At 34.1% G+C, this 121,896-nt stretch overlaps 2 protein-coding genes across 2 annotated transcripts in view; both read left to right on the top strand.

Annotated features, from left to right (window-relative positions):
* The window catches only part of CARD6 (caspase recruitment domain family member 6), an 11,974-nt gene extending 9,289 nt beyond the window's left edge, over positions 1-2,685 (top strand). Inside the window, 1 exon segment of the mRNA XM_051990265.1 lies at positions 1-2,685. This exon segment is cut by the window's left edge and continues 2,395 nt beyond it. The gene's annotated coding sequence lies outside the window, so the exon portion shown is untranslated.
* Positions 2,686-55,793: 53,108 nt separating this feature from the next.
* C7 (complement C7) lies at positions 55,794-117,356 on the top strand. Its single transcript, XM_051990331.1, has 18 exons — positions 55,794-55,968; positions 58,010-58,062; positions 58,244-58,319; positions 63,659-63,800; positions 64,228-64,372; positions 65,555-65,693; positions 71,023-71,157; positions 72,571-72,814; positions 82,430-82,543; positions 85,115-85,281; positions 89,126-89,354; positions 90,540-90,711; positions 94,287-94,374; positions 96,183-96,315; positions 98,195-98,383; positions 105,850-105,946; positions 115,148-115,332; positions 116,999-117,356. The coding sequence occupies exons 1-18, from the start codon at positions 55,963-55,965 to the stop codon at positions 117,181-117,183; spliced, it is 2,499 nt and encodes an 832-aa protein (XP_051846291.1). The 5' UTR covers positions 55,794-55,962; the 3' UTR covers positions 117,184-117,356.
* The last annotated feature ends 4,540 nt before the right edge of the window (positions 117,357-121,896 follow it).

Consider the following 121,896-nt stretch of genomic DNA (forward strand, 5'->3'; position numbering starts at 1 on the left):
CTAGAAGTTACATTCCAGGATTATTTTGGGAGTATAAATTGTGATACTATTTGTAAAGGTCTTTATAAACCTTAAAATACCATATGAATGCTAGATATTGTTATTGTTGATTATAAACTAAGTCTCCTTAATTCTTACTCTGTATCTCATATAACCATTCACTTGCCAGATTGATGTGCCACTTGATCTTTTTGATTATTTCTCCATTGCTAGAGATCCTTAAATAGCTAACTCTTGCCCAAGGAATAAATTAAAATTCCCAAGACTCTCTATAATTTGGCTCTAATTTATTTTTTGGACTATGAGGATAAGGGGCTTGGATTTAAGGAGCCCATTTTTTTTATTTTCTCCAGGATAAAGGCAGTCCTGGCATTAGGGTACTTGCAACCTTATAGTATCAGGATAGAGTAGATTTTTAGGCTCAGATTATTAATAGGAAAGATCCCACAGGGTATGGAAACAAAGGCATTTTTCTAATATTCCAGGATTCTTTTCCATTCCATAAATATTTCTTAAATGACTGCTATCTTTATATTCCTGTGTTAGGAATTAGGGACATTAGTTCTATATATTAGTACAGTACCTGATATGTTAATAAATACTTATTGTTTTTTTTAAATATGAAATATACATATATATTTGTAATAAGTTTATTTTTAATACACATTGCTTTATGAATCATGTTGGGTGGGTAAAATCAGAATGAAAGGGAAAAACCAAAGGAGGGATTTAAAAAAAACTTTAGAAAAAAGAAGTGAATATAGCATGAGTTGATTTACATTCAGTCTCCTTAGTCTTTTTCTGGATGCAGATGGCATTTTCTGTCTAAGATTGATGGATTTTTAATCTAATTGATTGTGAAAGGAAGGAAAAATATATGATAATAGCTTGAAGGAATGTTTGAGTTAAAAGAAGGTCTTTTAAGGTTGAAAGAGATCTAAGGTATGTTTACTGCTAGTGTAGAAGAAACCAGAAGATAAAAGATTGATGATTAAAGAGAACAGGGATGAGATTATGAGCCTAAGTAGAAGGGTTATCTAGGTAAGAAGGGCTATTTCATCTCCAGAGAACGGGGAAAAGGATGAAAGAATAAGAAACAATGGGGGTGTGATAGGGTATAGAAAAAGTTCACGTTAAATAAACTTAATTTTCTCAGTGAAATAGGAGATGAGGTCCTTTGCTGAGAATGCAGTGGTAGAATAAGAGAATATTATTTTAGGTCATCATACTTGATAGAAAGTCAGTGAGGAGGAATGTGACATGTTGGTGAAGTGTGGGGAAAAAGCAGGACTGGGAAAACAACATCTCCAATGATTATAATACTAAATGGAAACACAGTAGAAAAACTGAAACCAAGTACTGTGTAATTACAATAAGCAAACTTTACCTGGAAGAAAAGATGAAAAAAAAATGTACTTGCCCTTTCTTTGCTGAAGTGGGGGCACTATGGGAAAATGGGGGAATGGAAACATGAAACATAAAACATGAAAAAATATAGTTAGGAGGAATGAAGATAAAAATTTTTTAAATTTAATATTTTAATATTGGGTAAATTATATCAATAATCAATGTTTGCATATAAATTCCCATCTCTATATCATTAGAGGACAAGATATAATCAATGCATAACTGGAAAAACTTAAGGAAATAAATATATCTTGTACCCAAAATTTCATCAGTGTGGTATTGCCTAAATCAAATTGTTTTCAGTTTTCTAATTCTTTATGATTTTTCATGGCATTTAATATTTCTGTTAAAGACTTTCCTTTAATTGTTTTATATTTCTAGGGGTTAACAATATACTACTTAATGTATAATTGTTCATCAGTTATTTCATTATGACTATATGATTAACTTTACTAATTTTCTACTTTTTTTTCCATGTAATTTCTTAACTGTCTATTTTTTCATAAGCAGTTCTACTTGGTTTTGATTCCATGGAGTATCATACTCCCCATACAGGGTACCCTCTGATAGTTCCCTTATCTCTCGTCAGCTTTCTTTTGTGTGTTATCTTCTCTCGTGAGATTTCAAACTCTGAAAGGCAGGGATTGTCTTTTTTTCCTTTTTTCTATATCCAGTTCTTAGTATTATATCTGGCACATAGTAGGTGCTTAGTATATATTATTGAATTGAATCCTTGGTAAGTTCTTGCAGTCTACCTTTACCCACTGGTGTTATTCCACAGTCTCTTCTATTTGTAATTTAAAAGATTGTTTTAATTTTGTGTTTGTAATTTTAAAAGGTTGTTTCATCTAAATTTTGGGTAGGATTATCTGGAGCTATAATTCCATTTCTATGACTTTCTCTGTTTCTGCTCAGGGAGGTTAAGTATTTAAATTGTCTAGATCCATCTGATCAGTCATACTATCGATATAAATGATGATGGATATGGCTTTGGGGAAATTTGGGAAAACTTGTATGAACTGATACAGAATGGAGTTAAAAAACAACTGGGCGATCAATTTATATAATGAAAACAATATTATAAAATTAAACAGCTTTGAAAGCCCTCTCTTCAAGGTATTCTTTAAAGCCCTATTAGAAGTCTTTTTATATTGCCATTTCTACCTGTTTAACTCTGCGTCTACTCAATAAGTTACTGTTTTCTACTATCCAACCATTTTTGGATTAGTCTGTATTTACACTAGGAAGAATAAAGAATAAAATAACCTTTGAAGCCAATATCCATTCTATTATTATGTAAACACAACAAAAGACTAAATTTTGACTTAAATTCTTTTTATAGCTGAAAAGACTATAATCTATTTTTGTAGCTACTTGGCTGGGGGGGGGAGAAGATAATTCTTAGTAGAGTAAGTGACAATTTTTGAATTCAGAATGTAACATCTCTTCGTCATTGTCACCTATTTAACTTTCTCATCTTCTGTTAAGGAAATGAGAATAAAAAACTAATTTAACAAGGTGATACTGAGGAAAGAATTTACTAGCTAACCAGAATCAAATATCCTCTGTAGATTATTCAATCAACATTACTGTTAATCCTCTTTTAGCTTTTTAAATTAAATTAAATCAAGCAGCCCCCTTTTCATTCTTTATGCATTTACCATTTCATTCTTTTTTATCCAATTTCTTTTTCTTTTTTAATTTAGGTGAAACATTTTTTTTTTCAGTCAATAAAAGTTTTTCTTTTCTCCTCATGCCTCTATTGATAATGAAGGAAAAACAAAACCTGTTACTAACATATAGTCAGGATCCCCATGCCAAGACTATCCCCTTCTCTTTTTACTCTTGTGTGAGTCAGGTGGAAGGCATCCTTTCCCAAATTAACTAATCTGAGACATGCTCATGTACAAAGAGAAAGCACTAATATGAGAAAGTACATGGGAGAGGGAGAAGAAAAAAAGGGGATAGAGAAATGTATATGTGTACCTGATTAAATAGCAAAAGACCCAAGCCTTTTCATTGGATAGACTAAAATGAAATAACCATCATTGACCAATGGTCATCAATGTTGTCTGTTTCTGTGGGTCCTGTAACATCCTGTCACTGATTTAGGATCTGACCTTTAGAGACCTCTAGGCCTTGATATCATGTAACTTCCTGCAATCTGGGGCTCAAGGCTTGATCTTCTGCCTCTAGAGACTCAGGGAATAGGGTTCATATGACTTAAGCCTAATCTCATAGATTTCTTGAGAAAGCTTTATCTGTCTTATCTCAATCAGTCCCATTCACTCCTTTCTTTTTACTATTAGGAGACAACCTGCTTTCTAAGGCCCAGAAAGCAAGGTGTATCCTGAGCTTGGTATATCAACGATCCTTTGCATTCACTCTCTGGATGAACTGAGCCATAGCAAGGTCCCAGAATTGTTTCACACCAGCACCAGATGTTCTCTGGCTTACATAAGCAACTGCAGTACCCATTTTGTGGTCATGAAGTCCTGTCTATGAATCAAACGTCTCATTGTTAGAGACTGTGTACAGCTGACTGTGTAGCCAGTAATATAGAGAGATTTAAGTCAAATGGCTGAAAATGTATTAATTATGAGAATTTTGGAGCTGAGAGAGCCTCTTATTTACTTTGAAAAATAAAAAGTGCCTTAGGCAGATAATTCTATTATATGGCTGAGGCAACTCTGCAGAGAAGCAGGTAATGACAACTTCTGAGATCAAGAGGAACATGTCTAGGAACAACATATAAGGGGTGGATGAGGAAGACTAAACTGGAAGAGCTCTGATCAATCAAAACTGAAGGGAGGAATAGGATTAACCTTCAAATATAAAAGCTTGTTCTCTTTTCTGTATCTGTGTATAAACTCATATGGAGTTTCTTTTAATAGCTTTTTATTGAGAAAACATATGCATGGATAATTTTTCAACATTGACCCTTGCAAACACTTCTGTTCTAACTTTTCCCCTCCTTCCCTCCGCCCCCTCCCCTAGATGGCAGGCAGTCCCATACATGTTAAATATGGCAAAGTATCTTAAGGAGTTTTTAAACCCATTTCTGCAGAAGCATATTAAAAATATAAACTTTTTTTATTCATCCTAAGGTTGTTCATTTATAGCACCCTTCTGGGAGTTCAGAATTTTATAACTGTAACATTCACCAGTGGAAGGGGTTCTTTCCTCTAAAATATGGTCTCCTTTTCTCCTCCTTTTAAAATATTCTCTCCTCCTCCTCACCTATTCTCCTGTAGATTCTTCTGTTTCTGAGACCACAGTAATCACCCTCCCCTTGTTACTAGCCATTCATTTTACCCTAGCACATCATACACATTTCTCTATCCTCCTTTTTTCTTCTCCCTCTCCCATGTATTTTCTCATAACGTAGTCCTGATATTGTATAAGTGGTACTGGGGTCCCCTGACCTTGGGAGGCTTCTGTTCTAACAATAAATCAGTAGTCCTAAATCTTCTGGCTTTGGAAACTCCCATGCCCAATCTGCCTGATTCTGGAGACCACTCCTCAATTCGTTGCTGACTGGTAATCTTGTCAGTAATAATCTTGTCATCTGAGAACTACTCCTTCTGGAGGCCACTCCTTCTTACTTATGAGCCATAGAATTAGCATATCTATGATTAAAAGCTGTATAAATGTATCTTCTTGCTTCTGTTTCTCTACTGAATTCCCTTAGAATTCAAGCCTGCTTTGTAACGGAATTACTTACAATAAAGCTTTTCCTCTTGGCTAAAAAGATGGATTCAAGTCTGCAAATTCTTTTGAGACACTTTGTGATACTTCCCAATCTTAACAATCCCACAAAAAAAAGGAAAAGCATTGATTAATCTGTAGGTGAGGTGTGGTTAGGTTCTGTTCATAATGCTCCCTATCTTCCATATCACTATTGATCAGAGAAATGCAAATTAAGACAGCTCTGAGATACCACTATACACCTATCAGATTGGCTGAATGTTGGAGGGGATGTGGGAAAACTGGGACAGTGATGCATTGTTGGTGGAGTTGTGAAAGAATCCAACCATTCTGGAGAGCAATCTTGGAATTATACCCAAAAAGTTATCAAACTGTGCCTACCCTTTGATCCTTCAGTGCTACTACTGGGCTTATACCCCAAAGAGATACTAAAGAAAGGAAAGGGACCTGTATGTGCCAAAATGTTTGTGGCAGCCCTGTTTGTAGTGGCTAGAAACTGGAAATTGAATGGATGCCCATCAATTGGAGAATAGCTGAGTAAATTGTGGTATATGAACGTTATGGAATATTATTGTTCTGTAAGAAATGGATGAATACAGAGAGGACTGGCGAGACTTACATGAACTGATGCTAAGTGAAATGAGCAGAACCAGGAGATCATTATACACTTCGACAACGATATTGTATGAGGATGTATTCTGATGGAGGTGGATTTCTTTGACAAAGAGAAGATCTAACCCAGTTCCAATTGATCAAAGATGGACAGAAGCAGCTATACTCAAAGAAAGAACACTGGGAAATGAATGTAAACTATTTGCATTTTTGTTTTTCTTTCTGGGTTATTTTTACCTTCTGAATCCAACTCTTCTTGTGCAACAAGAGAACTGTTCAGTTCTGCGCACATATATTGTATCTAGGATATACTGTAATATATTTAGCATGTAAAAGACTGCCTGCCATCTAGGGGAGGGGGTGGAGGGAGGGAAGGGAAAAGTCGGAACAGAAATGAGTGTAATATTTTTTTTAAATAATTTTTTATTGATAGAACCCATGCCACGGTAATTTTTTACAGCATTATCCATTGCATTCACTTCCGTTCCGATTTTTCCCCTCCCTCCGTCCACCCCTTCCCCCAGATGGCAAGCAGTCCTTTACATGTTGAATGGGTTGCAGTATATCCTAGATGTAACATATGTGTGCCGAACCAAACAGTTTTCTTGTTGCACAGGGAGAATTGAATTCAGAAGGTATAAATAACCCGGGAAGAAAAACAAAAATGCAAGCAGTTTATATTCATTTCCCAGTGTTCTTTCTCTGGGTGTAGCTGCTTCTGTCCATCTTTGATCAATTAAAGCTCTCTTTATCAAAGAGATCCACTTCCATCAGAATACATCCTCAAACAGTATTGTTGTTGAGGTATATAATGATCTCCTGGTTCTGCTCATTTCACTTAGCATCAGTCCATGTAGGTCTCTCCAAGCCTCTCTGTATTCATCCTGCTGGTCATTCCTTACAGAACAATAATATTCCATAACATTCATATGCCACAATTTATTCAGCCATTCCCCAATTCATGGGCATCCACACAGTTTCCAATTTCTGGCCACTACAAAGAGACCTGCCACAAACATTCTTGCACATACAGGACCCTTTCCCTTTTTTAGTATCTCTTTGGGATATAAGCCCAGTAGTAACATTGCTGAATTAAAGGGTATGAACAGTTTGATAACTTTTTGAACATAATTCCAGATTGCTCTCCAGAATGGCTGGATGTGTTCATAATTCCACAAATGATGTATCAGTGTCCCAGTTTTCCCATATCCCCTCCAACATTCAACATTATTTTTCCCTATCATTCTAGCCAATCTGACAAGTGTGTAGTGGTATCTCAGAGTTGTCTTCATTTGCATTTCTCTGATTAGTAATGACATCTTTTCATATGGCTAGAAATAGTTTCAATTTCATCATCTGAAAATTGTCTGTTCATATCCTTTGACTATTTATCATTTGGAGAATGACTTGATTTCTTATAAATTAGAGTCAATTCTCTATATATTTTGGAAATGAGACCTTTATCAGAACCTTTGACTGTAAAAATGTTTTCCCAGTTTATTGCTTCCCTTCTAATCTTGTCTGTATTAGTTTTGTTCATACAAAAACTTTTCAATTTGATATAACTAAAATTTCTATTTTGTGATCAATAATGATAGGTAGTTCTTTGGTCATAAATTCCTTCCTCCTCCACAGATCTGAGAGGTAAACTATCCTATTTCTTCTAATTTATTTATAATCTCATTCTTTATGCCTAGGTCATAAATCCATTTTGACCTTATCTTGGTGTACAGTGTTAAGTGTGGGTCAATGCCTAGTTTCTGCCATACTAATTTCCAATTTTCCCAGCAGTTTTTGTCAAACAGTGAGTTCTTATCCCAAAAGCTGGGGTCTTTGGGACTGTCAAACATTAGAGTAATAAAGTTATTGACTGTTTTGTCCTTTGAACCTAACCTATTCCACTGATCAACTAATCTATTTCTTAGCCAATACCAAATGGTTTTGGTAACCTCTGCTTTATAATATAATTTTAGATCTGGTACAGCTAGGCCACCTTCATTTGAATGCCATTTTCTTAGAGACAGATGAACTATCCTACTGGTACACTGTGAAGTCCTTTTTTTTGCTTAGCAGCTTCTGAATTTCCCCATTGTTTTCATCAAACCAATCTTGATATTTGTGAGTATTTTGGCCCAAATAAGTAAATGAAATGTTGCATGCCAAATCTCTGAAAACTCTTTACTATTTTGTGTTGCCAATTATATATTGGCTCAGTTTTCCCTTCAAATTAGCAACAAACTATTCCCACCTGGATAAGTACTTATAATTCTTCTGTAGTCATTTTGCCTTGGGATCACTGCTTTTGTTTGTAATGTCTGGGCCAGCTCTCTGAAAGATCTCGGGACCAGCCCTGGTCTTAGTGGAGGAATGAAAGAGGCAGGAGAGCCACCAGGATGGTCGAGGATAGAATGTCTCATTTCCAGTCCCTCAGCCCTTAAATACCTCAGTATGATTATATCATTATAGCACATTAAGTGTATGTGAACTAGAGAACCATCATCTCATTAATCACACTGAGTTAACACCCTGCTGTAAGTACCTTTGCTTCAAGTATACTTTTCTTAAGAGTTCCCCGATATCTGTGGTCCTCTACATTTGTTGAATATGAATGTTTAGCTTGGAAAGTATACCACTATGATTGCTTTAGTAATCTGTGGTCCTCATCACCTTTGTCATTCTCACTTCTACAATGGCATAGTCTATTAAATGCCAATGTTTGCTGCAAGGGTAGATCCACAAAATTTTCCTGCATTTAAATGAAGGGAAGACATTGGAATGGAATACAGTGGAAATAGGTGATGAGAAAGTCATAAGATACACATATTTTTAGTAATAAGTAGCCATTATTATTGCTGTTTTTGACTCCATTCCTTCCAAGGAATCCCTGCCTTGTTTGATAGTTATGCCCATTTTGGCATTAAAATCAGGTGAATTATAAGCTTATCCTCTTTTTTTTTTTTTTTTTTTTTGAAATAAAAGCCAACTTTCATTTCTTTCCACAGGGGAAAAAAATATAAACCGCATAAAGAGGTCAAGGAGTCAGGAGAAGTGAATTCCTAATTGTCAGTATTATATAAAAGTCACTTAAATAAAATTGTGGTGTCTTGACTTCTTGCCTTCTTTTTATTATTATTATCATAGCTTTTTCAACACTGACCCTTTCAAGCTTTTCTGTTCCAACTTTTCCCTTCCTTCCCCTTATCCCCTCCCCTAGATGGCAGGCAGTCCCATACATGTTAAACATGTTAAAGTATATGTTAAATACAATACATGTATACATATTTATACAGTTATCTTGTTGCACAAGAAAAACTGGATTTAGAAAGAAGGTAAAAATAACCTGGGAAGAAAAACAAAAATGCAAGTAAGCAATAACTAAAAGAGTGCAAATGCTATGTTGTGGTCCACACTCCTTTCTCCATGTTCTTAACGCTGGATGTAGCTGGCTCTGTTTATCACTGATCAGTTGGAACTGATTTGGATCCTCTCATCGCCAAAGATAGCCACTTCCATCAGAATATATCCTCATACAGTATTGTTGTTGAGGTATATAATGATCTCTTGGTCCTGCTCATTTCACTTAGCATCAGTTCATGTAAGTCTCGCCAGTCCTCTCTATATTCATCTTGCTGGTCATCTCTTACAGAACAATAATATTCCATTACATTCATATAACACAATTTACTCAACCATTCTCCAATTGATGGGTATCCATTCAATTTCCAGTTTCTAGCCACTACAGACAGGGCTGCCACAAACATTTTTTGCACATACAGGTCCCTTTCCCTTCTTTAGTATCTCTTTGGGATATAAGCCCAGTAGAAACACTGCTGGATCAAAGGATATGCACAGTTTGATAGCCCTGTGGGCATAGTTCCAAATTGCTCTCCAGAATGGTTGGATCAGTTCACAACTCCATGAACCATATATTAGTGTCCCAGTTTTCCCACATTCCCTCCAACATTGGTCATTACCATTTCCTATCATCTTAGTCAATCTGACAGTTGTATAGTGGTATCTCAAAGTTGTCTTAATTTGCATTTCTCTGACCAATAATGATTTGGAGCATCTTTTCATATGAGTAAAAATAATTTCAATTGCATCATCTGAAAATTGTTCATATCCTTTGACCATTTATCAATTGGAAAATGACTTGATTTCTTATAGAGTCAATTCTCTATATATTCTGGAAATGAGGTTTTTATCAGAACCTTTAACTGTAAAAATGTTTTCCCAGTTTATTGCTTCCCTTCTATAAGCTTATCTCCTTTTGGCACATTGATGATGAGGGTCTCATAAAATTTTTCTTTGACTTCATCAGTTTGTCATGGGGGAAACTTATGCACTGATGATGGTGCCATGATGCTTTCCTGCAAAGAGCAATTGCTTTGTCTTAAGTCTGTTTACTTCTTACATGGCATACAAGTTAGACTAGACTAGTATGATTTCAAAACATATGGTAGTTTCATAACACTTCCCATCATTGTGGCCACTCCCAAAAACCTTAGCTAGCCTTCATTTGCCAGCCTTGTTTAACTCAGTGCTGCTAATTAAATACAATATCTGATGAGATAAAGGAGAGGTCTTCATCTTTCAGGTCTACTGGATTTTGTGTTGTCCATAAGCATACATACATTCCATGTACTGATGGTGAGTGGAATCATCTTTATTTAAGTTTTTGTATCTTTTTTGTATGTTTTGAACACAGAGTAGAAAGATACGTTAGGTTTGGGTAAAATAGACAATTTTTAGGGCACCTTTTCTGATCCCTTTCTTACACTAGGAGGTGAATATTGCAGTTTTTAAAAGGCTGCTTAGACACCCCAGAGGGCTACTGAATCCCATGCTGCTTCTGTCCAGTAAGAACACGACATCATGACCTGAGCCACTTGTGTGCAGGGTTATAAGAACAGCTCCTGGTGTATCTATATCTGCTGCTTCATCACTTGTCTGTCACCATAGGACTTTGAGGTAGGTAAAAATGTTAAAATGGCATGGAAGATGTCTTTTGACTCACATAAATTGAGTTTAAGTAAGAGTTGCATGAAATTGTTGGCTTCACTCTCTTCCAAGAGTCTGATTGACAGGTTTGAGACCCCTCAGTTACTCTCGACCTGATTTAGTCCGTTTATTGAAATGATTTATCAGGGTATGAGCCCTGTGTGTGCTGCACCTTCTTGGAGCCACAAGTGTTTGGGTGAACAGCAAAGGTGAAAAGCAGCTCTGATGCAGCTGACAGAAAGCAGCTCAAAAGACACAAATTATCTTTTGATGAATTTTTCTCCTTTATGGCAAAAGGCATTCATATAAAAGAATGGGAAAAACTTTGTTCTAGAAAGTTGAGCATTCATATCTATTTGTATCTTGCCCATCTTAGTAAAATAGAAAGGTCATTGAGTCAAAGTGGGTTCAAATCCCCCTTCTCTGGTTTATTAAAATTGGGCAAGCCACTTAAACTTGTTGGACCTTAGTTTTTTAATTAGTAAGAAGGCCATAGATGGCTTTTAAGGGTCTTTCTAACTCTAGATTCATGATAACAGGTATTCTGGCCCCTATTTAGGAGAAACAGATTTTATTATAATAAATACACAAATAACAGAGAAATCTATTCACTGTGAGTTTCAGATAGAGAGGATCATCATACGGGTGTCTTCAAAAGCTAAAATATTAGGGCAGACTTCTGTCAGACTCCAGCATGTTGCATATTCTTTTTTGCCATCAAAGACTTTATTCAGTCATTGATTCTCTCTGACTACTGTTCTCTTCCTCTGATCACATTTTCCTAAATGATGTTATCTTCCCTTTTTTTCTTATGCATTTCCTACTTTCTTTTTTCCCCTTTCCCTTTGTGTACCCTATTTATTGCTTTATCTACTAGTTGATGCTTTTTTGTGATTTTCCTTATTTTAACTAGCTAGTGGAATCTACAAATTTATACTCTGTGAAGCTTACTTATTTGAGCATGTTTTATCCCTCCAACTAACTTGGGTTAGATATTTTGTTCTTTTAGAAGTGTCATATTTTGCATTTAGTAGATACTAAATAAACATTAATTAATCCAGTCAACCTTTGAGTAGCAAGTTTATGACTAATTTATTCATCCTTTCTCATATTTTAGGAAAATTGGGAGAAAAAGAAAGAAAAAGCAAATTAAGGACATTTTAAACTATTTAAAATTGTCAATTTAAGGAAATTTAATTTTTCCCTTCAAGAAAAGTGCCACTCTACTGCCACCTTCTGGAAAATTTAAATAATTACACACCAATGAACAATATGACATTATTTAGGAAAATTTGTTATTTATAACCAATTTATATACCTTCTTGATGTAGCACTTTGATATTGTTAAAGAATCTTGATTTCTTAGGTAGTTCTATTACCAGTGAAGGTTGTAACTCTTTTAGAAAGATAGATAAAGCATTTATTAAGTCCTTAGGCACTGTGTTAAGCTTTAGATAATACAAACAATGGCAAGCAAGACTATTCCTGTCCTCCAGGAGCTTACATTCTACTTGGATAAATTATCATAATAAAGTTGCTGAACAATATGTGGTATATGGTGTGGAGATGTCTTAGAAGTATCTAGAGATCTAATTCAGGGCAATATAAGGTCAGATTGGATTTGTATGTTTCTTATTCATGTCTTTCTATAATTGTTCCAGGAAGATTAAATCAACAGGCTTTAGCTAATTTTAACAGTTACTGATCAATATATGCTTGAGCTGTAAGTTCTTCACTTTTCCCCATGCAATTTCTACCACGAATTTTTCCATTGTTCTTCAGTTTATTTATTTTGTTTCTTTCAAGATTCAATTCCAATAGACTAGTGATGGAGAGAGCCATCTGCATCCAGAAGGGGTTTTGTCGGGTCTGAATGTGGATCACAGTATAGTATTTTCACTTTTTTTTGGTTGTTGTTGTTGTTTGCTTGCTTTTTGTTTTCTTTCTCATTTTGTCGTTTTTTTAATCTGATTTTTCTTGTGCAGCATGATAAACATGGAAATATATATAAAAGGATTGTTAGGATTGCTTGCTGTCTAGGGGAGGGATAGGAAGAAGGGAGGGAGAAAAATTTGGAACACAAGGTTTTGCAAGAGTGAACATTGAAAACTGTCTTTGCATATATTTTGATAATAAAAGATGTTATTTAAAAAAAGAATATGTGGTTCTAGCTACAGATTAAAAAGACAGTATTAGAACAGGTTTTCTTAACATGGAGTGCTTGGGGAGATCTATATATCTGGATGGAAAAAATTTTTTTGTATCTTTGTTTTCATTGGCCTTTAACTGAAATTTAGCATTTCCTTCAATTATGAATTTAAAAAAAAATCTTGAAAAGAGGTACAAAGACTTCTCCATATTTTCAGAGGAGTCCATAATATACATAATAAAGATTAGAAGCTTCTGTTTTAGAGAGATGGACTTTGGCCACAGTGAATAATTTGGATCAATGAAAACATGATAGAATTTATTAAATAGGATATGTCTTCTTACTCAATCATGAGTCTAGTTCAGCACTCATTTTTTAATGACAATCCTATATATATATATGTATGTTGATGTTGGGAAAGGGGACCCCAAAAATTCGGGGTCACAGACCAGTATTGCAAGGTATCTCAAAAGAATTCACAGGCTCGAACACATCTCCTTAACTAAGGGACACAATTTTATTGCAATTGTGACATTACAAGCGGACTGAATTGTAAGGGAATTTAGAGGAAAAACAGAAGCAAGGAGACAGGTTTATCCAGCTTTTATCATTGATATGCTAATTCTATGGCTTACAGGTAGGAAGAAATTTGATTCTTATGGACCAGATTATTACTGATCAGATTATAAATCAGCAATCAGTTGCATAACCAAGACCCTAGTGCCACAAAAGCCTACTCCCTTTGGAACTCCAGTAAGGGGATTGTCTGATTCTTGCAAGATCTTAAAGTTTCTGTTCTTCACTTTGAGATATCTCTGAATATTTTTGAATTGGGGTTTGCCATCCCACACAAAAGGAGTGCTAAGAAATCAACAAGAAGTAAATAATAGAAGTAAAACTTCTCAGAATTACAGGGTTAAAAGGCATTTCAGATGCTCTAGTCCAACCCTTAATCTTATTAGGAATTTCCTCTCTAAAATTCTGATTAAGTGGTCAAACCTTTTGGAAACCTTCAATGAGGGGTGTCTACTCCTTCTCAAAGCTACTTAAATGTAGCTTAGATTAATAGGTTGTTTTTCCTTACAAGAAGAATCTTTCCTTTTCTGCAACTTCTAATTCATTACTTCTTGTTTATAAGATTATAACCTAAGAAGGCACCTAGGAGGTCATCTCATCTACTGCCCCCAGCCCCAAGAAAAATATAGTAAAATATTCAGATAGTTCTATGGAGGTAGCTAACATTTTTCCTCATATGTCCTTTGAAATTGTCTTTAATCATTGAATTGCTATGAATGAGTCACTCACAAGCGATGACTGTACTATATTATTATTATTATGTGCAATGTTCTCCTGATTCTGTCCACTTCACTTGCATTCATTCATATAAGTCTTTCCAGGTTTTTTTGAAATTATCCTACTGCTCATCATTTCTTATAGTACAATTTTTTAAACATTTTTTAGAAAAATTTTAAATTTTTCTTAATTTTAAAAGACCATATAAGAACTGCATGGTTCTTAATGCCTTCTACTCCCTTTTCTGACATTTTGCAAATTTTATAAATGGTGGAGGACAATACAAGATGGAGAGTATTTTTGTTTCTTCGATGACTTGACATGCCAAAAAAAAAAAAAAAAAGGAAAAAGAAGTTTTCAATCTAGTGTCTAACCTTTTGGTGATCATATTCTAGACTAGAACTATAGTGGCCCTCAGACTGTAAACACATAGTTTATTGCTGGGTCATATATTTCAAGAGATGAAGTAATCAATCATGACCTAGATTATGGGGACATGAGTAACTTATAGATAATTTTAAATTATTTTAACGATTAATGACAATTTTTAACCTTAATTTTATACTATATATTTAAATATATCTCTATTGATCTTAGAATGGGAGGAAGAACTCTTTCAGGTTTTTTGGATCAGTCAAAATTATCACTGTTATTTTTTAAAAGCACTTACAGATAGACTTGAAGGATTTCTTTAGGGATAAAGTAAGAATTAACAAAACAAAACCTGGCAGAAGGAAATCATTAAGAAGGAAAGAAGGAACTGATAAAAGAGCAAGGTTTAGTATTCTGTAGTATACAAGACTGGGATTAAATTTCAAGAATTTTTGTAAATCATATATTTATTCTAACTCTTATTGCCTCTTATTAAAAGTAGCTTAGAGGAGCAATGGATAGGGCACTGGACCTAAAGTCAGGAAAACCTGAATTCAAATCTAGTCTTGATTACTTACTATTTATAAGTTACTGGGCAAGTCACTTAATTTCTGTCTTCCTTGGTTTCCTCAAGAGTTACACACGGATAAGACTAGAATTTATCTCACAGGATTGTTGTGAGGATTAAACAGAAAATTAAACATATCTGGCAATCCCTTCTTTTCTTTCCTGTACTTTTCTACTGTCAAGATTTCTGTAACAAATCTCTTAAAAACACTAGAGGGCAGTTGGGTACAACTTTTGGGGAGCAGCTGCAGGAAGTTGGAGGGGAATGTCCCTAAAAGAGATAGGAAGTAGTGGCAGTAAAATTGTATCAGGTTAAAACCAGAAGATGCCAGGAAACAGGTCCTGGGGTTACCACAATACCACAATAGCACAATGGTTCCACAATATCCGTACAGCAATGAGTTCCTCTTCTTAATACAAGTTTAAAAAGTAATAATAAGACTAACTCCTATGTTTGTAGCATTTTAACAGTGTTAGGGAATCCTCTCTACCAATTCATTTATGATTTAGCTGAGACGTTTTAGATAATTGTTTAATGCATACAGCACATCTAGAGATTAAGACTAGGCTAATAATAATATTTATAGAACACTTTAAGGTTTGCAATATATTCTTTCATTTATTAATCTGCTCAGGATCACTTGCCTATGAAGTCAAAAGGTAGAATGTTCCCTTAGTTCTTGCTTTATATGCTTTTATTAATTGTATTTATTTCCCTAAATTACTCTGAATTCCTTGTATCTATTGTTTTGTACAGGACTATAATATTTCATTACATTCATATATACTACTTTTTATTATAGCTATTCCCTAATTTATGGGTACCCACTTTATTTCCATTTTTTTGGTACCACAAAAATATTATTATGAATATTTTAGTACACATGAGGTCTTTGTCCGGTTCTTTTGGGGGCTATATATCTTTAGTTTGTTCCCCTCTAAAGATTTCCTTTTCTTTTGCTTACAATTTAATTCAATTTAACAAACATTTATTTAGCTTTCTGACTTAAAATAGCTTATGTTTTAATTGGGAGTTACAACAAGAGCATAAATAAGTAAATGTAATATAGTTTGAAGACAGAGAGGTCACTAAAATTGAGAGAGATCAGGGAAGACTTAGGGGGGAGGGAAAGTAGCACTTTAACTAAGTCTTAAAGAAAAATAATGACTTTGAGGGGCAGCTAGATGGCACAGTGGATAAAGTACCAGCCCTAAAGTCAGGAAAACCTGAGTTCAAATTTGATCTCAGACACATTATACTTCCTGGCTGTGTGACCCTGGGCAAGTCACTTAACCCCAATTGCCTCAGCAAAAAAAAAAAAAAAAAGACTTTGAGAGACAAAATTGAGAAACTCATGATCTCTCTCTTTCCTGTTTCCCTTAACCCCCCGCCCCCAATAACCTACCCCTCTCCCAAACTTCTTGATTTCTGTTGAGGATACCATCCTTCTCCTAGTCACTCAGAATTATAGTCTTGGAATCATCCTTGAACCTTTACTTACCATCAAGTCCAATCTGTTTCTTAGTCTTATGTTACACTCCCTGCAACATGACTTTCTGTCCCTACCACACTATTGGAGGGAGGTAGCACTACTCAGAGATTATTCATGACTTCCTTACTCTCAAATCCAATGATTTCCCCTTGAATTCTCTGCAGTGTTTGATCCTGGAAATCACCTGATTTTTGTGCCTCCTTTGACTTCATTAATACTTTCACTTATTTAAATTACTATTTATTATGGCATCTTGCTCCTTCAATGTAATGTTTCTCAGCTATTTAAAAAAATAGTGACATATAAAATTTTTATATAATGCTGGAGGTGAGAATTGGGAGGGAGAAACTGGGGAAAATGGAGAGTCCCCATTTGAACAGGGACAACCTTCTGTAGTGTAATTAACAACAACAATAATGATAGTATTCATATATAGTACTTTGAGATTTTCAAAACACTTTACAAATATTATCTAATTTTATTCTCACAATTGACCCTGGAAAGGTCATTATCCCTATTTTACAGATCAGTACAATGAGATGCAACAACAACAACAAAGCCATGAAGTACATAGAGGTAATGTGTTTTTCATAGAATCACATAGCTAGTAGATATCTGAGATAGCATTTGAATTCAAATCTTCCTGACTTTAATCCAGCACTCTATCCCCACTGAATCATTTCACTGTCCTTTGTAATATGAAAGAAACTTTTTTGTCCCCTATTGCCCTTTTCTGAGCTCTTTGCTTATTTTCTAGTTTCTTCCTTTACTCCTCTCAGCACTTACACCCAAATAAGCATAAGTTCATTTTGCTTTAGAGAAGTTATTTAGCCACAAAAAGTACATGGCTACTAAGAATAGAATGCTAAGTATTAATAAGTTGGGGGTGGGCTTAGATATAGAGGAAATTGATCAATCAACAAAAATTTATTAAGCGCTATTATCAAATAAGGGCCTAGATTTGAATTGTGGGAGAACTGCAATATGATACCCCAAACCTTAAAAACAAAACAAAACAAATGATATAATACATGGGTCAAAGGCTTTTTGCATAAGATTCTTATTATTGGTAGAAATTGGTTACTCAATGCATTATGCCTGCCAGTAGATTAGATCTGGGAACAAATTAAGAAAGTAGAGATCCTGGTCTTCTGGAATCTAGCTTTGAAAAAGAAGACACCTCGTTTCAGACTCTCTTTAGATCCCTGAAGGGAAAAAAAGACTGTGGGAATAAGCCAATGGCTAGAGAAGCCAGCACTTTGATCATGTCCTAATTCCCAGCTTAATCCATGACGGACTTGGGAAATTTCCACTTGGGTAAGATTTGAGACTTTATTGGTTGATCTGAGTTATCTCACTCCGAGTGGGAGACTTCATTTATTCTGTGCATTGTCTGAACTAGCTCTTTTATGAATACTTTACTTTTTTGGCTATTGATTTGGATATTCTTTATAAAACTGGCATTTTGTGGGAAGGGAATTAAGTTTTGGATTTATGGCTTGGGACAGCCCCATTAAGGGACAGTGAACAGGGGCACAACTTGAAATTAAACATTTTTCTCTTAAATGAACAATATTTAAAGCAGAAAATAGATGTAATTCTAGTCCAGTATCCTCTCTGTTGGAGGAAAGGAGAATAGCCAACTTCTTGCTCCAACCTCCTTCTTCCTTTTCTAGTAGCAATCAAATTTATATTGAGAAGGATGGGGGAGGAGACTCTAGGGACAACTATTTTTGCCTTCCTTTGAGCCACATCTAATTAGACCATATGGACACACATTATTTGCATAAATGAAAATAAAGTAACAGCACTTACCTATTTAAATGAAAGATATTGGAGAATGATTAAATGAGGGAGTTCAAATGCCTAGAGCATGAAGGAGACCTGGAAAAGACTCTTCCAAATGGTCACTTATATGGGAAACTTCTAGCATTATTGGCTCAGTCTGAATGGAGGCATTCATGAGTTATTTAGGGCTTTGTCTTTTATTTATATTGCTCATTGGTATGTAAGCTAGAGAGTCACATAAATCAGGTAAGTTGTTTTTTTTTTTTTTTTTTTAAACAAAGGCATTCTGCTGGTCATTTTCTGGCTAAGCAAGTGTTACATATAATTCTGATAATCAGGTTCATACAGTGGTAACTATCATAACTGAAACTGAGAAACTCTTTGTTAACTATTTCTTTTCACATAAACTTTTTGGGCAAGTTTCCTGTCTCCTAAAAATGCCTGCTGTGTGCTAGGGATAAAATATAAAAGTGAAACAGTTCCTGTCCTCAAGGAGTTTACATTCTGCTAGAATGAGATTCCTTAAATTCTTTAAAATCCTGCCTACCTTAATTGTTCTTTAGTAGGTGGATCATATTCAGGCTCACGAAGTCTCCCACCCTTAGAGAGAGATAGGAAGCAATACTGAGCAAGTTGAACAACTACTTGACAGTTCTCTCCTCTCAGAGCTGATGAACAAAACTCCAAATCCTAAATCCAAGAACCTTGGGAATAATGCTGTCCTCCAAGCCATTAGATTTGTATCCTGCTCAACTCATGAAGCAATCACTGAGGGTGCGAGATCACTATTATAGAGAGGGGATTTACCTTCCTCATCACTACCAGCAACACTTACCTTAGCTTGACAGATTACAAGAGTCCTGGGAGTGGTTCCAATCCTTAGTCCATTTGTCCTGCTTCCTGTCCAGCCCTCATTTGGGGAAACAAATTCTGTGGAACAGGGTCCCCACCAATTACCAACAAATTGTCATTCAAATGGCAGGGGGACCAGCTTGGCTGAAGTAAGAGAATGAGACAGGAATAAGAAACCTCAGGCAAATAAAACCACAATTGTCATCATTTTAATTAGCTTCTCCCCATAGATACCAATGGACACATCCCAGGACCTTGAATCAAAAGCGTTTGGAAAAGTAATACTTCAATTCCAGCACTTACAGCCATTATCCTGGGATGTAATTCTTGGAAATATAGTCTGGCAACTGCATCTATTAAAAATAGAAAAGTGGATTTTTTCCACTCCTTCAAAGTCTTTGACATTGTCAGAAATTGATATGATTTTCTCAACAGAAATGTCAAGCTTTGCTGCTGCACCCTAAAGATCATGAAGTTTTTCTGTCTGATTTGCAGCTGAAGTCTTCTAGGTATATTCTCTTCTTCATTAGAAAATGAGCTCCAGGAGAGCTCTGTTTGTCCTTCTAGTATCTAACATGGTGCTTTGGACGTAGTAATCACTTAAATACTTTATTCATTCTTTCATTTATGAAAATTGGTGAAGTGCATTGAACATCGAAGAAAAGAAGAGACAGAGGATCAAAGAGACAGTAAAGAGAATATAGGAGACACTCATAGAAATGTTCCAGTGAACTCATTTGTAATCTGCATCTGGCTCATTGGAAAGCCCTGTTTCCTTACAATCCTAAATTGAAAAAATCAGGCTCCCATCTCTTTTCATTACTGGTAGCACAAGCTGCATTTTCTGCCTTTTTTTTTTTTCTATTTCAAAGGCTATTTGCAACAGGACATTTTGGTCTCAATGAGGTTTATTCAGGCCAATATAAGGAATGTAAACCATGTTTAAGAAACTCAATTCTATTTTGGTCCACAGCTACATTTCTATTGAACGGAGTGAATGGATGGTGATTTTAGCTTTTTATACCAAAAGTTCACACAGACAATCACTTGGCAGAATACCTACTACTTATGTGAGTAGTAGTAGTAATAATAATAATAATAATAATAATAATAATAATAATAAAAGACATCTTCCTCAGCTGTGTAGAAATTACTGGTTTAAGAAATTGTAATGTACTTTCTTCCCCGGGAACAACCCCAATCAATATTATTATTATAGTTCTTTACTGGCAGCATTCATTAATTATAGATCAAACACTTGGGAAAAATTGTTGTGATATTTTTTTTTTTCCAGATGTAGCACTGTGACCTTGTGCTATATCTGATAATGCCTCAAATCCTGGGCAATATTAGGTTCTCTTGATATAGTATAAAGATGGTAACTCACTGGTTGTATAGTGGCTCAGCTGGATACTTTATTGCAAAGGGATCAAGGGGAAGGTAGAATAGAGAGCAAAACTATTTTTGTGCTAGCATTTTTATTTCTAAACATATATTTAAAAATTATCATTAAAATTTTAAATTAAAAATAAATTAAAATATTTTTATTTCCCAAATTTTCCATCATCATTATTATTCCCAGTATACTTCTCTCTCTCTCCCAGAGAATTAGCTCATGTAGCAAATTGCATTTTTTAAAAGAAGAAAAAAAAAGCAGAACTGATTGATCATTGAAAAAGTCCCAAAACATATGCAGTGTGTGATATCTGTGAACCTTTCACTTACATGAAGGAGAGGATTGGGAATGATTTCCTATATTCTTTCATTCAGTTTGTAGTTGATTTGTTTACTTTTTTTTTTTTAACAGCTTTTTTCAATGTTTTGCAACCTTATGATATCATTGGAATAATGCTGAAGGAGAGAGAAGAGGGAAAAAAAAAACATCTATTAAGAACTTATTATTTGCCAGTATCTAGCATATGTGATAGTTGACATATTAGGTGTTTAATAAGTAGTTACTGAATTGTTATTCTCCACATAAAAACCGAAATTTTACAAATCCATACACATATCTAGGAATGCCTTACTTCATTTTTAAAGTTTAATAGCTTAAAATTCTACTAGGACCTTTAAAAAAACTCTGCATATCAGATAGTATAATATAGTGCAAAGCACATTTTATTTGGATTCAGATAACTCAACTTTTAATACCACTCTACTGTTTCCTATCGGCTTGACAAGCAAAAATAACTTGATCACTTTGGGTTTTAATTTTAAAAAATCTTTAAAACTAATGCACTTGGATCTCTATAAAATTTTGCAAGTCTCAAATCTGTGATTTTGTGATTCTACAAGCTTACTTTGATGAGACCAGATACAAAATTAAATTATATTTTTCTCTAAATCCTGTGATTAAAGGAAAGTTAGTACAACCATGATAACAAAAATTGCACCTAGCAAATTAAAGCCAGAAGTGGATTAGGCTGTGCTTAAAATGAAGTTATAGAAGAATTTAAACATTCTGCAAATATTATCTCTAGTATACTTCTTTTTTTTTTTTGTTTTGAAGTTTCTTTATTACTATATTGTTGTCTCAGTTAATATACGTGTTGCCCATGGAGAATCTTTTTTTTATTATAGATTTTTATTTATAAGATATATGCATGGGTAATTTTTTCAGCATTGACTCTTACAAAACCTTCTGTTCCAACTTTTCTCCTCCTTCCCCCAACCTCCTCCACTAGATGGCAGATAGACCAATACATGTTGAATATGTTAAAGTATATGTTAAATACAATATATGTATACATGTCCATACAGTTATTTTCCTGCACAAGAAAAATTAGAGTTAGAAATAAGGTAAAAATAACCTGAGAAGGAAATCAAAAATGCAAGCAGACAAAAACAGAAGGAGTGGAAATGCTATGTTGTGGTTCACACTCATTTCCCAGTGTTCTTTCACTGGGTGTAGCTATTCTATTCATTACTGCTCTATTGGAACTGATTTGGTTCATCTCATTGTGGAAGAGGGCCATGTCCATCAGAATTGATCATCATATAGTATCGTTGTTGAAGTGTATAATGATGTCCTGGCTCTGCTCATTTTGCTCAGTATCAGTTCATGTAAGTCTCTCCAAGTCTTTTTGAAATCACCTTGCTGGTCATTTCTTACAGAACAATAATATTCCATAACATTCATATACCACAATTTATTCAGCCATTCTCCAATTGATGGACATCCACTTAGTTTCCAGTTTTGAGCCACTACAAACAGGGCTGCCACAAACATTTTGGTACATACAGGTCCGTTTCCCTTCTTTAGTATCTCTTTGGGGTGTAAGCCCAGTAGAAACACTGCTGGATCAAAGGGTATACACAGTTTGATAACTTTTTGAGCATAGTTCCAAATCGCTCTCCAGAATGGTTGGATGTGTTCACAATTCCACCAACAATGTATCAGTGTCCCAGTTTTCCCATATCCCCTCCAACATTCCGCATTATCATTCCCTGTCATTCTAGGCAATCTGACAGGTGTGTAGTGGTATCTCAGAGTTGTCTTCATTTGCATTTCTCTGATTAATAATGACTTGGATCATCTTTTCATATGGCTATAAACAATTTCAATTTCATCATCTGAAAATTGTCTGTTCATATCCTTTGTTTGTTCATATCATTTATCAATCGGAAAATGGCTTGATTTCTTATAAATTAGAGTCAATTCTCTATATATTTTGGATATGAGACCTTTATCAGAACCTTTGACTGCAAAAATGTTTTCCCAGTTTATTGCTTCCCTTCTAATCTTGTCTGCATTAGTTTTGTTTGTAAAAAAAAAACCTTTCAATTTGATATAATCAAAAATTTCCATTTTGTGATCAATAATGATCTGTAGTTTTTCTTTGGTCATAAATTCCTTCCTCCTCCACAGGTCTGAGAGGTAAACTATCCTATATTCTTCTAATTTATTTATAATCTCATTCTTTATGCCTAGGTCATGAATCCATTTTGATCTTATCTTGGTGTATGGTGTTAAGTGTGGGTCAATGCCTAGTTTCTGCCATACTAATTTCCAATTTTCCCAGCGTTTTTGTCAAACAGTGAATTCCTATCCCCAAAGCTGGGGTTTTTGGATTTGCCAAACACTAGATTATTATAGTTATTGACGATTTTGTCCTTTGAACTTAAACTATTCCACTGATCAACTAGTTTATTTCTTAGCCAATATCAAATGGTTTTGGTGACCACTGCTTTATAATATGATTTTAGATCTGGTACAGCTAGACCACCTTCATTTGATTTTTTTTTTTCATTAGTTCCCTTGAAAGTCTTGACTTTTTGTTCTTCCAGATGAGTTTTGTTGTTATTTTTTCTAGGTCATTAAAATAGTTTCTTGGGAGTCTGATTGGTATAATACTAAGTAAATAGATTAGTTTAGGTAGTAGTTAAGGTAGTATTGTCATTTGTTCGACCTATCCAAGAGCACTTAATATTTTTCCAATTGGTTAGATCTGACTTTATTTGTGTGGAAAGTGTTTTATAGTTTTGCTCATATATTTCTGACTTTCCCTTGGCAGATAGATTCCCAAATATTTTATAGTATCTGCAGTTACTTTAAGTGGAATTTCACTTTGTATCTCTAGCTGTTGGATTTAGTAATGTAGAAGAATGCTAATGATTTATTTGGGTTTATTTTGTATCCTGCAACTTTGCTAAAGTTGTGGATTATTTCTAATAGCTTTTTAGTAGAATCTCTGGCGTTCTCTAAGTATACCATCATATCATCTACAAAGAGTGATAATTTGGTTTCCTCATTACCTACTGTAATTCCTTTTCTCTCTATTCCTACTCTACTCTATCTACTCTAATTTCTAATCTCTTTTTCAACTCTTATTACCAAAGCTAGCATTTCTAATACAATATTGAATAGTAATGGTGTTAGTGGACAACTTTGTTTCACTCCTGATCTTATTGAGAATGGTTTCAGTTTATACCTCATTACGTATGAAGCTTACTGACGGTTTTAAATAGATGCTATTGACTATTTTAAGGAAAACTCCATTTATTTCTATCTTCTCAAGTGTTTTATGAATGTTGGATTTTGTCAAGTGCTTTTTCTGCATCTATTGAGATGATCATATGGTTTTTGTTAATTTGGCTATTGATACAGTCAATTATGCTAGTAGTTTTCCTAATATTTAACTAGTCCTGCATTCCTGGTATAAATCTTACTTGGTCATGCTGTATTATCCTGGGGATGATTTTCTGTAATCTTTTTGCTAATATTTCATTTAAGATTTTAGCATCAATCTTCATTAGGGAGATTGGTCTATAATTTTCTTTCTCTGTTTTCAACCTACCTGATTTAGGTATCAGTACCATGTCTGTGTTGTAAAAGGAATTTGGTAGGACTTCTTCAAACCCTATTTTTTCAAATAGTTTATATAGCATTGGAATTAATTGTTTTTTAAATGTTTGGTAGACTTCACATGCAAATCCATCTGGTCCTGGGGATTTTTTCTTAGGGAGTTGATTAATAGCTTGTTCTATATCTTTTTCTAAAATGGGACTATTTAAGCAATTTACTTCCTCTTCTGTTAATCTGGGTAGCCTATATTTTTGAAGATAGTCATCCATTTCATTTAGGTTATCAAATTTATTGGCATAAAATTGGGCAAAGTAACTCCTAATAATTGCTCTAATTTCCTCTTCATTGGTGGAAAGTTCTCCCTTTTTATTTTTAAGACTACCACTTGGTGCATATATGTTAAATATATATTTTTTAATTGCATTTGTGTTCTTAATGAATGCTTTATTTTTTTTTAATTTTTATTTAATAATGATTTTATATTGACACTCGTTTCTGTTCCGATTTTTTTTCCCTCCCTCCCTCCACCCCCTCCCCTAAATGGCAAGCAGTCCTTTATATGTTGGATATGTTGCAGTATATCCTAGATACAATATATGTTTGCAGAACCGAACAGTTCTCTTGTTGCATAGGGAGAATTAGATTCAGAAGGTATAAATAACCCGGGAAGAAAAACAAAAATGCAGATAGTTCACATTCGTTTCCCAGTGTTCTTTCTTTGGGTGTAGGTGCTTTTGTCCGTCATTTATCAATTGAAACTCAGTTAGGTCTCTTTGTCAAAGAAATCCACTTCCATCAAAATATGTCCTCATACAATATCGTTGTTGAAGTGTATAATGATCTCCTGGTTCTGCTCATTTCACTTAGCATCAGTTCATGTAAGTATGTCAAGTATTTTTAATGGGTGGTGACCGTGTTTAGCACCCAGAGTATATTAGAATCAGCTGGAGTCAGAATAAGGGAGAATGCTTGATCTTTATTCTTTGCAGAGGTGAAGGGGGAATGGCAATATGAAGGGAGAGCAATTGTGACACGAATCTGGCCAGCAGTGCCTCTGCTTCTCTCACTCTAGCCACCAAATCATCTCTATGTCATTTCCTATACAACATATCAAAACTTGCACAGCAGTGGGCGGGGCCATTCTTTCTCCAAGCATATATTAATAGAGTATTGTCCAATTGCTATTTAGCCTCACGTGCTTGGGACCTTAGTCCAACAACTCAAGAGCTTCAGCCCATTACAAATTTTACCTATTATATATTAATATATGTTATATATTATATTATAATTAATATGCCTATCATTCTGAAACTTCTTTAACACTGAGTATTGCTTTTTGGGGGGTCATTTTAGCCACTTTTTAAGATGTGAAGTAAGACCTCATAGTTGTTTTATTGTGTATTTCTCCTATTATTAGTGATTTGGAGCATTCTTCTAAGTAACTGTGAATACTTTGCAATTTTTCTTTTGAGAATCATTTGTTCACATTCCCTGATTACTTACATATTTGAAAATGGCTGTTAGTCTCATTAATATTGATTGATTATTTATCTTAGATCCAAAATCCTTATCAGAGAAATTTGATACAATTAACCCTCAACTTTTAGAGGGTTAACGTGTCTAGAAAACAGCCAGAAAATTAAAAAATGGGTCTTTGATATATTGAACCTATAGGAAGTAGGGGGGCCCATCCAAAATTAATCTTTCATGAGATTGCTGAAAATATGCTTTTCTGCACACAATTCTTTATAATGAAATATTAATTCTGATAATATGTACTTCTTTTTAATATCGTATCCATAAAATAACCTACAAAGGGAAGAGGAGAGGCAAAATTGATGGAAAGGGCAAAAGCAGAGCCAATGATGTCAAAAGGATCCTATGGTAAAAAAAGAAATCTTTTATTTCTAATCTCTCATTTCTCTTTTGGCTCTGAGGTTGAACTGTTACCAGATGAAAAGGCCATAACTTGTACATGATCTCTTTTCCTAGGTTGGACCTCCTATCTGCACTAACCTGGGCTGTCTGCCATACCAGTGCACTTGAAACTTCAGCACTTTCTGGAGCAGATTCATGAATACTTTTTAAAAATACTCTCTTTTTTTGAGTGTATAAACCTGTGCATTGTGCCTCTCATTTTTGTCCCTAATGGGTGTGGTTGCTAGCAGGAAAATAGAAATAAAATTACTAATTAAATCACCTAAATGGTAGCATTTAGGGTTAGCTAGAAGACACAGTGGGTAGAATACCAATTCTGAAGTCAAGAGGATTTGAATTCAAATCTGCCCTCAGACACTTAGTATTTACTACTGTGTGACCCTGGACAAGTCACTTAATCCCAATATCCTCACCAAAAAAAATAATCTGAGTACTTAAATGTACAAAAGTTAAGAAGACAATTGTTGAGAATTGATTGAAGAAAATTATTTGTTCTCCCCTTCTAAAACTTCCCTTCTTCTCCCAAGTTTATTAATGTTAATTGTGCAGAAGATTTCAGTTTTTTTGTAAACTAAATTAGCCACTTTATCTTTTGTAATTGCTTTTGCCTCTCATTTGTTTAAACTTCTATTCATAGCTGTGAGAAGTATATGATTTAATTCTCCTATAATTTTTAATATTATAATCTTTATACTTAGGGTCTCATAGTTATTTATAATGGATTGTGGAATATGGTGTAAAGTGATGTTCTAAATACCAGACTGCTTTTTAATTTTCCCAACAATTTTGATTAAATAAGGAGATTTTTCCTAGATAATTTGTGTTTTTATATATCAAATGCAGGTTTTGAATTCTAATTTTTTTCTAATTCTCTCTTGTCTAGACCGATTGGCCTATCTCTATTTTTTAGCCAGAACTAGGTATTTTTAATGATAAATGCTTTATAATATAGTTTCAAGTCTGGAAGTATTATTCTCTATTCATCCTTATTTCTTTTTTATTCTCCTCTTGATATGCTAGATCTTTTGTTTTTCCTAATGAATTTTGTTACTATTTTATTAAATTATATAAAGTATTCTCTTGGTAATTTGATTGGCATATCATCAAAAATGAAAATTAGTTTTAGAAGCATTGTCATTTTTATTAGATTGGCACAGGCTAGTCATGAGTATTGCATATTCCTCCAATTATTTGAGTTTTTTTTTATTCTTTAAGGAGAACTTTGTAATTGAATCTATATAAATCTTTTGTATTGTTAGTAGGTTGATCCCCTGCTATTTTATGCATTTTAAAAAGCAAATTATCTCTTCAGATCTGGTTTTGTTATAAAAATGTTTCAAATGCTTCCGTTATTGAGCATCCATATTTTTTCATTTGATTCAGCTCAGATTTGCAAAGTAAGTGATCCTGGGCTGTTTCCTGAGCTCCCTTGCTGTTCTGAACACACTGTTTCATTCCCTCCTGCATCTTCTTGTGGGTGTAGGATAGTCTCATGTTATTCAAATTTCCTTTCAATTTTAATTCCTGATGGTTTGCAGAACTCATTTCTGAATTGAATTACTGAATTTGACCATATTTTGGTGTTTGAAACTTTTTTTGGTAGATGATCTATGAATTCTTTCAATTGGTAGTTCATTTTCTTTATTCAGAAGTTCTGGACAATTCTTTTATAATTATTTTTTACATTGTGGTGTTAAGACTATTTGTCCTGAAGTCTTTTGTAAGACCTTTATGTTATCTCTTTGCATTCTGTCTTTGACATCATTATGCTTTGCTTGAATAGTAAGTGTATTTTCCTTTAAATGTTATTATTTTTTGCTTCTCTTCTTCTATAGTGGCCTTCATTTCTATGATTTGCATAAGCAATCTATTTTTCTCTTTTTAATATTTTTGGTAAGGTTTGCCATTTTCTATGTTGCCCATTATTTTTGCCATGTAGGCCATCTGCTTTCATAATTATTATTTCTTTTTTCAACCTCTCAAAACATCATGCTGTGGTTCCATATTCTTCTCACATTCCATATAAGGCTGTATCTCATCAAGCTTTAGAATATTTTCTTTTTCCTAGATTTGGAAACCATATTTGTTTTTGTTGTTATCATTATCTCCATAGGTTTATCTGCTAATATTCAAGGTCTTTGAGTTTTCTCTACCCTTAAATCCTTGGTAATTTCAATCTTTGCTCCTCTTATTTTTCCTTATTGTTTCCCTTATTGACTGAAATTACTTTTTGACTTCTTCCCCTCTGATAGTGGCTTTTCAAGGAGATGAATCTCAAAGCATCTCAATCTTCTCCCATACTGGAAATGATTTACTATCCTAGATTTTTGCCCTAAATAACTTTTGAATGGATAAAACTGGCTCCAGCTGGATGCTGAGATCTTTCCCTCAGACTTAGTGGAATGCCACATTGTTGTTGTTCAGTGATTCAATTGTATCTGACTCTTCATGGCCCAGTATGGGATTTTCTTGGCAAAGATACTGGAATGGTATGGAATTTACTTCTCCAGCAGATTAAGGCAAAGGGTTACATAGTTAGTGAGTGTCTAAGGCCAAATTTGACCTTAGGTTTTTCTGATTCAGTCTGGCTCTCTATTTAGAACTAGCTACCTCTAGGAATGGCACATGGCTCTCCAATATATGGAAATCTTTTTTAGTATCTTGTTCCACTCGCTACAGTCAGCACTGGCAGTTCAGAGCATCTTGATGCTTTCTGATTTTTGTAGTTCGAATCTCCATGGCTTTAGGGGGAGATGTATGTGAGATTTGTTGTTGAGCTTTATTTCAAGACCAGATGCATATCCTGATCTATTCCTTCTATTTTTGGTTTTCCTGGAAAGATCTTTTGTGCAGAAACTGCTGTCCACCATGATTCTGGCTGTGGAGCTCCAGAACCTGCCGGAGTACTGGCAGTGACTATCAGTCACCGTCTGGACAGCAAACCTCTGCATCATGGAGCTACAATCTTTATGGCACTAGAAAGAGGGAGGAAGAATTGGGGTATGGCGTTCCATTTTATTGTGAGCAAGTGCAGCTGCTGGTGTAGGAGGTGGGAGATAGACAAGGGGTGCTGAATGAGCTCAGTGCAAGAAATCAGTTTATTTTTTTTTAAACCTTCTTTTACATTCTAAGTGTTTTAAATCATGGAGGCAGCTGACGCTGTTTTATCTTTGGCAGATAATTTCTGTCTTGGTGGAAATCTGAGAGGCAAGGGAATCAGAGAAAATATCTAGTTCTTTATTTTGCTGATCACATGGCCTGTGTGCCACCATGTTTTAACAAGTTAAATCTGGTCCTAAAAAACCCATGGAAAGGGAGGTAGGGGAAAATGAATAGGAGACAAATAAAGGCAGTAAATGTAATATAAGTTAAAAGGAAATACAGAATAGAAAATTTTCATGGAGGAGAGTTGAAAATGCTTTTCCTCCTCAATTCCATTTCTTAACACCTCCAGCTATTTTCAAAGATTAGTTAAGTGCTACTTCTTTAATGAGGCCTTTTCTGATTCCTGAAAATAGTTTTTGTCTTTGTATTCCCAGTACTTTGCACAACATTAGGCTTGTGGTAGAGGCTTAATAAATGTTTGCTGCGGAAAATGAATAAGTGAATACTTAAGGTCTTAGGCTATTCTGACTACTCAGAAGTCCTATAAATACCTCTGTTTTAAACTTCTGCTTTTTAAGAACTTTCTTGTCCCACTGCCATAAATCTACAATCCCCTTTTCCTATTCCCTCTCCCTATTTCTTTATAGATTTTGGATAATTGGTTTTCTTTAAAAAATAAACTATTCTTATCCTGTGATAATTTATAAATAGGGAAATCATTTTTGTAAATTTGACTTAGTTCCCTATATATCTTAGAAATGATCAGAGTAACATGCTGCAAAGATTTTCCTCACTAAGTTATTTCTCTTATAATTTTAAATGCATTAACTTTTTTTCTACAAAAATTCTTATAATAAAGAAATTGTAATAAAAATCTTCCACATTGCTTCCTATGAACCCTTATATACATAAATTTGATGGATAATTTCTTGCATAATACATTAATTTGTTTATGATATTGAAGGGGGAGGGAAACGGTTCCCTTTACTGAGGCTGTGTTCCTTTAAGATAATCACTCTGAAACTGTATTTCCTTTTGATTTGTGATCCCTTTTGGAGTTTCAGCCCTTCCTGGAGAAGGCATATCCCCCAGATAAGTTATCTTTTGGGGATGCCAGAGCCTTTGATTCAATTAGAAATCCTGGTCAAAAAGCACTCCTTTTAACTGTTGTTAATTCCAAAAGGTAGATCTGGGCTGGAAACTGATAAGCATTTAAGCCTGGGAACCTTGGCTTCCTGAAGCCTTAAGACTTCTGAAAAAGGCAGTATCTGAACTCACTTTATGCAAAGATCCAAGCAATTTGCTAGGACTCTCTGCCTGCTGATAAGGCATTCTCAGCACCAGATTCTATTTCCCCAATAGGTCTTTGCCACTGTAGAAGCCAGTCTCTTAGCAAACTGGTTTCTATCCAACAATAAACTTTGATTTTGCAATTAATAGTTTGGGATAAGTGAATTCTTTCACTTTAAACCTTTGGCCCACTGAAGGAGATTTTAACAACTCTCTTATTGTCACTAACCTCATCACCACCAGGAATTGAGGGGCTACAAACCTCATCAATATCACTCTTTATATTTAAATCATCTACCTTTTGAAACTTATGTTGCTATATGGTTTGAACTGATGGCCTATACCTAGTTTTTACCAGATTCTTTCCCAGTTTTTTCTTTTCCTCTCTTTCTCTCTCTCTTTTTCTCTCTCTCTCTCTTTCTTTCTTTTTTCCCTGAGGCATTTGGGGTTAAGTGACTTGCCTAGGGTCACATAGCTAGGAAGTGTTAAGTGTCTGAGACCAGAGGTTCTGAGAACTGGGGTTCTCCTGACTTCAGGGTTGGTGCTGTATCCACTGCGCCATCTAGCTGGCCCCCCTTTCCAGTTTTCTTAATAGTTTTTGCTAAATAGTGAATTCTTACAGTAATATTAAGGAATTTTAGGTTTATTGAACACAAGTTTACTGTGCTCATTTGTTTCAGTTTTCCACTGATCAACCTTTCTGTTTCATATTTAATACTTACATTTTTTTTTTTGGACAATTGTGGATTTTTATTGTAGGAGAGATCTCATACTGCTAGGTGCCTTTTGTCCTCTTTTCTCTGATTTCCTTGGTATTTTAAACTCTTTGATGTTCCAGATGAGTTTTGTTATTTTTATAGTTCAGAAATGTAGTCCAGTAGTTTGAATGGTATGGCAGTGAATGAGGAATTAATTTAGGTAATATTGTTAATTTTATTATATTGGTCTACCCCTGAGAAATTAATCTTTCCAATTACTTAGATGTGCCCTTATTTGTATAAAATGTTTTGTAATCATGTTCATGTAGTTCTTGTATATGTCTTGATAGGTAGACTCCTAAGTATTTTATACCATCCATACTTATTTTAAATGAAATTTTTCTTTCTGTTTCTTCCTGCTGAGTTTTACTGGTAACATATAGAAGTACAGATGATTTGTATAGGGCTATTTTATATCCTACAACTTGTTTTTAAAGTTGATTTTTCAAGGATTCTCTGGGAAGTCATATCATCAGCAAAAAGTGATCCTTTTGTTTTCTCTTTATTATGTATTCCTTTAACTTTCATATTCTTTATTATTATTCCTTTAACTCTTATTCCTTTATTCCTTTAACTCATTTTTCTTGACTTATTGCTATAGCTAGCATTTCTAGTACAATATTGAATGGTGATGGTTATAATAAACGTTCTTCCTTCACTCTTCATCTTATTGAAAGGGCTTCTAATTTGCCTCTACTACAGATAATACTGGCTCTTGGTTTTAGATAAATACTATTTATCATTTTAAGGAAAACTTCATTTATTCTTATGTTTCTATATATATAAATACACACACACAGCTTTTGATAAAATACGACACTCATTCCTGCTTTAAAAATATATTTAGTTGAATGCAAACTGTTTGCATTTTTGTTTTTCTTCCTGGGTTATTTTTACCTTCTGAATCCAATTCTTTCTGTGCAATAAGAGAACTGTTCAGTTATGCACACATATATTATATCGAGTATACACTGTGACATATTTAACATGTATAGGACTGCTTGCTATCTGGGGGAGGGGGTGAAGGGAGGGAGGGGAAAAGTGGGAATAGAAGTGAGTGCAAGGGATTACTCAGGCATGGGTTCTGTCAATAAAAAGTTATAATTATGTATATATATTTAGTGTTGTATTTTTATCAGTTTTCTTTTTTTTAGTTTGACTCTTGCTGGTTTAGGTAGTGAGACCATATTTGTGCCATAGAAGGACTTTGGAGTAAGTAATTTATTTTCTAATTAATTTTTTACATTTTCTTCAAAAGGTTTTTTGTTGAATGTTGTTTTTGTTACATTATAATAAAGAGCCATTTAATATTTCTGCTTTTCTGCATTTGTATATTTTATGTCCTAATATAATCATTTTTGGGGGGTTTAATTGTCATGTAGAGCTGAAAGATAGTTATACTTCTCTGTATTCATATTTAGTATTCTCCAGATGCCTATCATAGGTAACTTTTCTGAAATTTTCTTCATCTCTTTTTTTAACCTTTTTTTAAAATTAAAAAATAAAGAAAAAAGAAACTGCTGGCAAGTCCTGTACAATTCTAGTTATAACTCCAGTATATTTGAATTGGTGTTTTTTTTTCTTGTTTCTTCCAAAATTTTCTCTTTGATCTGGATATTCCAAAATTTGGCAATAATATTCCTGTGGTTTTTCAAAATAATCTCTTTGAGGTGGTGATTGGTGAATTTTTTCCTATTTCTACTTTTCCCTCATGTTTGATCACTACAGGACAATTTTTTTTGGATTATTTCTTGAATTGTTGTGTCAAGGTTCTTTTATTTTTTGAACTCACAGCTTTCAGGTAGTCTAATTATTCTTATATTTTCTCTTCTTGATCTATTCTCCAGATCTGTTGTTTTTCTTATAAGTTGTTTCACATTCTGTTTTATTTTTTAATTCTATACATTCTGCTTTGTAATTTCTTGGTCTCTTATAGCTTCACTGGTTTCCCTTTGCCTAATTCTAATTTTCAAAAAGTTAATTTTGTCCTTAAGACTCTGATCATCATTGTGGGGGAGGGGGATGGTGCCTCCAGATTCACTTTACTTCTATTCTTTGATATGGAACCTTAAACCAAAAGCTCCACTGGCCTGTAAATGCCCATAGTCAGCAGCATCTCTGCCCCACTGCTTCTGCACTCATTGTATATGCTGGTCCTTTTTCACCCAGGAGTGCATCTCTGCAGCACAGCTGGATTTGGTGTTCCTAATTCATTCTTCCTGGACTCAGATCCCTGATTCCACATGCAGCCTGGGAGGTGAAAGTTTCTATGGTTCCTGCAAAACCTAGATACCCTCAGGATTCCTCACTTGGTATTTCTGCCAATCTAGCCTGGAGGTGTTTGCACTTCACAATGGTTAATCCCCAACCTGGGATCTTTTTTTTTTGGGGGGGGATCTTTTCCAGATCTTCTTGGGTTATACCCTAAGTCTTCTTGATTTTTCAGTGGTTTATGTTTGCCACGAGGCACAGTTTTTTTAATTGAAGCTTTTTATTTTCAAAACATATGCAAGGATAATTTTTCACCATTGACCTTTGCAAAACCTTGTTCCAATTTCCCACCTCTTCTCCCTACCCCCCTCTCCTAGATGGCAACTAATCCAATATATGTTGAATGGTAAGAATATATATATATATATATATATATAAATTGAATATAGGTATACATATTTATACAATTATTTTGCTGCACAAGAAAAATCAGATCAATAAGGGGAAAAAAATGAGAAAATAAAATTTAAGCAAACAACAACAAAAAAAGTGAAAATGTTATGTTGATCTACACCCAGTTCCTACAAACTTCTCTTTGGGTATAGATGGCTCTCATCATTGCAAGATCATTGGAACTGACCTGGATTATCTCACTGTTGAAAAGAACCACATCCATCGGAATTGATCTGCGTATATTCTTGCTTTTGCCATGTCCAATGATCTCCTTGTTCTGTTCATTTCACTTAACATTAGTTCCAGGCCTCTCTGAAATCATCCTGCTGGTCGTTTCTTATGGAACAATAATATTCCATAACATTTATATAGCATAACTTATTCAGTCATTCTCCAACTGATGGGCATCCACTCAGTTTCCAGTTTGTAGCCACTACAAACAGGGCTGCCACAAACATTTTTGCACATACAGGTCCCTTTCCCTTCTTCAATATCTCTTTAGGATACAAGCCCAGTAGAAACACTGCTGAATCAAAGGGTATGCTCAGTTTGATAACTTTTTGAGCATAGTTCCAAATTGATCTCCAGAATAGTTGGATCAGTTCACGATTCCACCAATAATGTATTAGTGTCCCAGTTTCCCTACATCCCCTCCAACATTTGTCATTTCTTTTCCTGTCATCTTAGCCAATCTGAGAGGTGTGTAGTAGTACCTCAAAATTGTCTTAATTTGCATTTCTCTGATCATATTTTCATATGACTAGAAATGGTTTCAATTTCTTTATCTGAAAATTATCTCTTCATATCATTTGACCATTTATGAATTGGAAAATAGCTTGAATTCTTATAAATTTGAGTCAATTATCTATATATTTTATAAATGAGGCCTTTATCAGAACCCTTCAATATAAAAATGTTTTCCAATTTGTTGCTTCCCTTCTAATCTTGTCTGCATTAATTTTGTTTGTACAAAACTTTTTTAACTTCATATAATAGAAAATTATCTATTTGGTGTTCAATAATGAGCTCCGTTCTTCTCTGGTCACAAATTCCTTCCTTCTTTATGGCACAAATTTTCTGTTTGTTGGACAAATCTGGAGAGCTTGAAATTTACTGACCTACTCCTCCATTTTCCCAGAATCCTCCTCCTCTCTTTACCGCTTTAACTTTTTCTTGTTTAATTTGTGGTTAAATTTATCTAGTTTAGAAAGGAATAAATTGGGACCTACCACTTTTATAGTTTTAATTCCTATTTTCTCCTTTAGTTCATCCAACATTCCATTCAAGAATTTAGATATTATATCACTTGATTCATATATATATATTCAAAATTTATTTAAATTCATTGTTTATGATATCTTTTAGCAAAATTATATTTTCCTGCTTTTTTCTTTTAATTAGATCAATTTTTCCTTTTACTTTCTCTAAGGTCATGACTATTACATTTGAATTTTTATTTTATCTGGAGCTTCTTTATAGGTTTATTCCAGTCTCTTATTTTACCTCTGTGTGTATCTTCTGTTTAAAATATATATTTTTTGGTAAATAACAAATAGTTGAACTTGTTTCTAATCCACATTGCTATCTTTTTTCATTTTTAAAAAGATGTGTTCATTCCATTCCCATTCACAGTTAGGATTGCTAATTGTATTTCTTTCCATACTATTCTTTTATATCTATTTCCCTCCTTTTTTATCATGTTCTTTGTCAAAAATTTGTTTTACCTCTGAATACCACTGTTCCTAATCTATTCTCTCTTTTATTCCCCCTCTTCCTTAGCCTACCCTTCTTTTATTTCCCTGTTACATAAGAATACATACAGTTGTGTGTATTTGTCTTCTTTTCTTCTTTAACCAGTTCAGATAAGAATAAGGTTCAAGTGTTAATTACGCTCCTCCAATGTCTCTTCCTTTGTAGAAAATCCCCATTTTTTGGGTGCCCCATTTATGTGAGATACTTCTTTCTTTCTTTAACTTTCCCCATTTTTCAGTGCATTTTTCTTCCATACCCTTCCATTATTCTTTTCAGAAAAGTCAAACATACTGAAACCACATCAAAGTCCTCTAATTAGACCTCTGCTGATGCTAACCTTCTGAAAGAGTTTTTTATATAGCTCTGCTGTATAAATGTGGTGTTCTTTTTCTTTATAATAATAATGGTTCTCTCTGGGAGCAGGTTTCTTGGGGAGGTTTTCTGGAGGCAGCCTTAGTTTCAGTTAAAAGTAATAATCACCCAAATGCAGCCAGGTGCTAAAAGTTCAGATCTTTTATTGTGTCCTTCAATATAGCCTGGTTAGCTTTCTTAGAGGCCTCTCTCTCTCTCCTTGGTTCTAAGAGCTCTTGCAGTTGTCCTTTGCCTCTGCTTTCTTCAACCTCCAGCCAGCACAAAGATGGAAGCTGAAATGAATCTCTCTTGCCTCTGAGAGAGGGCTTGTGGGCTTCCTCCTAGAGTGCTCCTCTCTGACCCCTGGAGAAATTTTTTATACAGCTCTGCTCTTTTCTTCAGAAATGCTTGGAAGTTCTCTGTTTCATTAAAGATTCATTTCTTCTCCTGTAGGATTATACTAAGTTTTGCTGAATAGGTTATCATTAGTTGAAAACTTAGATTCTTTGCCTTATGGAATATAATATCCCAATGTCTCTGCTGCTTTATAATTGAGGCTGTTAAATTTTGTGTGAGCCTGACTGTAGCTTTTCAATACTTGAATTCTTTCTTTCTGGCTTCTTTCAATGATTTTCTCTTCTTGACCTGGTAACTCTGGATTTTGATCACAATGATTCAAGAAATTTTCACCTAGGGGTTACTTTCAGGTGATAACTAGTGAATTTTTTCAATTTCTACTTTGTTTTCTAGTTCTGAGAGATCTGGACAGTTTTCTTTTGTGCTTTCTTGAAATATTATATTTAGGATTTTTTCATAACTTTCAAGTAGTTCAGTAATTCTTAAACTATCTCTCCTCAATCAATTTTACATATATTTTCTTTTTAAAATTTATTTTAAACTTAAATACAAAAGAAGAAAAGAAAAATTATCATGTACACAGAGAACATTAGAGAGGATTCAATATAAAGCCACAAATTTCTAAAAAACCTATATTATAAATTTTATATGTTGTTTTCATAGCTTGTCCACCTTTCATTTTACATATTTTTAAATTTTTTCCTGTGAGATATTTCACATTTCATCCTTTCCTTCTCTGCCTCCTGTTAGACTTTTGATTTAATTTTATTCTTTCTTCATTTCTCATGGTGTCATTATCTCCCCTTTGGCTTAGGAGTCATCTTTTCAATAACATTTTGTACCTTTTCCTCCAAATCGTTAATTTTCTTTTTTATGTCTTTTATAATTTCCCTGTGATTTTATTGTTTTTATTTTAATCAGTACACTGATAGGTCCCATACTTTTAACCACTCCTTTCCATTCTGAATCTGTGACCCAGAACTGAGTGAGAGGTTACAGAATTTCCAAGTGGCACTCATTCCTTCATCCATTCATTCCTGAGATCTTTTTCATCCCTGTAATTTTGTGCTTTATATCTTTTCTTATCTCTCTTTTAATCTCTATGCAATAGAATACTCTTCACCAACTATACTTTTGTCCAGACCCTGTTCATGTCTCCATGGTCTGCAGACTACTCTGTATATGCTGGCCTAGGTGAGACAGTTAACTCGTGACTTTTTCTTGATTTTTTCTGATCAGAATTCAGACTGATGTGATTTTTAGATCGTGGTGGAGAAAGGGTAATACTGAGCTACATTCAATTTTTCTTCTTACTCCTTCCTCTGGCATCTTGACTCCCTCTTACACCAGGAAAGTCTTTTTGAAGGTATAGTTAAGGCCTTAATCATGTTAGGAATTAACAAGTATTATTCTGTTAAAATATGCATTGACTGTAGTTATAAGTCCCAGGTCTGGCCTCTATATTCACTATGTGCCGGGTACTGTGCTGGTTGTTAGGGATATAAAAGTAAAACAGTCCTTGTTCTCCAGAGGTTTAGATTCTACTAGATTCTGAAGCTATATCATTGTCTACTTCTATCTGAACTTTTCCAGAATGGCACCCTTCTTTTAATCTTTGGGTTACTGTCTTGGTTTTCTTCTTAAATTTTTAATCCCAGAGGGGAAAGTGATGAGGTCTAACACCCTGCAGTATTCCTAGGCATCTTTTGATTGGCTAAGTTTTTGGCTAGTTTATCAATTAAATCAGGTTAATCAGTTTACCAATTAAAACCAGTTTTGGCTGGACTATTGCTCACTGGTAAATTAAATCATGTACTTGTATTTTAAGATACCCCCAAACTGGTTTCATATTGATGATAACTTCCCACATTGAGTCCTGATAGCAGTGTATAGATAACGTCAGCATCTTTTCTAGTTCTGGTTCTCATCTCAGTGGAATAAAAACTGACTTTTACTAATGGTTAAACATTAGGAAATACAAGGGTGCAACTTGGTTAAAAAAAAAAAGAACTGTTTTATCTGTGAAGAAATAAAATGACTTTTATCCTGTTCATTTTTAGTAAGATTTAGTAAAACTTAATTGATGATTAAATCACCAATCCTTATAAAACTTAAGACAAAATCTGAATTTCTCAATCCACATCTATCTAAAAATTGATGAGATTATTATTTGGAAAAGATTGTTTCTTTTTAAAAAAATGTTTAACAATAACATTTTCTTCATGAAATTTTCCTCTCACAGAGGTTATATAAATTAGTGCATGTATAAAGTTCCTCAAAGATTAGAAGACTACATTTTAATGTGAAACACAGTAATTTATAACCAGAATTGGAGATAGAAGGTGATAACTTTCAAAGGCAACTTAGCCTTTTTGGTTTTTCTCTTTTCCTCTCTCTTTACTTGGAAATATGAAAAAGAATCAGAGGTATATCAAGTGTCAGAAAATCAAAGAATCTCAGATCCACACAACCATGTTAAAAAGCAGCTTTTGAAATTGTTTGGAATTGAGGGATATAGGATCACTATTTAGAATTAATTTGAGTTAAAGAATATTTTTCTAACCCCAAGTAAAAGTTTGAGACAATAAAGTGGCTCTTATTTGGAGGAAGAAGTGAATTTTTTTTAAAATTTAATTTTATTTAATAATAACTTTGTATTGACAGAATCCATGCCAGGATAATTTTTACACAGCATTATCCCTTACAATCACTTATGTTTCGTTTTTTCCCCTCCCTCCCTCCCTCCCCCCCCAAGATGGCAAGCAGTCCTATATGTGTTAAATATGTTGCAGTATATCCTAGATACAATACACATTTGCAGAACCGAACAGTTCTCCCGCTGCACAGGGAGAATTGGATTTAGAAGGTAAAAATAACTCAGGAAGAAAATCAAAAATCAAATAGTTCACATTCATTTCCCAGTATTCCTTCTTTGGGTGTAGCTGTTTCTGTTCATCATTTATCCATTGAAACTCAGTTAGGTCTCTTTGTCATAGAAATCAACTTCCATCAGAATACATCCTCATACAGTATCGTTGTCGAAGTGTATAATGATCTCCTGGTTCTGCTCATCTCACTTAGCATCAGTCCATGTAGATCTCTCCAAGCCTCTCTGTATTCATCCTGCTGGTCATTTCTTACAGAACAATAATATTCCATAACATTCATATACCACAATTTACCCAGCCATTCTCCAATTGATGGGCATCCATTCATTTTCCAGTTTCTAGCCACTACAAACAGGGCTGCTACAAACATTTTGGCACATACAGGTCCCTTTCCCTTCTTTAGTATTTCTTTGGGATATAAGCCCAATAGAAACACTGCTGGATCAAAGGGTATGCACAGTTTGATAACTTTTTGGGCATAATTCCAGATTGCTCTCCAGAATGGCTGGATTCGTTCACAATTCCACCAACAATGCATCAGTATTCCCGTTTTCCCACATCCCCTTCAACATTCATCATTATTTTTTCCTGTCATCTTAGCCAATCTTATAGGTGTGTAGTGATATCTCAGAGTTGTCTTAATTTGCATTTCTCTGATCAATAGTGATTTGGAACACTCTTTCATGTGAGTGGTAATAGTTTCAATTTCTTCATCTGAAAATTGTCTGTTCATATCCTTTGACCATTTATCAATTGGAGAATGGCTTGATTTTTTATAAATTTGAGTCAGTTCTCTATATATTTTGGAAATGAGGCCTTTATCAGAAGCTTTAATTGTAAAGATGTTTTCCCAGTTTGTTGCTTCCCTACTAATCTTGTTTGCATTCGTTCTGTTTGTATAAAGGCTTTTTAATTTGATATAATCAAAATTTTCTATTTTGTGATCGGTAATGGTCTCTAGTTCATCTTTGGTCACAAATTTCTTTCTCCTCCACAAGTCTGAGAGATAAACTATCCTATGTTCCTCTAATTTATTTATAATCTCGTTAGAAGAAGTGAATTTAAAGAAAAGACTAGATCTTGTAGTCATTTTTTGTTTTGCTTGGCTGAATGTAATGGATAATAACCAAGAAGCTATACTTCAAAGGTTTTCTAGTTACCACGGGAACTGAGATGGAAATCTTACGCATTGCCATTGTGCTCTAAATTAATAGGATAGTAGAATCTACTCCAAGAAAAATCAAGAAGTTGCTAGCCAAGAGATGTGGAGAGTAGCAGATATGTTACTTATTACCATCCACTGAATAAGCGAATTAATGTTCTTATCTTAGGAATACAGGATCACTGATTTAGGCATGGAAGGGACGTCAAAGGCCATCTGGTTGAATTTCTTTTATGGATGAAGTGACAGAAACAGGGAAATCCTTGTTTTCTAATCGGTGATGTAATGTTGTATAACCATAACAAAAGTCCACCAATTTTACCTTTCTTTATCACTTATTCCTTAGCAAAGAATTTTGGCAAAGGCCAACTTGATTAAAACCTTTTAGTTCTTAAAAGATCAATATAAAATAAGACATTTTTATGAAAGTTTCCTTGGAAATGTACCTGATTTAAAACAAAACACCCGACTGAAAACCGGATCTTTGTCTATGATACAGTCTTACCTTGATTCTAGTCATCAGCTTGGCAAGACTGCATTTACATGTATATACACACATGTATGTGTATATGTAAGAATATGTATCTATATATACATACATTTAATATAAATCCTCTCTATATATGTATATGTGTGTATGTGATTAGTGAACTTTACTGCAGGGTGATAACTACATATATATACCTAATGTATACATACACATAATTTATTGTCGCTATATAGTTACCAACTTGGGAAAACTGTGCTTGTATACCATATATTTTAAGTATATGGTCTTTCGCTACATAATGCACATATATATGTGCTTGTACATATGTAAATGTATGTGTATATGTATGGATGCACACACACATATATACACACATACATTCATATACACATATATCATTATTAAACCTTATATCAAGGAAGGAACGATGTGTGTTTGTATATGATTATGTATAATTATATTCAATATCCTTTTTATTTTCAGACATGTTATGTATAAGATGGAATTAGCATCGACAGGTATGATTATGCTCTTTGTATTTGTCCATTATCATTGCTCAGTTGTTTCAGTCATGTCCAGTTATTTGTGACCTCATATGGAGTTTTCTTGGCAAAGATATTGGAGTGGTTTGTCATTTTCCTCTCCAGCTCATTTTACAGAGGAGGAAATTGAGATAAACAGAGTTACTTGACTTGTCCAGGGTCACAAAACTACTAAGTATCTGAGAGCACTTTTACACTCAGGAAGATGAATGGAATATTCAATTAAAATTTTCCACTTGTTGTTGTTATTTGGCCTTCATTCTCAAAGAGGATCGACCTTCAGGAGATGATGCCATTAAATGCAAATGAATTGGATTTAAGTGAGGGAGGGCTGGGCAAGGTCACCTGCCTCACATTCCCCTCCAGAGCCATCTGGGTCCAGGGGTCAGATATGATGCCCCATCATACTATGGAAAGAATATTGGGTTTTCAAAGTCTCTACTACTTGGACCCAAGTTCTGGCAGGTTTCTGTCAAAATGAAGTCTTTAATTTTGTGGAATTTGTGGAATTTGTATCTATTGTCCAGAATCCAATTTAAGTAAGCTTGGAAAAGCTTATCGCAGAAGATTGACGATATAGTTAGGTCTCAATCACTGCAAACAGAGAATCTCATAAAGTGATTTAGTATTTAAATATACACTATTTGAAGTCATAATTATGTTTACATAGTAATTGGTTCCAGACCAAATGGAAATATATGGTGGATTAATTCCTGAACGTTACTTTAGGTTCTAACTGTGGTTGACTATCAGATTGTGGAAACTAAGTGAATCACATTGACTCCATCCTGTATCTCATTTTTGGTTTTCACTCAGGTCTCTTTCTATTCAATTATGGGTCTAGTACAACTTCTGTCTTATAAGACTTCAATCAATTATAGGAATTATGAGAAAACTTTATTGCATGCTTGAACTTAGTCCTGAAAGGGGAAGCTGCATCATCTCTATCTGTTGCTTAGAGATTCTTAACTAAGGATCTAAGTTATGCTGAACAGAAATCAAGTCAGATTCAAAGATTGATGCAAGAAGTTTTCTCAGAATTATACATCACATAAAACTCATATGTTTTGTTTGAAATTAGTCCTGGTCAATCACTTATTGTTTCTATGTCCCTTTGACTGTATACAGACACATGGGAGGAAGGAGGAGAATGGAACACGTCATTTTCTGATTTCAGGGAATTATGCCTGTTTACTCTCCTTTTACCAACTTGGAAAATCCCTAATCTTTCCTCCAACAAGAAAGCAAATTACCTAAATTCATATTCTAATTAATTTTTTATTTTAGTTAATTGGTCTTATTTGATTAATTGTTTTTAATACATAAAAATCTGTCTGACTCTATTCAGGGTTTTTGGACTGACTGGGCAATCCATTGACCTGTTTATTAGGCCTGTTTTGCTAATAAATTGTATAGGTCAACTTGTTCCTCAGTTATCCATCCCAAGGGTGGATATTAATAAAAATAATTGGATTGTGATCTATGCTAATGGAGTGTAATAATGTGCCAATGGAGTGTAATGTAATGAAATTACCCATAAAGACCCATAAAACAATATATAGATATTTTAAATAATAGCAAGATGGAGAACCTCATAGATTACTGGTGCTGATATAATGTTAAAGACCTAAATGGATGATCTCTTATGGAAACTAATGAGAATATGTTCACTAGAGATACAGGATGAGATTCTGGGGGTGAGTTGAATTACTCAACATTGGAGGGCTACCTACATTGATGAGATTGTGGATTCATTGAATTGTAAATATATATATACATACATATATATAATTTACTAAACCTTAATAATAGAGAAAATATTCACTCGATGGAATCACACAGATGTGTGAAATATTATAAACTTTGGCAAATCTAACATTATATTTTGTTTTTTTCCGCCTCTTCCTCTTCTTGTTTCTCCTTTTCCTTCTCTTTTTCTTCTCCTTTTGTCCATGTGGGGGAATCATGCCCTTTCATGTGGATGCTCTGTTCAAAGCAGTATAAACTTTGGTTGCTTATACTTCCCAAGGTATCTCAAGGTTTGGGGGCTGAATTTTTTTTTTTTCTTATTGATTCTATCACTGTTTCATTTTGTTTCCTACAGTAGGGTAATTGACTTTTTTGTCTTATGAAATTTTCATTTACAATTTCTTGAAATATGCCTTGGGGAAACCAAGCTTTGATAAAGACCATTCAAATGCAGCTATTTGATTATGTCTTTAAATCCAAATCACTGGTGTTCACAGACTGGCCAATAATAGATCCAGCCCAAGCCTCACTTGCTCAGAGTTTGGGTTTTGATGGTTCTGGATGATTATAAATAATAAGTGTTTTTGTTCTGGCCAGAAATTCTAAGGAGCTCCTCTTACATAGGTTCTTATGTAAAGGTGAACTAGGGCTATTTTTTGCCTCTATTCTTAACTTAGCCTTTAGTTACTGGATAAGTGTAGTTTCAGACAAACTGAGACCTGGAAAAGACCTAACTTAAAAAGGCCAAGGTCTCCCACAACATCCAGAGCCATTTCCAGTCACTTGACTTATGTCTTGCTACTGGACTCTGATGACTCTGGAGGAAAGAGTGGATGATGACTTTGCACTTACAAGTTAAGACACCATGTTCTGATGAAAATACAGGACAAACAACTGTAATGGGCTGAAACTGAGCAGATTCACTTGGAGAGCCGAGTACTTAAGGCTAATTATTTATTGGACAATACTCTATTAGCATATGCTTGGAAAATGGCCCACTCCACTATTCTGTGTTGGCTTGATCTGTTGGTGTATACAGTGAATTATAGGAAGGATTAGAGGATGGAATAAAATAAGCCAGAATGACTTTTGGACGGGAGACGAAGAAGAGAGGTGTGGAGATTCCTGTGTCCATTCCTATCACTTCGACAAAGAATAAAGACCAAGGGCTTTTGCTTATCCCGACTCTGGCTGATTTTAAAGTATCCAGGGTGCTAACTCGGTCTTCACAAACAACAATGACAACATTTTATTGTGCAGAGATGTTACTGAGACTTGACTAATGATTTCAATGATCTCTAAGAAGATAAATCTATAAATCTTTTTTGTACCAATGAACTTTTTGTTTTACATGGACAATTCAATCAGTTTTGTTTTAATGTAAAATGCTAATCATAAGAAGAATTTCTAGGTCTTTTAATGGTAATTTAACAGATGGTCTAAAACTGCTCTAGACTTTCAGATTTTTATACTATTTCAGTGGTCCCATGTCTCTGAAATTTTACCTTCATAGGACCATAAATTTAGAGCTAGAAGGGATCTTGCATGTCATATAGGAGCTTACATAGTGGAGAAAGTACTGAGCCTGGAGTTAGGAAGACCTGAGTTAAAATTGGGCCTCAGACATTTGCTGACTTTGTGACTTTGGTTACACATGTTATATAAGTTATATATAGGTTATACATGTATAATCATGTTAAACATTAGTAAAACATATAATTTTAAAAGACAATTAAGAGAAGTGGATTTCTTTCATACAAAAAATTTTCTGTGAAAGAATCTGATTTTTCTTAAAAATGCAACTGATTTTTTATTTCAGGGATATTATATATTGAGCCCTTAGTCTATAAATATGAATGCTACTGACCAGGCTTCACAAACTATAGTATTCTTCACATAAATGAGCCTCTTTTAGGAATCTGAGTCCTTTAAAGAATCTTCAGTATGGTATTATGGGAAAACTACTGATAAATTCTTTTCACTTCAAATCTTTCATCTCAGCATTGACATCCAAATTTAAACCAAATGAAATATATTGTGGGCATAGAGACTGATGCAGCAAAAATGAGTACTTTGATGATAACTAGAAAACCCAGGTGACGTTCTGGAAACCCAAGCAAATCTAGAATTTCCCCTAAATTTAGAGCATGCAAATCTTAATAAAGAATTCTGAAACAAAATGCTCAAACTCCAACTGATTGTAATATGATCTTTGCCCTTTGTAACACTCAGTTATTGTCAGATAAAAGATTTATCTAATATAGTAAAGGGTAGTGAAGTCATTCAGAATAGAAGGTACCGGGTCATTTATGTAATTTTTATGCCTCTTAAGCTTCAAAATCATTCTTCTGAAGGGCTGAATGACCTTAGTTTAAATTCCAATCCAAATCACATCACTTTATGTAATTCTATTTGCAGCCATGGACAGAATCATCATTAGGCTTAATAATAAAGTACTTTACCTTTCATCCTTGTATTGAAATCCTCAGTCTGGGGGAGGCTTTGTATGGCAGGCCCCCCTTTTCATTTCAAAAACCATTCATGCAGTGACACATTAACAGAAAAGGCAATGCCACCCAGAGTACTTATTAGTTTAACAATCTCTTGACAGAATTCCTGAGCAGAGCCAATGCATCTCCTCACTTCTGTTTGAGCTAATGTCACACATGCTATTCTTGAAGTCACCATCAAAATCTATCAGAATACTGCTCCAGGTATAGTAGAGAGAGGTATATCTGACAAGTTCTGTAGAGTGCTGCTTTTTCCTTACTCCAGTTCTTTATAATTTCTGACCATTTGAGTATTAAAATATGATAGAAATAGCTCTTCTTTTGGTTTAGTTTAGCCTCTTTCAGTTATCCAGAGTCATTTTAGACTTTTGTTTCAATTAAAGTAGAAATTGAAGTATAAAAAAATCTTGCAAATAATTTGGAAATATTTCCCTGTGGAGGTCCAGGATAGGTCTTTTCTTTCTTTAGAGACATGACCTAGTTTGATTAGAAGGAGAAAAGACTGATTGTAGTGTAAGCAGCAGGAAAAGTGAAAGGGGTGTGTGTGAGTATGTGTGTGTGTGTGTGTGTGTGTGTGTGTGTTTGTGTGTGTGTGTGTGTGTGTGTGTGTTTGTGTGTGTGTGTGTTTGTGGTGTGAAAGTAGAAGTCCAGAAACAAGAATATGTATCAATAGTAACAGCAGAAGGGGAGAAGCAATGATTCACAAAGTAGAACTCATGGTCTTGTTGACAGCGGGCTCAATGTGCCCTCATGCTGATCTGGATATAAGAAGCTTCCAAACTTAATTCATTATATGATCTTCAGAAAGATCAAAACAGTCTTTCTTTTTCTTAGGTCATAGGTATATAACCATACAATAAGATAGCAATACAACAGAAATGATTAGTAGTAATGATAAGTAAAGTATTAGTAACAATATTTAATACTAATGGGGCAGCTAGATGGCAGAGTGAATAGATTATTGGGCATGCAGTCAGGAATCCTCACCTTCATGAGTTCAGGTTTGTTCTCAGACATTAGCTATATGATCCTGAGCAAGTCACTTAACTCTATTTGTCTCAGTTTCTTCAGCTGTAAAATGAGCTGGAGAAGTAAATGGCAAACCTCTTCCATAACTTTGCCAAGAAAATCCCAAATGGGATCATGAAGAGTCAGATATGACTGAAGCAACTGGACAACAACTATGATACCACTTAACATAGCTTCCCTCCATCTCTAATATTTTATTTTTGTATATACATACAAATAAAATATAAATCCTCATTCAAGGACCAGACATTTAAAGAGGAAGAAAGGAGTAGCTGAATGATGTTTCATGAAAGGAAAGAAGAGAAAGGGAAAGGTAAGATTTGGATAAGAGATGTATTTCTATTCAATATCTTCTTGTGGAGAACATGGATATCCTAATTACAGATCAAAGACAACAGAACAAATGAATGTTGAATTGTAACAAAACGTAGGGAAAGCCCAGAAAAAAGCAGCAAGTTCACTATAAATAAAACCATGTTTAGGGGCTCTTATTATAACTGATAGGGAAATTTTTCATGGATTTTGGCCATATGACATAGACATTAGAGCTATAAAATTGATAAGAGATTTGGGAATCTCACTTCTGGCAAGTGTGGAGAGAAATGAAAAATTTTCAGTGATTGATAGATCAAACCCATTTCTTCTAGTAATAACTTTAAAGACCGAGTTAACATCCTGGATACTTTATAATCAGTCGGAGTCAGGATAAGCAAAAGTTCTTGGTCTTTATTCTTGGTCTTTAGGGGTAGAAGTGAAGGGAATGAACACAGGAATCTCCATACCTCTCCTCTTCGTCTCCTGCCCAGAAGTCACTCTGGTTTGTCTTACTCCATCTTCTAATCCCTCCTACAATTCTCTGTATACACCAAAAGATTGAGTCAACACAGAATAGTGGGATGGGCTATTTTCCAAGCATATGCTAATAGAGTATTGTCCAATAAATAATTAACCTTAAGTGCTCAGTTGTCAAAGCACCTACTCAGAGTTTTAGCCCTTTACAAATAACTAACACTTTTAGTTGCACAAAATGAAGATTGGTCATTTTCCTAAAATAGAAGATAAAAGGACAGAAAGAATGTTTAACACTAGGTGGTGGTATTAGCCATTAATTGAACCTGTTCTGAAATGATCTGTCTACAATTTAAATAGCTCTGAGCCTGAAAAAGTTATCTTCTTCTTAATCTATTTTCTTTCAATCAGCCCTAAATATAGACAGGAAGAAACTTCTATTTTGAACACTCTTCTGCTCAGTGCACTGTTGACTCCTTATTAAGGTGGCTAGTTCCTTGCTCTTAGAGTAAGACTAGTGGGACCAAAGACAGTCCTGGACATGGAGATCCTGCTCAGCCCTTCTGCTCTCTTGCCTTTCTGATCTTGGAGTAGAATTTCTGGTGACTGAGAAAAACTTCAAATCCATCTTTGCCCCCTTGGTACTCCTTACCCCCAAACTTTTGGCTTTTTGGTTCAGAATGACCTGAAGTTCATATCTAAATTGTCAAATGAGGCATAGTTATTTACCCCCTGGTTAATATGCCTTTCTCTATATAGTACAGTTTATGAAGAAGAATGAGCATCTTTGAAATATTGGAAGAAATTTTTCAAAGGAGAAATAAAGAATAAAAAGAATCTGAACAGGTGAAAGAGCATGTAAAACTTTCATGGGAGAATGGATAGGTGAAAAATGTTATATAGAAAAAGAAATGAAGTAAAGTACTTTATCTCAGCTACTCTGTCAGCTATTTGAATTCATGAGTTGAGTCCTCAAAGAAGCACTACTATTCAGATACTACTCTTATACTCAGAATATAATGGGGATAAAGCACAAGAGTAGGATACATGTGTGGCAATTTCTGTTACTCCTAACCCTGGAAGTCATTTCTCCGTTTGTATAACCTTCATTCACTTCCTTTGGTTGTAATAATTCTACTGGGGTGTATGATGGTCAGGGATGACTAATACCTCTGGTGTGAGGGCTGTTAAATCCTTTTCCAGGCTGTTTTTTACTTTTAGTATGTATTTGATTTACCCAACTCTCACTTGTGGCTCCAAGAAGTTGTCACATGAACTGTAGCATAATAGGCATACTAGGCAAATAAGAACAATAGCCATCAAGAGCAGAAGCAGGTGTTGGGAAGTACTTAGAGCTTGATTGGACATCAAAAATGCCATGGTTATCTAATGCATCTAGAGTCATCAGAAGCTATTCTTGACTTTTGTCTTGTCATTGGTCTCTGATGACTTTTGAAGAGGGTATGAAACTGATTTTTGTGCAACTCTGTTTCACTTGTGTGAGAGTTAAAAGATAACACCCATACCATTTTACCACTTTTACCCACTTCAGAATCCTGTGGCAAAAGACAAATGACAAAGCAACACTGGGAGTTGTTGCCACAACCTTGCACCCAAGTGACCTAGGCTATCGAGTATCTCCTCACAGTGGTATTTAGCAGCCCCCTTAGGTATCTGAGCAGTCTTTTAAAGCCATTATCTAGTGTGAGGAAGGGGTTAGAAAAGGTGCTCTAAAAATATATGCTTCACCCAGCCCTGGACTGTTTACTGTGATAGGTGGGGATCCCATGCTACCGTCAAAACACACTCAAAAAAGTACAAAAATGTTTGCAAATGATTCCATTCACTATCATTACATGGAATGTACTTACATGCTTATAGACAATACAAAAGTCAGTATCCCTGAAAGATGAAAAGCTCTTGTTACATGAAAACTCATGTATCCAAATAGCAATCCTTAATGAAACAAGATTGGCAAATGAAGGCTAACTTACCAGTCAGAGCTGAATATATATTTTTAGAAATAGTCACAATGAAGTTGTGAAACTAGCATAAATTTTGTTTTAAAAAAATTATCAATTTATTTTTAATTAAAGATTTTTATTTTCAAAATATATACATGGATAATTTTCAACATTCACCCTTACCAAATCTTGTATTCTAATTTTTCCCTCCTTTCCTCCACAGCAAGTGATCTAATATATTTCAAACATATACAATCCTTCTATTCATATTTCCATAAATATCATAGCATAAAATTTGCAATCAAAACTAATCTAATAAATAAGCTTGTATGCTTGACAAAAGCACTTATGACGATGCAATTGCTACTTGGAGAAAAGATTCATACCACCATCATCAATGCCCCTGCTCCCACCATGTTGAACCCTTATGTAGTCAAAGAACAATTTTATGAGGAATTGGAGATCCTCCTCATCAAAGTGCTGACAAAGGAAAAGCTTTTAATTCTGGGTGATAGGCTCAGACAGACAGACAAGTCAGGGAGGCCTTCGGAGGAATGGAATTAGTCACAGCAATAATAATAGTGACTTACTGAAAGCATGTGCATCTCATGATCTTCTCATCATCAAGATTGTCTTCAATTTACCTAAATACAATAAAACTTCATAGATGCAATTTCAATTTCAATTTCCAATGTTCTTTATATGTACTTTCTTGGTGCCTCATCATTCTTCCATGAAATTATGCCTATGACCTGATGGAATATATTGTGCTACAAGAAATTATGAAGGTTATGGTTTCAGAAAAACCTGGGAATAATTTTAGAATTGTTACAAGGTAAAGTGAGTAGAACCAGGAGAACATTTTTTTTTTTTTTAGAATTTGCAACTCAATTATTTTTATTTTTATTTTTTTATTATAGCTTTTTATTTACAACATATATACTTCTAAGAAGATAGCATTAAATTTCAGCAAAAGTGAAGGATAAGTGAAGCTTTAAGAGATGCAGGCTTCTTGGCTCAATAGGAAGATAAGTAAAATTCAGTTTTATGGTGATAGTAATAATCCAAAATGCTTTTATGATGCCCTTCAGGTTATTTATGGGTCAAGAGAGAGAATTGATGGGTGTCTTTTTGTTTGCAAATGATTGTGCATTCAATGCAGCCTCTGAAATTGAAATGCAAGAAAGTATGGATTGATTCTCTGCTGCTAGTGCTGATAATTTTGGCCTAACAAAGGATCTCCATCAGCCATCACCAAAACCATACATATGTGGAGCCATTGGTTACAGCAATGAAGAATTTTGAATGCTGTGGATAAGTTCACTTACTTTGTCTATATTCCTTCCAAGGTTGTACACACTAATAATGAGGTTGGTACATGAATTGCCAGAGCTAGCCCAGTATGTAAGAGGCTCAGAAGGAAAATGTGAGAGAAAAGGTATTAGACTAACTACGAAACTAAAAGTCTACAGAGCCACTGCGCTGATCTCATTGTTGCATACCTGTGAATCCTGGATACTGTACCAGCACCATGCAAGGAAACTCAATTGATTGCATTTGAATTGTCTTAAGAAGAGTCTGAGCATCACCTGGCAAGGTAAGGTATTGGATACTGAGGTCTTTTCTTGAGCTGAATTGCCGAGCATTCAGATTCTAATATAGAAAGCACAATTCTTATGGGATGGCCACATTATTCAAATGCCAAAAATGTACTTGCCTAAAAAACTACTTTACAAATAACTCATGCAAAGAAAACACGCACATGTTGATCAGAGTAAAAGATGTAGGGACATACTTAAGGTCCCTCCCATATGCTCTTATGGAATATTTGTGCCCAATGTGGAGTACAGCTTTCTGAGCTAGTATTGCTCTGGTGAGCCAATTGTACTTTAAAATTGTACTTTAATTCCAACATAGTGATGTCATTTTGATCCTTTTTGAGAATGAAGAACAATAACCAACCAACTCCTTTCTGCCCTCTGGTAAAAATGAAAGGCTTTGCCTTCATGGCAAATTTCTGAACTTGGATTTCTTTAACTTCCAAATAGAATGTCACATTACTGAAAATCATTCATTCAAAAATGAAAATGAAAATCATTCAACCCAGAGTTGTGGTTAGCTTGTTTGCCAAGTCAACCGTACTGTTCTAGTTCTTGACACAAAGAGGTTTGCACCTCATAAAGGAATAACAGAGTTTAGACACATCTTGTCTGTGTTTTTATGACATTATTCTCTTACTTTGTCTTACTGTTCCTTATATGTACTTTCTTAGTGCCTCATCATTCTTCCATGAATTTATGCCTATTATCTGATGGAATATACTATGCTACAAGAAATTGTGAAGGTTGTGGTTTCAGAAAAACCTGGGAATAATTTTAGAATTATTACAAGTTAAAGTGAGTAGAACCAGGAGAACAATCTATATAGTATAACAATATTGTAAAGATTATCATTCCTGGAAGACTTAGGAACTCTGATTAACAAAGTAATCAACCATAATTCTAAAGGACTCCAGATAGACAGCTGACTGACAATGAAGACTGAAGATTTTTTCTTTTTCTTTCTTTGTTTCTTTTTCTCTTCTTCCTTTCATTATTCTTTTCTTCCCTCCCTTCCTTCCCCCTCCCTCCCACTTTTCCTCCCTTTTTCCCTTCCTTCCTCCTTCCTTCCTTCCTTCCTTCCTTCCTTCCTTCCTTCCTTCCTTCCTTCCTTCCTTCCTTCCTTCCTTCCTTCTTTCCCTTTATTTTTTGACTTGCTAATGTGGGAATTTGTTTTGCACAATTATTCATATTTGTAATATATATATTTTTTCTTTTTGATCTTTTCAATGGCCTGTGGAAGAGGAAGAGAAAGGGAAAGAATTTGATACCAAGAATAAAATAAAATTGAATTATTGGAAAAGAAAATACAATGACCAAAAATGATTTCAGGGAGTGGATGATAAAGAATGTTAATCAACTCCCAAGAGAAAGGTAATAAAGGTAATAAACTATTTCAACTAAGTCACACATTTTAATATGTAATGTGGGAGTTTGTTTTGCTTGACAATTCATATAGATGTTTTCTATATCAAGAATGGGGAGAGGAATTGGGATGGAAAGAGAATAGATGTTAATTGCAAATAGTAAAATTCAATTAAAATATCATTCTTATTCAGATGACAAAAGTCTATACATTTGTCTTAATTTCTCTTCTGAGCTCTGTTTTCTGTCATGAGTCCCAATCTTAAATCATTGGTTTTTTAACTCCTGTAAGGAAAGGAAAAAGGTGCATTTCTTCTTTTTTCATTATGGGCATTATAAATACACAGAATTCTTTTTTTTCTTTCTTTTTTGAGACTAGATTTCTTTCTCCTTCCTCTCTCCCTTCCTTCCTCCCTTCCTCCCTGTCTTTTCTTTCTTTCCTTCCTCCCTTCCCCCCTGTCTTTTCTTTCTTTCCTTCCTTCTTTCTTTCTTTTCTTTCTTTCTTTCTTTCTTTCTTTCTTTCTTTTTTCTTTCTTTCTTTCTTTCTTTCTTTTCTTTCTTTCTTTCTTTCTTTCCTTTTTTCTTTCTTTCCTTCTGTCTTTTCTTTTTTCTTTCTTCCTTCCTTTCTTTCCTTCGTTCTTTCCTTCCTTCCTTCCTTTCTTTCCTTTTTTCTTTCCTTCTTTCTTTTTTCCTTCCTTCCTTCCTTCCTTCCTTCCTTCCTTCCTTCCTTCCTTCTTCCTTCCTTCCTTCCTTCCTTCCTTCCTTCTTTCTTTCTTTCTTTTTTCTTTCTTTCTTTCTTCTTTCTTTCTTTCTTTCTTTCTTTCTTTCTTTCTTTCTTTCTTTCTTTCTTTCTTTCTTTCTTTCTTTCTTTCTTTCTTTCTTTCTTTCTTTCTCAGATGGTGATTAGTGGTCCAGGGAAGAAGTTCCTGAGTGTGCTTGTTTTTTAATACAGTTTTTTAATACAGTAGGCTGCTTTTACTAACAGTGTGCAAAGTGGTTTCCTTTACCACAGAGACTACTCACCTCAATGAAAACTGTGCTTCATATATAAGTATGTTCTGTTCCTATAGCCCCTTGTTCTTAGTGAATGATTCCTCCTAAAATATCTATTTTAAGAAGAATAATCAGGCTATTCATATCTTCCTTCTTCAAGTTGCACTTCTGACTTTCTGGACTTTCCTATATTCCCAAAGTTCATTCAAATGTTGTTTTCCCCCATTAGAATGTAAGCTCCTTCAGGGAAGACCTTATTTTTCTTTCAGCTCTTGTTTTTATTCCCAAGATTTAGCACAGGACCTGGCACTCAATAAATGCTTAATAGATGCTTGTTGATCTAACTTGATTGTAAGCCTAGACTGGAAATAAGGCAGGTAGTCTGGGGGTGGTATAAACAGGGCAGCAGTGGTATAGGCCCTGTTATGTCCAGGACTTTTGGGCTTAGGACCCAGAAAGGTCTGAGAAAGAGTATTGATGGTTTCTCCTACTCCATTTTCCTTCTTTATCTGATTCTAAAGATCTGAGTACTTTGGTGCTGCAAGTTGTCTGGTTTGTATGTCCCTGAAACTGGAACACTTGGATATGATAGAGAGAAAATAGTTTTTAAAATAGATTTATTCTCAAACATCTTCCTCCCAAGATGCATTCTCCTCTCACCTAAAATTCTCATAATCTCTCTAATAATTTAGATAGGTCAAATCTTTTGTCTTTTGCCTCCAGGAGGCTGTTCAGTCTACCAGCCTTTTCTCAGCTGATCAGGAGGTTAATCCTATAAGGACTGAAGGGATGTGAAAATTGAAAAGTAAATTTCTTATTTTCAAATACATTTTTATTGATATCCTTTTTTTTTATCAGAACTTCTCCCTGTACTCCTCCTTTTGTGTTTTCCCAGAGAGCCATCTCATATAATAAATAATATTTTTAAAGAAAAAGAGGGAGAAAAGAAAAAAATTCAGCAAATGAATCAATCAATATGAAGAAAAATCTGAAAACATATGTAATATTCCATATTTCCTACTTCTTCAAGGGAATAGAGTATTTCTTCCTTTCTCTTTTTTGGGGCCTTGCTTATCCTTTGTAATTTTGCACTATTCGTGTATGATTATTTTGAGGCTGTCATTCTTCTCATTTACATTTTTGTCATTGTGTGTACTGGTTTCTTGATTCTGCTTTCTTCTCTATTTTTCAGATCATGTAAATCTTTCTACTTCTGAGAGATTAATTTCAGTTGGAAGAATGTGAAAATGGCATTAGCTTGCATGGATGGGAAATTGTGAAGAATTCTCGGAAGAGGAGTTCCAAACTAATGGGGATTATTAAGTGAAAATGAATAGTGGAAGGGAAGAGGGGTAGACGCTCAGTACAAAACTTCATGTGCAACATGATTTTCCCTGATAGCTTGCCCTAATGATCCGTGGGTCTTGTAATTGTTTTTCTAAAAAGTAGTTTTTTTTTTTTTTTGTTTTTTTTTTTTTTTGTGAGCTACTTGACAGCCATGATACTTGATTAACCTTTGTCTAATGTTTTAAATTCCTTTATATTTTGGAGAGAGAGAAAGCCATATTTGAAACTTCACCTTATCCCTTGTCTTTTACAGGGTTTAATACCAAACTCTGGTGTTATAATATCTTTTAAACCCTTCCCCCAACACATATGCCATTTAGCAGCTTTCCTCCATGAAAGGGAGATGAGACTCATCCCTTGGCTTACATGACATTTCCTCTCTTGGAAAGCACTTAAATGTGCATGAACTGGGAACACTTTCTGCCCTTCCTGATCGACAAATACCATTTCTCAGAATAACAGTTCCAGGCAGCCCCAGCTGGCTGCAGTCAAGAATTGTTTAAAGGATAAGATGTATCTGGCTTTAAGACATGGGATCAGTTCGAGGGCAGACTGTTTGTGTCTCTGGAGAATCCAGATGGGTTAAGAGTTAAAGTCCTCAGGATCACTTACTTTATATGTGAGTGAGTGCTAAGTAAAACAACAGCTAGGCAGAGACAGAGATGGAGGCAGACTGACTGACTCTTTCCAGCTCTTGAGTAGCCCCAACTTGTTTCTCCCAGGAGATAAATTTCATTCCTTCTCTGCAGAGACTGTGAATGTTTTTTCCCAGACATGAAGGTAAGATATGCACACCTTTGATTTGTGCCAATGAAATCATCCCTAAAGGGAAACTATTTACTGAGAAAACAGAAAAGGCAAACCCCAGCTATAGGTTGGGTTAGATGATTTCTGAAGCCAATTTTAACTCTTAGAGTCTATGAAAAGACAGAGGAAAGAAACATGGGCTGGTGACTATTACAAAGCTCTAAAAATCATGCTTTAAAAAACTTAAGAACTTTGATCAAGTCACTGATTCACAATGATTCCACAGAGTTGATGAAGAAATAAGCAACCCACCTACATGCTCAGACATGATGCAGAATGAGTATGATTTGTGTGAAAATTTATTTTGCTTGACTATATCTGTTCATTACAGGAACTTCTTTTCCTTTTTTTCTTCTTCCTATAAGGATTATGGGAGGCAAAATGAAAGTAGAAATAAGGTATTACAAAAGAAAAAGGAAAAGAAGGTCATTGGCATTTTAAAAAAAGAAATATGCTTGTAAGAGAATAGAACTAAGGCCAGAGAGAATCATAGAGTAGTAGAACAGCTTTGAAAGTTATATATTTAATTTATTTATATAATTATATATTCAGGAGAAAAGCAGAATATATGAAAATTCACATTTTAATGGGAAATCTATTATACTCTGTATACAGAAATGCCCATTTTATTTGGTGTTTAAGTTCAAAATAAATTTAGTCATTTTGAACTCAAATTTATTTAAACAGATAAATTTAAATTGTTCTCTGAAGAGAATTCTCTGTAAATTATACTGTCCTTGAGGGCAAGAACCATTTTTTTGGGGGGAAGTTTCTCCTACCTAGCAGTTCCATGAACCTAGTAAGTGCTAATAATGGTTTTTGATTAATCAAATGAGTGAGTCAACAAATCTATGTCTGGAATATGATAGGAACTGAAAGTAAAGACAATATTTAGGAAAACCAAATGAATCAGACTCAGACTTATACTTCAAAAATTTCATTTTTTTAGGTACTCCTTTATTAATGCAGAATTTAATTCCATTCCCACAATGGAAAGTTTTATGAATTGTTGTGACCAATATCTATCATCTATCTATCTATCCTTATTATGTGGTATATAATAAATAAATATATATCATATATATGTTTATATGTATATATATCATATATATATGTGATATGTATATATATATCATATATACTTCATGTACTGGCTAATTCTCTGATATTGAGCCCCTTTGATGTTATTAAGCTGGTTCTTGGATAATAATCTTTCTCCTTGGACCTCTTTAGCTTAATATGTACCTGCCAGAAGTAGATAGGCAAGTAACAAAAATGTATTGTTTGTTTTTACTATATTCCAGGCATTGTACTAGTTACTAGGAATACAAATAGAGTACAAACAAAAAAAAATCCAGTCTCTGCTCTCAAGGAGTTTACAATTTAGTGAAGAGAATACATATTGTTGATGGTTGTTGTTCAGTCATTTCAATTGTGTCTGGCTCTTCGTGATCCCATTTGGGGTTCTCTTGGCAAAGATTTCTCCTCCAATTTATTTTACAGATGAGGAACTGAGACAAACAGTGACAGAGTCATCCAGTTAGTAAGTGTCTGAAAATCAAATTTTAACTGAGGAAGGTGTCTTACTAACTTCAGACCTAGCATTCTATGTACTGTAACACCTAGCTGCTCACAGGAGAACACTTAAAAATGAGCTGAAAAGGAGAGAAAGAGAATGTGACACTTAGGACACAGGCAGAAAATCCTGACAATTAGAAGCACAGCTGGGGTATGGGTGGGGGGAAATGAAATATGGTTGTTCTGAAATTGTCCCCAAAATGGAAGCCTCAAAAGAACTCATGAGTGGAGTTAGAAGACTGACATGGCATATATTCTAGAATGAGAAGGCTCTAAACCCTGAGAGAGCTTGGTTTGTACTAGCATATTTTTTAAAGAGCTCTGCCATGATGATTTTGGAAAAGAGGTTTTAGTTTTGGAGGAAGTTTCAGCTGGTTATAGAAAATTAATGAAATATGAGGCTAACATGAAGCTTTTTTCTGTTGTTCTTTTTCAGGTGTTCATGTTCATTTTAATGGTGTTGATGGAAAGTTTTCAAGTTTTTTCCAGGTGAGAATTTGGAAATAGGATAAGAAAGAGTTGGACCAGAAGATCGCAGTTTCCATTTAATTCTGAAAGTCTATGCCCAGTTTCTATGTTAATTAAGAATGCTCATATTTTTGACAGTTCTTTTCTTTCCTTTTTCTTTCTTTTCCATTAATTTTGTAATTGATGATTGCATATGTGGCAGTCCTTTCCAAGCAGTTAATTGCCTTTGGCATCCCTATGATTCCTGGTCAGAATGTGATGGCTGCACAAAGACTCAGGTAGGACTTCATCATGTTTTTATTTATGCATGTGTAGAATGTCGCTTGTGAAAGTTAAGTCAGGCAGTATCAACTTTTTAAATCCTTTGTGTGCTTTTACTTTCCTGGGAGTAATATTTTTCTTCAGGGAAAAAAAAAAAAAAAACTATGAATGTTATTTTGAAGGCAGAGGAGAGACAACCGAACATGGTGAGATAACTAGTCCAGAGAAACTGAGGTGTGTTCTCTTTACATTTCTGTTGTAAGGATTTCTTAAGACAGAGTTTAGATGGGGCCAATATGCAAAGGGGGATTATGCAATACTTTTTTCAATTATTGGTAATATTAAGGAATAGGGAGATCATTAAAACCTCAAATTAATGGTTGGCCAATTTGAATTTCACATTTTCCCTCCCTCTTTTACTTTTGAGTGGAGAGATACAGTTTTCTTGTCAACAGTGAAATAGCCTAAAGGTCAGAAGTGAAACAAAGGGGATGAGTATTTCACAAACTGGATAATCAATGCCTAAGTAATTTAGAATTGATCATACTAACTAGCTTCCCTGTTTTCTTTCTATCATTGAACTGGAAAAAGAATTTAATATACATGTAGATGAGAGAAGGGAGCTCTGGGAATTGATTCCAGACTTTTTAATCAGCACTTGGGTCAGTGGCTAGAAATAATATTGAGAAATGTGTTACATCATCATGTAAATTCTCACAGTGAGAAGAAGCCTGACTTAAGAATCCTGTCAGGATGTTGTGAAGTTCATTTTGAGATTGGGGGATGCTTTTTGTTTCATTTATTTACTTATCTATTTTTCTATCTATCCATTCATTCATTCCTTTTTTTTTTGTTTATTTATTTATTTTCCCTCCAATTATATTCAAAACCGAATTTTTTTTTTTACATTTGTTTCTAAAATTTTTGAGTTGTAGGTTCTTTCCCTTATCCCCACCCACAATTAAGAAATCACTTGTGAAGTTATGTAAAACATTTCCACAAAATTCAGGTTGTGAAAAAACCCACAGATCTCTAACCCCAAGTAAAAATAAAAACCTCAAGAAAACTTAAGTTTAAAAAAAAGAGAGAGAAAAGTAGAGAAAGAGAATGCTTCATTTGGTATTCAGACACAATCCAATTCCTACTTTGGGTTTGGACAGGATTTTTTATCATAAATCCTTCAGAGTAGCTGTGGATCATTGTACTACTGAGAATAGCAAAATCATTCACAACTGATCATCCTGACCATTGCTATTATTTTATATATAGTATATTTCACTTAGCTTGAGTTCATGGAGGACTTTTCATGTTGTTGCTTTTTTTTTTTTTCTCTTGAGTGCATCCTGCTCATCATTTCCCATAGAACAATAATAGTTCCATAAACTACAGTTTATCAAGCCATTTCCAATTGATGGGGATTAAGGGATGCTTTTTAAGGCTGTTTTAAAAAATGTTTTTTAAAAAATTATCATTAGCATTATGCTTATATTCATGATAATCATGATTATAATTTATTTATTTAATACCTACATGATTATGTTGTACAAAGAGCAAGAAAAATGGCTTCAGAGTCTATAACTTTTAGACATGTAGAACTTATCACACACAGGTGAGAGTTGTTTTTGGTGTCTACTGAGGTCTTTCTTAACTTTAAAATTCAATAGTTCTTTGAATGAAGACAGGGGAATGAAATACAGAGACACATGGGACAATGACAATAAAATAAAAAAAATTTTAAAAAATATTTATAGTCATAAAAGAGATTGAGAAGGAAACTAAAATCAGGACTAGCAGAATTCTTAAATGCCCAAACTGATTTATTTTGACATGTGGTCAGTCAAGAAGTATTTATTAAGCATTTATTATATGTCAGGAACTATGCTAACTGATGGGTGGGTGCAGAAAAGCAAGAACTCCTGCTTTTAAGGATCCCACACTTGAAGGGAGGGAAGACAATAAAGGAACAACTATGTACAAACAAGAAATAGACAAGATAAATTGGAGAAAATCAACAGAGAAGGCACCAGCATTAAGGAGGATGAGAAAGCCTTCTTGTAGAAGGTGGAACTTTTAACTAAAATCTGAATGAAGCCAGGAGGAGGTATAGATGAGGAGGGAGAGTGAAGGAGACAGCTAATGGTACTTTACAAATATTATGTTTGTATGTAATAGGAGATGCTATTATGATTCTCATTTTACAGATGAGGAAACTGAGAACAACAATGATTAAGTAATTTGAGATTACATAATCACTAAGTATCTACTGCTACATCTGAACCCAAATTTTCCTGATTCCTGGCTCAGAGGAAGGCTGTAATCAAGAGGATAGCATAGAGTTGAATTTTTGGTATAAAGAATACAAAGCTAAAGAAAAGTAAAAATGAAGGGAAGAGATGAGAATGAATTGCATTACGAAAACATATTCCTGAGAAAGAAACATTGGAAAATGAGTGATAAAGGAATGAAAAGGTGACATAAGAAAAAAAGTGAACTATTATTTATGTTAAGAGATAGATATTACACAAAAAAGCTCAAAAAAGGAAAAATTTATCCTTCCATGTTGTCAAGTATACCAAAAACACATTGAATTGTCTTCCTCCCTTACCAGTCATGTCTACATTACTCAGCCATTCCTCCCCATAGGTACCAAAAATTGAGATATTACCTGATGCTCCAGCATCAATATAAGGTGTGGCAAAAGTATAACCTCTTGCTATTAGTAAGCTATTTATTACTCACTTGAAAAAGAATATAATGACTTCTCAGGAAGATGGAAAGAGAGAGATTCTGAGGGAGCCTTAATCTTCAACATTCCTATCAAAAATAGCAATAGAAATGTCAAAAAGAAGCAGAACTACTAGAAACCCTAAAAAAATAGCTTCAGGAGGGAAAAAAAAGCTACTCAAAGAAATGAATAAATAAAAGTTCTGTGATGAGAACACATTTTGGATTAGAAGCAAAAGCAAAAACGACAAAAACAATAACAACAACAACAAAACCAGAAGAATGTAATCCTATCAGAAATAACATAAATAAAACCAGAATTTCCTCAGGCATAATAACATAGGTGCTAAGTACTCCTTCTTTAAGAATTCCTTACACCAGGGAAATTGTAAATGCTGTCTAAAGATACTTAAACAATTAGAGGAAGAAATCAACTAGCATGAATAGCAACTATTCTTATTGCCTTCCTCTTCCCTTAAGTAGGCAACATGGTATAGCGAAAAGGATACTGTATCTGGAGTTGGAGAATATAGGTTCAGGTTTTATTAATGTTTACAATCTGTTTTACCTCAGACCAATCACTTAATCTTCCTCAGCACTTATTTATTTCCTGTAAAATGAGAGGGTTCAGTTAGATGGCTCTGAGGCTCCTTCTAAACTCTGATCTTGTGAGTTTACTTCCTTGTATCCTGTATGAGGATTAGGTCAGTCATTCATGAACAATTTTAGTTTCTCTAGCATCTGAATATAGGACATTATTTACAGTCTTATTATACAGTAATTACTCTCTTTGGATCTCCACAATGCTTAGAGGGATCACCCCTCCCCTGATCCTTCTCAGGATCAAATCCTGTCTCAGCAATTAACCAGCTATATGACCTTGGACAATCACTTAAACTATCTCAATCTCAATTTATCTGTAAAGTTGAGATAGTAATGGTATATTCTTCATAGGATTGCAGTTTATTTGGCCATTGGGAAAAAAGGGACACACGAAATTTGTGTTTTTTTCTAGAAAGCATTTAATCATTGCTATCCTAGCAACTATTTTGCCCAATTATTATCAAGATTTAGGTGAGAAGTGATTGGCCTAATAGGCCTTTAATTTTAAACCTAATGTTTTAGCATCTTGTTGCTAACATATTTCCTATTTATACCACTAATATTGTTGTTGTTTTTGTCTTTAAAAATTTCTCGGTATCTTTAATCTTGTTTGTCACTTTATTTTTTGTTTTCTCCCTTCACTTCTCTTTTGTATAAATACCCTTTTAAAATTGTGATTTGCTCTATTGCACTTTCTAGATTTTTTTTTTTTTTTTGGTTACAAATTAAAGATTTGTGGCAATTCTGCATTAAACAAGTCTATTGGAGCCATTTTTATTCCAAAAGTGTTTTTTCACATTGTGTCTCTATCACACTTTGGTAATTCTCAAAATATTTTAAACTTTTCCATTATTATAATATTTGTTATGGTAATCTGTGATTAATGATCTTTGATATTACCATTTTAATTGTTTTGGAGTGAATGAACTGTGTCCATATAAAATGGAGAACTCAATTGATAAGTGTTATATGTGTTCTGACTGTTCTTTTGACCTGTGTTCCCAATATTTCTTCCTCAACATGGGATTCCCTATTTTTTGAGATACAACAATATTGAAATTAAGTCAACCAATAACCTATACTGGCCTTTAAGTGTCCAAGTAAAAGGAAAAATTAACTGATATGTCTTATTTTAAGATATTGCTACAGATAATCCAACCTTCAGCAACCATTGCCTTGATTAGTCAGCAGTCATCAATACTGAGGCAAGGCTCTTTACCAGCAAAAAATTGACTTGTAACAGTCTTAGTTGATGGTTAACACTTTTTAAAAAATATAATAAAGTATTTTAAAATTAAGGTATATACATTTTTAAGATATAATGCTATAATAAGTTAATAGTATAAAAAAACCCATAACTTTTATATGTACTGGGAAACCAAAAAATTTGTGTGACTATATTGATTGCAATATTTGCTTTGATGCAGTGGTCTGGAGCCAAATCCACTTCCTATGATCTATGCCCATGTACTCATCCTCCTTATCAACACACATTTTATAAGATGCCATTTTATCTTGGCCATTGTCTTAATCCTTGAGAATAGTATTCCTTTATGTTTCTTTGTCTCATTGCACAGCTTAGCTCTGTAGGAACAGAGGACACTGGATGCATTTTGCTCTAACTACTGAGACTATAGTTAATGTTGGCCAAAGGCTCCTTTTAATTTATATATCTCCTCTGAAGATTAGGACAACAATGGGATTATTATTTTCATTGTTTCCTTTTTTAGATAAACAACAGCTCTTTACTAACCCATCTACTTTGTGTGTGTGTGTGTATATATATATATATAGTTATTTACAGGTTGCTTCCCTTCATTACTGGACACTCCTAGAAGGCAGGGTCTGTTATTGTCTTCCTTGTAACTGCTAGCCCAAGACAACACAAAGTAAACATTTGATAAATGCCTGTTGACTGAGATACAACTTCTGGGCCAGTTGTATCTCCTGTATTTCTTTCATGTTTTAATCTTCAGAAAAAAGAAATGTTGGGAGATATTTTAAAAACATCCTGTTCCTCTATTTTCAGATTCGAAGGCGGCATATAGCAGTTTATGGGCAATATGGTGGCCAGCCATGTGTTGGGGATACTTTTGAAACACAAGCATGTGTGCCCACAAGGGGGTGTCCAGCAGAAGATGGCTGTGGAGAACTTTTCAGGTGTTCCTCAGGTAACTTGTTTGCCATGATCTTTAAATGTGTTCAGTAAATTTAAGAGAACTATAATATTGGAACGGGATACCACTATTTCCTTTTGAAGGCCAAACTCTAACAGATTTTGGTTGACTTATTGTTTACATCCTCCTTTCTGAGGGCCCTGCAATTTAAAATGATATATCTTATAAGAAGTATTGGCACAGGGTAAAAATATTGTATTGTATTGTACAGCCCCAGATTAGTGAAATTTCTGGGTCATTAATTTCTTTTATGTAAAAGAGAGATAATAAAGACTGCTTTCTAGCCTTCACTGGGACACTGGAGGGCCTTGAATTATATTCACATTATTCTGCCAGTGAAGTACATATATTAAGAAAATGACATAATTCAGAAAATGGGGCAATCGATTTTTCTTCTGTTCCCTTTGTTCCCGGCATTTAGGTCAGTGTCTTAGCAAATCATTGGTCTGTAATAGAGACCGAGATTGTGAAGATGGCAGTGATGAAGATTTATGTGAGGTCCCTGAAGACAAACCTTTGTGTGATGTTGATAGACCTCCTCCTCATATAGAATACACTGGAGCAGGGTAAGATCAGGTTCTGCCTGACATCCATCGATTGGTACCAGTGGCTCCATTCTCCATATTAGTTCTGTGTGTCTAAGTAAATACTGTTTTTTTTTTTCCTGATCTTATCAATTGCTCATGGAAATTTGGTTACCACTTAAAAGAAAAGATGGCTCAAACTTTTTTCCTTTTTCCTTGTTGATATGTATATATGATGGGAAGAACATAACTTTTAAAAGGAAATGAACATCCATTGATGAAATTGGGGCATCAGACTGGAAAACTAGAAAAGATAAAATAGACAGACACATATACATACACAGAAAGAAGTGAGAAAACATATGAGTTGCCAAGTGAAGAAAACAATGTATTTTGCCACACTGATTGGAAAATGCTTCCTTGAGATATCTTCAGTCAAGATATTTTTTTTCCTAGGGACATTTTAATTTTAAAATAAAAGTTAGAAAAAGCTATACTGTTAGAATCATACAATGCTGGAAGCATCTTCAACTTCATTTTATTTCACTCTCTCATTTTACAGATGGGGAAGCTGTGGTCCAGAAAGTGAGTGTTTTGCCCAGTCACTCTTCTAATTTAGTTTCAAGTTTTCCTATTCCAAGAAATTCTGAAAGCTACTTATAATTTCCCATACTTATAACAAGCCATGAAAGCTAAATGATTCACATAAAAATGATAGTAATCAATGATTCTTACATCAAGTTTTTTTTTTTTAATATAGGGTATACATGAAGTCCTAAAATAGGCTCATTTTGGGAGTCAAATTGCCAAGACATAATTAGTTTCATTTGGTTTTAGGGAATTATCACTTCTCAAGAGCCACCTTAGTTGTAGTACAGTGGAAAGTGGCTTATTGGTTGGTCTTTTAACTGAGCTAATTTTAGCTATTGATATAGCTGTAGACATAAACTGTTGCCATAGATACCATTGTGCTGCAGCTGGTGTAACAAATATGACCTTAATCTATTTTATTTTCCATACATTAGCGTTAGTGACTACTTAGAGCATGAACATGTGGAAAATGCTTCAGAAATGGTTTGCATTAGTGCTCTGTCCTTTCTTTCTGAACTCAATTGAACAGATGCTTAGTTGTAATGAGTTTTAGAGTTTAAAGACTTTTCTAACTTGTGATTTTCCAGTTATTTGCCATTTTGCTTTAAAAGTATCTCTCCTCTGTTATTATAGGTTTAATGTACTAACTGGCCAAATTAAGGATATTGTTATCAATACAAAAAGTTTTGGTGGTCAGTGCAGAAAGGTATTCAGTGGTGATCAGAAAGAGTACTACCGGCTGAGCGCAAATGTCCTCTCCTACACATTTCAGGTATTTGATTTAATAATTGAACTTCTGTTTCCTCTCTCTTCTTTAAGGAACATGTTATATCTTTGGTCACCTTGGATCTTTCATGCAAGATTTCTCTGTGTTGAATTCATTATGATTCAGGCAGGGCTGTTTGGCACAGTGAACAAAGTGCCTGGGCATGGAGTCAGAAAAACTCATATTTTTGAGTTTAAATCTAGCCTCAGTCACAGAGTCAGACACAATTGAAAAAATAACTGAATAAAATGGTACAATTGTCCTCATGATATAATTTTATCTCAGAAGAATCCAGTTATTCATTCATTCAGTAAACATTTTTTGGACACCTAATATATTTAGGGTCTACTTTTCTAAACTTATTATGTATTATTCTTCCTTCCAGCCAAAGGGGGCTGCCTGATGTTTTCCATACATAACATTCCATTTTTCATCTCTGCTTTTGCAATGTCTATCACTCACGACTAGAATGCATTTTCTCCTCAAATTTCATCTTTTAAAGTCTTTAGGTTCCTTTAGGGTTCAGCTCAAGAATTACCTGTTATGTGGGATATTTTCTGAGTTGCCCACCTTCTATCGTCCTTGCAAGGAAATTACCTTGTAGTAGCTTGGTATGCATTCTTTGTTTACTTATAGGTGTACTTGTTTAAATTGGTACATGTTGTCTGGCAGCTGGTGGCATAGTGGCTAGAACCCTGGGCCTGGAGTTAAGGAGATTTTTCTCTCAGATACTTATTAACAATGTGATCCTGAACAAGACACTTAACCTCTTTATGCCTTGATTTCTCATCTACAAAAATGTGATAATAGATAAAACTTACCTTTCAAGGTTGTGAAGACCACACAGAACTGGAAATTCTTTTCTTTTTTCTCCTCTTGCAACTTTTCTGTCTTACTTTTACCAATTGTAAAATGGAGATAATAATAGAATCTACCTCCCAAGGTTGTTGGGAGGACCAAATGAGATAGACATTTGTAAAGCACTTTTAGCACAATGTCTGACACCTAGTAGCCAGACTAACAATAATAAAAACTCGTTCCCCACTTCCTCACTTTCCCCCCAGAATTTAAACTCTGTGAGATGAATTTGGTTTGTTTGCTTTCCCATTCCAGCACCAGGCACAATGATTGATATATAGTGAATATTTAACAAATGATTGCTAATTGATTAATAGAAGGCACTCTGTTAGCTGCTCTGAGGGTTGGAACATGAACAGAAATGCTCACTTCTTTCAAGAAGTCTGTAATCTACCACAAGGATTGATAAGTACCTGTACAAAAACTACTAAATGTGGAAGATGATAGATTCCATTTAGAGTATGTATGTCTAATATATTGCCAACTCTTGTAGAATCTACTTTGTAGCATCTTTCATTTATGTCCTCTAGTCTTCTCTGATTCTGCTATCATTTTGATGCAGGCACTCATCACCTCATGCTTTGGACTATTACAGAAGCCTGGTGGGTGAATCTGCTTGCCTCAAATCTCTCCTCACCCACATCCATCTTCTGTTCAGCTGTCTAATTGCAGATTTGACCATGTCACCCTCTTCCCCTCAATTCAAGTCAATGAACTCCAATGGTTCCCATCACGTCTAAGATCAGACAGAATCTGGCTTCTTCTTCTTACATTTCTAATTTTTTCATGCCTTTCCCCATACCATACAGGAACATAACCTCCTTGTTCCTCAGAAAAGGTACCCCTTCTAATTCTGTGCCTTTTTTCACTGGTTCTCTCCCACCCTAAACCCCATATCTAGACTGTGTTCCTTCCTCATTTCTATCTCCTGCTTTCCCTGGCTTCCTTCAAGTCTCAGCTATTTTACTTTCTGCAAATTCTTTTTCTAGATCTCCTTAATCTTGTGTTTTTCCTCTGAGATGATCCCCAGTTTATCCTGTATCTTATGTGAACATAGATATTTTAATGTTGTTTCCCCTGTTAGAATGTGAGCTTCTTAAGAGTAAGGATCATATTTTTGACTTTTTTGGCACCCTCAGCACTTAGAATATATTAGCCCATAGTTAGGTGCTTAATAAATGCTTATTGACTTGGTTTCAGAGGGAGCATACAACTCATGTGTTTTTCAGCTCTTCCTCTCATGGTGGGAAATTATATAATTGTTATTTGATCACTGAAATTTTTGAAACTTCGGCAGACAATATTATGAGAAGAAAAGGCCACAGGAGAGCCTTCAGGATAGGTTTAGAATTAGAGTTTTTCTCACCTTCTCCTAGGAGTATGTTCTTGGGATATTTTGAGAATGACCCATGCTATTTGATAAACTAAGAAAAGTTGGAAGAAGAAGAAAAATAACAAAGAGGAGAATTTCCAACTCTGTTGGAAAGTAGCAGTCAGTAGAAGAGGAATAATTGTGTAACAGTATGTAGCCTCATTTTTGTTTCCCACAGTATGGCAAGGTTTTTGAATTGGTATCTAAAATGACTTTCAAGTCACTGAATTTGAAGTATGTGAAAGAAGTGAGAAGAAATTCTACTTGTGGTAGAATAGGGAAAGAGAATAATCTGACAGTCCTAGCCTGGGGAAAAGTGAGTTGGATAGTTGGAAGAACTCTTTGAAATCCAAACTGAATCACTTCTCTGAGCTAGGGAAAATTCAGGAAAATGTAACTCAGTTTACACTGGTCCTGAGAAAAATCTTTAGAATAACTATCACATTTATTCACTTTTTTGAGAGAATAGATTTACAGAGTGGATCCCTGAGATAAGACAACCACCAGATTCTAGGCACTCTATCACTCCATATTCACTTAAAACCATAGTATGATGGTGAGTCAGTAAGTAATATGGGTATCAGATTCAGATCTGCCTATGTAGATGTAATAGGAAGCAAAGATATGTCTAGATAATCACAATGCATCAATTGAGCATCCAGGCAGGGCATAGTAGAGAGGTAAATATCTCTATAAATAGTTAGTACATTTTTTGGGGGGTCTAGATGTATAATTCCACTGGAATAAAAAACCTCTACTAGTAAGCAAACACCCTCTACCACATGTTCTATTTTATAATCTTAGAGAAATACTTGGGGGCACTGAGAGTAAGTAAATTGGAACTGGTCTTATTGCTAGTAGGTATCTAATGCAGGAATTGAATTCAGGTCTTAATGACTCTTAGGCCAGTTCTCAATCCAGTATGTCCTAGCTGCTTTTTGGAGCTATGTGTATGTAGACTTTAAAAGAAAGTTGGTTAATTATATTAGTGTAGGTAGATCATGACTATTGTGGTTTATTTATAGAAAATCTAGTTTTCAAATTTATTGATCATTTATAGTCAATCTATAGTCAAATCAATTGACTATAAATACCTACTTTAATATAATTTAATTACTTTATGCGTAACATCCTGTTACTCATACTTCTGTTTATTTTTATTTTAAATTATTTTATTAATCTTTTCTAGGTTTTTTTTTTACCCTCTGACAATTTTGTGATCACCACACCTCTATAGATCTCTACTTTTTGTATAGAAACCATAAAAATAAAGCCAATTAGCTGAGTCAGTATGTTTGATTGTATATGTAGCAGTCAGTATCCCATGCTTCTATTGAGAAAAAGGAGACTAGTTTCACCATCTCTCCTCCAAAACCAATATTTTACTTCTTATATTTTGCATTTATAGGAAGACCTCTGCGACTTAGCACTTAATCATGTTCCTGAGCTGGGGAACTTTTAATTCACTGAGATCATTAGATCTTTTGCAGACAAACTGCTATCTAGCCCTACCTCTCTCATCATGTATAAATGAAGCTTACTTTTTGAACTCAAGAGGAAGACCTTGTCCATTGACTACTTAAAAGATTGTCAGTAAAATTTGTATGTGGCAAGGTAATAGATATGCCAGCCAAAAAAAAGCAATATGGTGTGGGATTGGTACAAATGAAATATGTCTTATCTTTGCATTTCACAAAAGTGAGAACCTCTAGGAAGGAGAGTTTGTTAGTTGATATCTCTGAATAAGTGAGAAGGAACTAGGAAAATACACCTGATGTGGCTGGATTACTATGGATGAAAGCCACTGACCTTACTAGGGTTACTACTATTATTTCTCAAACATGTATCATATTATCCTATCTCTGCTTAGGCAGCTGATGCCTCTTTTCCTATTTTTTCCCCCTCTTTTGATATTTATCCATTTCCAATGTGTCTTTCAGAACCCAGTTTAAATGTATTTCTTTTAGTTTTCTCTGATTTGGTGTTCTCTGTTCTTTGAATTTATCTGCCACACTTTTATTATACTTTCTTATTGTATCTAGTATCTATCTTAGTTACTATGTTGACAGATAACATGGTATAGAGCACTAGATAGATGTTTTCATCTATAAGCCAGGAAAACTTGGGCTCAAGTCCTATCTCAGCCACACATTAGCTTAACCTTTTTATAATGTAGAAAGAAAATGCTCTAAAACTATAAGTTGTAGGAAAGGTGCCTTTTTACATTGGTAGAGGGAATTATTTTAATCCTGGAATTTCCTCTATCAGTGAAATTACAGGACAAATCTTTATTCCTATGATATTTGCTTGTGTACTTGTTCTGTCCCTTTGACTAGCCTAAACTTTTCTTTTTTTTCCCTGGAGACAATTTAAGTTAATTGTCTGGTCACACAGGTAATAAGTGTCTGAGATAACATTTGAACTCACATCCTTCTGACTCTAGTGCTGGTCTCTATTTACTTTACTTCATCTCACTGCCTCTAACTTATACTTTTCAGAACTGCAAAGATGGTCTCATTCTTTTTTATAAAATATTTCTCAGTGTGTCACACAAAGTAGGCATTTAGTATACATATATTGAATGAATATGTCTTCGTTATTGCAGTCAGTCTACCCTTGCTTACCTATATATTGGTTACAAATAATTTTAAATTTGGGATAGCTTTTTTCCCCCTCCTACCTAGCATATATAGTGATTTCTTCTCTTTTCTGCTCAGGTAGCATACACCATTAGAAAAAATTAAACTAGTATGAGCACTTGCTTAAGCAAGTAAAATGCAATCAAAGGCTTTAGTCTGTTACAAAACTGTTTAATACATTCCCATGCAAAATAGGATTTTTTTCCTTTTCTTATTTTATCCCTTTCCTCCACTATTGACTCAGATCCTTAATAAATCGCTTTCTTGTTTCTTCTTATACATAGCCTTAGTTATTTAATGTTGCAAGTGAAGGTCTTTGCTTTGCATTTTGTATACAGAGAAAAGAAGCCTCTAAAGTTATAGAAATGGACAAAAATCTTTCTAAGGATAGAAATGGTAATGGTTGTTCTTTGTAGCTTCTGAAGCCAGATTTAGCCATTAATAAAATTTTTTGTTTTCTTTCCAGGTGAAAGTAGATAATGATTTTAGTTATGAATTTTACAATAGTAGTTGGTCTTATATCAAACATGAAGAAACTCATTTTACATCAAATCATGGACACAGGCATGACTCAAGTAAAAATGAAAACCGAAATAAAAAGGTTAGTAGAAATTTGTAGACTATATAGAAGTCAATGGATGAGAACAATTTTCCTCTAGTAATTGTCACTTGGTACTACTAATGTATGGGACTTTAACTGAAATATGATGTTTCTGATGGATCATTAACTTCATATTTAGCAAAACTTTTCCTAGTCCTTATAGAATAAATTCATAGTCACTCACCATACCTTTTTAATCACTTCCATAAGAAAATTGTAATTAGTTTCTAACTGGTGTGTGCATCGATATAACCAGATGGTGTTAATTGTGTTGGACAAAATAAACTTTAAGGTTAAAATGGTTTTGCGAAAATTTAGGATATGGACTTTTCCTCAGAAATCTGAAGCACTTCTAAAACACTTGATAACTGAGTGTTCTTGAGTCTCCTAGACTCAATGTTGGAAAGAATAAACAGTTGAAATAATTTAAGCTAATAACTATGTGCTTGTTTGCTTTTTTAGAGATGATTATTATTCATAATGTATATATTTTGTAGCATATTTGGAAATAGTCTCTTCCCTAATAATGCAAGCAAAAAGAAAGCATTTACTATTTGAATATGTGACTGTTCCATAAATGAGTGAACTGGCAAAATAGTTTGTGGTTTTTTGTTGTTTGTTTATTTGTTTTGTTTGTTTTATTTTTGGACTACTAACAATTTTAGAAGAGGTAGCTGGTAGGTCAGTAGATAGTGCACTGTACCTGGTCAGAAAGATCTGAGTTCAAATGCAGCCTCAATTCACTTAATTTCTGATTTCCTGAAAGAATGATACACCAGAGAAGGAAATGACAAACCATTCCTCAGATGAGGTCATGAAGTGTTGGATACAATTGAAAAATGACTGAATGAAAAAATAGAGTGTGAAACTTTAATGGACCCTTATTAATTACAAAGAGAATTCATATAGAATAGATTGAACTTAATCTAAGGGAATTTAATTACTTAAGTACAAACTAACTTTTAAAATTTTACTTCTAGAATATTCTGTTCCCTAAGAGAAAGCATTAGAATAAATATTAAGATTGTTTTAATACTTAATGAGTTTAGTCCATTAAGTGACTCTGTGCTTCCCTTCCAAGCTTGAGAAAGAATACAATTCATCCTCCAAGGTCATTAAGGTCATTCAAGGAAAAAGACAATGTCCCCATTCCATTCAAGGAATTTTTATGGACACTTGAACTCCAGAATACTCCTTGATTGTTGTTGAATTCAGGAGGGTTAATTATGGAATATATGGAATACTACAGGGGATTGTGAACAGGGTTAATAGAGGAAGGGATGTTAATAAAAAGTTATTTTTTAAAAAAAAGGAAACTAAGAAAAACAGAGATTAAAAAAATAGAGGAAGGGAATGGTGGTGAGGTGTATGTTGGGGATGGACCATTCTAATTTATTTTTGTTCTTCCTTTAGAGTTATGAACTGATGGTTATCCAGAACAATGTTGAAGTAGCTCAGTTCATTAATAACCAACCAGAATTTTTAAATCTTGCTGAACTCTTTTGGAAAGATCTCTTACACCTCCCTTCCCTCTATGACTATAGCTCCTACCGAAGAATAATTGAATTATATGGGACTCATTATCTGCAATCTGGGTCCCTAGGAGGAGAATATAAAGTTCTCTTTTATGTGGACACAGACAAAATGAAGCAACATGGTATGATTATAAAAATTGTGCTGTTATTCTGTGTTTATTTGTTTATTTCTTCCCTTCCTCATGCTCTGCAATGTAGTCAAAACTACCATCTTTTCTCTTCATCACACACAATAGTCATTTCTGTGCCTTTGTTTGAACTATCTTCCATGCTCAGAATGCTGTTTTTTCTGATGAACCAATATTCCATATAGTAATATTATATGATAAAACAACTAGTATTTAAGGTGTTCTCTTCATGAGTCTAAGAATTTTGGGCTCAATCTCTGTTTCTTATAGGACACAATTATATTCACCCCCAAATCATAAATACATGTATTTTCTTTGGTGATATCTGCGTTTGGTAGAACTTATGTAGCATCAAGTGAAATGAGCAGAACCAGGAGATCATTATACACTTCGACAACGATTTTGTATGAGGACATATTTTGATGGAAGTGGATTTCTTTGACAAAGAGACCTGAGTTTCAATTGATAAATGACGGACAAAAGCAGCTACACCCAAAGAAAGAACACTGGGAAACGAATGTGAACTATCTGCATTTTTGTTTTTCTTCCCGGGTTATTTATACCTTCTGAATCCAATTCTCCCTATGCAACAAGAGAACTGTTTGGTTCTGCAAACATATATTGTATCTAGGATATACTGCAACATATCCAACATATAAAGGACTGCTTGCCATCTAGGGGAGGGGGTGGAGGGAGGGAGGGAAAAAAAAATCGGAACAGAAACGAGTGTCAATATAAAGTAATTATTAAAAAAAAAAGAACTTATGTAGCATCACATACAAATTCTTTTTTCTATACAGGTAGGAAAAAATTATACTAGTTGCCTCAAGTTAAAATCATCCTACCAAGGGCAATTAAAAGAAAAACCACATTTTATTCTTCTGTCCAACATTAACTCTATACTTAATATACTGGTTTACTTTCTTTTTCCTACATATACCTTTTTTCCCATCTCTGCTTTTCCAAACAGGGATGTCTGCATATTTCCTCTTTACTTTTTTTATTAAAAATTTTTTGATAATAGTTTTTTATCTTCAAAATATATGCAATGATAGATTTCAACATTCACCCTTGCAAAACCCTGAATTCCAATTTTTCCCCCTCTTTTCTCCTAATCCTTTCCCTTAGATAGTGAATAATCCAACATGTTAAATATGTGTGGTTCTTCTATACATATTTCCACAATTATCATGCTGCACAAGGAAAATCAGATCAAACAGAAACAAATGAGAAAGAAAACAAAGAGCAAGCAAACAACAACAAAAAGGTGAAAATACTACGTTGTGATTTCCATTCAGTCCTGACAATCCTCTTCCTTGATGTAGGTGGCTCTCTCCATAACAAGTTCATTGGAATTGGTCTGAATCACCTCATTGTTGAAAAGGGCCATATCCATCAGAATTGATCACTGCATAATCTTGTTGATGTGTACAATATTCTCTTGATTCTACTCATTTCACTTAACATCAGTTCATATTAGCCTTTAGAGGCCTTTCTGAAATCATCCTGCTCGTCATTTCTTTTAGGACAATAATATTCCATTACATTCATATATTATAACTTATTTAGCCATTCTCCAACTGATGGGCATCCACTCAGTTTCCAGTTTCTGACCACTACAAAAAGGCTACTAAAACATTTTTGCACATATGGGTTCTTTTCCCTTTTTGGATATAGGCCTAGTAGAGATACTGCTGGATCAAAACATATGCACAGTTTGATAGCCCTTTGGGCATAGTTCCATATTGCTCTCCAGAATGATTGGATCAGTTCACAAATCCTCCTACAATGTATTAGTATCCCAATTTTCCCACATCTCCTCCAACATTTATCATTATCTTTTTCTGTCATCTTAGCCAGTCCAAGAGGTGTAAAGTGATTTCTCAGAGCTATCTTAATTTGCATTCTCTGACCAATATTGATTTAGAGCATTTTTTCACACGATTAGAAATGGTTTTAACTTCATCTGAAAATTGTCTGTTCATATTCTTTGACCATTTGTCTATTGGAGAATGGCTTGAATTCTTATACAGTTGTATCATATATTTTAGAAATGAGGCCTTTATCAGAATCCTTGGATGTAAACATAATTTCCCAGCTTTCTGCTTCCTTTCTAATCTTGTCTGCTTTGGTTTTTTGTATAAAAACTTTTTAACTTAATATAATCAAAATTATCCATTTTACATTTTAAAATGTGCTCTAGTTCTTTTTTGGCCACAAATTCCTTCCTTCTCTACAGATCTGAGAGGTAGACTATCCTTTGTTTTTCTCATTTGCTTATAATATCACTCTTTATGTCTAAATTATGATCCCCTTTCGACCTTATCTTTGTATATGGTATTATGTGTTGATCAGTGCCTAGTTTCTGCTATACTGTTTTCCAATTTTTGTCAAATACTGAGTTCTTATCCCAGAAGCTGGGGTTTTTGAGTTTACCAAACACTAGATTACTATAGTCACTAACTATTGTGTCTCGTTCATTTAACCTATTGCACTGATCATCTACACTATTTCTTAGCCAATACCAAATGTTTTTGATGACCACTACTTTATAATATAGTTTTAGATCTGGTACAGCTAGGCTACCTTTTTTTGCATTTTTTTTTCATTCATTCCCTTGCATGCAATGCATTCATTGCATTTCATTTTCATTCATTCCCTTGAAATTCTTGATCTTTTATTTTTCCAAATGAACTTTGTTATTTTTTGTAGCTCTTTAATTTTTGGCAGTTTGATTTGTATGGCACTGAATAAATGGATTAATTTAGGTAGTATTGTCATTTTTATTATATTAGCTTGGCCTACTCATGAGCAGATGATATTCTTCCAAGTGATTAGATATGACTTTATTTGTGTGGAAAGTATTTTGTAATTTTGTTCATAAATGCCTGATTTTGCTTGGTAGATAGACTCTCAAATATTTTATATTATCTACAGTTATTTATAAATGGAATTTCTCTTTGTATTTCTTGTTGCTGGACTTTGTTGGTAATATATAAAAATGCTGATGATTAAGGTGAATTTATTTTGTATCCTGCAACTTTGCTAAAATTGTTACTGGTTTCTAATAGTTTTTTAGTTGATTCTCTAGGAATTTCTAAGCATGCCATCATATCATTTGCAAAGAGTGATAATTTGATTTCCTTATTATCTGGTCTAATTCCTTTAATTTCTTTTTCTTCTCTTCTTGCTAAAGCTAACATTTCTAATATAATACTGAATAGTAATGGTGATAGTGGACAATCTTGTTTCATCCCTGATCTTATTGGGAATGCTTCTAGTATATCCCCATTATACATGACACTTGCTAATGGTTTTAAATAGATGCTACCAATAGTTTCAAGGGAAACTCCATTTATTCCTATGCTCTCTTAGTGTTTATAATAGGAATGTGTATTGGATTTTGTCAAATACTTTTCTGTATCTATTGAAGCAACCCTATATTCCTGGTATAAATCCTACTTGGTCATAGTGTATTATCCTGGGGATAACTTGCTGTAATCTCTTTGCTAATATGTTATTTAAGATTTCACTAAGGAAATTGGCCTATAATTTTCTTTCTTTGTTTTGACTCTAACTAGTTTAGATATCAGCCCATATCTATGTCATAAAAAGAATTTTGTAGGACTTCTTTCCCTTTTTTCCCAAATAATTTGCATAATTTTGGAATTAATTGTTCTTTAAATGTTTGACAGAATTCTCTTGTAAATCCATCTGGTCCTAGAATTTTTTTCTTAGGGAGCTGATTAATTGCTTGTTCATTTTCTTTTTCTAAAATGGAAATATTCAAATTCTGGGAAATCTATATTTTTGTAAGTATTGATCCATTTCACTTAGATTATCAGATTTATTGCATACAATTGGGCAAAATAATTCCTAATTATTGCTCTAATTTCCTCTTCATTGGTGGAAAGTCATCCTTTTCATTTTTGATACTAGCAATTTGATTTTTTTTCTTTCTCTTTTCTAATCAAATGAAAGGTTTATCTATTTTGTTGATTTTTTAAAAGTAAAACCAACTCTTAGTTTTGTTTATTAGTTCAATAGTTTTCTTACTTTCAATTATATTAATCTCCCCTTTTGTTTTCAGAAATTCAAATTTGGTGTTTACTTGGGGGTTTTTAATTTGCCTTTTTTTAGCTTTTTTAGTTGAATATCTAATTAATTGATCTTCTTTTTGAAGCAAGTAAACACCTAGAGATACAAAATTTCTCCTAAAAACTGCTTTGGCTGCATGCCATAAATTTTGGTGTATTGTCTCATTATTATCATCCTCTTGAATGAAATTATCAATTCTGTCTTTGATTTGTTGTTTCATCCACTCATTCTTTAGGGTGAGATTATTTTGTTTCCAATTAATTTTTGGTCTTTTTTCCCTAGCCCTTTATTACATGTGATTTTTATTGCATCATAATCTGAAAAAGATGCACATAATATTTCTGCCATTCTGCATTTGATTTTGAGGTTTTTATGTGCTATATACATGGTCAATTTTTTTTTTGGTAGATTCCATATACCACCATGTAAATTCCTTTCTGTCCCTATTTAATTTTCTCCAAAGGTCTATCGTACCTAACTTTTCTAAAATTCTATTTACCTCCTTAACTTCTTTCTTATTGATTTTATGGTTCCATTTATCTAGTTCTGATAGAGCAAAGTTGAGATCCCCTACTAGTATAAGTTTGTTGTCTACTTCTTGTAGCTCTTTTGACTTCTCCTTTAGGAATTTGGATGCTATACCACTTGGTGCCTATAAGTTTAGTATTGATATGGTACCCTTTAGTAAAATGTAGTTTCCTTCCTTATCTCTTTTAATTAGATCTATTTTTGCTTTTCCTTGATCTGAGATCAGGATCACTATTCCTGCTTTTTTTTTTTTTTTTTAATTTCAGTTGAAGCATAACAGATTCTGCTCCAGCCTTTATCCTGTATGTATCACTCTGCTTTAAATGTGTTTCTTGCAAACAACATATTGTAGGATTCTGGTTTTTAATGCAGTTTTCTATTTGCTTCTGTTTTATGGGAGAGTTCATCCCATTCACATTCACAGTTAAAATTACTCTGTATTTCCCACCATCTTATTTTCCCCAAGTTATACTTTTCTTTTTTCTTTCCCTCTTTCTTGCTTCTGACCATCATCTCCCTCAATCTGTCCTTTCTTTTTACAGTCCCTCCCCCTTTCTTATTCTTTTCCTCTTTTACTTCTGTTCTCCCTTCTATTAGCCCCTTCCTTTCTTTTTTTCCCCTTTCCCTTCCTACTTCCTCATAAAGTGAGACAAGTTTCTCTATCAAACTCAATAGATCTGATATTCTCTCTTTGTGCCAAATCTGATGAGATTGAGATTTACACAATGCTCATTCCCTTTTTTTCTTTCCCTCAATTGTAATAAGTCTTTTTGGCCTCTTCATGTGATATAATTTATCCCATTTTTAACCTCCTCTTTCCTCTTCTTCCACCCTTTTACACTTCTAGTTCTTTTTTTATACTGTCACAATAAAGTCAAATTACATCTACACTCTCTAATTATATCCCTAATGAAGATACAGTTCTCAAGTATTAAACATTTCTTCCTATATGGAGATGTATATATTTTAACCTTTTAAAAACATAGTTTTTTTTCCTTCCCTTTTTACCTTTTTATGCTTCTCTTGAGCTTGGTATTTGAAAATCAAAATTTTTGTTCCCTTCTGTTCTTTTCATAAAAAAATGAAAATCCCTCATTTTATTGAATATTCATCTTTTAATTCAGTCTTTAAATATGTAATGCTTAATTTTGCTGGATAGTTGATGCTTGACTGTAGTCCCAGCTCCTTTGCCTTCTGGAATATCATATTCCAGGCTCTTCTATCCTTTAAAATAAAACCTGGTAGGTTCTGGGTAATCCTGATTATGGCTTCTCAATATTTGAATTGTTTCTTTTTGGTGGCTTGCAGTATTTTCTCCTTGATCTGATAATTCTGAAATTTATCTATGATATTCTCTCTATACTATATCTATGCTATATCTACATATCTCTGTCTCTATCTGTCTATCTATCTATCCATCTATGGAGTGTTTATTTTGGGATCTCCTTCAGGAAGTGATTGGTGGATTCTTTCAATGACTATTTTACCCTCTAATTCTAGGACATCAGGGCAGTTTTCCTTGATGATTTCTAGAAAGATGTTGACTTGGCTCTTTTTTCATCATGGTTTTCAGGTAGTCTAATAATTCTTAGATTGTCTCTCCTGAATCTATTTTCCAGATCAATTGCTTTTCCAATGAGGTATTTTATATTTTCTGTTTTCCTTTTTTTTTTTTTTTTTGGTTTTGTTTGATTGATTCTTGATATCTCATTGTCATTCACTTCCATTTGTTCTATTCTAATTTTTAGTGAATTATTTTCTTCAGTTAGCTTTTTTTAACCTCCTTTTGCACTTGGCCAATTGAACTTTTAAATGAGTTGTTTTGTTCATTGAGTTTTTTTTTTTCCATTTCATCAATTCTATTTTTTAGGGAATTGTTCTCTGTTTCCATTTCACCAATTCTGTTTTTCAGGGAGTTGTATTATTTTTCCATTTTGCCAAATGTAGTTTTTTAGGTGTTTTCTTCAAATAATTTCTGTTTCTTTTCCATACTTGCCTGTAAAACTCTCATTTCCTTTCTCTATTTTCTTCTAAACTCTTTTTAAAGATCTTTTTGACTTCTTCCAAAAGAATCTTTTGAGAAGTTGTTTTACCTTTAATGTCCTCAGGGTTTGAGGTCTGTTCTTCCCTGTCTCCATAGAAACTATCTATGGTTAGAGCTCTTTTTGCTTTTTTGCTAATTTTTAAAGGTTGAGGTTTGCTCTTAGGCCAAACTTTCTCTAAAGGTGACAGCAGCTTCACACTGCCTGGGCTGGTGCTGCTGGCTTTTTTCCCAAGCTTGGTGGTCCTGGCCAAGTCCTGGAGAGGAGGTTAAGGGGCTCACTATTTGCCTTCTGTTTTTGTGTTGGACGTCTTACAGCTAGTCTGCTGATCCATTGGCTTCTGAACCAGGACAGAGTAACGAACACTGCTGTATTTTGGCTAAGAACCTCCTACTAAATTTCCCAGTGCATAGAGACCTATCCACCTGGGTCTCCCTGCATTGCACCTGCATTGAACAGTTCTCCCCCTGCCAGATTGAGAAAGATCCTTCCTGAAGTTCTTCCAAAATATCTTCTGCTGGAAATTTGTCACACTCCAAATATTTGTGGGTTTTGTGACTCCAAAACCTGTTTAGAGGTTTGATTCTAAGGGAAGCCAGGAAGAGCTCAGACAAAGACTGTCCATTTTAACTTTGCCCTCCCTCCCATATCTCCTTTTTACTAAGATAATATTACTAATTTTTAGGAGCCTCTATTCCCATTTCCTTCATGAGCTTTCTCTGGCTATGTTAGCTAGAAATAAATTCTTCATCCTCAGAGTTATTAGGAAATACATTGTTTGTATTCTTCACCTGACATTTATTTGGCTCGTAATATAATTGTATTTGTCTACTCTTCCAGGGCAGAAATAGTTTCTTTTGTTTTTATACAACCTTCACAGTACATGGTAGTAGGTACACAGGAACAATTTATTGATTAATTTCTTTCTTCCTTATCTAACAAGATTGACTGCAGTCCCAGGACTCACTCTGTTTTGTCCACTCCTTTCTCTTTCATGACTGATACCTTGACCCAGATTTTCACACATCCAAGAATGTTGTTTTATCCTTTTCTTGTTATATAACCACATTTATTGATATTAGTTTGCTTCTTATACTCTGAGATGTAAATATCAACTTCTATAATTAAGAAACAACAGTGAATTCATGGGAAGGGTATGAAAGTGGTCAGATTTTCAATGATCCCTGTCACTCTTCAGATGAAATGGATTCTGAGACATTTATTTGCTATTCATGAAATGTGCTTTTTACATTTCAAAATGACCAAATTTGGCACAGAAACAAATTCTCTGAGGCTATTACATTTCAGTATTTCTTTTTAAAATTCACTCACCGATTGTCCTCACCTTATTTTAAGTCATCTTCTTCACTGTAAAAATAATGAAAAGTACTTGTTTTTCAACCTCACAACTTAAAAACAACATTCTAAGATTAGATTTGTTTCTTACATTTAATGTTCTGAATTCCAAATTTTTCCTTCCTCCCTCACTCATTGAAAAAGCAAAACAAACAAAAAACCTCAAAACATTTGTATAGTAGTGCAAAACAAATTTTTGTATTAGCCATGTTTTTTAAAAAGCAAGAAAAGGAAATATGCCTCTGTCTGTACTCTGAATTCATCAGTTATCTATTTGGATGTTCCAAATTCCATTTTGAATGCTTAGGAATTATAATGAGTCATCGTACTAATCAAAGTTACTAAGTTTTCAAAACTTCTATATTTTTCCAATATTGCTGTTACTGTGTAGTAATTCTGCTCACTTCCCTTTGCATCACAAAAAATGCAATGCAATTTTTGTACATATGTATCTTTTCCTTCTTTCCTTTATCTCTCTGAGGCATAAATCTAGTAGCATTATTGCTGGGTCAGAGAACATAAACAGTTTCATAGCTTTTTGGTTATAGTTCTAAATGTTTTTCAAAATAGTTGGATTCATGATGGAAGAACTGAGATTGAAAATTTGAGTAAGTTGGGTATACATCTACTTAGAAGGAAAGATAAAACCATTCTCATTAAACCATTCTTCAGGCCTTGGAGCTAGGGCACGTTATTTTCTCCCACACCAGCAAACACAGTTGATGCTGAAAACAGGTTACACAGTATGTAGGGTACTGTGCCAGGAGTCAGCATGGATCTGAGTTCAAATTTGCTCTCAGACACTTATCAATTGTGTGACTCTGAGCATATCATGTTTGCTTCTATTTTTCTCAACTATAAAATGAAGATAATAATAACAACTCTCAGGAATGTAAGGATCAAATGAGATAATAATTTTAAATATTTATTTAAATATTTAGTAAGTGTCTAGTGCACACTAAATACCACATAAATGTTAATTGTTGTTATTATTAATTACTTTGAACCTATGTTTCATTGTTATAGTGAACAGATATGAAAACTACTTCCTCTGACATAAATCAACCACTCAATTAACTATAAATTGTTTTATAGTCTGCAAGATTGTAATCTTAGAGATTTCCTGGACCACTAAAGAGGTTAAGTGAACTGCATGCTTCTAAGAGCTAGGACTTGAATCTCAATCTCCTCAACTCCAAGCCATATCTTGATCCACTTCTTTTTGCTATACTCTCTATTATTTATGACCACAGTTAATGGATAGAACTGCCTTTTCTAGAGATTCAATCATGACCAGAACTGCAGTTTTCCCCCAGAACTGACCTCACAGAACTAATGAAAAATGAACAACAGGAAGAATAATAATTATAATGCTACTAATTTGAATATTAGAATATTGCTTTATAGTTCACATTTTAATATTGCTTTACAGTTAAAAAATTTTTTTTCATACATATTATTTGATTAATTGAGGTATTCCATTGTTCCATTTGATAGTAATGGCTATCAAAGAAAGGAAAAAAAAAACCCAAACAAGTGAATTAATTTAATACAGAAAGTTAATCATATATTTTTTTTCTTTCAGATTTTAATTTACTTGACATGCAGGAATGTACCTCACAAAAGTTGAATCTTTTTTTTGTTAAAATATCTAAGCAGAAATGTGAGAAACTTATTGAGTTATTAAAATTGGCTTCAGGTGAGTTCAATGTTTAATTAATTTGTTTATGAATTAAAAAAAAATTTATAATATGACCAATGTTTGTAAAAGTGCCATGCAAAGATGAGAAGTATGTATCTTCTTTGTAATTTGCAGTAATTACTAGAGATGTCATATTCAATTTTTCTAACTAAAGGTAAAGGAGTCAGTTTCTTGGAAGCAGCACTTTCTATCTCTGTATTTCTCTTGTTCTTACTTTTTATTTCCTATTTGAAATCTTTTAACTTTTGAAAGAATATTAAACTTGGTAGAACTAAAGAAAAACATTATAACTAATTAACAAAATAATCAGGGACCCTCCTTTAGGCCAGAATGATGGAAAATTATTCAGCCCAGTATATGAAGGCTCCCACACCCAAAAGTTTTTCTGTTAATCTTCCCCTAGTGTCCTTTCTTGAAGAATTTACCTTTTTAGGTCAACATTTATAGCAGGGATTTACTGGTAATAATGGAGACTATATTGGGTCAGAAGACTCCAGATCATTTTTCTTTTTCTCTTTTAAAACACGTGAATGAAGACAGATTAATAATTGGAATAATTCTTTATGTCTATGAGTTTAAAAAATACAACTCAATCTGAAACAATATTCAGCAGGCCTTTTATTTGCTTCCTGTTAAGAATCTATTATGTTGCTGTTAAGTCCTTTCAGGACCTGACATATTTCTTCTTTTGTCCAATGTTTTCCTTTGAAGAAAGTATATTCTTATACTCTGTTCTGGACTTTTCTTCCTGTCAAATTCCTCTAGTTCAGACAGATCAAGTTTGTTATACAATTTTATTTGGGAGGTGGGATGCATTGGGCCTTAGAAGGCAAGACCTATCACCTGTGCTAGCCATACTTAAGTTTTTTTGCTTTGGATGGTATCTTTCCAAGCTTCAGTATCTCTAGTTTCCTTCTCTTCATGGGAATAATTCATCAGTCTAAATCTCTGAACATCAGTTATAGGTCTGCTTCTTGTTCTTACCTTAGGACCCCTCCAAAAGGGATTTTAAAATCCCCTTTTTTTGGTTTTGATTTATTCAGATACATCTTTTTTGTTTCTAATGAGGGACAGTCACACTGTCTATTAAAGAAAAAGGAACTGTTCAAAGAACCAGATTTGAATCCAAAAAGATTTGGATTTGGGTCTCATTTCTTCCATATACTGGCTACATGATCCTATATAACTCCCAGACAACTCCCAAAGTTGGAGAAGTTTAGGAAATCTCCCTTCTTTGTCTAGAAGGCTATATTCGCAAATAATCCTGCCAAACAAGGATAAAATTTCCTCTCCTTTGCATGAGTTGGAGCTTATGAATATTGTCTATGGACTAAACTCTTGAGCTAAGTAAGCAAGAACAAGTCTGCCTCAGCCATATGCCTTTATTTTTAAAAATAATTTTTTCAATGAATAAGAATCTGCTTTCTTTACTTCCCTCCTTTTATCCTCATTCTTAATGGAAAACAAGGGGAAAAAAATCTTGTATTAAATTTTCATTGTCAAGTAAAAGAAATCGCCACATTGGTCATAGCCAAAAAAAGTATGTCTTATTCTATAATCCAATTCCTTTGCCTATCAGTAGGTGGTCAGCATATTTCATTATTGTTCCTCTGCAATTTTGGTTGGTTAGAATTCTTGAATCTTTCAAAGTTGTTTGTCTTTACAAAGTTATTATTGAATGATAGCTTTTCTGGTTCTTTTCACTTTACTGTGTATGATTTCAGATTTTCTGAAACCATCCTTTTCATAACTTCTAGTGAAATAATTGTATTCCATTAAATTCATATTCTATAATTTGATTAGTCACTACTCAATTGATGGTTCCCCACCCAGTTCTCAATTATTTGCAACTTACCAAAGAGTTGCTCTAAATATTTATATACTGATAGGCCCTTTTCCTTTTTCTTTAACAGACCAAGTACTGGTTGATACCAGATACTGAGTTACAGAATATGCGTAGTTTCAAATCCAAGGATGTGTGCAAGGATGAATTTACCTGTGCCTTATACTTCTGCTATGATCTTCTCCTTGAAAAATAAATTTGTGCATGGGCATAGCTTATTCAAACCCCACAGAGCACAGATTTTCTTTACTGAAATTCTGGTCTGTCTTCTTAAAGTTCAAGAGAGAATGAAAGACAGAGAGATAAAGTCTCACAGCTTGAATTTTAGTCCATAAAGAGGACTAGCTCTTCTGATATAGTTTATCATCATCATCCAATTATCAGAGTTCCTTCTATCCTTTCATCAGGGTATCAGTGGCCATATTTATAATCCAAATTGAGGGGTCCCTTAGATGCCGCCTAATTAAAATTCATGACATGATTTTAAGTTGATTTGGGAACAGGGATTTCTCTGATCAATGCCCTTATGTCAGAAACATTTTGAATCACTGATATGAGTACTTCCTTTAAAGGTTCAGACCACAATTCATTTTGTGTTTATTAAAATCTTATTTATATTTTATACTTCTGTAATTCTTAATGCTGTTTATGAATGCTTGCTAGAATTTTCATTTTATATGCATTTCCATATTCTTACTTGATATTTTAAATTCCTTTTTATATAGAAACAAAAAACAAATTGCTCCAAGGCAGTTCACTTGTCAAGGGAGGACACCCAAATTTGCAAGCTGGTCTTAATTATTTAAATATAGATGATCCTGCTGTAAATAGACGCCGGTATGCTTCATGGGCTGCAACTGTGGGACAGTATCCCCAAGTAATAAAACAAAAGGTAAGTGATGTTCTATTTCAGACAGCAAGAGGCAGATATGTTTATTTGTACTAATAAAATAAAATGGTTAAAAAGCGACTACTCTAGAATTTCCTGCAGTCAAATTCTGCTTCATACAGTAAAATGTATGCAAATACAATAATAAAGAATTGTACTTTGTCAGATTGATTCTATTTTATCAGGAAAAATTTAGTACTAAATATAGTACAAGGGAAATTAGTCACAAAATTCTTATTTCTAATTATTAATTGCTTTTGTTTGGGTTTTACTTTGGCCTTATACTCAGAAGGAGCCAAAGCTTAGAGAGGAGGTCACTGGGTCTTGCTTCCTCCCTCCAAGTGATCTAAATTTAACATATCTATGGCAGATTGTTTTCTATTTTTATTTTTTAAAGGATTTCCACGTACAGAGATTCCATTTTTAATGGGTTACTCATTTTTGAGTTAAATCAATCATCCTTCTAAGTCAGGTTATTTATTTTGCTGATTAATTGAGATATGGTGGGAAAATATTGGTTCTGGAGTCAGCAAACCTAGGTTAGAATGCTAGATCTCCCACTTGATAGCTGTGAGCAAGTAGCCCTCTATTTGTTCAAGTAACTTCATTCTATCCCATCTCCTCCAAACAATTGCCCTTTCTGTCATCCTCACTCTCACTTATTTTCAATGTCTACCTTTCAATTGGCTCATTTTCTATTACCTGCAAACATTTCCATGTCTTCTCTATCCTGAAAAAAATCCTCACTTAATCTTTCCTTTGTTGCTGTTATCCCTCATCTCATCTACCTTTTGTAGCTAAACATGACATGAAGGCTGACTTCAATAGGTGCTACTACTTTCTCTCTTTGCACTCTCTTCTGAACCTCTTACAATCTGGCTTTTGGCTTTACTGTATCACTGAAGCTACTCTCTCCAAATCTCCTAATGATGTTTTATTTGCCAAATCCAAAGGCCTTTTCTTGATCCTCATTCTCCTTTTCCTTTCTGCAGCCTTTGATACTGTTAATCACTCTTTTCTGAACTCTCTTCTCTGTAGAATTTTGGGACGCCACTCTCCCTCTTACCTACCCGAGGGATCCTCCTTTATATTCTTTGCTGGATACTCCTCAAAATCATGCCCTTTAACCATAGACAGGCTCTGTCCTAGGCCCTCTTCCCTTTTCCCTCTATATTACTTCACTTGGTGATCTCATCAGCTCCTGTGAATTTAATTGCTATCTTCATGCTGATGATTCTCAAATCTACCTTTCCTGCCCTAAATTCTTTGCTGACTTCCAAATGTGCATTTCCAACTATCTTTCAGTCTTGAACTGGATGTCCAGGAGACATTTGAAGTTCAATATATCCAAAACTGAACTTATTATCTTTCCCCCAAACCCTTCCCTACTATTACCTTCTCTTTTACTGTAAAAGACAATATCAACCTCCCAATCCCTCAGGTTTAGTAGTTATTCTGAATTCCTCATTATTTTTCATCTTCCATATCCAAGTTCTTGCAGTACCTGCCAATTTCACTTTTGTAGCTTCTCCTGAAAATAGCCCCTTCTCTTCTCTGACATGGCCACTGCTTTGATGTAGGCCCTCATAACCTCATGATTTGCTTATGGCAATAGCCTGCTGATGGTTCTGCCTGCCTCAAGTCTCTCCTTACTCCAAGCCATTCTCCATTCAGTTGCTAAAGTGTTTTTTCTAAAACACAAGTGTGATTATGTCACCTCCCCACTCAATAAACTCCATTGTCTTCTCATTGCCTCCAGATCAAATACAAAATACTGTTTGACATTCAAAACCCTTCATATCCTAGCCCCCTTCCTACCTTTCTAGGCTTCTTATATCTTATTCCCCATCACATACATTTCAACCCACTGATGATAGTCTCCTGGCTGTTCCTCATACAAGACACCCTATCTTTCTGTTCTGGGAGTTTTTCCTGGCTATTCCCCATGCCTAGAATGTTCTCTCTTCTCATTCTGAGTACTGATCTACCTGACTTCTTTTAAGTTCTTTAAAAAACTACCTCCTAGCAATTTGGAACTATGCCCAAAAGCTGTAAAATGATGCATACAGTGTCTCTATGAATTCTGCATCCCAGAATAAAAACAGGGAAAGCACCCACATATCTAAAAATGTTTGTGGCAGCCCTTTTTGTAGTGGCAAGGAACTGGAAATTGGATGGATGCCCATCAGTTGGAGAATGGCTGAATAAATTGTGGTATATGAATGTTATAGAATATTGTTGTTCTGTAAGAAATGATGAGCAGGCTGATTTCAGAAAGGCCTGGAAAGACTTACATCAATTGATAACAAGTGAGCAGAACCAAGAAAACATTGTACACAACAACAACAAGAATATGTGATGATCAACTAAGGTAATTTAAAGCAATGTTAACAGACTTGTGATGAAATGTCATCCACATGCAGAGAGAGAAGTATGGAGACTGAATGTAGATCAAAGCATAGTATTTTCACCTTTTTTTTCTTGCTTGTTTGCTTTCCCCCCCCTTTTGATCTGATTTTTCTTTCTTTTATTTGCACAGTATGACCAATATGGAAATATGTTTAGAAGAATTGTACATGTTTAACCTATGTCAGATAGCTTTCTGTCTTGGGAAGGGGAAAAGGGGGAGGAGAGGGAGAAAAATTCAGAACACAAGGTTTTGCAAAGATGAATGTTGAAAACTATTTTTGCATGAATGTATTTGGAAAAATAAAACACTATTAAGAAAAAAAATACTATCTCCAAAAGGAAACCTTTCCTAAACCCTCTGAATTCTAGTGCTTTCCATTTTTTAAACTAGAGAAATGTACAAATAGATATTATGTTATGAGGGCACAGTATCATTTTTTCTTATTTATCCTGAATATAACTTGCTTTGTATATATTTATTTGTATATTGTCTGTCCCATGAGATTGTAAACTCCTGGAGGGCAGGATTGTTTTTTGCCTCTTTTTGTATTCCCAGCACTTATCACAATGACTTCAACATATTAAGTCCTTAATAATTATTGAACTCAATTGAATTGAATTATGCTTTTTGAGAGTTTGCTTTCTCCTCTTATTAAAAAAAATTTAGTTATAAATATCTTCACAAGGTTAGATCAGATAAAGTAAACCTCAAGATGCTAAAATGGGTGTCAGGTATTACTTTTCTTTTGCATTTCAAATCCATTTTCTTTTGTTTTCCTTGGTAGAAATGGAGAGCTGCTACATCACAATTTTCTCATAATCCTTCATCTGTTTGAAGGCATTTTCTTCACTTTCTTTTTATAGAGCCCAGTTTTTTTAAGGTGTGGGCCAGGATCTCATACAGGATCGTGTTACTGAATGTTGGTGTTGCAAGATTATGATTTATTATCAGTAAATGTTTGATTTGCATATCTATTTTATATATCTATATATCTGGGATCACATGAAAATTTCTGGTAGAGAAAATCAGAGAAATACACAAATAGATATTATGTTATGAGGGCATAGGAGCAATCCAGAGAGAGACATGTGATAGTTTCAAAGGAGAAAGCTTCATAAAACTGGCTCCTGAAAGGCCTTGAAGAATGGCAAGGATTTTAATCATCAAAAATGTGGGAGGTAACTTATTCCAGGAGTGGAGACTACTAGACTAGATGTCTTGAGTGGAAAAAGTTTTGTTTTAGAGAACCCGCATTGGGAGCTCATTTTGACTTGCCTGAATTCTCAGTAAAATTAAAAAAAAATTAATTTGTATCTTTTAGATTTAGAAAAAGAACAAAACAATTATCAGGATTTGATTCAGAGGTATTTCTTCAGAGTCATAGGGCAGAGGCTGTTTCCTAAAGTAATCCATGTGTTCAATTTTCTTAATTTATAGCTTGCACCGCTGTATGAGCTTGTGAAAGAGGTTCCCTGTGCCTCGGTCAAAAGGTTGTATCTGAAAAGAGCAATTGAGGAGTATCTGGCAGAATCTGACCCTTGTCATTGCAAGCCTTGTAAAAATGGTGGTCTGGCAGTAGTTGTGGGAACCCAGTGCCAGTGCCATTGCAGACCTTACACATTTGGTATTGCTTGTGAGCACGGATTCCTTGTGGAAGATCAGGCAGGTCAGTATTCACTCTATTTCCTGAAGCTAATTTTGGCACTTGGGCATCTGCATTAGCAATGCTTGATGGAGACTGCTTGAGTACTCAGTCCCTATGGAGAAATGAAATCTTGGTTTTCTTGCTTCTGATTTTAAGAGAAAAGGCATGTCTACTTCTTCCCAGAGGTTTTCATTTCAGGGATGTCTCTCTGAAGAGAAACAGACACCCAATGGCCTCTCTCTTCAAAATGGAAGGCAGAAGAACAGGGTCTCACCTACTTTTCAGCCTGTCCCCAACTCCACCCCTCAGGCAGACCTGGAGCGTTGTGTCATCAGTCTCTAACTTTCAAGAGGGTCTTATACAAATGAGTTTTAAGGGAGCAGTTACATTCCTCCAGTGTTGATGAGAGAACATTGACCACTTGCTTGTATTCATGTGTGAATATGTGTGTGTATTGGGAGGGACTTTAAAAGCATAACTAAAAATATAGGGATTTAGATTCTAATTCATCTCCCATCCCCATTCCCTACAGGCTAAATTACCTCAACTAAGTCTCTTAAGCACTCGAAACCCCTGTTTTCTAACTGGAATAGCATAGAGATCTGGATTTGGAGTCAGATATTTTGAATCCTGGCTTAGCTATGGAATATTGTATACGATGTGAGACTTCAGTTGATATAGTAGTTGTTTTTGCTGAATTATTTTTATTTCTTTTGTATTCTTCATTGCATAAAAACATAGCTTATAATAGATGATTAATAAAAGCTTATTGTTTGCTTTATTGCTTACAAGGAATGTCTGAGAGTAGGGGAAGAGGCAGTGATATATTTGGAAATGAAAGTAATTTTAAAACAAAAGACATCAACTGACATTTGAAATTAAAAAGATTAAATGAAAACACTATGTACTTAATGTAAGCTCTATCATAATTGCTGCTAGAGTAAAATGAGCCCTACTGTAGTCCTTCCTAACCAGTATTAGGAAACACATTGATTGTCTGGAAAATATCTTCTTAATGCATCATACACAGAAGAATGATTTGGGGATGACTGAAATTCTTCAATTGTAAGGTCCCTCTCAGTCCCAAGTAAATGCATAAATGAGGTATATGAATTTAAATTCTGAAGAATTAACTCCCAAACTCAGAAAACCTTTACCCTTATTGGGGTTATCATATTCTTAACCTCCATATCTCTTGACCAATAGGAGTTGTTGATGGAAGATGGAGTTGCTGGTCTCCTTGGAGTACTTGTATGGTGGGGAAGAAAGTAAGGAGACGAAGTTGTGATAATCCCCGTCCTAGTGGAGGTGGCAAATTCTGTATTGGAGATGCATTTGAAACACAGCCCTGCCAAAATGAAGAGTTGGAACATTTTCGGTAAAATGAAAACAAATCTTTTGAACCACAAAAAAAAAATACCACAAAAGTATTTTCTTATTTATTATTATTTTTATGATTATTATGGTATAGAGTATAGGGTACTAAACTTGGAAACAGGAAGACCTCAATTCAGATCTTATCTTAGACATTTTCTAACTATAGGACCTTGGACAAGTGATGTAATTGTCTATATGTGTGGATGTGGGTGTATATATATATATACACACATGTATATTTTGCTTCCATTTCCTCATTTGTAAGATATAAGGAACTGTTGGATCTAATGACCTCTAAGTTCCTTTCCAGCTTGAAACTTATGATATGATCCTATGATCTTGTCTAACCTTTTTTTGTTGCCATACTTTTGCACATAGTAGTCTCCCTTCCTAGAATAAGTTACCCACATTTTTGATGATTTAAATCCTTGCTGTTCTTCAAGGCCCTGTTCAGGAGCCACTTCTATGAAGCTTTCCTAGGTTTCCCATTATTTTTCCTTTGAAACTATCACATGTCTCTCTCTGGATTGATCTTGTGCCCTCATATCATAATAGCTATTTGTGTATTTCTCTGATTTTCTCTACTAGTTGATAACTTATTGAGGGCAGGATCTATGTCCCATTTTATCTCTATATTCTCCCTGTAAGGCCACCACAGTTCATCTCCCTTAAGAGGTTCTTAACCAATTATTCAATAAGTTCTTACCAGGAGCTATTGAGTTCTTATTATATATCAGACTTGGTGTTAGGTGCTAAGGATATAAGGACCAAATAGCAATAGCCCTGCCCTCAAGGAGTTTATTTTTCAGTTAATGAATAGTTGTTGTGTTGAATCAAATAATAAAAAATTTGAAAACTAAACATTTGGCTTATGTGAATAATGGTCTCACTTTCTAGCAGGCAGGATGAAGTAGGATGGGGAAGAAATCCTTGTATAGTCAAATCAACAAGTATTTATTAAATGTCTAATATGTGCAAGGCACTGTGGTTTTCTTTTCATATGAAAATGCTTTGAAACGGTATAGAATTATGCAACAGAATCCATTTGTAAAACTGAACATGTACAGGAGTTCTCCACTCCATATTGCATTGTGCATGAAAAAAACATCATCTCTGACATAGGATTTGAAAGTGCTGGTTTAATTTTTTTGAAATTTAATTAAATGTTAGTTCTGAATTTTCTTCCTCCCTCAACTATTGAGAAGGCAGGAAAAACAATATATATTAATATAATATATATATTGATAATACTAGAAGAAACAGACTATATGGATATTGACTTTCTTATGACAAATGAAACCAGAAGCCATAAAGAAGTTTCTAAAAAATGGAAAGATGTCTTACAGGTTTTCCTTGGAGAAGAAAGTACAGTGCCTTGGGCACTCTTTGATTTGGTAGAGGTGGTTTAACCATGTGACCAAAGATAATAAAAACATAATTTCCTGGATCATTTGGGTCATCTTGTTTTTCATGAACACATGGTGGGCATAAGCAAAACACCATTATTGAGACGATGCTAGTTGGTGTTCCAACATCTGTTTATGATACAAAGCATCCAAATCTATGAAGAACTTTAACATGATTTTTCAAACCCAGTTAATATGTACCTTAATAAAATTAAGTCAATATAATATGAAAATTGGCTAAGGTGAAAAACATTAAAAATATGATTCAAGATTAAGAAATAAAAGATATCAAAGATTTAGAAATTACTCAGAATTTTCATATGTAAACATATATGAACACAAACACTTTATTTTGAGAAGAGAGATGGCAAATGTTGAACAATACACTAAAAATGAAACTTACTTTATTTTAACAGATAGGAAATGGCTGGTTACTGACATGGGAATAATTTCTAAATTAGCTATTTGTAGGTAGGCAAACCATGACCAGCAAGTCAAGATAAAATTAGAATCAAATTAAAAAAGGAGGATATAGATGAAAAGGCACTAAGCATAATTACAACTCCAACTTTACCTAGTTAAACTAGTTGTTGGCTCTGAAAAAGAAGGAAAATAGCACATTTAGTCAGATTATCATGATTTCTTAGAGAACTGAATAGAATTAAGAGAATAAGATGGATTGCATTTGAGAACTGAATAGATTTTTCAGTGATCCCCAACTGCTTCATTAAATGAAACTTCATTTAGCACCAATATTCTTCTGGAAATATTTTGTGATCACAAATCAGTGAAAAACCACAATCTCTTGCAAATCAAAATTGTACTGAAAAAGGCAATTTAGAGACTTATGTGGTAGGTATGAATAGGGTACATATTTTCAATGATGATCTGTATACAAGAAATGTCTTGAAAAGTATCATCTAGCAAATATACTCTTGGAAAAAAGGTAGAGCTGGTCTTGTCTTAACACATCAAAATCTAATCAAGAACTGGACCAGTATCCTTAGTTAATCAGTTTTAGTCAGTGTTTATTATGTATCAGGTAATGTGTTGTGTTCTTAGGAATATAAAGGCAAAAAACAATCCCTAACTTTAAGGAGCTTACATTTTAATGAAGAGGCAAGATGCAGAGGAAGGTCATCAACACATTGAATAGATTGTCTATTGAAAGAGGATTTATGGAAGAAGAAGGATATCATGGATTCTGATATTTATTATTGAAGTTAGTCAATTATATATTACATCTCAGATTAGCCAAAATATTGAAGTATCAATTCCACATTTACATTCCATATCCAGGAGTTGGATTAATTGATGACAAGGCACTAGATTTTGTTACTACTTTCTATCTTGATTCAGTCACAGACTCAGACTTATGAGCGATGTTGGAAGTTGTAGTATATTTTATTTATTATAAAATTTTAATACTTATTGTCAGTCTTAACAAAAACAAAATTTTCTCTTTCATTTGCTTTTTTGAAAAATAAAAAAAAAAAGAAAAACAAAACCCTTATGACAAATATGCAAAGTAAAGCCAAAAAAAAATTCCCATGTTTGGTCAAGTCTATATCTATGTATATTTTTATATGTTTCTTTCTGTTCTGTGAGTCCATAGTCTTTCTGTTGGAAGGTAAATAGCTTGCTTCATATTTGGTCCTTTGGAATTGTGATAGGTCATTATAGTTGATTAGAGTTCTTTTGTGTTTCAAAGTTGTTTGCCTTAACAATATTGTTGTTATAAAAAGTTCTCCTAGTTCAGCTTACTTAGTTTTTTATTGCTTTATTTAATTCTTGTGAGGTTTCTCTCAAATCATCCCTTTTGTCATTTGTTACAGTATAAGAGGACTCCATTATATTCATACACCTAAATTGGTTCTGTCAGTGGCAGCACCCCCTTAGCTTCTAGTTCTTTGTCACCAAAATAAAATAAAATAAAATCTGCTATGAATATTTTTTGGTGTACATTTGAGGTCTGAAAGGACTATTCTAATAATCTTCCTTTATTTTCTGATTTAGCTATTTGAAATAGCAGCATACTTGTATTTTGATAATGTCATTAGGTGGCATATTACTATACATACATAAACATATCCTCTTAACACAAAACAAAAGAAAGCATCAGCATATATATATATATAATGGTAAAGGTCTTTTCTCTTTTACTTTCCAGATTGATAGAACCACATTGTTTTGATATGTCTGGTGTTCCTACAACTTCCTGCCCATCACCCCCTCCCTTGGAAAATGGTTTTGTTCAAGTAGGTTTTCAGTGTTTTCTTTCCATTGAGCCTTTTCTTTATGTTCAAACCATGCTGTTTTAGGTGTAGTTCAGTTACACAGAATCATAGAATTTTTTGAGCTAAAGAGGACCTTGAAGATCATGTAATTTAACCTTCCTTTTTCAGGTGAGAAAAACCAAGATTCAGAAGGTTAAATAAATTGTCAAAAGTTACAAACATCTCCTGACTATGATTCCCAATAGTGAAAGTTTGCTATCCCATTTAATCTGCCCCAAGTAGAAGTCCATCTCTTTCAGATAAATGATCTGCAAAAACTTATTACAAATCATTCTCCTTGACCTTTCCTTTCTTCTGTATTCTCTTTGTTTATTTTTAACTTATTTGTGACTTTTCTTGCATATCAATTACTATGCACATATTAAGCTCTAACTCTGTGATTGACACAGTGCTAAGCCCCAGGAATATGAAGAAAGAATGAAGACAATCCTTGTTCTCAAAAAACCTATATTCTAATTTGTAGTAAAGTGGATCTAAATTATCCTTCCCTGGTCTCTTCCTATTAGAAATGGAAGTATATCAGAGGACATGTTACTCAAACTATAAAACTACAATCAGATTTGTAAATATAGGATCATATATCCTTGGTATGGAGAATGAATTTCTCCCTCCAAACATGTCAACTAGGCAGTCCATTCTGGTTGGACTACACCAAGAAAGTCCATTAGACTAATAGATATTTAGCTAGTGGACTGTGAGCTACTTATAGTTGTACTTTAGTCATTTTTGTAATTAGAATGGGAAAGGGAATGTGACTTGTCTTGATTGGATATGCTTTCTACTTGTTTAATAACATGGGAATTTGTCCTTCTCTACTTTAGATTTACATTAACCAGAAGCTTTAACTTTTCAGGAAACCTACTAATGATATTTGAATTTTTCTCACTTCTCAATACATCCACAGTGTTGCCAAAGCAAATATCACACACATTTTTAAAATGATGCTGTGATTGATGTGGGCAACAACCTTCATCCCACATCAATCACAGCATCATCAGTGCAGGTACCAATTTTCTCCCATCATTTTATCCTTAGTGATTCTTATCCATGTTCTTTCATATATCTTCCATCAAGGATGTTTGGGATCTTTCTATAAGTCATTTTTTGCATTTTGTGAATGCTAGTTTAATACTTAAGATTGCCTGATTATTAGCTTTCACTCCCAACTATACCCCTAAATTCTAGCTGCAGAGAGGTACCTAGGTGACACAATGGATAGAGTCCTGGAACTGTCATCAGGAAGATCTAAGTTCAAATCTGGCATCAGAAACGTTAATAAGTTTCTGTAATGATGCTGGGAAAATTATTTAATGTCTGCCTGCCTCAGTTTCCTTAAGTATAAAAAAACGGGGATTATATTAACACCTACTACCCAGAATTGCTGTAAGGATCAAATGAGATGATATTTGCAAAGTTCTTATCACAGTGCCTGGCACACAATAAACTCTGAATAAATGTTTCCTCATTTTCCTCATTCCCTTCATCCTTGATACATAATTATATAGTTTCTTCACTAATTGTATATTTTTTGGTGATAATAGTTTTGCTAATTCTTGAATAAACAGCTTTATTGGAAATCTGTAGCCTACTTGTAACTATTGTGTACACATGTAAACATACATGCAAAAACACATATATTATATATTATGTACCTATGTTGCTGTCTATAGTAATTAGATAACCTATTATCTCCCTTAAAAACATGATTTACTTCCTGTTCCTCATCCTGCCTTTTGCTTCATCTTCTGAATTTTCCCCATTTTGTTCAGGATACAGGTCCGACATTCCCAGTTGGAAGAAGTATTGTTTATACTTGCCAGGACGGATATGCTCTTATTGGGGACCCTGTTGCCAAATGTGGAGAAGATTTAACTTGGCTTGCTGGGGAAAAACATTGCCAGAGTATGTACTCTTAAATATAAGATCCTACTTAAATCTGGAAATTGTAGTTAGGATCTATGGAAGTAGCTGCTTATTCTGGGTTCTGACATCATTTATTTGGGAAACTGATTTGATCCTAATCCAAATTCAGAGCCAATTTGAGTAATCCTCTTGGAAATATTCTGCATTGCAGTAGATACTACTAGATGGTAGGGTAGATAGAATGCTGAACTTTTAGTTAACAAGATTTGAATTTCAAACATTTAGCCACTAGCTTTCTGATAGTTTAAAAGCAAGTCTCAGTTTTTTAACTTATAAAACGAGGATAATTATAATATCTTTCTTACAGAGTTGTTGAGAGGATCAGTTCAGATAATATACATGTGTAAAACGCTTAACAAATCTTAAAGTGCTAAGCAAATATTAGCTATTATTAGTTATCACTTAGTTTTTTGGAGAATTCTTTAATTTATTAGAATATTACCCAAATCTCTATTTAGAGTTTCATCTGTCAATGCGACCAAAACTAACATCTAACCAGTGGATAGCTAAAACTGAAAAGAGCAGGCTAGAAATAGGACACCAACAGAAATTTAATTTCAAAGTGAAAGAAATGCTTGCAAGCAGAAGTTTTGAGTAGAACAGCTTAAGCATGATGAGGCAAAGGCAGTGCTTTATATACATTAAAAAACCACAAGTGGGCTGGACCATCGCATAGTCATTCTTTGGTCTTGAGTAACATTCTTAGATCTTGAGTTCTCATGGCAGGCTCATACGAGGCTAATACAGGCATTCCTGGGTCCTGTGGGAATTGTCTCCAAGTTGAGTCTCAGCGTGGGATACAGAACCAGAATTAGTGTGTAAGCACCTGGTTTGGTTCACTTAATTGTTATAAGAAACAGGGATTGTGAGCATGCTAAGAGATGTGATAAATGTCTCTCAGATTCCTGGGAAATAGAGAAAGTTCCAACAAATCTAAACAGTTATTGGTTAATATGAAACATAAATTCCTCAGTGAAGATCTGGTTCTGGCCAAAGCAAGGCATTCTGCCAAAGAGTAGGATTATTCAGGGCACAAAGGATTGTTGTTATGGGGCACAGCCTGCTTGCTGGGCCTTAGTTCTAAGAAACAGAATGCCCCCCAAATATTTTTGACATATCTTAGCTGTATTGCAGCAGGTAGCTATTTCACTAATTCAGGTTAACAAAATGGAAAGAAAATTTTGTGAATTGGCTAATATGACTTGTTGAAAATCTTAGCCAGTGAAATGCATGAGATTTTAGTTCTATCATGAAAACACACAAGAAATAGAGCAAAATTCCTAAATTCAGTAAATGTGGTCCAGTAAAACTTATGTTATATTTTTATCATTCTTGTGCATGCTTTCTCTAGCTATGTGTTTCCTCTCTTTCTTTGTGATATTTTTTCATCTTGATGACCTGATCAAACAATGGTAAGTGTGTTATAAGGGATGGATAAAGAAGAAAATGAACACTATGACAATCCTAAAAGTATGATGATAAAACTGTCAACTGAAAATTTTCAGAAAGCAGAGTTATGTTAGTTTTCTGCAAACATACTAAAACACAGCATTCATCAAAATCTCTGTGGGAGTTACTCAACTAGAGGGTTTGAAGTTTAGATAATTTTGCCTTTAATGGTAGGCTGACTTTTAGGTTTCTGCATTTATTAGTTTTATTTAATTAAAATTTTCATTTTACTTCTAGTGGAAGAATATATGTCTTGGTCTTTCAGAAAGTTCTCAAGAGTGAGTTTCCCAGTCCTACTTTTTTATCTATTCATGAGCAAGAACAAATTTAAAATATCCATGCAACACTGGACTGTGATAATTTGGAAATTTAAAGACCCTTACATTCTGAAACTTTATATTCTTTTTAGAAATAGGTTGTGTCTTGCCTGCCTTGGAAAAAGGTCTCCAAAGTGATCCTCGGAAACCTTTCTATGAGATTGGAGAGAAGGTGACCTTGACCTGCTCAGGGGGCAAGATACTGGAAGGTCCATCTCTTTTCTCATGTGGCTCCAGTCTAAAGTGGTGGCCTGATATGAATTCCCATTGCAGATTAAAAGGTAAGTTGTTCTATGTTTTCATTCATTATAGTCCAGCAATTTAATTAAATTTGACAACTTATTCAGGGCTTGCTTTGTACCAGGCCTTGTGCTAAGTGCTGAAGACATAAATGAGAAAAATGAAATCATCTCTGTCCTCAAAAAGTTTATGTGATCAGTACATCTAAAGCTGGAGGAATCCATTTTAACTACATTTTTATTCATATTCAAACTTCCTTAACTGTGATAACTTTTTAAAAATAACATTTTTTTTCCAATGACATGTAAAAATAGTTTTCAACATTCTTTTGGGGGAAGGGCAATTCAATCCAGGTTAAGTGATTTGCCTAGGGTCACATAGCTAGTAACCATCAGGTTCCTGAGGCTATATTTGAACTCAGGTTCTCTTGATTCTAAGGTTGTTGCTCTGTCCACTGTACCACTTAGCTGTTCCAACATTCATTTTTTTAAAATAAGATTTTGAGTTCCAAATTTTTCTTTTTCTCTTCCTCTTCCTTTGCTCCTCCCTAAGACAGCAAGTAATTTGAGATAGGTTATACATGTGTAATCAGGTTGAATAAAATTCACTTTTTTGTACTACCAAAAGTAGAACCAATTTGTATTCAAGGTATTATAAATATGATATAGATGTATGTCAGAATTTTGAAGTCACTGGTGAGCAGAACAAATTTGGAGAGAATACAACTATGCATGCAAATTAGCATAGATGCTTTGAAAACCCCGGAGAAACATAAGGGAATGGGATTTTTGAAAAGAGGGCTTTGAGATTTTTTGGGATTTTCCCCATCCTTTTGTTACATGCAGAGCCCATATTGCAACTTATATCAAAATTCAATTTTTCTTTCCCTAGTGTTTTTTATTTTATTTGTTGATATTACTGAAATTGTAAATCACAGATACACTTAAAACTACAAATAACTAAACAAACAAAAACTTCAAGAAGAAAAAGACAGTCTTGTTCAATGATGCAGTTCTTAAAAATAGCAAATGAGGAATTTGGAATTCTGAACAGTTAGTAGACTGAACTCTTAGGCACTTAGAAAATTCAACTAGAAAATTATTCCTGTATACAAATCTTAGAATGCATAGAATTGAGAGAGGAATGGATCTTAGGAATTACTGTTACAAGTTCCCTCCCTCCTTTATTTTGTAAGTGAGAAAATTGAGGTCATGTATAACTCTAAGATATTTAAGAAAGGATATATTTGGTTGAAAATAAGCTTGTTAGCTTTCTTTCCTTTAAAAACCTGAAATGAAATTAAAATAACATAATTTTGCAGTAATAGGCTACATGGTTTACATATTCAATTAATTTAACAAGCATTAATCAAGTTTGACTACAAAAGAGTCAATTTTTTTGGTCTGTGTTTGCCTCTTCAAGAAGCATTATCACTATGTAGGACTAGATTCAATTTAGGTTAAGCATTTATTAAAAGCCAACCTCTGTGCTATACCTTCTGATAGGTGTTGGAGATGCAAAGACAAAAAAGAAACATCTTTGCTCTCAAAAAGTTTTTATTTTTTGCTTTGTGTTGCAAGGGGTAAGGAAAGAGGTCATTCCACTCACTGAAACTGTCATGTAGACATTAATTTTGTTTGGAAAAGGAAGGATTGCATCAAACTATTTTGCATGTAGATCTCAGTCATGAAGTTAAAACATGGAGAGGTAGGTGTGCTAGATTGTATCCTCTTAAGGACAAATTGTGATGTCCTCTTTAGTTATAAGACCATTATTAATGGAGAATAGTTTTATTTTGCAGATATGCTAAAGCTAAAATAACCATGAGTTTGTTTGGAATACTGAAAATAATACATCTGATAAAAATGCATAAAAAAGGAAGACAATATGGCACTGATGAGGTCGCACTTTTGTTCTGAAAGGGGATTACATATTTATTTGTCTTTTTAAAATGTCTGTTTTCAGGTACTTTGTAACTTACTCAAAAATACTTTGGAATGAGATTTTTTCCACTCAGGGGAGATTATCTAGGAATGTTGATTTCAAGCAAAAATATACTTTAAGAAACCAACAAGATTGTCTAATTCTGTTGTTGTTGTTTTAAAGCCAGGTAATTAAAAAATGACAAGACATTCAGTCTTTATTCAACCTTATGCTTTATATAATTCTGATAGGTTTGGGTCCTTGGTTAGATTGGAAGAAACTTGGTTTTGAAAGGGCAGAATTTAAAAAATTGTGATATTCTAAATGGTACTACATTTCTTGAAGAATATTATAGATTTGCAATTAAAGATTTAGAAACTGTCTCTGCTAACTATTTCTTTTTTTCTTTTTCTTTTCTCCACCTGGGTTTCTTTAATTGAAAGAACTGTGTAATGTTTGGGTTAGCTTTCTGGAGGTCCTTTGGGCGGGCCTTGGTTTCAGTAGGATAGAGACCACGAGATTGGGGGATATCAGTGAAAAGACTTGGGAGATGGAAGATGGTGTGAGAGGAATAGCAAAAAGACTTATGCTGCCTGATTTTATGTTATAATACATATAAAGGCTTAAAAAGTTCTAGGAAGTGGCCAGACTGTAAAAGGCTTTAAAAGCTAAAAAGAGTATAATTCTAGAGATAGTGGGAGAGAGACTTGAGTCTACTGAGTGGGTAGAGGGGGTAAAATTGACAGAATGGCACTTGAGAAAGATTACTTTTGGCAGATGAGTAGGTGGTAGTTTAGAAGATTGGAGTGGAAAGACACTTGAGGAAGGAGACCAACCAGAAGGCTAGTACAATAGTCTGGATATAAAGTGAAGAGGTTCTTTACCTGAGTGGTGACATCAAAGGAAAGGAGATATATGTAAGAGATATTATTAAAGTAGAATCTGATTGAATAAGAATGATGAGAGAGAACGAAGAATTAAAGATGACACTGAGGTGGCAAGACTGGGTGCCTTCAATTATTAATAGGAAAATTAGGGAAAGGGGAAAGTTTGGGCGTAGATATAATGAGTTATTCTTTGGACATGTTGAGTTTCAGGTATCTACTAGATATGTATTTTGAGAGGGCCAATAGACAGCTGGTGATATGACCGTATGACAAGAGAAATTAGAACTGGATAAATAGATTTGAAAATCATCTGCATAGGATGAATACAGAGAGGACTGGTGAGACTTGCATGAACTGATGCTAAGTGAAATGAGCAGAACCAGGAGATCATTATATACCTCAACAATGATACTGTTTGAGGATGTATTCTGATGGAAGTGGATCTCTTCGATAAAGAGAGCTAATTCAGTTTCAATTGATAAAGGATGGACAGAAGCAGCTACACCCAAAGAAAGAACACTGGGAAATGAATATAAACTGCTTGCATTTTTGTTTTTCTTCCCGGGTTATTTTTACCTTCTGACTCCAATTCTCCCTGTGCAACAAGAGAACTGTTCGGTTCTACACACATATATTGTATCTAGGATATACTGTAACCTATTCAACATGTAAAGGACTGCTTGCCATCTGGGGGACGGGGTGGAGGGAGGGAGGGGAAAAATCGGAACAGAAGTGAGTGCAAGGAATAATGCTGTAAAAAATTACTCTGGCATGGGTTCTATCAATAAAAAGTTATTAAAAAAAAGAAAATCATCGGCATAGATTATGATAATTGAACCTATAAGAATTGATGAGAACATTAAATGTCATAGTGTAGCTAGTAAAGAGAATATCTCCATGTTAGAACCTTGGAAGAACTAAACTCACATTTAGTAGATGTCACCTGGATGAAAAACTAGTAAAGGAAACAAGAAATGTGAGGAATACTAGGAAAGAGCAGTATAGGAATGTGTTGAAGCAAGCTTGAACTGTCTTACAAGGGGCAACTGGTAAATTTTTAGTGTGAGGTTACATGTTAGAAATTGATGAACTATAAATCAGATCCCAATTTATAGTTTTATTGATTGTCTAGATTTAATAAAGTGATAGAGAAAATGTTAATTTTCTCAGATTAAGTTTAAAAGCGTGTCATGTAAATTTTTTTCTCCCAAAGAACTGGTTTTTAGGTATAGGCTAGAATATCTGTGGGCAGTGTTACCAAAAAACAAACAAACAAACAAACAAACTTAGAAAGGAGAGAACATTCCAAGAAAAAGAATGATGAACAATGTAAGAAGCTGTCAGAGACTGTGGGAATGTCATGAAGGATAAAGGTTGAGAAGTCCTATAAATTGGGAAATTATGACATTATTATAGCAACTTTGGAGAGCAATTTCAGTTGAATAATAGGATCAGAAGCATGATTATACTCAATATAGGATTGAGTGAGAGGAGAGGATGTAGAAGCACTGATTGTAAACAATCTTGGAAAATTTTTGCATCTAGAAGGCATGATCTATAGACTGATTCAATCAGCAAATGCTTGTCCTTTGTTTCTTTGTCCTGAAAGAGAAATATGATCAAAGTCAAGACTGATTAAGAATTCAAATTCATTTGTAAAATCTTCTGGAGAAGGATTATCTCATAAAACATCAAGAAAAAGTTAAGAAAAAACATTTAGTCTGGTAAAAAAAAATAAGTCTAATCAAAGAGTAAATCCAACCATCCCAAAAATTTACTAGCTGGGTGAACCTGGACAAGTCACTTAACTCTGTGATTAGAGAAGGAAATGGCAAACTGTTCCAGTATATTTGGCAAAAAAACTCTAAATGGAGTCATGAAAGGTTGAACATGATTTAAATAACTGAACAACTAACAGCAACAACAACAACATATTATCCTAAAAGTTTCTAAGGATGAAAATGGAAGGACAACAGAAAAAAATTAGAAAATAAATGTCAAACTGATAAATCATTCTATTAGTAACAATGGATCTGTGATAATAAAAAGAAATAACATTTTTATGCCTTTAAGGTTTGCAAGCACACATCTTTTACCTACTTTTATTTGATCCTCATAAAACCTTGTTTTTGTGAAGTATCTATTATTAATTTCCTCATTATGCAGTTGAGGAAACTTTTCCCAGCATCACACACAGTTAATAAGTGTCTGAGATTCCAACTCTGGTTCTCATGGCTTGAAATCCAGAAATTTATTCACTTTCCTATCTCATGATGACACTTGGGCTTTTAAAAATCATAGTTTCTATTGTACTCCAGGAGGAATTAGAAAGGACATTTAAAAAATGGGAAGAGCAGATGTATATAGTGTACAGAGGTTGGACCTCCTCTGTATTATAAGAGAATGTTAATGCACAATCTAACTACATGTTAGAAGTGATGTAATATTGAAGGCAATGAAGGATTGATGATGCATAGAGGAAGTCTGAGCTGGAGGTGTTGTAACTTTGAAAACAATGAGGGATTGATTCCAAGATATTTGAAACATTTTCAGTTTTAACTATTCCCTCTATGTATTCTATATCCAGCTTTGACCTATTTTCAGACCCCCATAAATCCTTTTCTACAAGATACATTCCCCCTGAATATACTGCTAGCACCTCAAACTTATTATTTCACTACAAAATCCATTATCTTTCTCCCCACATCTGGTCTTGCAGACTTTCTGTCAGTGATACTGCCCCATAGTAACTTTCCCAGTTAGAAACCTTGATGCTATTTCTAATCCCCCTTCTTTCAGCTCTTATATCTAATCAGTTGCCACATCCTGTCAAATTTTTCCTCCAAAATATCCCTTGCACTTGTCTTCTTCCATATGCTTCCAATGCTACTACCCCAGTATGAGATCTCATTTAGCATTGTAACTACCTCCTAAGAGATCTTTCTGTCTCCACATGGTTCTCTTTCTGATCAGCCCCTTAAAATGCTTCTATCTTCAAAGATTTTTTTTTTATTATTTCTTTATTTTATTAGCTTCACAATTTCCTGGCATTTTAGTTTTCCAGAAGTCTGATGCCATATTATCATTCTGGTCTTATCTCCTGTAATTCCCTGCCATGCAAGCTACTTCCAGTCAAACTGAATCATCCACTGTTCCTCTCAACATACCCCATGCTTTCCCGCTGTTACCCACATGATTTCCTACGCCTGCATTGTCTTCCCTCTTCCTTCACTTATTAATTTCTCCACATTCTCAGCTCAAATGTCTCATCCTCTCTGAAGATTCTCCTGATCCCACCTATCATGAATGACTTTCCTCCGTTTTTCCATGTCACATTGTTCTGCACATTTCTAATTTGTTCATGGTTACTCTTTTTTTTTTTTTTTTTTTTTTGTATTATAGTTTTCTGGACATAAGTCTTATCCTCTCAATAGTCTTTAAGTTTCACGAAGACAGGAAGTTTAAACATTAAGGTTAAACTTAAATCTTGTATCTAAATCCCATTAGAATGTAACAGTTTTATAGTTAATCAAAGGGATTATCTATCTAACCTAAAGGGATAATTCTGCTTTTTGTCTTTGTATCTTCATTGCTTAGTGCAAGAGCAGGAATTGGCTTGATTGCTCCCTAATTTTACCTTTCTCACACAATAATTTCTTAACAATGTTTATTCAAATGAAAATGATAAAAAGCCATCTTGCACTGAAAGTCCTGGAAAACTCAGGTGTTTTACAACTATAAGTCAGTCATAGGCTCTTTAGCCTTCAGTAAGGTATTTTGTACTTCTATAAGAAAATATTGTGGTTGTTCTTCAGGTGCCAAACCATGCTCACTATAAGGAATAAGGAAGGCCATTTTAAAATCTCCTGTAAAAATTATTTTTTAGTCCATCTTCTGGGCCAGGAGGGTCTTACTCCTTGGTATATAACGTATATAGTTGATGCAGTTAGGTAGTACAGTGACCCTGAAGACCTGAGTTCAAAATTGGCTTTGGATACAAGCTTTGTGACCCTTGGCTAGTCACTTATACCTGACTGTCCAAAAAAGTATATTGTTATTAGATCTTGAGGATCAGAATTGTTATACAAGATTAGGGCACTAGTTTAATTGCTAATGAATTAAGTTTTATACATCATAAAATTAGAAATGTAAGGGACCTTAAAGGTTATCTAGTACAAATCTTTTATTTTATAAATGAGAAAACTGAGGCAAAGAGTGGTTAAATGAGTTGCGCAAAGTTGTACACATAATAAGTAAGAGAGACAAATTTTAACCTAGGTCACCTTGAGATACTTGTAATGTTTCTGAGTATATTATATCTCCACTGAGTCTTTTGTAGTACTCCTGGATATAAGATAATAGAATAATCTAATAGAATTTAAAAAACAGTTACTGGTAAAAGCAGCTAGGTGATGTACTCCTGTGTTTACTCCTGTGTGTAACTAGAACTGGCACATGAGCAGTATGCATCAGTATGCTCAGTGAATGCAAATTCCCATGTGGAAGAGGTTGGGGAACCTGGGGATGTTCCAATTGCAAGTAGTATTCAGGGCAGCTTTAAAATGAGCTTCCCAGTGCATAATCCCTTGCAGTTTCAGAGCTTTTTACCAACTAATTTTAGCCCTGGAAAAGATAATCTCATTCATAATTTTTTTCTTTCCTAACTCAGTGATATCTCCTATATTGTTTTCCTTTAGAGGGCACTGAGAAACCAGTCTTGACAGCACAACCATGCCAGCCTTGGGAGAAGCTACAGAATTCTAGATGTGTTTGTAAAATGCCATATGAATGTGGGTAAGCTGTGTCTCTGCTCATATAACAGTTTTGCCTAAGTCAAGTCGGATGACATTGGAAAGACTTCAATCTTAAATAAGACAACTTTGCCAGCACGGATCTAAGTTGCTGGTTTTTGTTTACATTGCAGTACATTTGGTACTCTGTCCAGAATTTGCCTGAGTCACTAGAGTTGTCAATTTTATTTATATATAATATTATTTTTAGCCTTCGTGAAATCCTGAGAAATAGCTGATTAGCCCTTTGCTTGGGAAAATGAAGCAAGATGATAAAATGATCACCTGAGGATTTAGAGGTTTAAGGGATAATTAAAACTGCAATTCCCTTGAGATGTAAACTCTCAAAATAATAGTTACAGAAAACTAAATAAAGGCTTTTCTATTTTGTTTTTATGCTTACTCTTTTTAAAATAAAATATTTCCCAGATAGAAAGCCTGAATTTTATTTTACATAAAGTTAGATAGAATTAGATAACTTGCACAGTGAAAAAATAATTCAATTAATTCAAGAAATATATATTAAATTCCTATTGTCTATGTGTTACTTTACAAAATGGTGAGTGATGATGGTAGGGAGATAACAGATTTTATGTTTAGTAGTAGAAATGAGAAAAATTCACAAACAACTGTAATATGAATTAAACTATAACAATTACATAGAAGACATACAAAGAACCAGGGGAGATAACTAATGACATTTACAATAGTGCTTACACATTACTTTACATGGATAATTACTCTGTGAAGTAGTTAGTATTATCATATTTATTTTAATATAGATGGAAACTGAAGTTGAAAAGGTTGAGTTACATGCCCTGGGTCACACAGCTAGTAAACATCTGTGGTGGGATTAAAATTCAAGTCTTTCTGACTTCTAAAACATTGTTCTATCATTAGTCCATCCTGCTTCTCTGAGGACTTTGAATAGCTACCATCTATATAAATTTAAAAATTATAAAAGCAGGAGTGGGGAATCTTTTTTCCTTTCCTTTCCTTTCCTTTGCCTTCTTTTCCCTTTCCTTTTCTCTTCCTTCCCTTTCCCTTTCCCTTTCCTTTCTCCTTTTCCTTTCTTTTTCTTTTTCCTTTTCCTTTTTCCTTTCATTTTCCCTTTTTCTTTTCCCCTTTCTTCCTGCCTGCCTTCCTGCCTGCCTTCCTTCCTTCCTTCCTTCCTTCCTTCCTTCCTTCCTTCCTTCCTTCCTTTCTCATTTAGATATTTATAACATCATTTTCGGGACATACAAATTTATCAACTTATAGAGCTCAAGCAGTGGGAGGTTGTTGTACTTAGCTTTCAGCTCATCATCACCAGAAATTTGCTTAGGAAATGATTTCATGGCCCTTATATGGTCCGCAGGCCAGCCGTTCCCCACCCTGTAAGGTCTGCAAAATGCTTTGTATATACTATGTCGTTTGATCCTTAAAAATGACCTTTGTGAGATTGGTGTTATTATTATTCCCAATTTATAGATGACGAAATTGAATATAAGCGGGACTAAATGACTTGACCAGGATCACACAAATAAAACGAATTCAAGGCAGATTGAAGATAGATCTTCTTGACCCCAAGTAAAACACTCCACTCACTGTGCCACCTGACTGATTCAAGAAACGTTTAGTTCTGACATGGAAGTTTTCATGGAGAAGGAAACATATATAGTGGGTCTTAAAGGATGACAAGAACCTCAACAAATAATGAGATTATAGATTATGGGGAATCTATTCAAGGCATTAGGTTAGGAGTGGGAGAACTATAGAAGCCAAGAACCAAAGGTAGGGAAAGCAGGACAAAATTATTGAATAGCAAGGAGTCCAGTTCAACCAGAACATAGTATATAGAAAAATTAGGCTAGAAGGCTGGAAAGATACTTTGGAGCCCATATTGTAGAGCCTAGGAGATAGGCTAAGGAACAAGAACTTTATTTGCAGAGGAAGCATCACTGAAGACTTTTGGGCAAGGGTGACTCAATTAGGCAATTTCAAATAAGGGTACATGGGTACCCTATCAACTGCACACACTCTAGTTTGGAATGCTCAAATTCTGATAAATGATTCATGTTAGTCAAACTCACAGGAGACATTTTGGTAAACATGATTCAAGTTTATTAATTTACAAGAAGATATATAATTGTCAGCTATCTAGCATCTTGCACATATGAAATTGAAAAATGGTCCACATATTTATGTTAAAATGGACAGTTAAATGGATTGGGAGTTTCCTCCCAGTAATGAAATCCACTTAGTAACAACTGATTGCTGAAATTTTTATATCACTTTAAGGTTTATAAAACATTTTACATACATAAAGGAGGATAACCTCCTTGATTTTCTTTGTAATGACCTGTGAGACATGAAGTAAAAATAAATTATCTTTGTTTTATAACTGAAAAACTGAAAAATATATCACTATATAAGTAATATAGTTAGAATTTGAACTTAGACCCACTGAATCTAAATCTGATAAATTGAACTAAAATCATAAAATTGTTTAGTAAATATAAAACCACAGTAAATATCACCTAATCATGCTAAATAATGTTTTCCTCTAGCTGGGGTGCTCTGGTGAATCACCTTTATCTATTTGATGATTCTACCTGCCAAGTAGACTAGGTATTAATGCTATTTGATCAGAGCAACATCTCTAGTAAATTTTTTACTTCTTGCTCCAGAAAGAACATTGTCTACTCAGGCTGAATTTGATTAAAATGCTAAAGTGCTTGGAAATGTAATGGGAACTTATCTGAGAAGGTATATAATGTAAATAATTAAATTGATAATGTCAGATTGCATGTATTTTAAATCTATATACAATGATATGGCATCATGAACAAAATGTAATAAATAAACAATTTTAGGTGGAACTCCTTCCCTCCTTTTTTCCCGTTCGTTTGGGAAGTATAAGGCTTTAAAAAAAGACCCAGTTTATTTATCTACTGATCTTCTTTCCATCTTTTGGGGGAGAGCTGGTTTGTGGAGAAGAGGAGAGAGAGAAATAATTTTTATTTTTATGGATATTTGTAAAATCAAAGCACTTTTCTCTACTAGATAGCTAGCGCAAGAATTTTTTTTTATTATTATTATAGCTTTTTATTTACAAGTTATATGCATGGGTAATTTTACAGCATTGACAATTGCCAAATCTTTTGTTCCAATTTTTTCCCTCCTTCCCCCACCCTCTCCCCCAGATGGCAGATTAACCAATACATGTTAAATATGTTAAAGTATAAATTAAATACAAAATAAGTATACATGTCCAAACAGTTATTTTGCTGTACAAAAAGAATCGGACTCTGAAATAGTATACAATTAGCCTGTAGCACAAGAATTTTTAAACCTTGGTTTGTGAATGAGGACAATAAAGCTCAGGAAGGGACAAGGATTTGTGCAATTTAATAACAAGTATGTAAGTACTGGTAATCAAACCTAGATTTTCTTATGGCAAATTCACCCATACCAGACTGCCTCTTAATGCTGATGACTTGCACCTTACCATTCAAATTTTCCAGTGTCTATGTGATCCCAAAACATACAAAACTGACAGGGAACATAAACAGATTCTATTGTGCATTAATTTTAAATATATTTTAAAATTTTATTTTAAAAGGGCAAGTAGGTGGTACAGTAGATAGAGCACTAGGCCCAGAATTTGGAAGATTTATCATCATGAATTCAATTCTTCCCTCAGATATTCACTAGCTGGGTGACCCTGGGTAACTCACTTAATGCTGTTTGCCTTGGTGCCCTCACCTGGGTAAATGAGTTGGATAAGGAAATGGTAAACCACTCAAGTATTTCTGTCAAGAAAACTCCCAAAAGAGTTATGAAAAATCAGATGTGACTGAACAATAACTATTTTGAAAGTCATATATGTATAGAATTTTTTGTTTTAGTTTTTTTTTAGTTATTAGGTTGGATTATAATTTTAGAATCAGATTTCCCTAAGAAGTAGTATTCTCTATTCTTATTCTTATTCTTAATGATGTTGATGATAGTTGATATGTCTTGTTAGTGTCTCAGAAAGTTAATTATTATTTGAGAAAAATTATTTTGATTGGGGAAAAAATAAATTTAGCCAGCAGTGGTGTGTTGAGAGTCTTTTCTCTCCTCTCTTTTCCTCTCAACATTTTGTATCCTATTTTACAAACAGCAAAATCTGTGTGCAATATATGATGTATATATGGAATGCAGCCAGATTCAAGGAGAGTTAACTCTCTGTAAATTCTCTGTTGTCTCTTACCCACTCCAGACATATCCTGGTTCTGCTAATTATTATCCACTTGACCTTGGTTAAGTTATTTAAATTTACTGAGCTTCAGTTTCCTTATTTATAAAATAAACTCTTAGATAAGATGCCTTTAGCTTCTTCCTTCAGGTTGCTTTAAATCCCGTAATACCAAGAGATTGAAATAACTGGAGTTGATAGTTCTTTTGATTTCTAAAAATTGGAATAGTCATTTTATTATTGGTTGATTACATGGCTTTCTGAGTTGACACACTGACAATGGAAAACACCATCAAATAGTTGATTTGGTGATAACATACACAGGCTTTATGTCCTGGGAAGATCCCTGAGATGCAAATTGGATCTGTGATTTCATTGGCATAAGGAATTCCTCAGTGAGGAAACTTAGCAATTTGGGTCAGGACCTTCTCTGCAACTGGAGAGTTTCCTACACTACTAGAGGAAGCTAGGTTTCTCAGTGAACAGTGTACTGGACTTGGAACCAAGACAATTTGAGTTTGAAACTCATCATAAATGCTTATTAGCTGTGGCCCCAAAAGGACACCATTTTTCTCATTTTCAAAGTTTCCTCATCTGCAAAGTAAAGCATCTACTTCCCAGGTTGTGGGGAGAATCAAATTATATGATACAAGTAAAATCATAATGTTAGTTATGTTCAATATCTATTATTACTAGGAAACTTGTACAGGGATCACATAGATAGTGTGCTTCAGAAGCAGAATTTGAGCTTTGTTCCAAAGTTTGGGTCCAAAATGTCATACTCTCTTTTCCATACTGGAGATAACATGGTTTAATATATTTAAGTGATATGACAATCTTTAATGTATTACAAAAAAGTATATTAGTTCCAACTTTATTTCGTATTAATCATGGTTTGCTTTGATCGATTTTGCTCCTTACTGCTTCTCCCCCTTCCTAATTCATTTAGATTATCTTCAGCCTTTTATTTATAGACACGATGTGAGTTTTCATATAATTTCAACATGACACTCAGATGCTGATAACAAAGCAGCTTTGCAAAATCCCGGCCCTTTCAGCAGAGCTGAGTAGTTCTATTTAATATGTTTAATAAACAGATTAAAGGTTAGATACTAAGACTTGTTTCCATCATTCAAAGAACTCCAAGTGAATTTTGCTTTCAGGTAAAAAAGAAAGTATTTGAGCTAAATTAAAACACATACAGACCATGAATTTAGTCTTTTCCCATACCCTTGGATGTGAAAAGTGCTTTAGAAACTCTAGTTTCATGAATAAATTGAGTATTTCCATACTCCTGTCTAAAATACCTTATTTATCTAGCTTTGTCAGGGAATAAGATGCTCCATATAAATGAATTTTCCAGGTAACCCTTTAAGTATCTGAGCTATTTTGGAGCAGTTGTTTTGAATGTAAATATTTCTAAATAATATTGTATACTCCCCTGACTTCTTTAATAGTGAATCCTATACTTTGATCTTTTCATATTGACTTATTACCATCTTTATTACTAAATCTTATTAAGCTATACTGAAAAAAATATTACTCATAAGGTATCTAAAGAGATACCTAGGGCTGCTTGTTTCTACACTATAGTGTCCTAGCCGGCTGTATCTCTTTTTTTTTTTTTTTTGGTCAGGCCATGAAAGCTATTATTTTTTATTTGCTTGTGCTTGCCTCTAAGAGCAGTTTCTGCAATCCCAGTGTCCTTTGCTCCTTCATTTTGCTTCTAATTCTCTGTGTAAAGGGAGCCTAATTAATCACAGTTTAAAAAAACAAAACTGTATATAATGAAGTATGAATATATTCAGAGTAAGATCCTCAAGTCTTGTGGCACCTATATTGACAGTCAGCTCAAAGGCCTTTTTTGCTTCCTTTCTGATTATCAATTATATTCTGGATAGTTGAAATATTTGGATGTCACTTCTGTATAACTGAGAAACATTTGTACTTAAAAAAACCTTTGGTTTAGAAACCACTGTCTTTTCTTCATTGGTGAGACTTTTGAAGGGATATAAAACCACCGTGTCAATTAATTTCTCCTCTTTCTATATATCACAATATTAATACAAATTAAACTCAGAATGAGAGTAATTAACAGAGGACAGAAAACTTTCAGACTAACTGTTTCTTGTTCACTTAGCTTTTTTTCCCCAATTAATCAAAATCTACTTTCTTGCCCGTCTGCATCTCCTCTGCACCTCATTGAAAAAGGAAGAAAAATAAAGTCTTTATTAAAAAAAATATGAATAGTCAAGCAAAACAAATTCTGGCATTGGACATAACCAAGTAGATATAGTTAGATATAGATATTGGTATGAATATATGGATACTCATACATATGTGGGTATAAATATATATGTGTATATATTATTTGTATGTATTTATGTATCTATACCCAAATATATATATATATATATATATATATATACTTATTTGTATGTATTTATGTATCTATACCCAAATATACACACACACACACACACACACACACACACACACATATATATATATAATATCTTAATTTGCACTCAAGCCCTTTGGAATTGTGGTTGTTTATTGCTTTAATCATATTCCTTAAGTTGTTTGTTTTTACAATATTGTTGCTATTGTGTAAATTATTCTCTTCTGCACACTTTTCTCTCTATCAGTTCATATCTCTTTCAGATTTCTCTGAAATTATCTACTTATCATTTCTATTAGTATTCTTTTCTATTATAGCACAGTAGTATTCAATTACAGTTTTATATACAGTCTCAAACTCAAACAAGTTATATAACTTATTCAGCTTTTACCCTGTTGATGTTTACAACCTCAGTTTTTAATTTTTTACCAATGCACAAGAATTGCTACAAATAATTTTGTATATATGAATCCTTCTCCCCTTTTAAATTCCTTTTGGAGTACAGATCTAGTAGTGGTATTGCTAGGTCAGAATATATACGCAGCTTAATAACTTTTGGGGACATAGTTCCAAATTGTCTTCCAGTATGACCAAATCAATTCACAGTTCCACCAAAAAACAGTACTTTAATGTACTTGTTTTCCCATAATCCCTCCGACATTTGTCATTTTCCTTTTTTTGTCAAGTTTGCAATCTGATTGAATATGAGGTAAAACCTAAGAAATGTTTTTAATGTGAATAACAAATTTTCAATAGTCTTTGATTGCCAGGTTAATCCTCAAACTTATATTTCAGTATTTTCTTTAATTGTTGTCAGTACAGCTAAGAATAACTGTTACTTAGCATGTAATCAATGGAAAGCCTCAGAGATGGTCATGAAAGAAATGTGAGAGGAAACTAGTAACATAATGTATGATGAATCTAGATTTTCTGGCTTTGTAGAACCTAATTGCATCTTCTTTGGGGGTTAGGAAGCATTTGCATTCATTGTGGAGAAAATTCTTTCATATTTGTTTAGTTGAATTCACTGAAGATTTCCCCCTATTATCAACATGTATATAGTCTGTACACCTGTGAGAATTCTAACAGCTAATATTTTAAAGTTGTTCAGGTCTACCTGATAGGGATGTTGCTTGTTTTATCATTTGTTCTGTGAAGTGGAGCATTTTCCAAGTAACAATTTACTCCAAGTCATGAGATTTGTTCTAGATTAGGCTCAGACTTTTTCTTGTAATAATAGTTTTTATTTTACAAAATACATGTAAAGATAGTTTTCAATAGTCACCCTTGCAAAACCTTGGGTTCCAGATTTTTCTCCCTCTCTCTCTTTTCCATCCCTCCCCTAGATAGCAAGTAATCCAATATAAGTTAAATATGTGCAATTCTTCTAAACATTTCCACATTTATCATGCTGAACATTAAAAATCAGATCAAAAAGGAAAAAAAGTGAGAAAAAACAAGCAATCAAACAACAACAACAACAACAACAAAAGTGAAAATACTATGTTATGACCCACTTTCAGTACCCACAGTCCTATCTCTAGTTTTTAGATGGCTCTCTTCATCACAAGTCTGTTGGAATTGGCCTGAATTACCCCATTGCCGAAAAAAAAGGCCAAGTCCGTCACAGTTGATCATCATATAATCTTATTGCTGTATAGAATGTTTCTTGGTTCTACTCATTTCACTTAGCATCAGTTCATGCAAGCATCTCCACGCCATTCTGAAATCCAGGCTTAAAGACTTAAGGAGAGAAATTCCATAATTTTTGTTTAAGAAACTTTAAGAAAAACAACTTGGTGTAGGGGAAAGAGGTGACTTCTGAGTCAAGAAATCTTTGTTCTGTCTTGCTACTGACATTCTCTTTGATCAAGTCATTTTTTGTGGCCAATTACTTAACTTCTCATCTAAGTTGCAGAATCACCCTAGAGATGCTTCTGCTTTGTAGTCCTTCCTTCTAATGAGTGAATCCCTAACTTGGATCATCATTTCATAAAGTGTTCAGTCCATGTTCATTTTGCTTCCTGTTGGTCTCCTCACTCTTCAGACTTTTCTACCTTCTCCCCAGAAACCTTGATCTTTCCTCATTTCTTTTCCATTTCCTTTTTTCATTGTTGTCTTCTTCCATCAGAATGTAAGTTCTTTGAGAAATTCTTCCATCAGAATGTAAGTTCTTTGAGAAATTGTCTTTTTAGTTTGTATTTATCAATCAAAGTGCAGATTAGCACAGATCTTCTTAAACTTTTCAGTCCCGTGTGGGGTCATGTAATTTAGGGCTCACAAAATTATGATTTACTATCATTAAATGTTTGATCTGTTACCTATTTTATACATTAATATATCCTGGGTCATATTAAATATCTTGAGTAAAAAGGAGTCTTGAATAGAAAATGTTTAAAAAATTAAGAAATGTTGAATAAGCCCTTAATAAATGTTCTTCCTCCTTGTTCACTTGGTAGAAAAAATTCATTCTTTGTATTTTTAGCTCTTGAGTTTGGCATAGTTTCTGGAACATACTTGATATAGGATTTAATAAATACTTGTTGATATATGGAAAAATATAATTCATTCTATTTTTTCAGACCTTCTTTGGATATTTGTGCCCAAGATGGGAGAACAAAAAGGATTGTGGCTTTGACAGTTTGCAAGCTGCATGTACTTGAGTGTATGGGGAGAAGTTATACTCCTACTAATAGCGGAAGCTGTACTCTACCTGCTCTAGCTGAAAGAACATGTGGTACATGTTCTGTATGGGAAAAATGCAATGGTAAGAGAAATGCTACACATATAATTGTAAGAATAATTACTAGTAATAATAATTTTTGTGTTTTTTGCCTGGCATATAATAGGTACTTAATAAACCAGTGAACAAGCATTTAGTAAGTGCCTACCATGTTTCAGGGGTATGCAAGGTGGGGATGCAATGGGGATGCAAGGAAAGGCAAAAGACAGTCCTTGATTTCAAGGAGCTAACAGTCTAATGAAGAGACAACATTCAAACATCTATTTTCAAACAAGGTATCTCTTTCTATACTCACATCTCACATGTATGTCATACATAAAAATTGTATATTATCAGTGGAAAAAGGTGTTTGTATTAAAAGAGATAAAGAAAGGATTCTTCTAGAAGGTAAGCTGACATTTGAAGGAAGCCAGCAAAGTCAGGAGGTAGAGAATAAGGAGGGAGAAAATTCCAGACATGAGGGACAGTCGGTGAAAATGCCTAAAGTTGGGAAATATGGAGTATCTTGTTTGAGAAGAAGCAGAGAGACCAGTGTTACTGGATCATAAAGTACATGGTAGTGGTGATGGGGGCAATAGTATAAGCAGTAAAACAGTGGAAGGAGTCAGGTTTTAGAGGGCTTTTTTTTTTTTTGGAGAAGGCTTTAAAAGACTATATTTGAACCTGAGGCAATAGATAATCACTAGAATTGCCTAAATAGGGTCAAAATTGTGCTTTTGGAAGATCAATTTGAATGGAAGACAGATTGAAGTGGGGAGGGGGGCTTGATGCAGGGAGTGTAATTCAGATATGAGGGGATGAAGGTCTCAGAGGAGAGAAAAGGTATATATACAAAGATTTAGAAATAGCAGGACTTGGTAACTGATTGGATATGGGGGATAAATGCTTGGAATCGATGATATTAGTATGAATACAATTTACAATCCTAGAGTTTTCTAGGTTTTTACAATAGAGGTTCAAAGAATCTTCCTAAGGATTTGGGGGATCCTTCTGAGTCCTTTCTAACTTTGACCAGTCTTTTAGTCTAGCCTAGTTCTATTATCTTCTCTGTATCACTGTCAAAATTTTACTCAGGGATGACTTGCTGAATTTCAGCCAATATTTTCCCATTTGGAGAAGTCCATGGCTGCTTGCCTCACAGGGACAAGGGCTACTTATGTGGTGCTCCCAAAGTCACTGCAGCTGATGTGTTGATATTTTCATCCCCTGAGGTGTGGGAATAGTCTCTCTCCTATATAAGACCTCTTCAGGGAGACTTGTCCATTGGATTTCAAGGGAAAACATCAAAGGGAAAAACATCCCTGGTTTGGAACTATTATGGGAAATATAGACTATTTCCCCAAATGTATTAACTTCTTTCTCATTTCCCTCTGGACCTTTATAATTTCGGTTTTATGGGATTCTACATCATAGACTAAATGTAATGGTGGAAGTGGGTCTATTTAATGTTCTGCTTTCCCCATCTATCTATTTGAATATGAATAGTAAAGAACTGGAAAGAATACCAGCATAGAATTCCAACCAATAAAATGACTGGCATTGGCCCCACTGCACATTTCGTCTTAGAAAAGTAAAGGAACATTAATTTTCTAGTGCTTCATCCAGGAGCAAATCTCTAAATCACCAAATCTCTGGCTTTTGGAGACAAATGTTTCCAATTTGTGATTAATCCCTTACTACTTTTTTCCAGCTCAGACAAATAAATGTGTGTGCCGAGAATCAGCAGCAAATTGTGTGGAAGGAGGACTCAACATTTGCGTGGAAGTGGATGGTAGTGAGCAGACCATGACTGAATGTGAGGCTGGTGTCCTCAGGTGCCAAGGTGTTAGCATCTCAATTATCAGCATAAAGTCCTGTGGTGCAAAGAGCAAATAGGTGCCATGGACTTGCTTGATACTTAGCCTGAGAATTCTCCAAATCTTTTCTGTATCTGTTTATTTGGGGTGGCCTTTTAGACTTAGAGCTACATTCCTGCTTTTCTTGCCTATTTTTTTCTCCCTGCTTTCATCCTACTCATAGATATATCATAAATATTTCATTCTCTAAAATATGTTTCATGGACTCTTTATTTTCACTTCACAACAGAAGATATTAATTAATCAATCAATCAAGTAAACATTTATTAAACACTTATTATATACCAGATACTATGTGAAGTTCTGAGAAATCAAAACAGGCAAAACCAATTTCTGATCTCAAGGAGCTTACATCCTAATGGGTAGACAAATCTATATCAATCGGTACATTCAAAAATATATGCAAGTAAAGAAATTAATCTTAGAGGAGAAATGAAGAATTATTCCATTCCCTGCCCCCAGAGAGTTTATATTCTACTGGGGACAAACTGTTTACATACCACTGATAAAACACATTATGTAAATTGGTCAGGAAAATAACAACCCACGACTGCTTGATTTAGACAGATGGAAACTGATGAAGAAACTTGACTGCCAAAAAAAAAAAAAGTATAATTATTCCTCTTCAACACAGCAAACTTGCTTCCCAATTTACCTTATTTAATCAAACATAGATTCTCTTCTTGTCAGGGAGCCTAAAGAATTGAAAGATCAGAGTATTATGTACTTTATCATAATGAAAGGAGGTACCTTTCAGTTTTTTAAATGATTACAAACACATTTAAATCAATGTCAATTTTTCAAACAACCATTTTATTAATCTTTTCTTATGTGCCAGATCTTCTTTCAAGTACTGGGGATACAAAGACAAAAGCAAGGCAGTGCCTGTTCTCAAGAAATTTACATGAGGAAGACAAAATTTACATGTGTAGATGCATTTAAAACACACATAAGGCAGATGCAAGGTAACCTTGAAGTTGTTGTTCACTTATATCTTATTCTTTGTGATTCCATTGGGGTTTTCTTGGCAAAGATGTTGGAGCAGTTTGACATTTCCTTCTCCAACTCATTGTACTGATGAGGAAACTGAGGCAAACAGGGTTAAGTGACTTGCCCAGGGTCACACAGCTAGTGAGTGAGGTCAGATTTGAACTCAGAAAGATGAGTCTTCCTGACTCCTGGCCTGGCACTCTGTACATTGTGCCACCTACCTACCCTCAGGTTCCCTTGACAGGGAAGGCACTAATTGCTTGGTGGACCTAGCAATGCCTGATTAAGAATTTTCTCAGAGAGTTGTTTCTTTATTATTCCTCTCTTAATGAGGATCAAAATGGGAGCCCTTTTATCCATAATGTAGAGGACATTCATGCATTTTGGAAAGACTGAATAAGTTTCTCAAAGTAGCATGTTCCCAAATGCTGTTTATTTTCTCCTGATGTATGCATATTCCTATCCTTTTCATAGACTTTGAGGCAAATTTGTTGGAAGATTTTGTTCTGTCCATCTTTTTCTATTTTTTTCTTTCTCATCTTCAGCATGGAAACAAAGTAGGTGGGGATAGTGGATTGAGTAGCATTAAAATAATATAAAATGTGATTTACACACACACAATTCTATTCTTTTGTTGTTGATAAATTGCAACAAAACTGCCATAGTTCTTAACTGTAATTATTTTAAAACTTGATGAAAGACAAAGTTCTTTAGTGTTGTTTAATTAGTCCTCTGAAAGGTTTACTTTCACAGGAGGTTATGTATGTGTATTTAATACATTCTTATTTTAAATTTTACATGAAATCAAATTTTTTTTTAAAAAAGAAACACTTTTAGGGGACAGCTAGATAGCACAGTGGGTAGAGCACCAGCCCTGAAGTCAGGAGGACTTGAGTTCAAATCCAGCCTCAGACACTTAATACTGCCTAGCTGTGTGACCTTGAGCAAGTCACTTAACTCCAATTACCTCAGCAAAAAAGAAAAATAAAGAAACACTTTTATTGATATATTTTTATTTTCCTATTAGTCTCCCCTCTCCCTTATGCTTCCTTTGAAACAAGAAAAAAAAAGTTAAGCAAAATGAATCACTTGTAAGTGAAAGCATGAGTGATATTCCAAACCTGTTCATTTAAAGGGGGAGAAGAGGCTATATTTCCTCATTTCTTTTATGAGGTCAAGATTGGTCATTATAATTATTATATTTAGTTTGGTTTTAATATTCCTTTAATTTATATTATAATCACAATGCATCTTGTTTTCCTGATTCTGCTTATTTTGCCCTGCCTTAGTTAATTTCTCTTTATGTTTCTCTGAATTATTCATTTAGCATTTTTATTATAATAATGTTACATCTCATTCACATTCAGTTTTTTCTCAGATATTTCCAAATCAATGGATACTCACTTTGATTCTAATGCTTCACTACCACAAAAACTGATGACACCTATTGTTTGGTAAATTTGAGGTTTTTTCTTGTACTTAACCTCTAATAGGAGCATTGCCATACAGGCTAGATTGAGGTAGCCTAAAATATGTTGTGATGTTCTCTGAGACTTGGTTGGCTCAAGGACTAAAAGCTCAAACTCTGGATAACACTTCCTCATTATCTGGATATGGAGCAGCCACAAAGATCTGGAATAGCTAAGATGCTTAGCCAGTGATTGCATAGGAGAGGTTCATTCAATTTAGTCAACCCAAAGGATTCTCAATTTCTTTTCTCATTGCTAAATAAATTTGATGAGTAATGTATGAGTGCCTCATTTTGTTACAGGATCAAACTTAAAAACTACTAGGGTACTGAGCTGAGTCAGGCTCAGCTCAGAACAACCTACTTGGAAGTTTTTATTCCCAAGACCAGGATCTTTGAGTGGAAAGTTATAAATAATTGATTTACTTTTCTTACATAAGTCCAAATTGTTTTTCAGAATGGTTGGACCAAACAGTTCACCAATAGTTTGCCTATCTTCACATAATTCTTCTAACATTGATTTTTCTTTCATAATCTTTGCCAGTTTATTGGGCATTAAGTGAAAGTCTAAACATGTTTTATTTTCATTATTCTTATTATTAGTGATTTGGAATAATTCATCAAGGATTGCTTAATAGTTTGCAATTCTGAAAATTCTTTGTTCTTATCCTTAGACCAATTGCTGATTCTTTGAAAGCCATTAAAAGTTTCTATGAGATTGAGCTTTTCTTTCTTGCAGGAATTGTACTGTCACTTTGGTTTTAAAAGTCCATCATTATCACTGAAAAGCATATGTAATTCTGCTGAAAATGTAATTTGAGTATTAATGTAGTTTATTGAAGCTTTTGTTATTTCTTATTTGTATAGAAACTTTGTTAAATGTGATATAATAATGATATTTTTTCTTATCTGCTTAAGCATCATCTCTTTGTCCTTATAATTTAGAAGCTTGAAAATTACATGCCTTCATGAATTTAATTTTGAGTTCTTTTGCATAGAGTGGACAAACTGATATTCCTAAAACAACAACCCTTCCATTTCCTTCTCTTCATCAAAACATTTTAATTCTTTAAAAAAACAAGAGATAACCTAAGGACATCTTTTTGGATATGCTGCATTGCTAGCAATCACTTACTTAGAAAACACTTGCTATTTACTGGGGATTTAAATAAAAGAATGAAACAATCTCTATTCTTAAAAAGTTTACATTTTAACAGAGAAGATGAGCACAAGTTAATATGGGCAGAATAAATATAAAAAATATTAAAAACAAATAAATATAAAGAACTTAAATATATGATAAAGAAAGTAGACACTACTAGGTGAGATCAGAAAGTCTTCATGGTAAAGGCAGTATTTAAGATGAATCTTGAAAAGGGATGGAATTCTTTTACACCTATGTGAGGAGAATGTATGTTCCAGTCATAGAGAATGACGATGCAAGAACTTTGAAGTACCAAGGAAATGAGAAGAAGACCACTGGTTCATTGAGTGGACTGCTTGAAGTAGATTTATGGGAAGATGTAGCTAAAAGATACAAAGGATATGTATCTGCATTATTGGAGAAAATAGTAACATTGATGAGATCTCAGAACTATTAAGAGTATTGAAACATATTTAAAGAAAATGATTTTCTAAAAAAATTAGTGTGTCACTAAACAATTTAAGTGATTCCATTTCCCTCTCCCTACTTAATTTTCCTCGTTTATAAAAGAGGGAGTTGCTCTTCTCAACTCAATTGATAGGATCCCTGAAGACCCCAAATTTACAAAACACAAAGGAGAAATTAAGGAGTACTTCTACAACTTCAAAACAATTTGTGAGTGTTTTTTAATCAACTTGGGGGGATTTTGGGGATTTGGTCATTATATGAAGGCAACTGATATTGTCCAGTTTGTTTTATTGATGAAGATTGATTGAGAAGATCATTGAGAGGATCAATTATTTCCTTTGGGATTATACATAAAAAAAAGCAATTCATTCTAGTGTTGTGGAACTTCTACTGAGGAGCAATTTTAAAAATTAAAGCTTTTTATTTTCAAAACATATGCATGGATAATTTTTCAACATTGACCTTGCAAAACCTTGTGTTCCAAATTTTCCCCCTTCTCCCCATCCCCTTCCCTAGATGGCAAGTAATCTAATATATGTTAAACATGTTAAAATATATGTTAAATCCAATATATGTATACATACTTATACAATTACTTTGCTACACAAGAAAAATCAGATCAAAAAAGAAAAAAATAAGAAAGAAAACAAAATGCAAACAAA

Source organism: Antechinus flavipes, chromosome 1, assembly GCF_016432865.1.
Source record: "Antechinus flavipes isolate AdamAnt ecotype Samford, QLD, Australia chromosome 1, AdamAnt_v2, whole genome shotgun sequence".
Lineage (NCBI taxonomy): Eukaryota > Metazoa > Chordata > Mammalia > Dasyuromorphia > Dasyuridae > Antechinus > Antechinus flavipes.

Excerpts from the sequence above, each read along its gene's own strand:
- C7 (XM_051990331.1), top strand. Across the intron at positions 58,320-63,658 it reads ATGGCTGCACAAAGACTCAG|ATTCGAAGGCGGCATATAGC; the intron begins GTAGGACTTCAT and ends CTCTATTTTCAG. Across the intron at positions 89,355-90,539 it reads CCTTGTGGAAGATCAGGCAG|GAGTTGTTGATGGAAGATGG; the intron begins GTCAGTATTCAC and ends CTTGACCAATAG.